The sequence below is a fragment of the Alosa pseudoharengus genome, unplaced genomic scaffold, assembly GCF_046254945.1.
Source record: "Alosa pseudoharengus isolate Yale_2024_CS ecotype anadromous, Long Island Sound unplaced genomic scaffold, YU_APseudo_1.1 YU_APseudo_1.1_scf_10, whole genome shotgun sequence".
Classification (NCBI taxonomy): domain Eukaryota; kingdom Metazoa; phylum Chordata; class Actinopteri; order Clupeiformes; family Clupeidae; genus Alosa; species Alosa pseudoharengus.
The window spans coordinates 39,318,165-39,458,460 of record NW_027468565.1 but is presented as its reverse complement, the minus strand read 5'-3'; the positions used below and the strand labels follow the sequence as shown (position 1 = coordinate 39,458,460).

Genomic DNA, 140,296 nt, shown 5'->3' with positions numbered 1-140,296 from the left:
ATTTCCCAGAATTAATTCAAAAGTATTTTTAAACAAAACAACTCTACATATATCTTAAACTATCAATTTCAACATATACTGATCTGAGTCAGAGATTACAAATATATATAGAAAGTTTCAGAACACTCAGTAGATGTCCTTTCTTGTAAGGTGAATTTTCAAGCTACCTGAACAAATATATTAAATCTGGTAAATTGTTTGTTTGTCTGTTTTGGTAAATGCATTTGGATTTTGGAGTAATTTCTGTGTTGTCTTTGAGCTCCCTATGTCGCCCTTATTTAAAATGTAAAAGTATTTAAAGTATCTGAATGCAACTGAGTGAACCATTAAAAAGAAGCACTGTACCTTTACTGATTAATATGGTCATATGTCCTGGCATGGGTTAGCCAACATATCAACAAAAACACAAAATCAGGCAGAACTTTCAACCAGAGATAAAAATCTGAGACACTAGACTAAAATCCATCTATCAAATATTCTTTCAACTATTCAAAATCATTGCTGCCTAAACAAAGTCTGTGAAAGTATAACACCCACCAGATTGAACATTTTCACACATACACACAGCCATTTAACTACCAACATTAAACTACTAGCAATATTCACCTACATTACATACACACAGCCATTTAACTACCAACATTAAACTACTAACAATATTCACCTACATTAAAATGCAAATTCAGATTTAAAGTTATTGCCCATTATTATATTATACTGGATGTATTTCAGAACTTTTAGAAATGCATAGCTATCATGAGGAACACTATATAGCCAAATAAAATAGTTGGAGCACCTGTAATGTGCACCTAAGATTTGCAAACACAGGACAAATTGAATGTCTGTAGAGAAATTATGAATGTTTGCAAAAAATGTTTGCAAATTAAAACAACTGTAAATATCTTATATTATTATCTTATATATCAATATTTCAACTATTTGCCTGCTGTTTCAAATAATTCATGTAATTTCAATTTCTTTAGAAAAAACATTACACATTGAATTCCATGTAAACTGTAACTATACCTCTTTCCATAGTTTGAAATTCAGAAGGTATTTAAATATTACAATTTGCAAATGTGAGAGTAAATGTGAGTGAATGTGAGTGTGTATGCGTGTGTGTGAGAGAGAGAGAGTGTGTGTGTGTGTGGAGGGGGGTATACTCATCTAGATGTATTTTTTTGGTTAATATTTCTCATGAAAAATGCCTTCCCCATGAATGAACATATGCTCCATCCTCCATGTGCCCCCCCACGTGTGATCACAAGTTATTTGCAGCTGACGCACCCCCGCCTGGCACGCTCTGGGATCCTCAGGTGCGGAGAAGCAGCCGGGTGTGCGGCACTCTCTACCTGTTCTCCTGACGTCACAGAGAGCCTCACCTGAGCATGGGAGGGACGCTGGCGCTGACTGACCCCTCACACCTCCACTGACTCATCAGCACTCAGCGCAAGGACACCAGGACACCGGAGGCAGGGTGGGGAACACCCACGGACACAGGACCTCAACTCTTACACACACACACGCGCGCGCGCGCAGACACACACACACACACATACAGACACACACACACACACGCGCGCAGATACAGACACACACACACACACACATGCGCGCAGACACACGCACACAGATACAGACACACACACACACACGCGCGCAGACACACGCACACAGATAGATACAGACACACACACACACACACACGCGCGCGCAGACACACGCACACAGATACAGACAGACACACACACGCACACACATGCGCGCGCGCACACACGCACACACAGATACAGGCAGACACACACACGCACACACAGATACAGGCAGACACACACACGCACACACAGATACAGGCAGACACACACACGCACACACAGATACAGGCAGACACACACACGCACACACAGATACAGGCAGACACACACACGCACACACAGATACAGGCAGACACACACACGCACACACAGATACAGGCAGACACACACGCACACAGAGAGAGAGAGATACGGACACATATTTCATATTTCATACAGACATATATCTCAAAAAGGAACAACACAAGGGCAGAACCATAATTATAAAATCACAAATATTGAGTCCACAAATTCATTCATAAATGTATACAATATGTGAATAGGCTAATACTCCTGAATTTTTAGTTATAATACAACTGTTTCATCTATAGAGTGGGCAATCATAGACACCTTTTTATCTGGAATTATACCACTCTCTCATAAACATATGTCATAAACATCATCAACAACATGAATTGGTGCAGTTGTGTTGCAAAAAATGACAGGTCAGTGTAAGCCACATATGTATGTACGTAGTTTGATATCAATAATTTTCCAGAAACTATTGTCCTCACCATTATGATGAGGTGTGGGAGAGGGAGGCTTTGGAGAGGTGAGGCATGTGTGATACACGACTGGTCAAGACATCTGAAAACATGTTCAGGGTTCCATGATATCCCTGTAACGGATGAGGAATAATGAGAAAAGGCAGAGAGATGATGAAACTGATATTTAGAAATTATTGCTGGACTCAGGCAGGATGACTAAAGTAGTCAATACCAATACTAATCAACTACTAGAACAGAATGACGCCTTCATTAAGAGAAAAGACCTTATCCTTCCAGGCAAAAACATTGTCTTTGCATTATAGGCTACAGGTTAAATGACTATATGGTAAAGAATGAAAGCACAACTGAAAGGGAGAAATGTATTGGTAGACGCAAATCTAAAATAAGTAAATACTTATAAACACAAGTATAAAAGTGAATACTATTACAAAGCATCTGTGTGCTAGGTCTGGTTGCACATTATGTGTATCAAGAGGACAAAGTCTATGAACATGAAAATTTAAATATGTTTATTGTAATATTTATGGTGTATTTCTCAGAATCATGTCACCCTTCTTTAAAAGTGAACAATTTTCACAACATAAGCCTCAAAAAGGTCTGTGTGTGTGTGTGTGTGTGTGTGTGTGTGTGTGTGTGTGTGTGTGTGTGCGAAGTGTGTTCTGTGTGACTGGTTATATGTGCATGGATGTTTTCTGTGACTGCATCTTCCTAAATGTGCATACTGAACCTACTGCATGTCTGTGCCCATGTGCTGAACCTACTGCATGTCTGTGCCCATGTGCTGAACCTACTGCATGTCTGTGCCCATGTGCTGAACCTACTGCATGTCTGTGGTCATGTGCTGAACCTACTGCATGTCTGTGCCCATGTGCTGAACCTACTGCATGTCTGTGGTCATGTGCTGAACCTACTGCATGTCTGTGGTCATGTGCGTGCTGTATATCAGTCATTGCAAGCGCATCTTCTTTGATTAATCACCCACTATGTGGATACTGTTTTTTTAGAATTGTGTTATCTAGTATAATTTGTATTTTAGTATATTTAGTATTTAGTATATATTTATCTTCTACTGTCCTTATTGCTTAGTTGTGTTTTTATATTATATACTTTGAATTACTTTCTGCTGTTAGTGAATGTGTGTGTGTGTGTTGTCTGTATGCTACTGTGACCTTGAATTTCCCCTGGGGATCAATAAAGTATCTATCTATCTATCTATCTATCTATCTATCTATATGTGTATCGTCTTCCATGGATGTGCATATTTATCTCTGTACAGCACCAGTCAAACGTTTGGACACACACCAAGTTTGGACACACACACAGACTTATTCATAGTTTTTTTCTTTGATTCCTTTTATCCTACACTGTACAACAATGCCTAAACCATGTATGACAGAAGACAAAGGTCTCCAAATACATTATTTCCATTCCATCCAAATACATTAATTACATATTCTTTACCGTTTACGTCTATGACAACTTTGCACACAAATACACAAATGAGCTTATTAAAGCCAACTTCATTCTTTTCAATTAAAATCAGTGAAAGACAACTAGTCCACAATTGCTCAAAATGTATGGACAATGTATATGGAAATGTATGGACAATGTATATGGAAATGTATGGACAATGTATATGGAAAATACCAAGACTGTTGGAAATCTCATCCAGCTGACTATATAGAGTTGGTTGAGACACTGAGCAAAAGGTCTGTACTTTTATTTAAAATATTACAAATGTATTTACACTTTTTTGATTACAACATAAATCCATGTAGGCCATTTCATTCAATCTTAACCACCTACTCTGCAAAAATAAAGATAAAGGGAAAAATATATAAAAGAGTCGGTATCCAAACTTTTGACTGGTACTGCATGTGTGTGTGTGTGTGTTTGTGTGTGTGTTTTTGTGTGTGTGTGTGTGTGTGTATGTGTGTGTGTGTGTGTGTGTTTGAAGGAAATATATATGTACTTTCACATGCCTTTGTGTGTCAGATTCTCTGCATGTTTATGATTAGTAATGTACACGTGCATGATTAAGTTTACACAAGCTTTTGTATTCTGTGCCACAGTGGTTGGCATGCCATGTGTGTGTGTGTGTGTGTGTGTGCGTACAGTGGTTGGCACGCCATGTTGGTGAAGTACTAGCATTGTTGGATGGCCAACAGGCTGATGTACTTCTTAAGTTATTCCCTCGTCTGTGTGTGTGTGTGTGTGTGTGTGTGGGGCTTGACTTTTGTGCATTGCAAAAATACTCTTGAAAAAGGTCTGGCATGTGTCTTTCGATACGTCAAATTATGGACCTAGCTGTAGAGACGCCACATCACAGGCACAGACAGGAAAGCCTTGTGAGTGACATGTTACTGACTGTTTTAGATTTGGAATTGATTGTGTGTGTTCTGAAGTCTTTGTGTGTGTGTGTGTGTGTGTGTGTGTGTGTGTGTGTGTGTGTGTGTGTGTGTGTGTGTGTCAGCCATTGGGCAACCCACAGTGTAAGTAAGGTTGTAAGGCATGTGTATGTGCAGGATTTTGGATAATCTGAGTGCTGTAACTAAAATGGATGAATAAATTAATGGGTGAATAAATAAAAGAAGTTAATTATTTTGAACAAGCAAAAGACCAAACTGCCACAAGTGTGGCTTTTAAGACCATGGTGCAATACGACACTTCACTTAACGTCTACAGTGACGGAGAAAAATATATTGTCTCGCCCGCCCCTACTGCCTGTAGGAAGAATATCCCACTTGCAAGTTCGGTGTATCCTACCCGCCGACCGAAGCAGGATCAGTTTACAGCACAGAGGCAGGCTAACGAAACGCTAGAGATTGTTGCAAACGTGTGTATAATGGCAGAGCCGGGCGAAGAAGCAGCGAAAACCCTTGACGGAAGATGCAAAGAAAAGGAAAAGAGCTTCAGACCGAGCGAGGGGGAGTTTCGTAGAGAAAAAGCATCAGGCTTGCCTGGTGTCCCTTTAAATGAGACAAACATTCTACAGACTTGTAGTCATTATTGAATATGAGGGTGAAAATGACTGTATGCATGCTTCTAGTCATTATCAAATATGAGGGTGAAAATGACTGTGTGCATGCTTTAGGTCTCCCAAAAAAGTGTTGGGTTTTTTCACCTCATGCACCTTTTTTTGACATCACCAGTATCTCACAAATATCACGACAAAAAATAGCTCTACTATGCCGCAATCTTAAATAATCAGTCTTTGTGATAGAGTGTGGTTATAGTTGTGGCATCCCCTTACATGACAAGATGATAAAACCATGATAGGAAACAGCTTGACATATAATATTAATGCATATCAACACCTAAAATACATTCTCAAGTTTAGTATATAAGTGTATACATTTCGAAAGCCATAACTGTAAGCGTTTGTTCACACAACAGTCTTTAAAAAAAGTAACTATTCAAATACAGCTATACATTCACAAACCAGTGTGCGGTGATCCTTCACTTTCTTTTAATCTTATTGACGACAGCACCTCACCAGCACCTGGAAGGCTGTGCATAGGAACTTTATCCCTTTTAATATTTATATTTTACTCTGCTGCTGTAAATAACAAACTTCTCGTGACTTATCCCCCCTGTAAACAATGAGATATAGATCCAAAGAGATATATCTACTGACATGGTAATGTTTCACGATTCTCGCGAGATTTGTCAGGCCGCCGTTGCATGGCTGGTTTTTATGTCTGTGCTGTATAGCTATGCTAGGTGAACGATTCGCCTATTACAAGTTTGTTTACCATCAAATTGGCTTTGTGAAGGTGAAAATCTTGCATAGTGTACCTTTAAGTTAACTAATGTGTAGATAAATCAGAGGAGATGCACACATTTTTAAAATTATTACTTTAAAGCGGCAGTTGGCAAGATTTTTTTGATCATATTCACTGAAACCAACACTATGCTCCGACAGAACAACATAAATCAGCCGGTTTTAGAAAAAAAAAATGCACTTCTACCTCCACCTAGAGCCTGTTATTTGTTTTGCAAAAATCCACAGCTCCCGGTTCTTCTGGTCCAATCAGAGCAGGGCTGTGTGATATCTGACTGTCAATCACAGTCTGGTGCAGTCTGGTGTGCACTGACAAGCACAAACTCAATGAGAGGGTGCTCGGTGGTACTGGGGGAGGGGCAAGAGAGTTGTAAATATTCAAAATTTTGGCTAAGTCCCCTCAATCTGTCAGACTTGCCAACTGCAGCTTTAAAGGTGCTCTAAGCGATGCTGGGTAATGTCACTTCTGTTGACTTTCAAACAAAACAGAGAGCTAGCTCGCTACTTCCTTCCCCTCCCTCCCATGCTGCTCCCGTGCAATTTACACTCTACTTAACGCGCATCTCTTCTGTGATTTGCTGGAACAGTTTGTTATGTTTTTATGGGCTAGGTTTGCCCAGGTTGTTTTTGTTGCCGTTTTTGGAGCCTGGGCTGTCCACAGAGATCGCGTTTATTTACAGCGTATTCAGGACACAGACCGCTAGCGTTTGGTTAGGTGATGTTTGTAGTAAGTGATATAAAATGTTTTAGCCTAAAAAACGTGTGGCATCACTTAGAGCACCTTTAAATGCACTAAGACAACATTTACAGCCATTTCTATCAAGATCACATTTGACCTCCTCTACCTCAAAACCCTCCATATGTTCATATACATAATATATTTACATTTAATATGTACTTTCTTGGCACGATTCCCTCTTATGATGTCATGACTCATTTGTGTTTTGAACTGTTGGCTATAAATGTTGTCATAGAAATGTCTGTAAATGTTGTCTAGTGCATTTAGAGTAATACTTTTTAAAATATGTGTACCTTAATTAATTTATCCACACATCAATTAATATTAATTAAAACATTTGGTAACCTGACATTTGCCCTTTAATGCCCTTATCTCAATGCATTCTATCCAGAACAAACGGAGTGGCAAAACAGGGTTCCATTCGTACGGAGGGAATGGTGAGGCAAACGGTGTTCTGTCCTGTCCCATCCCGGGTGTTTAGAATTAAAGTGCGGTAAATCTCGGTGTAAAGCGTGTGATGTATGAGGTAACCCTGGACATGTAGCTTACCTGTATGAACATGCGAAAACAATCGACTCCCTTGATTTTACGGACATTTCCAAGCTCCTGAGATGGTCATCCTTCTTCAAATGGAAATACTGATTTCGGACCTGCAAGGGCACAGGACGTTGGGAAGAATTCAGTGCAAGGAATGGAACATCATCCTAAAATCGTTAAAAAAAAAAAAAAACACACACACACACAGCACAGTCATGCAATTCACTGACACAAACCCTAAATTGCTGAAACTATAGCTGAACACACCAACATTCAGTGAGTTAACTAAAACTCATAAAAAGAGTGGTGACTGTAGGCTACTGACATACCACTTCCGTAATGCAAGTAACGTAGGCCTAGCGTCCCTAGTCCATTCAGTTGAATAGACATCCAAACGACGCATATTGTATTACGCTATAATGTAAAAAGATCAACCGTTGTATGCATAGAATCAATTCACTGGACATAGTTCACAAGTAGGCATATGCCTCAAACCTCACTTCGACAGTAACCATATTTACATTCGACGCAGGCCTTATATGGGGGTCACCGATCAACGGGTAAAACGTTGCATGCTGACATTTTCACAGAATTACACGGCTCCATTGTCGATATTTTATGTGCAGTCTGGAACATGGGCCGAATCAGAGAGCAACTAGTAGCCTAACCTTTGCCCTCGCATATTACTCCATTTCGTATGTAAAGGCGTGCCAACTGAAACAAATGTACTGTGTCTTTCATCACTTTGATTACATCTAGTTCTGACAGTTCTCAGAGTTCCGATATGCGGTTTAGGAAATAGTTCAAAAAAAGACAATGCCGATTAAAAAAAAGTTCGCCATAGATAATTCTAGACCTGTATACACTAACTGATTATTCATTTCGGGTTTCTTAGCAAATCGTTACATTTAAATAACATGCCTCTTCAGCTCCTGTGCTGGCTGTTTTATTCTTTGACTTAAAAGTATGTCGGCTGCTTTCAAAGAGGGGCCGGATCAGAAAGTGGTGTGTTGTGAGTGAGTGAATGAATGAATGAATGAATGAATGAATGAATATCTTTGTGCTAGATTTCCATACATTGAGTCAGAGTAATTTCTGGTGGAATAGTCAAATTGGGTTCGTTTAGTTACAGGTTTTACCAACGGACATCTTTAACTAAACAGTTAGAATAGTCATGACGAAACTTGGTAGCCTAATGTAGAAGTTTACCTGCACTTTGCCCTCTGGTGCACTTCTTTCCCCTGATCCATGAGGGACAATGAGTGAAGAACTTGTGACATATACTTCTAACGTTATCTTGCTTTACAGCGCACGTCAGAGGGGGTTCTCGAACACGTAGGCTACCTACCTCAAGACCCCTCGACGTGTGGTGCACATCAGGGTGACATTAGAAGTATGTCACACATTTCTCAGTCGTTATCCCTCATAGAGATCTGGGGAACGATGTGAATCAGAGGGGGAAGTACACGTTAACTTACATTCCCATATTTCGTCTTGGACTCACAGGCTACCTATTTATTATTATCGTATTTTATTTATTTCGGGGGTATGTATTTTATAAAACAGTAGTTAATTTCCTACTGTTTGTCTTTTATATGGTTCCACTAATGATCAGTTTATCAACAACATAATTATTTTCAAAGTGTTAGTCTTGAAAATCCTAATGTGGGGCGGTGTGTGTGTCCGTGCGTGTGTGTGGGGAATGTGCGAGCGGAGGATGTCTAAGCATCGCAGCGCAGCTACTCGGAAAGGGCGATCGTACGCCGCTGCTCGTTCTCTCCCTTCTCTTTCACACACGCGCACACTCTCTCTCACACACACACACACACACTCAGGCAGTGTACATTCAGTTCGAGAAGACTTATTCTCCACGTATTCTATCCCTCACCTGTCCATTTTCGCACTACAAATATAAAGCAATCAGATAGGCCCCCGGTATGCACTGTTAGCCATGTGGTCGTTTGGTGCATTTCTAATATGTTTTGCATTGGTGTGTATCAGCGTCTTTACACTCATGCCATTATTTGTGAGTGTGTGTGTGTGTGTGTGTGTGTGTGTGTGTGTGGAGAAGGGATACACCAAGGGGTGAAGAGAGAGACTTGTATTTCAAGTACAAGCAGAAGAACAAGGGATGGACAGGTGAGGTGGCCGCTCCACCCCTACCTCACCCCTCCCTCTCCGCTCCACCCCTACCTCACCCCTCCCTCTCCGCTCCACCCCTACCTCACCCCTCCCTCTCCGCCCCACCCTATTTCGCTTCTCCACGTGGAACTTGCCCCTCTCAGGATCCCCTTGTGTTTACACCACTTGTTTTCAAGGTGTCCCTTCATTCAGGTGCTTTTACTCTTGCAAAAGGTGGAATGAGTATTTTTGGTGGACGGACTGCAATTTTTTAATATATCCAATGTATGATGAAAATTGCCATTGCTCTCCTCATTTGGAAACACCTAGGAAGTCGGGAATGCAATGCGATTTGAAGTTCAAACTTAAATTTTAGTCAACAATATTACAAAACAAAACAGTAAATGTGTTAATTAACAAATCATTTAAGCAACATCAATAATAATAATAATAATAATAATAATAATACAAATAATAATTATTATAATTATAATTATCCAGGAAACATATGAGAGGTCCTCAGTCTTGCGACGCACTTTCGGTGAATGCGACCTCCGCAAATGCTTTTTGGGGTAAGGGCTTCCCAGCTTACTAGTTATGAACGGCAAGCCCAGACCGCAAAAAGATTCGCGAAGGACAAACGGCAGTCTTGTCCGGCGGAGTCCAGAATATTAAAGTGATCCAGAGATCTGATTTGTCTTCACAACGTATTTCCTGCATCCATCGGAACACCTAAGCACAGCAACGTTTTGTGCACTCAAGAGCGTCTCCAACTCGTATTTAGTTTGAGCGAACAGAGGACTTCCACTGAGGCCAATATCCCACTGCCAGCAAACTGCCGTCTAGCGCTGTCCGTGGTGCTGAAAATTTCCCGTTACAGTTTATTTTCCCTCTCTCGACTCACGATCCAGTCTAATAGGGTTCAGTTCGTTTGTTTTTGAAGGACGCTTGTCATACGCCTTGGCAGTTCAGTGTAGGCTACCATTTAGTTCTCAGTATCTGTGTGCACCAGTGCATTTTGTTAGGTTCTATTTCCTTCGCTCGTGCTGTCGTCCAGTACTGAACTGAGCCGCTGGAGTGCTTTGGGTAAGGAGAGAGCAGTCTGTAATCTGTTCGCAATAAATAGAGAGCAGCGAGGGATCTTATTGGAGCAAACAAAAAATCGTCATCCACCAATCGCTGTCTCGCTCAGATAGGGACCCCCCTTTTTGAAAAAAAAGGGGAGGGGGGGTAAATTGTATCCTAGTTGGCACAAGACTCTAGATAAATACATTAGTCTAGCGCTGTACACAAAGCAGATGTTTATATGTATGTGCATGTGTGCTCTCACATTACATCATTCTTTTTCTGTATGTTTAGTGATTAGCCGCCGATACATCGTAGCCCACACCACATTCACCGTAGCGACCGAGTAGCAAATGCGATTCAAAATGCATTTTGAAAGCAAGCTACAGTGACGGTTAACAGTATCTTCACGGATTATCCGAAATTATTTGGAGACCTGTACTGACGAAATATAGGAGAACGTCGCCACGTCTAATGCATGTCATTCAAGTGCGGAGGGCACCATACCAGCCCTGCACGACAACAACAACATGACAAGCTTCTGAAGCGAGTTCACTGGAGGATACCACTAAGTGAGGACAAGGGGGTCTCTAAACTCCTCTCAGAACCATTTAAAGTTTAATGCAATAGTCAAACATGATGGACTAAAATGCTATTAAACAGATGATTTCAGAAATAATGCCTACAATAGTCATAGCAATATAGATATATATAAATATGCCAACAATAGTCATAGCAATATATATATATATAGATATGCCAACATTCGTGATTATGTTTTAACACTGACGATATTTGCTACTAATGAATACTGTAAGACACGACTTATGTTGAAGAACAATTATTTTATTTACCTCAAAAAGATAGGTTAGATAAGGACAGGATCAAATATAATCATACTTACTTTTCGCGTCCTTTTCTCAAAGTTCCAATTTTGTATTGACTAGTCGATCTATCAAAACGGACCACAACATGCCCAGCCCAGGCATTCCATTCTTGAAATTGTGTACAAGTAACTGTACCAAGTGGGAGGGTCACGATCTATATAAGGATCAACCCCCTCCCTCCTTCTGTGTCTGATTTCATCCCAAACTAAGACTCCCACCAATCGCCCCATGAAAACTGAGAATCTCCTTCTCCCTTTGTTGATGCAGGGGGCAGTGGATTGGACAAGGAGAGCAATTCAGGCCAGGCATGAACATGTGAAAAATCCGGCTGTGTATGATATCCTGATGAGAGTTTTATTGGGAAGTCTTTTCATTTGTGGACGTCTCCAGTCAGTCACGACCCCCCCCCCCCCTCTCTGCACTGCACAGTGCTGCCTCTCCTGACGCAGCCAACGCGCGCATATTACTCACTTTAGCAGTCACGACTCCAGAAGCCGTGTTGTTTCCACTAAAATTTCACCGCCAGCATTGAATTATTTAAGAAGATATCACCTCTCAGCAGGTTATGACCACTAAACAAAAAACGAGTGGATTTAAGAGGTCTATCTCTTTAGTGTCTTCTAACAGGACATGGCCATACAACATCACAAAGCAGACCATGTATTTCTGATTCATTTGGAACAGAGACAGACCAACTTTCCCCCTAAAAGCTCGTTCTGTCTGGATATCATGGGAATTATCCGGAAGAAGACTGGGGACGGAGGTACTGGGGAGTTTGGGTATAGCCTACAGAGCTCTTAACGATGCTCAGTTGTTGTCTGTCTAGATAGTGAGCGAGGATAACATCATTGACGAGCTGTACAACTGAGATTACAGATCTTTACGCCAATTGAGTGCTACACAAAGTTAAAACAAATGGGTAGTGCTGTTTTGTATGTTGAAGACATTCGGGTGGTTTAAAGAAGAGTTAATGTGTTTCGCTGTTTGCGTGACGATGCCAACAATACCGCTTTATACGGACAGACTTTTAGAGTCCGTTTTTTGCAGGGAAGTATTGATGACAGACGATAAATTCATATTTCAAGGCTGCACGGGTGGCGTTAAAACTGACGAGCACACCGTATAAGATGATTTCGTCTGGTGCACTAAAGACATACATGACGTGGGCGGAAGAGTAACGCAAGTCAGCCCGCCTATAGCTTCTCTGTTTTCCTGCACATCATCTGATAATACTGTTCAAACATCGCGGGCGGGAAGATCAGCAAACTGCTTTATATTTTTCCGGGGCATTTCACTTAATCGGAGTTTCAAACACTATCAACCGTCCATAGCTCCGCTGGTAGCTTCTATCAGACAAACAGGCATAGTTAATTTCTATCAACGGGGATTTGTAGGTCTCCTGATGTTCGTGATTTTGTTGCAGGACACTTAACGATAACCCATCCCCTTCTATTCCTCTGTGCCTTAAGACATATTTTCAGCACCACCACCGCGTGGACAGCTCCTCGCACGAATTCTCCTTCATCCCTATTTGGTCAGCGTTTTGCTGTTCTCCAGTAGATTTCCATTAACCATGTATTATAGTCCTTGTCTTAAAATATGAGAGTATGTAATAGGTTACTTCATCAAGGGAGGATTCCGGCCCCTTCTTCAACATACTTGCAGAGAGAGAAATGTGGAAAGAGACTCAACAGCGCCGTCAGACAAAGGAGTTTGCAGTTGCTTCTCATTCACACATTTACCATTAGGGTGATTCCTCTACTGCAGAAACGGGCTATTCTCACTGAAATCGCAGGAGTCCGTTTTGCGTGCACACAAGTGTATGCCTGTCCTATGAGTTAAAATATGAAGATGAAAGGGCAAAAGCAGCATAATATCAAAAACATGCTTCCGCACATGCAAAATATATAAATATATGGAGCTACGTGAACGCTGTGCTTGCAAATGGTACTTACCAAGAAAGGGAACCCTTCCTGAAACAAGGGAAATAGAAATACACATGAAAAACACTGTAAACAAAGCCGTACATTCCTTAAATACAACACCCCACTTAAAGCAACACATTGCATCAACAAACACTCACTGAGCGATTCCTATCCTCGGCAGCAAGTCCAAGTTTTCCTGAGAATCACGTTCCTTTTTATACAAGTGATACCCTCTGTCTATTTCTGGAGCGCGATCAAACCCGGATGCTATTTTTAGTTCACAAAAGGAAAAAAAAAACACTCACAAAGGCATCGCTCAGGAACGTTACGTGGAGTGAATGTAATGTACATTAATTTGGCCTCTCCAACTCTGCACAAGAGCTCCGATTCCCCTTCATTGCATCATTGCAGTGTTTTTTTTTTAACAATCAGCCTCCGATTAGCCACCCCTTGTTTTTAACACAAAACACTACCTACATGTCTACCTGAGCGCGCAGTGTCGGTATTTAAGTTATTTCAGGTTCGTTTTGCATGTCTTCCACCGTATATGGCTAATCCTTAGTCGTACAGTCCTCTCGTCCTCGCAGAACTTTCACCGGAAAACCCTAGGCTGATTTGTTGTTTGTATCAACACACACAGAACGGCCAATGCTTACATGATCCATTCAAATGCTGCAGTTGTAATGTTTGTACTTTTTATTTTTCCTACTGAACACCTTACATATGTTATAATTAAAGCTTGCTGACAAGAAAAATAGTTTTTTTTTCCGTTTCAGGTCTGCGTCAGTTACTGGGCATTGACGTCACGTTTAGGTTTTCCCACTTTCTATAGCTCCATACAAAAACCGCTTTCTGTTTAGTTCTAATGATTTTTGCCTGAAACCATAAAACAATTGTAGGTGAAATATGCGAATGTCATGTGTAACTACATTATAAATTTGTCTTCGAGTCAGATATGTAAGGCTTGGATACTAGCACCCTTAAAAGCATCTCCTGTTCATGCTTAGCTCCCCTTTGCATATTGTGTCAGACAAAGGCTCTGTTCTAGCAGGTGACAATAATAGTGCATAGAGAATTTCAACGTGAGCTTCCTTTTCTGCTAGCAGCTCGTGCCCACGCGCCAGACTCGTTCTCCCACGGAATCGACTCGCCGTGAGCTGTCAGATCAGAGAACAGCTACATGATGAGTTTAACCATTCTATGAATACGACGCTATCCATTCCCCCTTTATCTAACCTCAGCTTCATCTGGATTTGGTCACGGACTCTCTTCCACTTGCGTTCTCCCGGCATCCAGTGGATGTCACGCGAGACATGATCACTGCATTTCATTTAGAGAGCGAGCTGTCTGTACAACGAGAAACGGTTACCTCGAAAAGTCAACTCAGAGAAAAAGGGCAGTGCCCGTCGCATCGCTCGATGCTATTTTTATCGCATAAGCACAGCTCCTCCGTGCCTGCCACTGCAGATTCTCCCCACTAGAAAACACACATAGATTCGTCTCTTCCCTGACCCCTTAGGGCTGCTTAACCTTCGAGTCTATGTCTTTGGCCGAAAATGCATCGGTGGTGTCCAGATTCTATACACAGAGTGAATTATTGGCAAAATCTCGAAAGTGCACTGGACAAGTTCCTAAAGTCTGGACAGACGGTAGCCTACACTATTTTAACTGTAGGGTCCCATGTTAAGCTGTGCAGCTCTAAAAGTAACATTTGCATACTATTGTGTCTAATTGTAACATTTGTGATTATGTTTGTGCGTAATATGAGCACAAAAGAGCGCATCCCTGACTTTATTCTCTATGTCTTCCACTATTGTTCTTACAACTCCCTCACGCTCCCTGCCCTCCAAAACACTAATCACATATTGATAGGGAGTACTGGTGTCCGTGCTCACATATGCGTCGCATACTTTATCTTATTGATCATAAGAATTGTAGCCTATCTGGTGCGGCGGCACATATCAATGAGTGGATCTATCTTTGGAAGCCATGGCAAGCCGCGTGGAGTTGCCTTATGCAGAGTAAAGGGGGTGATTTCTAAAGTTTCGAAAATGTCTGCTCGATCATATCCAATTTCCCTCAAATGTGGTCTAATTGAACAGTTGAATAAATAATGACGCATCATTCTTACACTGAATGACATGAAGTGTATGCAAAGCAAATGCCATTTTGAACATGTAAGGCGGTCAGAAGACCCGGATGTGTGTAGGCCTACATGTCTTCACGGACATGTTGACAACTTCTCTCTAGAACATCATACGGTCACGGGAAATCTGCCGTGAAGATCCTGCAGTTTGAGACAACTCTACAAAGACACCTCTTAAAATCACTCGTACCGCCACATGCAACTCCTTTTGTCACGAAGGCGGTAAGTGCAGTGAAACACTAATCCTCTAACAACAGCATTAAGCACTTTGTTATTCACTCTACCTTCTGTTTTTCCAAAAGATCAATTGAGAAGTAATGATTTGGCTTTTTGTCCATCGAGATGTGGCACAAGTACAGTGCACAGCACATACACACGTGTGAAAATATAGGGATATACGAGAGTATGATATATAGTTGTCATAAAAACTTGACCGAGGCTCAATTGTATTTTTATAAGCACATCACCAGTGTTTCTGAATTATATGCAGGCACTGTAAATAACGGTATAATGAGAGATGTCTTTGTGGACGTTACCATCTTGGAAATGTGCCTGCTAGTACAATGTCTTCCTCACTCCTGTGATAATGGACACTCATGGATTGATTTGAAAAGTTGGTACAGACATCATGCCAAGTAGAAAGTTGTTTCCATTCATCATGCTCCGGAAGCCCTCTCCATGTGCGTGCATGTCGTGATGGGATGCGAACAAGACAGACGTGCTGGGGACATTACTTTAAATAAAAAAATCGGGATTGTAAAAAGCTAATTAATTATCTACATTTAAGAAAAGAAGTGATGATTAAAACAAGGTATGATACTTTGCTCTGCGCCACATCTATCTTGATGCTTTTGGGGCATTGCTGTTCCCTACTCGTGTAATTCCTGTACTTTATTGCAATAGCAAAGAGAGGGATATGAACGTGGCGCTCTCCATGGTCCTGACCAGTTGCGCGCGAGGGCACGTGAGTGGTACACCAGGTAAAATGACCAGACTCCTCAAATTTGTAAATAAACTGGCAAACTGGTAAATAATGCCTGCAGCATTAGAGTATTAACTCTTCTGGTGAGACCTGTTAAACTTCTTGCCATCTTTAACTTCCCAATTTCTGCAAGCAACCAACATTGACTTGTTAACTTGAAGCAGTCTGAAACAGTCCCTCCCCCCAACATTACTTATAATTAAAGATTAAGCATAATCTTTCCGATTGCGTGTATAGTTTCAGCAAATGCCCACATAGTTATTTACGTTGCCCTGATAAAAGTGCCTACCTCATATTGTCAATAAGAGTCACATTTTCAGGTGAACGCGATGTGGAACCCTGCCATTCAGACAGTTCAGTCTGACCGCTCTTAGTGGCGGGCTGTTACCAGGCATTTTAGCAGAATGGCAGGGGTACCTGAGGAACCCAAGCACGTGAATACGCCTATGCATTAGCGCATTCAGGAATTGGTCTTCTCATCCAAGGCGTGTGAAAAAGGTGCACTGAATGTGAATTGAAAGCTTAAGTTTTAATGTAGAACAAAAGATTGCTAATATTTACAAACGTCGGATCAGCACCCATACACATTCATAGTCTAGCCTATTACAATACTGTTGCCAAACATTCACCACAGGTGTTCATTGACAGAAGTGTTGCACTGAGCCACAGCTTCGTATATGTGATACTGTTCTGTATGAATGAACCAGTCTGCAACATATCTATATTTGCCATTGCATCTAACCAGATAAAGCTTATAAGCTACTTACCTTATTGGTAACGTGTTAGGACTTGTTTCAAGAAACTGAAAAAAAGCAAGACATAAAAAAAAAAAGAATCAGATCGCTCCTTTTCCAGTCAGGACGAAGAATATGGGTCACATACCGTGTTGGTTCAGTTTTCTGTTTGTCGCGAAGTGTTTTGTGTTGGCACTCTGGTCGCGAGACTGGAATGGCAGGCGAGGACATCATGCTAGGAAAACCACGTGGTTCTAAAAAGAAAAGGCGATATTCCTGCTATTGGTCATGGGATCGGACTGGAGGCTCCCTACCTCTCTGCTCCTTCTAGACCGAGGGGAAGATAAGAAAAAGTGTCAGGATATCGCACTAACCCTATCCCGCGTAATACCACTATTCCTTGGCAGAGTTGCATTGACTTGGGATTTAGGTTTTTTTACGAAGTATTTTGAAGTGTTCTGATGAATTCAGAGCTTTGAGGATGACTTGGTGTTTATTAAAGACTAAAGACGTTGTTTTCACGTACAGACAGTGGCTTTGAGAGAAGTTGTCCAGCATTCTGCCATAGTCTGCATGCGCAGCCGCCAGCACGCGCAGCCGCCAGCACGCTCCTCTCAACCAGTGTGCTATTGACCTGCATTGACGTCACTGCGTCATTAGGTATCCCTTAGAAACACTGACTCTCAAAAATAGTATCAAATTAATTCAGCAGGCAAGGAGGGTGGCCGAGTGCAAGGGTAGGGTGGGGGTGAAAGGGATAGAAGGGGTAAATAGTGAAAGCCAGAAGGAGGGATAGCACTCTTTACCTTAGCGAATAGAGCGATTAAGACTTGCAATGAACCGTCTTTCAGAACAGACCACATACATCCTTAGCCTACAAGCGAGGACCTTGGGCAGGCCGAGTAGAGAAAAAGGAGTGAGTGAGGGAATAGAGCGATTAAGACTTGCAATGAACCGTCTTTCAGAACAGACCACATACATCCTTAGCCTACAAGCGAGGACCTTGGGCAGGCCGAGTAGAGAAAAAGGAGTGAGTGAGGGAAACCCCGTTCAATCTGCGTATTATGATCAGGGCTTCCCTCTAAATGCACGCTCAAATCCCGAGGGAAATGTAAACTTTCTAACTTTTCAGAACTGGTTGCTGTCTGAAGCTTGCAGATGCCATTGTCACTGTATGGACATGGTGTATGGACATACATAGCCTATAAAACATCACAAAAACTTAATAGTGATGGATCCCGATTAAGATGGAACACGGTAACAGGTAACTCCAATTTTTGGAGGCCTACTCCAAGTACACTTATTGAGCTTTCAAAAGATTTCATTGAAAAGCTTCACTGGAAATGGAAATCTCTATTATTCCAACAGAACAGACACTTCGACTTCAAAATATCCTTACATTATGGATGAAAAATAATAGTTAGAAAGACTAAGAGGAAGGCCATGTCTCCATGACGGTGTTCCAGTCCACGTATGTGATCAAAATGTGCTCTCCCCACATAACATATAGGCTGTTTTAGTGTCGCATAACACTCATTTGATTTCACTGTGACAGAGGCAATATGGAACAACAATAGGCACAGTCTACCAAAATCCATTTCCGTTTGGATCTAAAATCCTAGTTATAGCTAACGCTCTGTGTGGTGAAATAGGCGGGGTAGTCCATGAGGCCACTTAGCTTACTGCTTGACGCTAGCAGCCTGAAACCTCCATAAAGGGCGTATTCAAACAGGACTCTCTTGCTTTGAGATTTTCTGCAGATATCAGAGCAAAGCTACAACCGAGACAAAAGCATTATTATACGTATTAGACATCACGGCTGCAGGCCTTTAAATCGACCTCTTATTCTACTCCTATTGAACCTTATAGCATACCTGTCAACATTTAGCTTTCCAAAAACGGGAGATTTTTTTTCGGGGGGGGGGGGGGGGGGGGGCAGTGTTTATACCGGATCTGTGTTTGCATATTTAATACGTTTCATACACGTGTTTCAACACTGCATTTCGGTCGTTGCTTTTACCTTACCATTACCTTACGCATGCCAGTTATGTATCCACCAGCTGCCTGCCTGCAGCCTACTTCCAAAACCCCAAAGCTGCTTGCATGTCAGATTTGGTTCCGAGGGCACAAGTTCAGTGTATCAACAACACTCAATAACAGTTTATGTGATGTGTTAATCAATTAAATTCCCAACAATTCAACTAGCCCGCTTGCTTACGACGAGACTCAGGCTGCGCAGTCGGCACCCGCTTCCTTATTTGGGTTTTGGGTTGCCAGGTTTTAGCCTATGACAAAACGGTTGAAATTGAAACTAAGTGATCGTGTATGTATAGGGGGTATTTCATACACAATATGTCAACCTGAATGGATCAATGATTTTAAAATGAAGTTTGATGGCCATGCAAATTACGGGAGTTTTCCGGGAGAAATAACAAAACGGGAGGGTGCTGGGAGATGATCTTGAAATACGGGAGAAACCCGGGAAAAATGGGAATGTTGACAGGTAAGTCTTATAGCCTAGGCCTACTGTATGTGATTAACCATGACAGTGCATATGTGCAGAGTTGCAGACAGTGCAAAAAAACTAACAATAAAAAGGGACATTCCTTTTTTACAAGAGACCAATTCTCCAGAAGTTCATTTGGTTTCCTTATAGCGCACAGATTGGGAGGATATCATAAACCGTATTGTATTCCGCCCGCTAAGATGACAGGATGTTTAGATGATAAACCCACATACTGTGGAGCAGAAAATATCACTGGAAACAATCATCGTCAAGCGTCACTCAGGGGTCAGTGTGAATGCCACTTGGGCATAACCATCTCGAGGATGATTAAGATACAGACCGTAGGGGATGATTAAGATATAGGCTATAGGGAATGATTAAGATATAGGCTATAAGATATAGGCTATAGGGGATGATTAAGATAGGCTATACGACATAGGCTATAGGGGATGGTTAAGATATAGACTATAGGGGATGATTAAGATATAGACTATACGACATAGGCTATAGAGGATGATTAAGATATAGGCTATAGGGGATGGAGACATTTTCTCTCCCCTCCAAAGACATAAACACACCAGTAACTGCACCCGTTTGGCCGGTATATCAAATCAAGTTAAACGCAATCATTGGCCTTGATAAGTACGTGGACGACAACCCCTGAGTCAATATTGCCCATTTTAAAACATTACACACCCTATTTCCATTAATTAGACATCCAAAATATTTGCTTTGGGTTGTCCGGTATACAAGGTTGTGTGTATATAGATCTTTTAATATGTTTGATGTCCCTCCCACCTGTTTTAGCGGTTCCATCAGGCGACATGTAGATGTTCTAGGAAACGGACACTGTTTTTGTTGTTTACTATTGGGAGCTGGATGTGAGTAAGGATTGATGGGGGTTTGTTTGAATATCAAGCTAAGATTAAGAATCTCCGCCCCTCTCCTCTCTCCCTCTCTGTTTATTTTTCCATCTCTCCTGCCTAAATGATGTCAATGGAAGCCGAGCTATAGAGCTATTTATAGAATACCGCCCCCCATTCCACCGCCACCACCAGCGTCACATGGTTCAGAGCCGATGCACAATATTCACCTCAAGAGAAGCGCATGAATAAGGGCGGTGAATATTTGTGAACGGGCTGGCGTTATCACATATGCCCGCAGCATAACGTTGGAAAGTTTGTGTATAAGCTAATAGCTGAGATATGTGAGAGCATCAACTCGACCACGCCATCGCTATGCCTCAATCAGCGCTTTAGTATGCGGCTTTCTCCAAAGACACCTACTCCTGTGTGCTCATTCATTCATCAGAACTATCCTTTCACGTACCTCTTCATTCACAACCACTTGAAGTAGGCTATCTCAATGGTCAAATGTGCGAACTCTCCCAGGGCCAAAAGGGTTGGTAAGTACAGTTATGGTTATGATAAGAGCGCCAAACACAACTATAGCGCTCTGGTCATTTATCTCCTGTGCATGGCGCACTGCATGGTCGACATCTCCCCAACCCCTTCTCGCTCATCACATGCCATGTTACGTAACAAGGCTTTAAGTCTCCTTCCATAACAAATAAACGCACGGTTTGCTGCACAAGCGTCTTCCATTGAGAACTCGGACTGCTATAAATAGAACACACTGTTCCCAGAATCTCTTTGAAGGGAATTAATTACAAGCACTATGCTAAAAAGAAATGTTTGAAGAGAACTACATATCAACAGAACCTATAAGAACAAAAAATAAAAACGTCCCAAAGAGCCACTCGCTCAGAGAATAATAACATCATGCACCTGCGGATTCCGCAGTGCATCTGTCGTATTTTCATGACTGAGCTGCATGATCGCTCCAGTCGATGTTTAATTAATGCGAAACACGATATTTATAGCAGTCCGGTCCATATATCTGTAACTGCAACACGTGTGCTACCATTTCCCTGCGCTCCCGCGGAAGCGGACATGTTAACACTCACTGGCTGCTATATTTAGTAACCCTCGCAGTGCTGTTACTATTCCAAGCATTGTACATGAGGGGGCGAATCGTGTTTTTTATGAAAGGGAAGAGAAAGTTCCCCTTCACAAGGCGTCATTTCCAAAAGTACATTTCAGACAAAGCTCTTCAGGACTGTGTTTGACCATCACGAACGTTGTGCAGCTAAAAGAAAAGACACATTTCCATCATTCCAAGATTTTCATTATGTGGAAATGGTAATTTAATTGCATCTCAATTATTGACATTTGCATAATACATGTGTTAGCCTACTACACGACCATCTTTATAGGCTAATCGTCCTCGGGATGCTGTCCAAATCAAAGCCCGTGTAGCAGAAGTGTCTCATGTCTGCAATAACGATGAAAACGTGCATTAATGCACCATAGATAGACCACAGATGCAAAGATCCAAAGATCCAAAGTTGAGATATGGCTGTCCAAAGACTATTTTGCTGGCCTGTGGGGGAGGTTCAGTGTAATATTTGTCAGTGAAGAGGTCACCCTTATTTGAGATTTCAACAGACACTCCACAGCTCTCGTAGGCTGTCACTGGCAAGTACTTTATTTGGAGGCAATAAATACGAATAGACCAAACGCTGTCCATGAGGTTTCTGTATTTCTTCAGATCATAAATGGATTGCGCAAATAAATTCCTACCTAATTGTTGCCTATTGACAACCTCGCTGCCACATAAATGATGGTAGTAGGTCTATACGGTAGCCTAGCCTATAGTGGGTTTGTTTTGGGGTTGCTCATAAAATCAACATGGGACAACATGGAACAACGTGATTAGGCTACCGGTATTTGTTAATGCTGCTGATCAGGCTCATATGAATGGCACACAATTCGCAAAATGTGGAGCCATCAGAATGAATGCGTTTCTTCACTGTATGTGTTCACTGTGTTCTTGCAAATGGAAACTCACCACAGTCTGTTTTTAAACGATTGTCTTTCTGCTTTCCTTTTTTTGCTGTTGCCCACCTCCCCCTCCCATTTTTGATTATTTTCAGCAGCAGAGTGCGTGGGAGGCACATGTGCAAGGTACCGGCTGGCTGGTCTGGGAAATACCTGTTCACGATCAATCAGAAAGTAGTTTCCATATGGACACATCGCCCCCAAGCGTCAAGATGTTCAAACTGCGTGTAGAACAATTCTATTTACGGAACAAATGTAGCGGTCAGTAAGTAGGCCTAGTCCACACATATCAAGTCATCAAGATATCAAACATTATAGAGGAAAGAGGAATTAGAGGAAAGTAGGCCTACAGTCAGTAGTGTCTCTGGATTCTAAGCGCTCACATCTATCTATAATCTGCTGATTGCAGCCCATTCTTTCAAGGAGGCATGTAGTTTGAAATACCAAAAAGCTGAAGCCTTCTGATGTAGCCAACTTATCTGTGATACTAATCAATAGTCTCAGCGATCCTGTAATGAACTGTGAACCAAAATTCCCAAAAAGGCCTGCTGAGGAAATCTGGTCAACGTTGGTGCTCTAGTGGTGAAACACAGAAAAAACATAGAAAAAACCTCACCCATGTATCAGATATAGGCATTCCATTAGTACATTAGAGTCTGTAGTTTGAGAAATAGAGGCCTCACAGGTCCTTAACTGGCAGCTTCATTAAATGGTACCCTACGCACAAAACGGAAGTCTCAACGTCCACAGTGAAGAGGGATGTTGGCCTTCTAGGCGGAGTAGCAAAGAAAAACCATATCTGAGACTGGCCAATAAAAGGAAAAGATTAGATTAGATTAGGATGGACAAAAGAACACAGACATTAGACAGAGGAAGATTGGAAAAAAGTGTTATGGACAGACAAATCTAAGTTTAAGGTGTTTGGATCTCACAGGAGAACATTTCCGAGATGCAGAACAAGTGAAAAGATGCTGCAGGAGTAGCAGAACAAGTGAAGGAGTAGCAGAACAAGTGTAAAGATTCTGCAGGAGTAGCAGAACAAGTGTAAAGATGCTGCAGGAGTAGCAGAACAAGTGTAAAGACGCTGCAGGAGTAGCCTACCTGACGCCATGCTGCATGGTGGCGCTCATGTGATGGGGGGGCAGCGTTGGTGCTGCTAAAGTCAGAGATTTGTACAAGGTAAAGGGGATTTTGAATAAGGAAGGCTATCACTCCATTTTGCAACGCCATGCCATACCCTGTGGACAGCGCTTGATTGGAGCCAATTTCCTCCTACAACAGGACACTGACCCAAAGCACACCTCCAAACTATGCAAGAACTATTTAAAGGAACCGTATGTAAGAAATGTATTTCAATTAATCATAAAATGGCCCTGATATGTCACTAGACATTAAGAAATCATGTTAATTTCAAATACTTATATCACTGACAACAGTAGTCCGGCCAGGACATTGTCATTTAAAAAGTGAAGTTGCAGCCCTCAACTGATGTTGATGTTGTCATGTTGTGTTTTGGCCTGATGCGCCACCCTCCACCTAATTACTAATCACAAAGTCAGTAGTGTTTCGGCATCCGGGTTGCCAGCTCTGCCAATCAGGGGGGGGGGGGGGGGGGGGATACACCGCTCTACAGTAATTTGAAAGTGATTGTACCAGTTTTGGCCACAAAGGAAGAAGCAGTCAGCTGGTATTCTTTCTGTAATGGAGTGGCCGGCGCAGTCACCAGATCTCAACCCTATTGAGCTGTTGTGGGAGCAGCTTGTGGGAGGTGCTACAGGAAGTGTGGGGTGAAATTTCTTCAGATTACTTCAACAAATTGACAGCTAGAATGCCAAAGGTCTATAAGGCTGTAATTGCTGCAAATGGAGAATTCTTTGACGAAAGCAAAATTTGAAGGACAAAATTATTATTTCAAATAAAAATCATTATTTCTAACCTTGTCAATGTCTTGACTATATTTTCTATTCATTTTGCAACGCATTTGATAAATAAGTGTGAGTTTTCATGGAAAACATGAAATTGTCTGGGTGACCCCAAACTTTTGAAAGGTAGTGTACGGTTTTAGATTTTATGGCTCCCAGTGGCTTAGAAACATATGGCAATTTTACATTTTTTTTTTTTTGTCCCAATTGACCTGATTCATCAGATAATCACTCAAAATCCTTTCCCATAAAAAAGTATGGTGTATAGTTGAAATATTTTGATAACTGGCCAAACAAGTCATAAAATATCACATCATACAATCATGTGTTGTGTTATATCATCAATGTTTTAGCTGCAGTGCCCTTATTACCATCAACACTAAATCAACATGCCAGGTAATTTTCTTGCAAGTTCTGGGTCCAGTGGTTTTTTGAATCGTAACCTCACCTATTCTTATCTCAGACCAATCAAAATAATTGTTTCTTATAAATCTCTTGTAGTTATAATAACATGATTAGTGATTGGTTTTATAATATTTAAAGAGCCCAAGATGGAAAACCTTATTTGCCCCATTTTACCTGATGTCCCAGTTTCCCTGACTTCACCCTAGGTCTACATATAAGTAGAAACACAGCACAGGTGCATCGCTTTTGCAGATCATTTCCCAATGTTCCTTGCATCAGGAGAATAAATGATTGGAATAGAACAAGTGCATTTCCACTGACTGACTGTTCTACATCAATTGGAAAATTATATCAAATGAATATGTGATATTCAAATTTTTTCTTCCTTTTCAGATGAGGAATTTCTTTCAGGAATTCTGTTTATCCACTCCGTCTTTCCTCTTACATAATGAGATGGAAAGCCATCATCTATAACGATTCAGACATCTGCGGTGGGAGAGCCCACCCACTGGCCCACTGGTCTGCCCACACACCTTCACACACGTGCTTATGCAGACATTCCATTACCCAGCGCCTGATTTGACTTTCTACTGCAAAGCAGCCTTCCCCCATTCAGTCCCAACACTGTGGGTGAGGGTAGGACAGGGTGAGGCTAAGAGTGGGTGAGGGTAGGAGTGGGTGAGGGTAGGAGTGGGAATTTCACATGGCATCTCTGGTTAAGACCCATGGCAGCTGACATTACTGTAGGCTAAGCAGACCCATTTAAAGAGAGCGATGTAGCAGGGGAGTCAGGGGCAAACTGATTTGGGAGACAATGGGGGCTGGTTGGTTGGGTCAGCTGGTTGGTTGGGTCAGCTGGTTGGTTGGGTCAGCTGGGTGTCCATACCTGGGCGGCGTTTTCCTCTCTGTCTTTTCTCCAAAAAGCCCTTATTATTGGATTTCTGTTCTTTCGGAACATCATCGCCATCACACCCCGCCAATACACAGCACATCATTTCATCAGGAAGCTTCTCCAACACACATCCCCAACATACTTACAGCACACTGCCCCCCCCCCAATACACAGCACATTATTTCATCAGGAACACACATATTGCACACTGCCCTCTCCCCACATACACAGCACACTATCCCATCTCCCTTGTCATCCCCCCAACACACACACCAAGACCCCTGGCAGTTGGGTTAGCCCCTTGAGCAGTGGATCTGCCCAAGGTTTCTTCCTTGGTAAGGGAGTTTTTCCTTGCCACTGTTGCTCTTGGGTGGTCCTTGTTGGTGCCCCCCCCCCCCATAAATGCACAAATAGGATGACACCAGACATAATTTCACTGCATTTCTTACATCCAGTAACTATATGCATGTGACAATAAACTTCCTTGTATCCTTGTATCTTAAACCTATAAAACTGCTGGAGCTTTGGCTGGCCTCATCAGAACCATGGACTGGGATATCCCCACATGCGTTTGTCTGTGTTACGATGTGAAGCTGATCTTCTGTGGCCTTTTCAGCTAGTTGTGGCAAGACACAAGACTGGCCCGTTTAAAGTGATTCTATGAGGCAAAAAGGGGCTATCCCAGCTCCAGATGTTAAGAAGCTGGTTTTATGCTAAAGAAGAGTTTGAGGTGGTGTTACAAGCAGAATGCTACTGGCAGCTACACCGTGAACAGAAGCAAACATACGTGTAGTTGGACCACTTACCATGCAGTACACACACCTGCTGCACGCCATTTGAACTGTTGTGCATAGGTTGACTTTATGCAGCCAGATTTGCCAATAATGGTCAACATTTCATCTGCTGGCTAATATTTCTGGGGCATGTCAAAGCGTATTCTGGGGCCCCTCGCTAAAGTCAGTCACTATAAAAGACATTTCTACAGCTCAGAATGTGCCCAATCAGCTTGATAAGATTACGTATATATTTCATTTGGAATGTGGATAATAAGAGGATATTTTTACTATTAATATTCATGCACAAAAGTAAGTGAAAATGTCAACTTTAGCCAATATGCATACATTAAAAACAGACAGAGGAAGGCAAAGAAAGCAGTATTTTAAAGTCAAATAAATTAGGAATAAACACCTGCAATCCCACCAATTTCTACACCTGGTTCTAAACTCTAAAAACTGATGGTCAGATCATTTGTCAGTAAAATCAGTTTTGTGATAGGTTTGTAAGATAGACGACTACTGCACATTCCTTTGGATAGAAGTTTACATTTACTTTGTTAATACCCTTAAAAACTGAAGTGGATTCCCCACCAGTGCCAATAACAGTACTTTTGATTGCTGATGGATTACTGTGATGTTCCCTACAATCTCACATTTTTAAAAGCAACATCACACTACAATACTTGACTCCCACCCATGATTAAGCAAATTTCACTTCTCAAAAAATGTAAATAATAAAATAAATAAAAAACACTGATCAATACTGTCAGACCACTGTATAGACAATCGCGAGTAGTAATACGTTTCTCACAATGACTGTTATATTAAATAGTAGTTCTTCCTATGGTATGCCTAATAAACTTACAAATCTAAATCAAAGAACAGCAACATGTGACTTCAAAGACAAGTTTATGATAAAAATTCAGATGAAAAACATTATCAGGATTTTACAAACTTGCAACAGGTTTCTCTACGTCAAACATGAATCTCTAAAAAAATTAAAAGATTAAATAAAAAAGGTACAATGTAAGTCATTTTGTAAAACAATAATTTTTTTCTCCATCAATCAAAAACAAACTATCAAAGTACAAGTTGGCAGTCCTTGTTCCACAAAAAGGTCAGGCAAAGAAGAGAAACTACAACAAAATGTGATGATCATTCTCTGGAAGGGATCAAAAATTCTCTTGGAAAGAACAAAAACAGGATCTAAAACTGCGCTGTTGATTGGACAATGGCACTGAGGTGATCAAGCTCAGCGCACCAATGGTCTTCTTTTGCCTCAGTTTGTGTGTGTTATATGTGGTAACAGACAGTCCTTCCCCACTCAGTAGATCCTTCCTCGGCTCCGGTTGCCTCTGCCTCCAAAGCCTCGACCTCTACCTCCTCGGAAACCACCACGCTGTTCTATAAACAAAAAACAAACAAACACTAAAGAAAACCTTTTTTTTTTTCAAATGGAAAAAAATGAATATAACTGCCAAAGTCCTCACCATATGGGAAGTTGCCGATGGTACCACTGTATTTGCCACTGGGTGGGTTGTAGATCTGGCGGGCGTCTCTCCTGGGCAGCGCTGGTGCCAGTTTCTTCACGGTGGTGCCAGCGCCCACGTCGTCCCCAGGTGGTCGTTTCTCACTACAGAACAAATCACATCATCTTCTCAAAATCCAAACCACGTCATCTTCTCAAAATCCAAACCACGTCATGGGCTTCACAGGCTGGATGGTTAAGGTTTGATTCAAGACTACAGGCAGAGTGGGTTAACGCGGTGCTAGTAATCAAGGATCTTTGCTACAGGCTTGAACCACTGATAGTTCCTCATTTTCCCCCAACTTCTTTAGTCAATTTACACTTTGAGGCCTATATTTACTTTTCTGCATTTGTAACATTTTACTTGCTGGCTTACTATAGCATGGTGATGTTTACAAATGGCACTTGTTGATTCCACATGTCTTGCATTTCACTACCAATCCCAAGATCCCACAAATCTCACCCAACACCTTCTTGCTGTCAGAGATCAAGATCCAAAAGTTTAGCTGTGGACCTACTGAAGGTGAGAACGTACAGTAGCCATTACATTAGAGATCCTGTGGTGGTAAGGGCCTTGAGCTGACCTATGTAAAATGCAATCAGCGAGATGCTCAACTAAGCAACACATACCCTACGGCGGCAGCCTCCCGCTGCACTGGCTTCCAGGACAGCGTGACTGTGCTTTTGTAGGAGGGAGGATTGTGAAAGAGATCCTACAGAGAACGAGAGAAGGATGCCATGAGGGATCGTGCGATTTGTTTGTTTGTTTCATTCATTCAAGAAAGGAATTGGTCATACAGTGTCATTTTGAGAGATACCTTGATAAGGACGTTGATATTGTTCGTAATTTTCAAAGCCACCACTTTGATTTTGTTCTGTAGGAGAGAAAAGGATGCAAACATTAGTTCTGGGAGACCACAGATGGATATTGTGACTGAGATCAAGTATTTAAATAGACCTTTCCCACCAACAATGTTTTATTTTTTTAATCTTATGTTTTTATTACTATACCAACAACACTGATTTCAAATATTTTATTTCTTACTTTTGGAAGTTCTACTTGCAGTACAGTACTAATTGCCAAAATAACCAAGTAAGAAACAGCAAACATGACAAGACACGTACCTCGTCCGTTTTAAGCGCCTCCCCTGTCTTGCCCTGCAGTGCAACTCTGAGCTGACGAATGTACACCTGCAGTCCTCTGGCAAAGTACTGCAACCTACACAACAGCCATGAAGCCAACAATCAAGTACAACTTATACGACTCAGTTAAAAACATTATTTACAGCAGGCAAAACATATGAACTCAAACTAATAAAGAAAGACACTCTTAAGAATAACAACTTGCCTGATTTTGAAATCTTTCAACTTGTCTGCATCGATTTTGTCAATGAGGAAGTCGGGCATCTTCTTGCCAAGCTGGTGGAAGCTGAACAGGAGGCACTCGACATAGCTGAACTGCAGCTTGGGTTCCTCGTTGGCCGCGTTCTCCCCGTTCTCACCTTCCTCTGGGGGCAGCGGCATGAACTCCTGCAGGTGGACAGACGCCACTCATCAACACAATTAATCACAACCCAAATACAGTCATCACAACCCAAACATCAGTCAAGAAAACCACTGAGGGCATTATTTTGAAAACCGATGGACTGATGGATTGAACGGATGGATGAAAATGAATTGCTGGGTGCTCTGGGCACTGTGGCTGCAAATGTCTTGTGAACTTGCTTCGTCACTGCAGCACATGCCATTTACTTTGTGATACTGATGGGTAGCGGTATTACCAGGAGTTTCTCAAACAACATCTTGAGGTTGTTTTCCAGCTTCTCCATATCACCACAGAACGGACTCATTTCTGCCAACAACTTCAAAACCTGAACAGAAATAAAGAAAGATTACGGCATTTAAACCACATACACACGGTACGGCATTTAAACCACATACACACGGTACGGCATTTAAACCACATACACACGGTACGGCATTTAAACCACATACACACGGTACGGCATTTAAACCACATACACACGGTACGGCATTTAAACCACATACACACGGTACGGCATTTAAACCTGCCTTTCAACAATCAGCAAACTGCCCCCTACACACATTCCATCTTGAAACATTACAGCGGAGAAAAAAGCACTGACCTCAAGTTGGATATCGAGTTCCGCCACTGGGCTGGTCAATGTGCTGAGATTTGGCAGGACGTGGTCAGAAAAATACGTCACAAAACGTGTGGAATGCACATTTTTCTAAGGAAAAGAAAAAAAAGAAAAAAAGAGCAAAATGATTTACCGAAGCCGGCGCACATACCCGACTCATGGATTATATTAGGGATGCACGACACAAAAAAACTGCCAATGCGGTACATTAGTTGTTGAAATATGAGAGAGAAAAAATATTTTCACCGGATGACTTCAATAGCTGTATTTGGGATAAACAAATTATCTCGGATTGATTTGGGTTTTTCATATGAATCAGCATGATTTAAAAAAAAAAAAAAAGCTGAGGAATAAATAAATACCGGTAAAAAAAACCAAAACATATTCCAATGCTACTTTTTGAGCCCCAGACCAGCAATGCTTTAGGCCTACAACTGATCTCAATGCACTAAACCAAAGGCACTGCTATGGGGGGACAGAGGGCAGAAGGGTGAGATTTTTCAACCACTGCATTGCTTCAGACTTTTGAAATATTCACGAGGGATAAAAAAAGCCATAACCACCCCACGCAAAACGGCTAATCAAGTGGTGCAGTTGCGTGCACATCATAGTAAACCGCTTGGTTTTGCCACCGACTTGGTCCAATATTTTACTATATGTGTACGACAACATGGACATGCATACCTGCAAACTCAGAAGGGCTGAAAAAGGTGACATATTTGCGAACTAAATCCTTGTAAAGAATCCCAATGTCCCCAGGAGAGATGGGCGGTTACAGCCGCAGACTCCGCGGTTAAACCGCGGATCGGGCGGATGACGTGAAGAAATATAACATTTTAATTAAATTCGGGCGGGTGGCGGTTGAACCAATCAAACGCATCACCCATATACATTAAAACAACCAGCGAATGGCAGGCGGGTGCGGTTTTGAAAATTGGTCAAAAAACGTTGGTGCGGATGGATGATAAGTTTTGCTATGCGGTTACGGTTGAAATAATAGCCCATCCGTGCATCTCTAGTCCCCAGACATTTTCAGACCTGTGCCAACCTTGAAGAAAGTACTACCTCAAACCTCACTGTGTGTGTTCACTGTGTGCTGAGTGTGTTTCACTAATTCACGGATTGGGATAAATGCAGAGACCAAATTTCCCTCACGGGATCAAAAGAGTATATAGACTTATACTTATACTATATACATACAAACATGTACTGAATTAGCACATACATTTCTGGGAAAAGAAAAGGAATGTTCTTGCTTATGCAACAGCTTCACAAATCTGATATTTAACATAACAGTAGTTTTGCCGTGCATTTTCGGCACAAGATTATGACAGTCGTAGGTAGACCTCAGTAAGTCAAATCTGATATTTGATATTGGTAGCAACTAGCAGTGATGGGCAGTAACGCGTTAGAAGTAACGCGTTACTGTAATCCAATTACTTTTTTCAAGTAACGAGTAAAGTAAGGGATTACAATTGCAAAAACAGTAATTAGATTACTTTTACTTTCCTGCAAGCAGCCTGCGTTACTGCGTTACTAAACTGTGATTTTGCCATAGACAGTAAAAGAATTTGGGATTTTGCCATATGGATTTTGTGAGACTACTCGTGACAATGATGTAGGCTATAGCTGCGAGACATAGATGTAAACAACAGACACACGTGTGCCAGACATGGAGTGCGGGAGAGAGCGCGAACATGGAGCATTTAATTCATTGCAGTTCAGACATTACAAAAAAAAAACATTAACGCTGTACACTCTGCGTGGGAAGAAAAATGTTGTCTACAGCAAAAAAATCCACCTCAAATCTGAGCAAGCACCTAGCAAGCCGGCACAGGAATGTGAAACTCATTAAGACACCCCCAGATCCCGACATGACGGCTGCAGCAACAGGTAAAAATAGACTTAAGAGGACGTCGCGGGTTCCCTGTAGCCTACTGGCCCGTTATAAAAGGAGCCAGGGCATTATAATATCTTGGCTGCATTCACTGTGATTTGGAAAATGGGCAAAAATATAATGTGGTCTTTGCCTTTTTGTAATGGGGCTGGTGAGTGTTGAAGTCTTCAATAATTCGTTTCCCTTAAACCAGCGTTTCTCTACCGGGTCGCGGAGACATGCCAGGTGGGGCGCGAACTGACGTGAAAAACAGGAGTTTTTTTTATTTTTTTTTTTATCTGTAGCCTAGGCCCAAGTAGCACCTGATGCGCAATGTAGGCTACGCACTGTGTTATTCATAGGGAAGCGCTCGTGTCAAGGCAACGTGAGCGCATGTTTGAATCTGCAAGCACGTTCACTAATGAACATTTCTTGAAGCTGGCCTATCTTAGCGATATATTTGGAAAGCTCAATGAGTTAAATCTCCCGTTACAAGGCAGACAAGCACCTACCTCACCTAGCAGATAAGATTACTGCATTCACCAAAAAACTTGAGGTATGGGACAGGCGCCTCGATCGCAACAGTATGCCTTTGAGAATCTGAGTGAAATCGCTGAAACGTCTGCTTCTCTTGTGATCCCATGTATTAAACAGTAGGCCTACATCACATCCCTGCAAAGTTTATTTGAAACATATTTCCCAACCAGCAGTGCTCAGTATGACTGGATTATGGATCCATTTAATGCAACATGTTAGTATTTCATTGAATATATTGTACAATGCTGTAAAATATTGGCTTCCTAATATGTTGCTGGAAAACAGAAATATGTGTGTTTAATTTACAATGGCACATTATGTATTTATTTATTATTATATCTGCAGCACCAGCTGATTTTAACTCTGCTGAAGAGGATATATTTAGAACTTGTCATTATTTCAATACATTTGACAATTTTAAGCTTGACCTACCACTTTCTTAGAGCGATGAGGGACAGGTGGGGCTCGAAAAGGCCCCCTTGATCAAAGTGGGGAATGAAAGAAAAAGTTTGAGAACCACTGCCTTAAACTAAGTTAAACTAAACATTTACATGAAGCACAGTAGCCTATGCCGTTTGAAACACATTCCACTCAGATAGGTGCTACCAGGCGCAATCATTTTTAATTGCAAACAGGAAATGTCTATCTAGCTGTTTATACCAACTTAATATCATGACTATTGCTAATATAGTGCCAAATGTGGAGTTTGTGGACTAGCCATAGGCTTATATTTGAATGGAGCTGATCATTATGAGAGTTGTGTAGATGCTCTTAAAGTGACAGCGCACCATTTATAAATGAGTTAGAAACTGCATCAAATTAGTAGTATTTCTTAAGAAATATTTTAAACTAACAGTTCTGCTTTGGGCACCAAAATAGCCAGCAGCGGCACTGCACACACACAGTTCAAACACATACTCTTCTTTGACATTAGAACAGCCTAAATGTGGCATGCAACAGCATTTTCTGTTTTGGTAAATGCATTACTCCTCTCTGCACTGCAACTGTTAAAAGATGTAAATGTTAATAGAGACTTGGTTTTAATATTTTTTTGCTGTATTTTATTTACATCTATTCGAATGAAGGAGTATACACACCAAAAAGTTAAGATTGAAACTAATAAAACCAAGTTTTAAAAAAGCGTATTCAGGTTGTGTATAGCTAGTGTGTTTTTGTAAAGTAACTAAGTAAAGTAATTAGTAAAGTAACTAATTACTTTTGAAAATAAGTAATCAGTAAAGTAACTAGATTACTTTCTTGGATAAGTAATCAGTAACTAATTACTTTTTCCAAGTAACTTGACCAACACTGGCAACTAGTGCAATGTTGTTAAAATGACCATAACTGGAAGCTTTCCGGAGGAGCTTGGGAGTATTTTTGCATTAACTTTCTCTATACCCTGCAACGAGACCAGAGGGGAGCTACACAGGCTATCAAGCATCCTGCTGTAACAACCGTTCAGGGGCACGTTTCCCAAAACCATAGTTGCTAACTAAGTTAGCAACCTTGTTGGTTGCAATGCAATTTCCCATTGCCAACCAACTAAGTTGCTAACAGGTTAGCAACTATGGTTTTGGGAAACACAGCCCAGCATGTTAAACCACTTGTTGCCTTGCTAGCTTGTTAGTTTGCCAGCAAAGTTAAAAAAAAAGATTGCCTATAAACATTCCTCTAGTCAATGTACTGCATTTGGCGTTTAAAGTGCATTTTGATTGCGGTCACAGAAGTAGCCTACTCTTCAGAACGAGTTAAGTAGTCCCCCTCAAACTAAAACTCTGCCATCACGTTTTGAGTCTGTAGTAAAAGCTTTTTAATTTAATAACATTTATACTTAACTATTGGTCAAGATATGATGGCAGAGTTTTAGTTAGGAGGGGGACTTAAAAGTCATTAGGTTGTAAACTTTCTAAACCACCTATACTTATTTTGTCCATTTCATTCGTCCTAGTACAACTTTTCTCCTGCCTCGTCATGTGCCCGGTCATTCACTTGCTCTCACTGGGTTTGCTTTCCTTAGTGCGCGGTACCGTTGCTCTGTCATATGGTAGTGGGGTGGTGATGGCGTAGGGGTTAAAGAGCTGGGCTAGCATGCAGTAGCCTGAAAAGTGGCGGGTTCAATACTAGGCTTCCACTGTTGTGTCCTTGGGCAAGGCACTTCACCCCCGAGTCCCAAATCGCAGGGACAGTGGCCCTTGTACAGTAATATAATTGACATTATATGGATTCATATAATTGAAATTAATAAATGTAAATGTATAACCCAGAGTTGTCATTTCTTTCAAAAGGAAGAATGTAGACTTTAAATTAACACTTGTTTTGAAGTCTTTATATGCGGCAGTGTCGCGGTCATTCTAAAATTAGATCACATATAGGTGTGAACCGATATTGCGATTTTATTACGGTTAATTATGCAGCCCAAGATTACGTCATGAATATATTTACCGTAAAACTTCAAATAATCGCAGAGTCCCTAAGAGACGCCTGTCTCTTTTAAACGCCTGGCGTGGCTACAGGTTTGGGTTAAAGGCCGGTCTCTAGTAGAGGCCTGGGGCCTCATGTACAAAGACTTGCGTGGATTTCATACTAAAACATTGCGTACGTGCAAACCTGAAAAGTAGCGTACGCACAAAAAAATCCTGATTTATGAAACTGTGCGTACGCAGCATTCCACGCAGCCTTTCTTTGTACATCCCAATTAACGTGAAATTAAGCGTACATGCACGAGCATTACACTCCACCCTCTCTCCTCCCTCAATCACACTCATTTTAATATGCTAACTAGAAGGCCACTCGAGAGCGCAGACCTCCGCGAAGACAAAATGGCCTATCCCGCAATATTAATAACAATGAAAACTCATTTGTGGATCCATTCATACTCGAACCTGCTCCAAAGTTTAATAATTGAAATCATCAAATTAATAAAAAAATAAAAAAAATATCTCCAGCGAATGCGAGGTAGAAGTGTTTATCCGACAAAATGTCAATAATCGTACGTCTTTATCATCTGTAATTAATAACAAAAAAAAATCAGTAGTGGCAGAGCGTAGCAGTGGCTAGCTATAGGGTCAGAGACCGTGGTAGAATTATTGGTCAGTCTGCAAGTAGGTGACAGGGTTCGCATAACTGGGTTTGATGTATTTGAACCATTACAACACAACTGCATTAATTAAAAAAAACATTACATCAATCGTGTCCAAGTAGGCTACCACGCATCGCGCACTCGAGGTGGAATAAACAAAGTTGATCCAGGCCACATCGCCACAACATTACGATTTCTGGATCATATCCCTATATTTGCACACAAGTGTGACAACAATAATGCGAATGCTTACTCGAGGAAAAGTCAAAAGTATCCTATGCAGTCAATCACACTAAGGGAAATAGCTTATATCCGCGATTATTAGTCAGCCTATCTATTCTATCTATATGTGTAGGCTATAGGTTTCACATTCCCTTTTAATTCGTATCCTCTAATAAGTCTACAGTTGTCATCACAGATAGGTTGTTGCATAACTTAGTAGAATTTGAGCATGTTGCATGTCCATTTATATAGAAACATAGGCCTACTTTCGAAGTCATTCGAATCATTTTTAATAATCCACGTTTCACAATATACTGTGCAAATAAATGCCTATATAGACTCGCGATCAACTAATGTTGTTGCGCTGCATTGCCTCTAAGTGTCGCCAACTGACGATACACATTGGAAATGTGCGTACGCCAGACATGAAGTTTGCGTGGAGGACCGCACATTCTCACGTTCAAGTCAGTATTCGTACATCCGGACGTGAGCGTGAGAAGTGGCGTACGCAGCATTTTTGTACGTACGCAAGCTTTGTACATGAGGCCCCATGTCTGTTTTTTAGTTTCGGGTTGTATTTAATCTTCTAAAACCCGTCAGATCGTCTGTTTAAAGATTCGCAATGACACGAAACCGTTATAGAAAGGAGGCTACTTACAGCAGTGTGAATTAGATGTTGCACGTCGTTACAAGCCGTCGCAAAGCATTCACATGTCTGGTCACAGTTGCAAGGTTTTAGAATGTTGCATCAAGTTGCTGCTCATCTCGTTGCGAATCTTGGGTGTGATTTAGGCTTAAGTATGGCGCAGACTGCGCACGTTATGATTAGATGGCATTAAAAGACTGCGGTGGGGAAAAGCTAGAGTTCCAAATTGTATAACTTTCCAATATGAACTATGCCTATAGGTCCCACTTCGTCATCATTCAATTCATCCCTTGTGTTTAAAATTTGCGGATAGGCCGATGGTAAGCTTGTTTTTATGCTGGCAACAAAACCAGAACGGTTCGCGAACGTTATTCTTTATTCTAAATGCCATGGCGATAAAGAGAAAGAAGTCAGAAAAGGAATTTACCTTAGACTAGGCTATATCAGAGCCCATCTACGGACATTCTCTGGCTATATAACCTACTGAAATAGGTTAATGATGTAAAGTCAAGTGTGCTGGGGACTGGGGTCAAGGGGACTGGTGTGTGCGCGCAGAGTTTTTATTGATGAGTCGGAGTGGCAAGTGCTGCTTAGACCTACTCATACACGGCGGTGAAATGGCGTATTTAGCTGTCTAAATTCAAATCATATGCTGGGGGAGAAATAGTCAGACATCCATGATTATTTTGTTATTCAGCACCCCTGGTCAAAAATATGTTCTCGCGAGCCTGGAAGTAGGCTATGATTTGAATGTAGACTGTTGTCAAATTTGGCAAATACAAAACGGGAGAAACAATATGGTTCATGCTCCCTCATGCGGTTTCATTCGTGCCGAAAAGGTGGTTCCACTTTTGCATAAATAATTCCTGAACGGTTTTGGTCAGGGCTGATAATGCAACTGTATTTGACAAAGGACCGATATAGGCTATTTGCTAGTGACAAAATATGAGCTTTCAGTGTGATGCGATTACGTTTAATTAAATCGTGTTTCATCTATTCTGGCTATCCCCGCTATTTGGATCTTACTGTATCTCACTCAATGAACAAGATCTCAACACTGAATGATGATCTGTAATTGTCATCAGATAGCCTAGTCATATAGGTAGACATTCAGTGTGTTTGAAATAATTAATTTGATAATATTTTCCATCTTTGCAGAGGAAAAGTTTTGTGTAAAGGGAATTAAAGGCCTGTCTCATATAGACGCCTGTCTCTAATACTAGCCGGTGCAGTTTGCCGATTTGGGAAAATTGAAATGCAGTGTTAAAGGTTGTTTACGTTTGTTTTCAAATGATTACTCGATTTTGAGTACTTTTTGAGGGTTTTATGGGTTTTTCACGGAGTGAAATAATGGAGCTTCTCCAATAGAGATTGCTAAGACACGTGACCAAGATTATGGGTACGTTTGGCCGTTTACATTGGTTTACATGGGCATGGATTGCGGCGGATCCCCAAAATGCTGTGTGTTCACCAATGGTAAAAATGCCATGATGACGACACATTCTCAATCTCTATAGTTACAGTTGCTGTGAACTGCCATTGACTGCCTACTTGAGCTATACATTTCAAAACATACCAGTGCACCAAAGATTCAATCAATGGCAACATTACATAACACCTGTGTTACATTTCACCTCAACAGTGTGCCCAATGTCTCTTGCTGAGAGAGAGAGAGAGAGAGAGAGAGACTCACCGAGAACAGGGGCAGAGCCTGACGTGTGCACTGCAGCAGACGGTCTACGGCGTCGGCGTCGGCCGGGTTGAGCGCCTGCTCCAGGAAGGCCTGCTCTACCACCAGCTCCACCAGCTGCTGCCGGCCGCTCACCGTCTGCAAGTTCTTCAGGCCGGACAGGATGCGCATCAGCAGCACAAACTCCTCCCCCGTCACATCCTCCAGCACCTGGGGAAACAGCGCAACACCGGGGTCAGGTGGAGGTACAGACAAGAATACAACACCGGGGTCAGGTGGAGGTACAGACAAGAATAACTAGGAACACTGAAACAACACCAGGGTCAAGTGGAGGTACAGACAAGAATAACTAAAAACACTGAAACAAAACAAAGCAGTACAAGCTGTGGCAGGGCTTATCAGTTTCTACTCCCTGCTAATCCACTTCTCATTCATTTATCCATATTAAATGGCCATCAACAACCACAATAGTGAGACTCCACCCTTTCCATCAGTGATTGTTAAGTTTTTTTTTTTTTTTTTTACTTCAATGATGATTGCATCTTTCCTGACTTACTTTCTTGGTTTCAGTGAAAATATGGTCTTCAACCTCTTTTGTCATGACATCTTCAGGCATCGTCTTGAGTTTGGTGGAGAGAAACTTAATAGCGCGCTCCCGCACAATGTCCTCTCCGTGCAGTATCTGGCTGAACAGACCGCCCAAAGTGCCTGGAGAACCACAACATGCAACAGGATGAGCACAATGCACAGCACCCACAGCTAGTGTTGTCACGATACCAAAATTATGACTTTGATACGATACCTGCCATAAATATCACGATGCTCGATACTGAAACGATACTACGGCGAAATCCTAAGATATCTGGAAAAGAAAGGACTCTTACCTCCTCCAAGTGTATTGAGTCATTTGTTTTGAATTCGGTGCACTTTTGTAGTGTGCAGGTCAATTCTGGGTTCTAAACTTGCTACATAATTATTATTTTTATAGTCAGTAAAATAGTAGGCCTACTTTGTGTGATTAAGTCCTTTATTTTTTGTTATAGTTCATTTACATTTTGTTGTGTTTTGCCAATAAAGTAGCTTTAAATAGCCAAACTAGGCTAGATCAAGGTCAGTGTTGAAATTACTGCATGCAAATCACTGAATGCTATGCAGAGGGGCCTAATCTTTAGGCCATCTGATGTACAGTATAGGCTTCCCTAGGCCTTCCCGTGTTCATGGGATTTCTTTGACAGTTGCAAAGGGAAAAATGTGAGGATGGTCTTCTTTGCGCCCAGTGTACAAGTACGACGTTCCAACCACTCAGGTCTTCGTCAGATAGGCCTACACCATTACCTGTTGCAATATGTCTGTGCATTCCTACATTAGCCTACGTCTATTTCTTTGATAACATGATTTGCTACCACGTAACAATAAGCCGCTATTATTATTAGGACTCAACACACTTTGGTGGTATTATATGCTGTGGGCTTTAATTAGCGCATTTCGGGTATCCTATCCTACATCTGGGCAATACTTATTGAACAAATTGCAGTCTACATGCCATGACAAATATTACAGGTAGTACTGACCGAACATGAAATAGATTGTTTACAAGTGGTAATTTTATTCTGGCGTTAACATTGCGCTTTCATCACGTTAGCACCCTATGATTACAGCTCGTTATGTCTCATCAAAATGATTACAGCTCGTTATGTCTCGTCAAAATTAATGGTTGAAGGAAGGTTCGCTTTATCCCAGAGAACCATACTCGTTTCACTTAGGCTAGACTAAAACAGAAGAGAAGAACTTGCCACTAACCATGTAGTCGTGTTTTCTATAGCATATTCATTAACCTGTTGTTCTTTGAACAAAAATGTTTGTTGTATGTGCGAGGTGTTTAGCCAAGTTCCATGCGTAGCCTACTGCTTTTAAATGACTTTGAAACATATTTCACAAACGGGCCTCTGTGTACCTGATGGCTTGCCTTCACTATTCGCGATGTATCCGAAATAGTTGCAGATTTCACTTCACCTTTTGTTTTATCCACAAGGCCGAGGACGGTCGGCAAAGAACTACAGTATGTTGACGTTGGCTGCGCACTCACTCACTCAGAGCTGCCTGCTTGACACGCCCACTTGCCTAGATGCGTGCAAGAAGCAGTGAGAGCAGCAGTTCACGCAGACACAGAACGTTAATTTTAATAAAGTATCGAAAAACGTCGGAAATCGTATCGTTTTTTGCGTGAAGGCATCGTGATACCTTTTTAGTATCGATACACCGTGCAACACTACCCACAGCACGTCACATAACTAAATACTACATGCAGCATATAACATTTCACAGCATCAACGGTATCATGTAACTAGATTATACGTGCTGCATCTAGATGAAACAAACATCAAGTTAATCAAAAATATCAGTTTTAGCCTTTCCATTCATTTGACACTGCAGCAACACTAACTGTTTTCAGACATGTCCTCCGCACTATATGCGGATCAAACGGTTGTGAAACGGATGTGCGACCCCTCGGTTGATTCAGATATGATGCTTACATGCGGACATTATGAGTAAACGACACCAATGCACATGAACGGACTCTCCACGTGGTTGAACAGGTTGAACGTGGTTGAACACGCACATGAACAGAATCACCGCATGTTCTTCGCTTTGTTCAAACATGAGCTCATTTACATAATGTCAGTCCGAAATAGTAGGAGGGGAGTAGTGTAAGAGCCGCCTAAAATCTGAGTTCCAAATGTCGGGACATGCTGTTCAGATATACGGCCCACCCGATTGATATCCGCAGAACATGCGGACTTACACCGATGTCTGAAAGCAGCTACTAACACACTGGTAAAAGTAAAACACAAAGAAATGTACCTTTGGCATCAATCTTGAATATGGAGATCAATGCTGTGTTCACTTGGTTGAACTCTGCAGAATCATCTGAGCAGAAAACATGCAGGACGGCATGAATGGAAAATCAGTGCATAACAATCATCCAGTATTACCGCTTCTATGACAGCTGCAGGTTTCTGCATCCCTCAAGAAAGCGTTTTGACGTCCACCGTGAAATGAATGCAAGTTTATATAATTACTACATGTCACATTGTACAGCGTGACTAAAAAGATAGCATCTTACTCTACACAGGCTGAATCATCTCGATGACCGGGTTATGAACTCACAATAAAATGAAAAATGTAATGAGTTAATGTCAATGCACTACACTGTGAGAAAGTACATTGTGTAAACAATAAAACCACCAAGGCTGTTGAGGAATCATGTACCTGTTTGCAAAAGCTGTGTCAGGATGTCCGCCACTCTAGGAAGGTTTTCTCCAGCAGCAAATCTAGGGAGTTCCTTAATAGCCTGCCTTCGGATCTACAGAAAGGAGATCATCAAGGACATGCAAACATTAAGGTATAACAAGCCCAAACCAAGCAACCGATCTAACACCGTTTTACAAACATGTTCATATTCTTACTGAGACATCATCTTCACATAGGTCAAATGTTCATATTCTTACTGAGACATCTTCATCTTCACATAGGTCAAGCTGTGCGTTGATTGCAGCGTCAGCCAGTTCAGGGAAACTGCTGAAGAATTTAGGGATGAACTGGGCCGCCAGGCGTTTCTCCTTCGGGCCCCCCTTCACCCCATCCAGAATGACTTGATACGCATCCTTGTGCTATGTGAAAAGGAGCAGAGGTAAACATTACAACATTGAGTTAACACAATGTGCAATTGCTAAAGGTTAAACACCATTTAGTAAGTGAAGCTTACTTATGCAGCGCCGTTTCAAACGTGAAATTTTAATGTTAAGTTACCAACTGGTTAAAGTTAGCTAGTGATACCTGGCGATAAATTAATGTTATTGGCCAACTAACAATAAAGCAATTAACTGTTGGCTAATTTCGTTTAATTAGTTATTGCTAAATGCGTCTGGTTGGGTTAGTTAAAATATAATGTGTGAGACTCGGGAGACTCTAGCTAACATTAGTTATAATATCCATCTCACGTTATATCACTTAGCCAGGAAAGCGGACAATCCCATAGGGTTAGCCAAAAAGCTAACAGTATGCGCTGGCTAGTAAGGAACTGACATAGCTAACAGATAACCCATAGGCTAACGTTAACGTTGCTACTGCTAGCGTTGTGTGTGGCTTAACACACGGCCATGCTGTAACATTATAATGTGTCCTAGCTACTTAACTAGCTTACTTAAGAGTTTGGTTATTTATAAGGTTAGCTATATAGATTTGTTTCCCACCTAATCGCAAACGACCCACAAAACACTCTCTAAACCGACTTACCTGACTCAAGTTATCCTTTGCGTCTGCAAGGATCCCATAGTTTCGATACAGCTCCTCTACAGTGGCCGCCATCAGCTTGTGACCGTGTTTGTATAACGTTAACCTTAGCTAGCGTTTGCAAGATAAAATTCCTTGTTTGCGAAGTTTCTTCTAATGGCAAAATAGCAAATCCAGTGAATTTTTCTCCCGCCTGCAATACAAACCGGGAAGGGGAAAGGGAATGGAAAATACTAGAAACCAGCGAGATGATACCCCACGGCTTCTTCCTCGCTTTCAAGCTGTTGATGCTACAAGCCCACGGTGACCACGATAGACAGAGCATGCGCATACGATTCACCAAGTACGCAAGCGTCACATATGACGCCAGGGTAACGAGCTCCGCCTATCTACAATCTTTGCTGGTAGCCTAGGCCTACTTACTGGCTGGGTTTGGTCAATTATTGTTGTCGGTCAATTAGCCTTTAGGCCTGACTTTGCAGCTTTTCCTACTAAATCAAAATCAAGTAGCTGACATAACACTTTTTTGGCTACACTGTCCGAAACTTGCTACCTTAAAAGTAAAATACAATAGCCTAGACCTACATATCAGTAGACTACTTCTGTAAAATGCCATTTTGACAAAAGCGTCTCCGCCTGCTCTACCAAATCAAACTAGAAATGTGATTCAAACCACCATAGAGCACTGTATCCTAGCCTAGGGCCTACTCTGGTGGTCTGCTCTCACACCAGACAGAAATGGGAAGTTAGACGACAGCATTGTTCTCTAAATTATGTTGAACAATTCTCCATATTGAGGGAAGTAGCCTTGGCTATAACTTCAGTATCAGTCAGAACATTGTGTTCACTATAATAGCTACCTGTCTAAGAAGTCATTTCGCATTTCGCTTCGGGTAAGAATAATTATCAAAAATATATGGGCCTGCTTTCTTATGGGCTACATTTTTTATGGATATGCAGGCCTACTGTTTGACTAACTTAATTATTTATTTCCAGACATCCAGTCGAAACGATGGGGGAACAGTGTTGTAGTAAGCCTCCTATTAAAAACTGCGGAGACGATGAAGGATTTGAGATGGGCCTACCTGTGCGTGAAAAACTTAAACATTCCATTAGGTCTACTGACACTTTGGATTTAGTCTCACAGGCAGACTCTGGTGTTATGCATACGCCTCTGCCACAAGGCTATGATGCAGAGTTTGACCCTCCACTTGAGAAAAAATATGAATGTCCTATTTGCCTAATGGCGCTCCGGACGGCGGTCCAAACTCCATGTGGGCATCGGTTCTGTCGTGGTTGCATCGAGAGATCAATTCGGTGAGTTGGTTAACACGGTAGGCGAGTCGATTAGGCTAGGCCAACAGACTTTCTGGCTTGGGTTCATGAATACATTATTCCTACAAAGAGATCATATTTCTCTCATATTATTGACAGGGAAGCAGGGTCAAAATGCCCTATAGACAATGAGGTACTGACATTGGACCAACTCTTCAGCGATAACTTCGCCAATCGAGAGATCCTGTCGCTCACTGTGGCTTGCTGCAATTCCGAATGCCACCAGAAGATGGAGCTCCGATATATAGAAGTGCGTTCTGTCATAAATGAACACAAACACAAATGCCATTTTACGGATGTTATTTTGAGTGCGGACATACTCTTTCAAAGTTATCACTGTTTTCAAAAAGTTTTTTAATGCACCAGATGATCAAAAACAGTAACAAAAGGCAAATGGTCATACAAAAGATTTATCACAAACTGACAAACTCTTCTTCCCAACCAGTCTCATTTGGTCCAGTGCCAGTTCTCTACTGAGCCGTGCCCGCTGTGCCAGGCTGCACTGCTGAAGAACCAGCTGGACGAGCACACAGTCCAGCACTGCCCACGTCGCTCAGTCCCCTGCCCTGCCTGTATGGAAATGTACATCTGGGATGAGAAACAGGTGTGTCACAGCCATCAATGTGGTACAGGCCTACAGTTATTTGAAGTCGGCCTGGAATATTTGTCCTTGTAGCTGAGTGTCATTTAGTTCCATCAGAAGAATTGGCCAAAATGATTTGCATTCAGAGAAGGAAATGACACTGGGACATCCTCAATTTGAGTCATGTTCAGCATTCAAATGTTGTACGTTGAGTCCTATGCTCCTTTTGCAGCTTCATGAAGGCCTGTGCCCTTTCGCCAGCGTGGTATGCGAGTTCTGCAGCGGAGAGCTCATTCGTGACCATGTGAGTCAGTGGAATCAACAAGTGCTAAATGACCATTAACTAAACAGTACTGAATTGAACAGTAACAAATCAAAGGACACTGTTATATCACAAGTACCACACACCAGTCAACTCCTCAAAATAATGTAGCTGGCCATGTTTTCACTGTTTTCTTAGTTGAATCAATGAAATAGTGTAACATTATATACTGCTCAAAAAATGTAAGGGAACACTTCAATCATACACTGGATCCGTACTTTGACACTGTTTGGTTCTGAGCACAAGTAAAACTTTTGAGGCGAGTGTTTTATTTTGCAAGAACTGTCAGACATTCTGTGAATGTAGTTTGAGAATGGAGAAAGGGGTGGAAGGTTTCAAAAAATGTGTTTTAATTGTAGAAAACCTAAGTGTTCCCTTAATTTTTTTGAGCAGTATACTAGATACATGCATAGTGTACTGTATAGCCTGACAGCATACAGATCAACTGAGAGTACATTTTAGAGTAGACCACTGTATTGACTTATATTAGGCAAAACATTCTTCCAGACAAAAACACAACTATATACCATGAAGAATGTGGGATAAACGTATGTACACATTTGTCATTTTAAGACTGATATTGTGGCATAAATAAAATAAAAAGTTACATTTTATGTTCAAACTTTTATTGCAGTTGGCGTCTCATTGTGATACAGACTGTCCCGAAGCTCCAGTCACCTGCACTTTCAGTTCCTTTGGATGTGAAGAAAAGGTCTGTTCACTTTTATTCAGTGTTATACAGGGGTTACTATTGTCTCTGCTATTTAGCCATGAGGTGCACCTCTACCATCGCTACCACCGACCCCATGAACATATTCACAGTTGCATACCATCGACCCCATGAACATATTCACAGTTGCATACCATCGACCCCATGAACATATTCACAGTTGCATACCATCGACCCCATGAACATATTCAGTTGCTTTTGTCCACAGATGTCCCGCAGCTCCCTCGCCCAACACATGCAGGAGTTCACCCACTTGCATTTAAGTTCCATGGCTGCCTTTCTCAAGCGCCAGAACCTATTTGGAGAGCCATCCATGGGTGCAGCTGCAAGGAGTTCTGCAGTCACGTCTGAAATGGATACCAGCTTGAAAAGCTCGGTGGACCACTTGGAGCTGCAGCAGATGCGAGAGACGGTGCAACAGCTGGACGGTCGCCTGGTGAGGCAGGTCCACCTGCTCCGCGAGCTGAGCATCCAGGTCCACAGCCAGGCCACGCAGCTACAGGACCTGCACAGACACACGGCTGCTCTGGACGACGCCGTGCAGGGGCTGAAAGCCGTGCCGTGCAACGGTGCTTTCACATGGCGTGTGGAAGGCTTTCAGGAGCACCTCGAGAACCACAGAGCCAACCGGCCCGTGGTCTTGTACAGTCCAGGCTTCTACACCGGCCGACCCGGTTACAGGCTCTGCCTGAGGCTGCAGCTGCAGCCGCCCACTGCCCCCCACAACCCCAGCTTCCTCTCTCTGTTTGTGCACACCATGCGTGGGGCTTTTGACAACCAGGTGGCCTGGCCTCTCCAGGGCACACTAAAGCTGATCATCCTGGATCCAGTGGAAGGTCTGCACATGACTGAAGTCATGGAGACCAAGCCAGACCTGCTTGCATTTCAACGCCCCACTGCTGAGCGCAACCAGAAGGGCTTTGGTTATGTCACTTTTGTGCACCTGAGCAAGCTGTCTAAGAGGTATATGGAAGACGATATCCTCCAGGTGCGTTGTGAGGCCACACTAAAACTTTAAGCTTAAGGGGAAATTAAGCCATTGTGGTTCACCTCAACATTTAAAGATGCTGTAAGTGATTCTGGATGACATCACGCTTGTTGATACTTGAACCAAACACCACACAAAACACCAGGGAAGTGAGCTCACCTACTACACTACCTTACAATTACTGTGAAACAGATTTTTGTATCAATCCCTTGTTCATTAATAGTGCTTTAAAAGAACTTTCAGAGGTTCAAGCAACTACAAGTGGTAATCGAAAATATAGTCATATGTTGTCAATGTTTTAATATTTTAACTAAGAACTGGATTTTACCTTTATCTGGAAACATTATCATAAATAATAAACATCAATGTTTGTGCTTAACGGTAGTCCTACCCATGTAAGAAAATTGATTTTGCCTTATTAAATTAGTCACATTTAAATGACTGCCCTTCAGTGAAACTGTTGTCTGTGGTATATAAAAGGTACTCTATGTGATCGACTACATGAGAATATTGAAAAAAAACCATGAACTGACTAAATCATGACTTCAGAATTGTAATTAAGCATTCCCGGTTATTTTCGCTCCTGACGTACAGGCTTTAAATGAGAAACCTAGGACTCACAACAAGACTGAAGGTCAAACTGGCCATGGTTAAAGGTCAAATGTCACGGTAACACTGAAAGAGAAAGAGCTTATGCCGCTGCTAGACGAAAGCATATTACGGCACATAAACAAGAGTGCCTCTGTTCTACAGGTCTCCACAAAGGTTTTCCCAGGAGAGGATCAGCACTAGAATAAGGCCGCCAAAGCTCCTTATCCACTCCAGGCCCGTGAATAGATCACGTAGAGAAGCTCTATACCTAATGGGTAGTGTCTACGTCATTTTGATTATACTGTATGTCAGTGAAAAACTATTAATAATACCTTCATTCTAACTCTCTAGAAATGCATCAAGTTAATAATTCTCTTTATCTCATTAATAATTCACTTTCTTACACATCATGAAATATTTTATTCATCCGTTTTATTGAAAAATACATTGGGAAAAAATCTTAAACATTCAACACATATTTTGTACCAGAGCCTCCATTCACCAAAAAACTGGACAAAACCGCTCCATGACTAAAGTCCAGTTCATCAGTATCACTTGTTCATTAATGTGCTTTACAAGAACCTTCAGAGACTCAAGCAACTGAAAGTAATAAAGGACCAGCTCCTCTACGGACTATACTATGTAAACTCATCCCTGGCACCTCATGGTTGTGTAAGGTTTTGGTGTTAATACCAAATGAAGTCTTTGTAAACGAAGTGGTGATGCTGAGCAGGACTGGAATTCCACATGCCAGTGACACTTCCACAGCAGATGGGACTGAAGGGGAGGAGCCTGTGCCTCTCTCCCTGAGATGACCGACCGCTCCGATCCCGTCCCCATTCCTAAAGATGGAGCTTCCTGTGCCTTCGCCCTCCACCACTTAAAGGCATCTGGCTGCAGGCTGGAACACAGTGGCATAAAAATCCCACAGCTGGAAAGCATTCGTTCCCCTGTTAGGGGAAGTGTTGCATTCAGTGAAAAGCAGTAGAGGCAGTGATTTCCCATAAGGCCCCATCAGTGAAGTGAGTCCTCCTTTACACAAGCTCTTCTTCAAAGGGGTCCATTTGGACCTCCCAGGCCGGTGTCCAGTGAAGAGGGCTGTCTCCAGTGACAGTGCTAGCTGGGTGGCGCACAGATGAGGTCTCCAGAACTCTGCCGTCTAGATAGTCCGATTAGCCCTACAGGGGACTCTAGGATGTCAGGTTCACTGGAGAATGTCTTGGCCGCCATACTTCCCCCTCCAGTCTCCACACTGCCAGCATGCATCCTGTTGGCTGTGGAGAGGAGCTTAATGTCTGAGTGGGCATTAGCAACTGTGTGACGTCGAATGCCACCTGCTTTCTCCAGGTAGGCCTCACCCTCTTGTTCCACCAGGGGTCCGAGTGGGTCAGTCACAAACTGTGTGATCATGATCTCTGGCTGGCCAAACTGTGATCTGGAGTGGGGCAGGTTGCATTCTATGAAAGGTTCAAGAAATATGTTAATGATAACTAAACATTATGATCACCCCATTTAATTGACTACTCTTAGAGGTAAAGTCTTCACTTCTGGCAAAAGGTTTCTGTGGTTTAATATCTACTGGCAAACCACATGCCTAATGTCTGGGTGCTTGAAAAACAACATGCTGATTGGGTGGAATTGCTTATGGCTCGGACCAGAACTTGCGTTTGTTTGAGCACTCTCACAAAGCAAACAGCTACAGGACTGTGAGGAGTAACTAACTGGGGTTTGTGTGTTGGAACAGAATTATGAACCCCACCTTTAACTGAAACCAGGGATGAGTTTTTGGTCTTTCATGCAATTGCAGTTACTTCAGATAAGCATCTACCAATATGAGTAATTCTCATACTTTACAGCATATCTGTATCTGATTGCAACTTGGTTTCTATCGTTACATGGTTTCTATCGTTATTTCCAAAGTGTTGATGGGGTTGCATTCTGCAGAAATAGATTTAACATCATCACTTCTAAATACCCATGTATACAACTCCCCAATGACTTCTACACTGCTGGTATCATCTACAGGTAATAGTGTTTTCACTCTTTTATATAAATAGTCTGCTGTTGCCCATTATTTTCTTTAAATAACTACACATCATGACATTTAGCTACATGTAGAGACTAACCCCCAGATATATTAAATATCAATGACTGCATAAAACTGAGTATTTTCTGAGTATGAGTAAGAATCCCCCCAACCCCATTTTAGATAAACAAGAATAAAGATTTATCTGCGTCAGGCTCGGATTCTCCTACTGTAGAGCAAAGCTTCACTCCACACTCTGAGTACACCACACTTCTGTGTGAATGTTTATTTTCTGCCCTTCACATGGCTGCTAACCTGGAAGATGTTCCCCACTGCTCCAACTGAGGTAGTTTCCCAGGTACGGCGAGATGACCATAGCCACCAGTCTCTCTAGAAGGCAGTACTCCTCAGTAGGCCCATTGGGTTCATGGATGCCCTGGACCAGAAACACACACACACACACACACACACACACACACACACGCGCGCACGCGCACGCACACACACAATGCAATGGGTGATGTTTTTGAAGTGAGACTGGGCAAATGTCATGATTACAAAACATCTACAGTACCATCATGGAGCAACACACACTTCATCAGATTAAATCAATCATGTATAAGAAATGAAATGATGTTTGAGGCCATACACACTTTGGAAAATAAGATAGGAACTATATGTAGGTTCATGTAAACACGTTATGGAGGGAGGATGAAGTGGTACAGACGGCAGTGTAGAGGCTTCGTTCACCTGGAGGATGAGCAGCATTTGTGTGATGGCGGGAGGGTGAGGAGGCGCTTTGGGGAGCAGGGTCTCCAGGGGCAGCTTTAGGAGCACGAGGTCTCTGAAGCCCAATAGGGCCATCTGTCTGACTGTGAGCTCCTGGCCCTAAACACACACACACACACACACATGCATACACACACCACCAACAACAACAAAAACAGTTAAATCCAGGGATACCTTTCTTTTTCACAATGGACTCTGTCATGGACTGACACATTATGAAGTCAAACTTCCACTCTGAATTACTGGAGTCCATTTCTAGCCCTAACCCACAAAATACATGGCATAGCATATACCCAAATTAGACTCACACACGCGTTCTCATGGGAGGATCATAGTTCCTGGGCGTACACCCACGTAGTCCAGAGAACATTACACCTCATTTTACAACATGAGACAAACGTGAGACATTTTACAACATGAGATAATGGGGCTGTGATACCGGACACGACCCACCTGCACTGGATAGAAGATGGCCTGAAGGGTCGGCATGGTTTCTGTGAAGAATCTGCCCCACATCTCAGACAGGATGAGCAGCTGATCATCACCTGAAGGGGCTCCACAGAGCTAGAAAGTCATACCTGTGCCTCTACTCTTACTGTGCCCCTCAATTCTACACAGTATATGAAGACTGAATTACTGTCTTATTTGATTTGGCAGATAGAGCAGTCAATAATTAAGCAGGAGTTGAAAGCAAATTATCTCATATAGACAAGCATAACACAACGTTGCCATCATGCATACCATCATATAGCTGAATTCTCTCCAGTATATAAGCAAGGCCTTTGTTTAGAAGCTGATTCTGTAAAGGAGCATATTACAAAGTTTCAGTTAGTAAAATTATTTCATTAGCAAGATACTGATTTTGCCTCAGGAGTGTCTATTGTCCACTATGCCAAACCTTTACAACATGGTGGTCTTCAAGAGACACCTTTAACAACATTTCTAAATTATGTGGTGTATTTATGTCATATTTATGTTTCATTTAGTGGATATGTAGGTTTGTTTCCATCACTGAACATATCAGCATTTATTTTCTGTCATGCATTTACTTGCATCAACTTATAACATTATCATAATGTTAAAAAAAGATGACATTTTGTCCTATAGTCTTTGCCCCAGTTGAAGTCACACATACCTTGGTCTGCCAAGTACCCTTGACTTCTCACCCCTTAATTTAAGCAAGGTAGCAGAATTTGGCAAGGGTGCAACTGATTAAGATGCCCAAGCATGCAAGCAATTTAAAGTTCCTTTGTGTAACTCTGAAACAAATCAATCTACTCCCCACTTTCCCAACTATTTAAGGTAAAGGTCACATGCCCCAACAGTGAGTTTGTTCTCATTACATTCTAGTGCTTTGTCCACTGACTGGACATATCCAAGGCTGACAACAACAAAAAACCCATATTGTTTTAATGAGTAAAGTCCACCTGGAAATACTCAGTGATGAAAGAGCCCAGTTCTGTTTTCAGAAGCCACCTGCAGGAATGAAGCAGGAGAAATCATTTGTCATCAAAAAACACGACTGTACAAGAAATTATAATAATGTAAAATGTAAATGTAAATCAGGTGTATTGGCCAAGTATACACATATACAAGGAATTTGTTCTCTGCATTTTACCCATCCGAGGGTACACCCCCCCCCCCCACACACACACACACACACAGTGTACACCTATTCATACACACACACACCCTCAGTGAACCCACACTAGGAGCACACACACACACCCGGAGCAGTGGGCACACTAGGAGCACACACACACACACCCGGAGCAGTGGGCACACTAGGAGCACACACACACACCCGGAGCAGTGGGCACACTAGGAGCACACACACACACACCCGGAGCAGTGAGCAGCCTTAATCCTGGCGCCCGGGGAGCAGTTGGGGGTTAGGTGCCTTGCTCAAGGGCACCTCATCCGTGGACGTGGATGTGGGAGAGCGCTGTTTAATCACTCCCCCCACCCACATTTTTCCTACCAGTCAGGGATCGCACCGGCCACCCTTTGGTCACAAGTCGGATTCCCTAACCAGTAGGCCACAGATGCCCCACATCCGTATAATAATACACAAAATAACAATCAATACTCTTCAAATATAAAAACAAGACCTACAAGTTTCCTAAAAAACAAGCATAGATTACTGTGGGCTATATCACTTCGTACCTTATGCTTTCATTGAGGGTGAAGAGCTCATTGGTCTGCAAGCCTCCTCCTTGGAACACTTTGACCACAGCAGACTGGACACTACAGAGCGTGCGACATTAGAACACAACACAAGCAGATGACATGGCCATCCTCATTTTCTCTGACTGTTGTACATTTAAGAGTTGGGTCCTCCATTTACAGCAGAGGTTTTCAACTGATTGTGAACCAGGGACCACCATTCTGACTAGTTACACCACCACTGAATAAAAATACTGATTCTGACATTGAAACTATATTACTGAATCCATGGTCACGGACCACTTGCAAAGTCCTCACAGACCACAAGTGGGCCGCGGAGCACTGGTTGAAAAGCCCTGATTTACAGTTTATTAGCAGGTTAACTAGTCTATGCAGCACAAAACAGGGATGTCCCTATATTCGGCATCTTTTGGCTAACATTAGGGCTGCTATCTGATCTCTAACCTCATATGCTGATGTCGTTTTCAGTCTAACAGAGGTAACATAACAGCCATGCTGTATGATTTCAACACGAACACACGAAGACAGAAAGACAAGAAATCAGAAAAGCCATAGCTGACGGTCACTGATCAGACTGTCAGACAGTTATTTGCTTTTGAATCGTTTCATCTGTTTGGACTTTCTGGTCCTCACTTTGAGCACAATACATTACGCAACAGGAACTTTGGGTGCTGCATTTGATGGCACCAGATACACAATGCAACCTTTCAATTGGCTGATACAAACACCAGTGTGTAGAAGTGAGGAGATGTGGCGATATGAGGAAATGTGGGCAAGAATATCTGCCACTCAATCATGATATGACAGGATCTAATGGAGGCAACACCCTTTCAACTTACAAAGCTTTCATGGCACAGTATATTTCAACTGATGCCTTTGGCAAAAACTATACTACAATAGAAAAACTAGATTTTTTAAACTATAAAAGGGGTGTGGACTGGTCCGTTGCACTTGAATTCATCAAGCAAGTCATCACCCAATATAGGGCCAAAACAAAATACAGAACATGCTGCGCGTCTGCTTTTCACACTTAGTAACGGTAGCAAACTCACACATGCAAATGAGAACTTGTCACCGAAGACAGCAGTCATTGATGCCTGATATCATCCTGCTCCAATGGGGCCTCTCTGCCCTTTCCTGAATGGGAGGAGCAACCTTGCACACGTTTCCACACGGAAGTAAAAAGGGCAGAAGGCTCACTTCCGTTTCCCCAGCAGGACATTCTCAGAAACAGCTGCCTCAACAGGATTCTCCTGCCTCCAGTATTTTTCCACGCCCCACGAACCACACATTGGGCTTACCAGATGACAGGCTAGGCACTGTGGTTTGTGAGGATACAGTGATGATCTACCTCGAGTTGTCCAATTCTGACCCAAACACGTACTGACTACACGTCGAGCTGACTGCCCAGCAAAACATTGAATTAACTTCTACTTCTAGTCCCTAACACTTTAGCTATAGACACTGGCATACTTATTACGGACATTGATGTGGAAATGACGGAGATGTCCAGATATATATTTGTGAGAGTTATGGCTTGTGATGTTCTTTGTTAAAGATGAGATGAAGCCTGATGTAAGCCAACAGTGACAGCCTTGAAAAAATCTAACGATCCATTTTGGACCAGATTGTCCATATATGTGTAAAAGTAGTCCACCCACCTGTTCCACATGCTAGCATTTGACAGCTGCAGCGCAGGCGAACTCGCATGGAAGCGGGCAAGGTCTGTGAGCACGGGCGAGCTCATGAAACGAGGGCGCGGGCGCCTAAATGAACCCATCACACTCAGCGGCTGGGAGAAAAGAGACAAATGTAAACACAGAAACACAGGCTTCCTTTTCTGTTTTGTTTTACAGGTCCAATCAAAAGCAACTTGTAATTCACATGTAAAGGGTGGTAGGGTGTGGACCTCACAAGAAACGTACACGTGCACGGTGTAGTAATACCCACAGTGAGAGTTTACACTTTAGTTTTTAAGTTAAAAAAAGGCGAACTGGAAATACCCAGGGCTTGTCAAATAAACAGCTCCACTGTGTGCAACCACAAAGTCGCTAAATAGAGGTGTATGTCATTCTGAAACCGGAGTGACAACCTTGCTCAGTGTGTTCATGCTAACTTCCTCTGGTCTGCAAACTTCCTGCCTCTTCTGTAGGGTAAAATTATGATTACAATGCAATACGTGCAATGCCCGATGCCTGGTCTTGCTTTCTGTTCAATAATGACTGGATGGTGCTTAAGAAGTTTTGAAGTTGAGATCGAATGTAATTAAGTAGACTCAATAGGAGAATGGTCCTTTGAGAGGCTAAGCATTGTCTGTAGGCACAGAGAGTTTTCATTGTCAACAGGCTGGAACCTAGTCAAAGGCTACAAAGCATGTCCCTCCACTCCCTGTGCTCAGTACTAATTGCCATGAGGCATGTCCGTCTGCGTCTGTGAGCGCCCAGTCATGGACAATCCTACGGCTCATGAGTAAGCCTCTCCCACTCCTTTTTGGCTGTGATGAACCCTTCTTCAACACCTCTTTCTAAACAACATCTGATAACTGCATCTGGTTCTCACAAGTCATCACAGGCAATCAGAAGCCTGTACTTCTGTGGTACAACTGTACGTTGTCCTTCTTCATTCATTGGTTCAATCAAATCAGAAAATCTGTGAGTTATCATCAACTGGCAAAAGAGCATGCAACAAATCTGGAGCATGCCAGTGAGTCTATTATGTTTTTTAAAAGCTGACTACATAACACGTGTTGCTAATGGTATATGGACCAAGATATCCATGGCAGAGTTGAAAAGGCAGCTCAATTGGTCCTTCTCATGTTCACAATCTCTCCCAGCCTCTCTGTCTTTCAACCCCCTCTGATGCCGTTGCCTTTGTCTGTGCGACTGAGGGTTGCTTGGCGACGCTAAATAAGTATTTAGCGATGCCTTCTCTCTTTGGCAGGCAGATGAAAATAAACAAAGGCATGCTTGTGAGCACCAATCCTAAGCGCTCAAAGTGCCTGGCTCCAGAAGCGCGTGCTTATGGATTGAACTGAAACGGGCAAGCCAGAGCCGACGCTCCCATTATACCCAAACAGCCTATGTGCTGGCTACTTTGTGTGTACCAGTATAAAGTAAAGCGTTGTTTTTCTAAGACCACAAATAAAAGATGTGTTGAATGTGCACCAACAACACTCAACCTTTCAGCGCACGAGCTCATTATATAACATATAGCCTAAGGTTCAAGAGTAGCCACAAGCATAGAAGATTTAGCCTACGGCCTGTTGTTTAAAAGCAGGCCAGGATCTCTGCAACATTTTAATTGTGAGCTCCATCAGTGACCCGCATGTTGTATGGAGAAAGGTAATTCTTGGATCTGTAATCCTATAAACGAAGACCATGGTCATGGGAAACTACTCAGTTGGGTTAATGCAATTAAAATGTCCAGAGAAAGAGTGACATGCACAGAATTGTTTGAAATTTTAACGCAATGGAAAGGTGTCTATGCCCATATTAGTTTAAGAGAACAAATGACCATTCAAAATTCAACAGAAGACTGGCGTGTAAACCTCCAACAACAGACCTGATTATAGCATCATTGTTGTTTTAGTTATGGAAAAGTAACGTAATAGGCTAATTCTGTCCCAAACTCTCGTTCATTAGGCAAAACTGAGTCCAGCGGTGGCCTATTTCCATTAAGTTCTCCATAAGGCATTTCCTTGACTTATCTAACATTATTAAGACAAATGAAAGCTCAAGATAAAAGATGAGATCATTTGAGAATTCGGTCATTTTACATTTGACAGCAACGCTGAGCAATTAGGATAGGCTACTCACGGTTCTTGCTCCAAATAACGTTTTCCCAATCTTGTCGGTCTAACATCAAACGAATGTACAGGTGCAATGAACAGTGGATAGATACTAAGATAGATACTTCAGCGACAGTAGCCTAACACTGGACTACTTTTCAAGCCTACTCCCATCCGCTTTGAAGTTAAAGATATTCGTGTAGGCAACGCAATCAATGCGAAACAGAAGCCTCGGATTATGTCTGATGCATTTCCAATGACCAATCAATGACCCCAATATACAGCTATGAGCTTTATCTTAACACATTGAAAATAATTGTGATGCTAGTCCCGTTACAGCTCGCACCTCCGCGAGGCATTGCGTGTAGAAGGCGCATGCGAAGTTTTAACGTTGATTTGGCGCCTCCCAGACTTTAGGAAAAGTCCTCCTCTTTATAAATTAGGCTATGCATAGCCTACTTGTCAAACAGTTTCGAAGATTGTGACAGCAACTCCACAAAAATTAAAAATGACAATGTGCACTCTCTCTAAATGAGACTCTAGGCTCACTGTCACAGACTTAACCCCCAAAGTTAAGCAGAACACTCATAAAATGGCAGGCGCCGTAGGCTTCTAATTTACGACGCCATATGTAGGATAATCTAAACGCCAGAACGCTGTCTACGATACGATGCCTTCAATAATTATTCAATTAAATAAAACGTAGGCTACAGTGAGTAGGTTTTTGTTGTGACAAGACATTTACATGATCCTACTCACTCTGAGGCACTTCCACTATGTTATTTCTATAGTTTAGACAATAAATAGGCTATTTTCCAGTAGCACGAGGAACTCAATGTACCTGAAATAGAGGCTGGGAACATTTTATTAGTAATTGCCTCCTAATAGAGTTTAGGACAGAAACCTAATTTAACCTACCTGATAAGTGACGAGCGGAATCTAATAATTGAATATGTTCTGCCACCCAGTGGCTCACTGTAAAATAGCTTAGGCTATAATTATCCCAACACCGTATGACAGGATCATTCCTCCTAGGTCCTCTTATATTGTCTGTAGGCTAATAGGCTACAGCGCTGGTGTGGTCACCTAGGCTATTCAACTTTCCTTCATAGGACATCCTCGTCCGAATTGGATGATCACCCAAATGTTTTTGTCCTCTAAGGCCACCCTCATCCTCGTCCTCTGGTCACCTATTAGACTCATGTTTTTTTCTTCAGAGGACATCCTCATGTGGTTTGGATGAAGATGTCTTCTGAGGGGGAAAAACATTAATGATCAAATAATATTAAATATATATATAATAATAATCGATGTTGATGCAAGCAGGAATGACTCTGAAACACAGCAGTAGAATTACCAGTGAATATATTGACAATATCTCATTTTATCCCATGCATGCAGCATCTGCAGCTAGTGACAGACAGGGGTGGATAAAGTAAAATTACTTGATTACTGTACTTAAGTATGATTTTTGAGTATCTGTACTTTACTTGAGTATTAATATTTTTTTTAAACTTGTGACTTTTACTCAACTACATTTGAAAGACAAATACTGTACTTTTGACTCCACTACATTTGAAATAATGAGTATGAAATATGAGTATGAAGTATTGTCAGCCTGGGAGAACATAAAGAACATGTTTGCAATAGATTCTTCATCAGAACATCCTCATGTATACAGCCTGGGAGAACTACACGAACCTGTTTGCAATAGATTCTTCATCAGAACATCCTTATTCAGCTTGGGAGAACATCAAGAACCTGTTTGCAATAGATTCTTCATCAGAACATCCTCCATATACAGCCTGGGAGAACTACACGAACCTGTTTGCAATATTCTTAATCAGAACACCCTCCATGTGGGAAACTACACAAACGTGTTTGCAATTGAGACTTGAGAAGTGGTCTGGTGTTAACCAGGTTATCCTCCATGATCATTGTGAAATTGGAATGAAATTATAATCAGCTGACATTCACCACATAGATCTTTAGCGTACATCATTAAATGATAAATAATCTACTCAAAATTGAGTTATCTTTTGTATTTGCCGGTTAAAATATGTTTAGATTTGTGAACGGAGAATGAATAATGATTTAAATTATATTATTGCATCCATCCGAACAGTTGCAAGGTTATGAAAATAGGTAAAATGTTTTCGTTGGATGTAAGTCCTATGAATGACCAAATGATGTACACCCTATTGACCAAATAAACAACAATAAAAGGACAAATACTTCTGAATACTTAAGTATTTTTAAAAGCAAGTAGGCCTACTTCTGTAGAACTACTTCAACTTAAGTAAAAATCTGACTTAGCAACTTTCACTTGTATTGGAGTAATATTTGACAAGGTGTATCTACTTTCACTTAAGTAAAGTAATTGTGTACTTCGTCCACCTAATGGTGGCAGATGGGTTTCTCCTTGTGACAGATTCCAGTTAAATGTTTCTTCCTGTTAAAATAACCTTTTTTCATTCTGTGCTGGTGTGCTTAGTAAAGGTACTGGTCTTTGACTTCTTAAAGTACTTTAAAACAACAATTAACATATACATTACAAGATTCATATCTTAGAAGAAAAGTAGGCTATAACCACTCAAAGACATTCATTCCTATGTTTTTGCTTGCCTTAAATATTGTTGGATGAATGTGCCTAACTGAATCTGAATGCTGGTCACGAAAAATTAGAGTAGGAGCATAGCCTAGAAATCTAGACGCACCCTAGCGGCGGCAAATTAATTTGATATAGGATATAGGATGGCCTGCCAGGCTAGTAGGAGCACATTCCAAGTAAGAATGTGCTGATTGACTTCACATTCAAGGTAAACAAAGAGAGTCTGCTCTAACAAGATCAATGAAAACACTTTTAGGCAAGAGGATGTGAAGATAAGAGTAGCCTACCAACATTAACTTGACGAAACAAGATCACAGTGAAAAAAATCCCAGCATCTGATTCATTGTGCAAGATGCCATAGGCTAAGGCCCAGCGTGCAGGCTAGCTCAGGTCAAAGGGTGGGCTACCTATTATGCCTTTCATCAACAATCATGGTAATCAGATAGAATTACACTAAAATAAACATGTGGTCGAGTATCAACTACGAAGCGCTGCCAATGTTGGTGATTTAATTTTAATCAGTAGCCTACTGAGGGGTATTTCACAAAGGCAGAATTAAGACATCCAAGATAAGTGATAAAGCGAGGTTTGACATAGCGTTGTCTGGTCATCCTAGCTCAACTCGTTTCACTAATGCCAATCCAGGATGAGTAGGAGCGACTATGTCAAACCAGGTGTAAGTAATTCAGGATGTGTGCGCGTTCTCGTTTCTGCTCCAAAGTGCCCACGGTTGGAATAAAAAAGACGCGGAAAATAGCGTCATTCCCACAAAGTGAACAACCGCTTTTGATAGACTAACAATGAAGTAAAGTTGTCCTTTTTGGAATGGGGGATCATGGCTATTTCTGTAAAACAGCAGGACTAGGCGTGGTAGACCAACTGAATGCAAATTTACGTATGAACTCACGAGTGTTTCCTTGTCTCGGCACACAACGTCATTAAGAAAGCGCTTGCCACTGCAAAGATGCACAGTATGATATAATATTATAGTTGAAAATACTTTCCAAAACTTGCCCCTCCACTTCCAATCAACTACAGTAGGCTATTCATCAAACGTCTATCAACAAAAGAAGCAAACAAGGAGTACCTAGGCCTATAATTATAAGGCTATCACAATTAAAATAATAACCATATGGTAGTAGGCAGACAATCTGTTTTGTTTTGCGAGCAAATACATTTAGCAAATAGTAAATGGAATAAAGCTCCTTAAAACTTAGCACGGAGGTCTGATTTAAATGACAGCTAGCTGAGCCAATAAGACAACATTAGAATTAACTTAGCTTGGCTGTTAGCCTGGTCGGGACCAGGCTAGGTGCAGAGAATAAATCCCCATGGTAACTTATGTGCCATCTCTTTTGTGAAACCAAGTCAAGGCTAAATTCATCCAGGATAACCAAAAAATCCCAGCTTAATCGCTTATCTAGGTTTTGTGAAATACCCCTCTGGTCTATGATCTTGAATTAATTATAAACTACATGGACTACAAAGACGCATTTGTGTGACGTTTAATATAGGCCACTTTGCTGTGTCGCTTCTAACACGTCATTGGCAGAGGGAGAGAAGGTTCAATAGCTTGTTAGTTGAGGAGAAACAGTGAACTGAGTTCTCGTGGTTGACAGAGGTTATTGTGGGGTGAAAGTGGGCAACGTTGAACAATTTAACAACGGGAGTAGATTAGATTGTGTGTACGAACTAAGATCAAACTCTGATATTTAGTGTCATATCGCACAAAGGATTTCACTGCAGTGAGTGTTGCACTGTACAGGGACGCAAAAATGTCGTCTCCAAGTCCGGGCAAGAGGCGAATGGATACCGACGTGGTGAAACTGTATCCTTTTTCTAAAGATTAAGAGAAGATCATTTTTTGTTCCGAAATTACAATGACAGTTATCAAGAAGTAATTGCATATATATTATTATTCTATGTATGCTGTCCATTTCTTTGTGTAACGTTACTCTTATGTCAATTTACAAATACTTTTTATTTGTGTTTGTTATGGGAGAACAAAAGTACAAAACATATTTTGACGGCCACCAAACGTTCGAATAAGTATTGTGTTGTCTTGTAGTAAGCCTTTGTAGTTTGTCATTTCAGTGACGCAAGGTAACGTTAGATAGCTTAATAGCCGAACGGTCACTTGTCAAATTTGTTATTGCGAAAGAAAAAAACAACAACGTCTAGGGAGTCAACTTCCATTTGCTATCTTGCTACTTAGAAAACGTCAGATAGTCTTAGTTAACTGAGCAAACAAGAACTCGTCGTGGCAGTCGAGCTAGGTAGCTAGCCACAGAGCTGTTGAGGAAAACAACTCGAGTTCATTTGTCGTTAACAGCTAACGTTAGCGTTAGCTAGTTATCTGTAACAGTTTACTATTACTCTCCATCCAGTTATATTTTAAGCTGCATTAACGTCAACTAAAGCTGTTACCTTTATTTGATGCATCCTGGCTATCTTTTGTAAAGTATTCTATTCTAGCCAAGTATAACGTTGACAGTTCGCTAACGTTAGCTAAGTAAACTGGCGTAGTCAACCATATTTATGGAACCAGTTCACCGAAGGAGTAGGCAACCATAGTTCTTTGATCAGGTTTTAGATGCAAAGCAGTTCAATTATTGGTCGTCAGGTTGAACATAGTGGTTAGATTCATAGATGGCTATCTAATCATCTCTTGTTTTATAACACAAGTACTCGCTTGGGTGATATCACGTAGAGGGGTCTGTATGAACAATCGTTAGTGCAGGCCAACGTTGTTGACAGGCCTGCTGTCTGAAAAGACAAAAAATACAACGCAGTCTCTATATTTAGGCACAAGGGTATGACGTTGGGATGAAAATCACATATAAAGTGCGAGTACAAAAATTCTCATTTGTCCATCGACCTCTCCTTTTGTATGCAACATTTGGTCGGAATTCGGATAGATCTTGTCTGATTGAGCTTGTTATGCAATATTATTAAGCTTTTTACGAATCCGTATCTGCAATCGCATATGATTGGTATTTGGGTAGCAATTGATAGGCCTACTAGATATGACAAAAACAAAATAGAGGCAAAAGTAATGTAGGGTTCTTGTCGAGACGTGGCCAAATGTAAGCCATAAGGCCTATTACAGTGCCGTTATGCATGAATCCGTACTGCAATTAATTTATCAATAGAGACATAACGATATTGACATATTTTATGGCGTTCGTTATTTGTGCATGTTTATAGCATGGTGTATTTTTGACGCTTAGTTACGCTGTGCACAAAATAGGGGATCACTGAATGTAGAACTGCACATCAGAATTCTGCATTCAAATCAGTTTTTTGTCAAATTTGTATGTTTCTGTATCATTTGCGAATATTTTAAAAATCCAATCTGCATGGAAAATAATTCGTGTTTGACACAGTGCGACCATAGAGAAGATTAACTGAGCTCTGGTATCTGTTGTACATTGCGTTTCTCCGAATAGCGCCTTTGCAAGGAATCTATCTGTCGAGTTCTATCGTGTGTCCGAGTGCGTTTTACTGTATGCATCAGCGGGATGTAGCCACCGAAGTTTGAGCAAAGGCAGTGTGGACAAACGGGTCTAGTATTGTTTTTGTGCTCATGCAGTAGCAGCTGGGAAAGTGATTGGATGGTGTGTTACCATCCGGAAACGGGTTGGAGGCGGAGTTTTGCAAACAGCTGATCGAGGACAACAAACCATACACTAGTCAGGAGCAGAGGCTGGAAATAGCATGCTCAGTGATCAAACTATAAATTGGGTCCCACCTGGCTAACGTGTCCAGATTATTGGAGTGAGACACCCCCCAACCCCCCCCCCCCCATAAAATCACTTACTCCTGAAACGTTTTGGAAATTATTTCAAGCTACAAATCTGACATTGATTTGTGTCTTACCAATTAACTCCCTTTAACTCCAATACTGGCTAAAAATATTCCAAATTCCAATGTGGCTAATACTATTTCCAAAACTATTTCCAAATGATTTTAAAAGGAGTAACCAGTTGTACTGACATGGTCATGGATCCTGTTTTACTGTTCGACTTTAATGCTCTAGAACAGCACACATGTTGTAATGCCACATGTTCCAATGTTGTGTGACCTTAACATTTAAACATGTCATTTTACAAGTTGAATGTACTTTAACTTGTATACGTTTTACATTGAACTTAATTTAATTGAATTTGATTGAATTTAGATAGCTGGATATAAAGTTTAGCCAGGAGAGTCAACGGTTAAAAATGCTGACCACTGGTGGCGGGATGGCAGTTCTGACCCAACAGGTTGAGGCCTTTTTGTATGTGTTTGTGGGGGGTGGGGGTGTCTGTTGTTGCTTGCCTATGTGAGAAGTGGGACCAGAAGTGTAAATTCCCCTAGTCCTTCTCCTCATCCTGGAGTTCCGCATGCAAACGAGCAGTGTTTAGGATGACACAGCTTTCACAGTGGAATTCTGGAGTTCAGTTTCATTGGAGCAGCTGGATGGTCTTGCTTATGAGGTTGCACTTCTCTTAGGTTTCTCTCCCCATCAGTGGTTGCTTAGCAAGGTAATTGTCTTGCATTCACTAAGAAATGGTCTCAGGCCCAATTGGAAGATCTTATCCTAGTTTTGCATATTTGTGTCAAGTCCACAAGGGCTTTTATTGAAACACTTGTAATCTAAAAGAGGGGAAAGAAACAAATAATAATATTTTAAGATATGTGAAGCTTATTTAGATATTGAGCCTCCTTACTACTTGTATAACCTTTTACACCACAGGCTATCTTTACCAGATGTGGTGACAAAAATCCAACTGCAATCCAGAAGCGATTCAGTATTCTTTTGGGCAGGTCAAAACACTGCAAATAGTGGATGTTTGCTAGTGTGTGGAAAACAAACTAAGCTACATGCAGTACCAGCCACAACAAGGGAAACGGCTAAAAGAGATCTAAGAAAGGAAACACCCAAAACAAGAACCGTGGAGGGTGAACAACATAGCCCTGCTTGGGAGTTGATGTGATTTCAAGTACTTTGACAATGTTCACTGGATTTAATAGATTTCAGACAAAATACCTTTTCTAGTGACTTAAGTAATCTCCTTTGCTAAACTTGTGTTTGCTTTCAAACATTTTAAAAGTTTACATCCTCAACAGGAGAAACGGGGGCATATAGAAGCATATCATAACTCACAATATTTAGTGAAGAGAGATGCTGTAAAATTACAAAATCGATATCAAATAATACAAAATCTGTTATTTAGCAGGTTTCTGCCAAAATAGAGGTGTGCCTCATGTACCAACTAAAGGTGTATATAATGTTGCTGTATTACAGGTGTGTTAGAGTTTTTAATGTATGACCTTTTGAGACCTAAGGGGATGTTCTTCTCCTCTGTCTCTGTACTGTGTAATGTCATCTTCGGAGTGACTAGCACCAGGAGCAAAGGTGTATGTTTTTTTCCCCTTCTGACTCAGTCATGTTTCTTAACAACGTGGCAACAGCATTGAAAGCAAACATGAAGTTACCATCTTGAGTGGACTGAACGAGTTTGTGGTGAAGTTTTATGGACCACAAGGAAGTAAGAGTTTTGATGCTTATGTTCGTGTTTACACATTACCAAGTTACACCATTTGTTTCCATTCATGTGCACATTGTGCCATTTTCTTTGTTGTGGCCGCAAGGAAAGTCTCAGAGGTCATGTGTTTTGAGCTGACGATTTTTACACTTGTGGAGCAAATGCCCTTTTTTTGTTGAACAGCTGTGAGATAAGCTGTTCTAATTTTAGCATCCATGAAGGGAAATGGCTTTTCATATCCAGTCAGACAGTAGGATGCACATACATATTCACTTTGGTCTTATATAGCTGATTGCACATACATATTCACTTCAGTCTCATATAGCTGATTGCGATCTCTGTGATCTCATTTTGGGCCACATGACCACTAAAAAGTAGGACACAGAAAGAATGTTTCTTTGGAGTGTTTTTTTCTGTTGTCTCATTTTTCAGTTGATGAATTCTTTTTCAGCGCCATATGAAGGAGGAGTGTGGAAGGTGCGGGTCGACCTACCAGACAAATACCCGTTCAAATCTCCGTCTATAGGTATGGGTAGGGGTGCTATGTGCTGTAATGTCTCGCCACAACTACAATAACAAAAAGATGCTGGCTGCAACAGGAAATCACTCCTGAGTCATCTCTTCAGTTAGTAATGCATAACTGCATGCTCAGTGTAAAATAAATGTGACCAGTATCATGTAAACAATATAACAATAAGACAGATATGTAGTTTTATGTATGTATGGATGTATGTAGTAATGTAAGTGATATGTGTTTCTGCCACACAAATGTCCTATTACAATCTGTCAACTATCTATATTCTGACTTACGCTATACACATAACATATTTATGCATATACACGTATTTGTAACACATGCTAGCTCTTGCAGACAAAGTGTAAGTGTCAGATTTGTACATACATTTGAGGTTTGACATGGGTTTTGTTGTCTCTACAGGTTTTATGAATAAAATATTCCACCCAAACATTGATGAAGCGTAAGTGCAGATAGGAGGCACTGGTTTGCACAGAATTCTAACGTTTGCTGCAATCTTCCTGACACCCCCCGGTATTGATACACTTTCTTGTGCACCTTACAGATCAGGCACTGTCTGCCTAGACGTCATCAACCAGACATGGACAGCCCTTTACGGTAAGCAAAGCTGAAGCATACATTCACCAGAAAAGTAGAGGTACACCCAAAATGGATATTTATGTATCTTGTCCGGTTTTGTGTGAAAATGAGGAAAAAAAGCTTTTACAGTGTATCAGTATAACATTAAAATGACACTGTTGTTGCTGTTTTGCCTTTTTGGTCGTTATTAGTAAATTAGTAGTTTCAGAACTTACTGCTGCTCTAGTATATGTGACCGACTTCCTCCATGTGTGGTCATTTTGATACGTCAGTTGTAGTGGTAAATACTACAGTGATTCTGTTAATTTCATTTCACTATTTGTGTATTTTTAAAACCGGCCATATTTTTCCTTTCAGATCTCACCAACATCTTTGAGTCCTTCTTACCTCAGTTATTAGCGTACCCTAATCCCATTGATCCCTTAAATGGAGACGCAGCTGCCATGTACCTCCATCGGCCAGAGGAATACAAACAGAAAATCAAAGGTAAGCCTCGAAGGCCTGCTTTTTGAGCTGAAACTCGAAGGCCTGCTTTTTGAGCTGAAAACATTTCAATCTTAGTTGGAAAAAAAAAAATGCAACTAACTCAACATAATGAGATTGATTTTTCCAGTTCTTACAGAGTGTGAGTTATAATGTTGATGAGGCGTATTACTGTGATTTTTATGTAATATTGCTTCTGTTTTAAAACTTTAAAGTTTAAAAAAAATTAAAGTGGAAGAGGTCTGTTTCTTTTAGAGCGGTAGAGGTTAGTCTGTAAAAAGGTTTGCTTGAAGATCGTTATCTGCCCGAGCTGCTCCCGTTAGTTATTGACCTCTTCCCTCAGGGCTTTCTGTGCTGCTCATTCTGTTTCTGTGGCTGATCTCAGGCCGGGGTCAGGCCGTTTAAAATGTGAAACTAGATCATTCCATTTCTCATAACTTCAGACTGTCCCGTTTCCCTCTCTAGAATACATCCAGAAATATGCAACAGAAGAGGCTCTTAAGGAGCAAGAGGAAGGCGCTGGGGACTCCTCTTCAGAGAGCAGCATGTCGGATTTCTCCGAGGACGAGGCCCAGGACATGGAGTTGTAGTGTCATCCTGACTCCTTTCCACACAAAGACTATGATGTTTTTCCTAAATATCTGAAGCAGACTTATGATATTCATATTTAAACATGGCAATTTTTTATTACTAAACAGGAATTTTTATGACTATATTATTAGCGTTTGTGTTAAATGGCACCCTTTTGTGAGGGTTTTTCTTTTTTTTTTTAATTTCTTGATCATCTTCCCTTCAAATTTCACAAAGCATCGTCAAGTCCTGTCCCACAACAGTAGTAGCCCAGTCTGACTGCATGAGACGACTCATACCCCAGTCATTATTCGGCACAAAAAATAAATGGGGCTGATGTTGATGGTAAACGGTGGCCTCCTACACCGACTGGAAAAAAAAGGAAAAGAAACTGTTGCTGCATCATAGCAACACTAAAAAGTTCACTTTCACAAATGGCCACTTTTCGTCTGTTTTGAATTGAGCTGTTTATTTTTACAGTAGAAGTAGTTCTATATGGACCCGAGTAAGGATTTCACAGGCTTGTGCTCGTATCTACTACCTTATTTGCCTCTTGCAAATTTTCTCTGCGGATTTTGGATTTCTTGCTTACTCTGAGTTGTGTGTGGGAGGGGGGGGCAAAGGGGTGTTGGACACAAACATCAGCAAGACCTTTTTTATATGCACAATGGATATTTTCACCTAATTGTTCGTATTAAGGGCATCTTGTGTACATAGAACATGGCGCCAAACTGAGCAGCGGGGGCTTTTCTGATCTGAGATGGGAACTCTTCGTAGGCATCAACCAAGACACTCTTCAGGTGAACTGTTGCCTGGCCACGAGGCTGCTGCCAAGGCTGTAGACATCTGTAGTGAAATGCAGCGATCCGATTCGTTAAGCCTCTGCCCATCTGGTTTTGTGTCTTATGCGTCTTTCATCCTTTGCTCGTGACCACAAGGATTATTTACACGGAGATACCCACAATAAAATGCCCTGAGCATTGCTTTTAAAAATAGCCTGCAGATATTTTGGGTAACTGGCTGTATGTATGTATACATCTTGTGTAGGCTAATCAGTATTCAGTTTTTATTTGGGGAGTGGGAAGGGGGGGGAGGGAGGGGCATAGAGTGTGTTTCATTTATCTTGTTTTTTTCCAGATTGTTGTTTTTAACACATCAATGTGTTAATTCAAAATAGTCCCGCATATCATTCTCCATGTTGCCAGTCTAGACGATGGCTCTGTATCATGACAAATAATTATTATTTCTGCATGTCAGCAGGATTTGCTATTCTGTTCTGTCACTATACAACACACTGTACAAGCCATGTCCTGTAAAGAAAACCAGTTGTATTCCCTGACAAGAGGAAATGGCAATAAAGAGCAATGTGGGGCAAACAGATGATATGTTTGAAAATGAAGAGGCCTAGTGACTAGTTGGAGCAAGAACAGTTGGCTATTTGTTATATTTGAACCCTGACACAAACAAGCTAGCACGTTTCGAAAATCAATTGACTGTTGCCATCTTGTTTGAAGGCATTGTAAGAGACGGCAGACTGATATTTTTTTTTCTTAAAAGTAACACCGCAAGCCAAACTTTTTTTTGAATTTCCATTTCAAAAGCACCCTGATCTGTTAAGTTTTACTGAGCTATGGGAGAGAAGCTATTACTCAATGGTCTATTGCCTGTTGAGTTACATATTAATGCCTGCTGGAGTTAAAATTTTTCATACAGGGGGACAAATAATAAGGGGTATCAGTCCCTCTTATGAAGAAACTATAGATGTATACAACAATAGCACAAGGCTAATGAGTTATCCACTAGATTGTCACTAGGTTTTAAATGCAAGTATGCTAATGAGCAGGAATACTTTTCATGGTTCTGGCATTTGACATTTCATTGGAGTGACCAGAGCTTACCGGAGTTCTGTAGGCTATTGGCATTTTGATAGATTTTAGTGTTTGAATCAATCAATAAATTCATGTTGAATGAACGGGCCAAGAACGTGATATTACATTATTTATTATTTGACATAAATTAGGCTGAAATGTGATATGTTTTGCTAAACACTTCTAAATTGAATGTTGAGTAACATCAAGTTGTTGCTGTGGGTCAGCTATATCCCATAATTGAAGGACTCCAGATGCAACATCATTGAAACATTATTTGGGTAAACCTTCTGTGTTTTCTTCCTTTATCTTCATAATCAAGCCGTTGTTCTGCTTCCTCTTTCCTTTTCACATTTGAATACTATTGTGTCACATAGTGTGGTCATTTTAGCTTTCTTCTCTCTGTTCAAAAACCTTTCAAAGTCCTCATTACAATTTAGGGGAACTAGACAAGCCTGAAGCTGAACAAGGTGTTGCTGATATTATACCGGAAGGTTATCACAGCACTACAATGTCAAAATGTGTCATAAGCCATACAAAAAAAGCCAATTCATTAACTTGTGAAATCAAAGACAAAGACAACCGGATACTTTGACACTTTTAAGTTAAAAGATTTTCTCAAGAACATGCAAATGGGTGTTCTACATTATTATTTTACATGATTATGAAGTTATGACAACCAACTTACACAATAAAATGGCTTCGCTCCCCTCCCCAAGACTGTTGTTCTCAAAAGGGTGGGCCTCATAATGGTCTGTAACACTTACCTCTATACAAATTTATACATGTATGACAGAAAAAGGTCATTCAGAAGTTAAAACTACCCTGTAAAGGCCTCTGAAGTTACAATGTCACAATTAGGACTGTAACTTTATTAATCAGATATTGTTATTAATAGTATCTTAATAATAAATTAATACTATTAAATTTGTTCAATTCCTGAATTATCTGTTTGGACTATTAGATGGTATCAAACGTTAGCCAGTGTGCTCCAGAGCCCAAGCCACATGGTGCCTTGTTTTGTCCTTACGCCAAACACATTCAGTTCTTACGCCAAACACATTCAGTTTATTGTCATAGAACTGTAAGTCCGCTAGAAAAAAACAAATTTAGCAAGATGGAATCAGAGAAAAAAAAAACCCTACTGAAACCGATTGATTGATAACTAAAACAGGCGGTTAAAACAAGACTTATTAGAACAGGCGGTTAATTTAACCTCTTAAGTTATTAATTATTTGTTGCAGCCCACTGAAGCCAACATTGCCCAATTTGCATTAGTTCAATTTGTTGTTTTTTTGTGGGATGTTGGCTACACTCACCACAGTTGGATATACAAGATAGTTAAACGAGAACAGAACTGAGATGGAACGGCAAGATGGGCACCATGTGTTCCGATACCCTTAAAACTAATTTTAAAAGCGTGCAAATCTCAAATGTTCCAAAATGACAAGACATATCAAAGTAGAAAAACTCTTATACTATACCTATAAAAATGCTTACAATAAAATACGGAATTAAAAACAAAATTTGATTGCGTATACAATAACTCCCAAAGCATTCGTAGCTAAAACTGGTAAAAGAAATATCTGGGCTGGTGGAGCATGTTTTGTGTGGGCACAGCTCTGGGTTCTGCTAGCTGTTTGTCTGTTTACACTATTCCGCTTTTAAGTCACCAAGCTCACAACATTGTGAGTCATACAGACACAATTACATGCTGGCTCATCCACCATCAGAGGGTTTCCATCTATGCCAGATATTTATGTTAAATAAATAAATACATAGAATGGTAATTTTATCATTATTCAAATCATTATTAATTACATTAATTGTAATGGATTTAACCATAAGCAAGAATTTGCCCGATTAATGAAATGTTCTGTTTATATGGCTTTGATTGCAATGATAAATCAACTAATAAAAATACAGAAACAGTTGATGAAAATTCACCTTTCGGCGTGGCTGTAACAGCCTTCATGCACAGCGGCCATTGTGTTCCAGGGCATGTCCGGTCATGAGTAAATATTTTGTGGCAAAGCCTATCCAGGTCTAGTCACGATCAGGTCAATGCCAGGACTAGACCTCATGACGGGCTGCATTTGTTTGTCTTACATGGATGATCACATATCTGGGCCTGTTGTCTCTCCTCTTTTAAGGCAGAAATGATTAACTCCATCCACAGTATTAACAACTGAAGGTAGGAGGACCTTAAGCAGGTGCCCATCTTGCTCATGCAATCTGTGATCAGCAGTACAGGCAAGACAGTGGACTTCACTGAATCAGACTGTCGCAGTGACCACCTGGCTGTTGTAGTCGGTGGACTCCATCTTAAGGATATAGGGGATGATGCTGTCGATCTGGACATTGCCAATGAGACCAGCGAAGAAGAGCTCCTCTGTGATGGCCGCACTCATCAGTCGGAGCGCCGGGAGACGCAGGAGCAGCTTGGACAGCCTGAAAGAGGGAGAGAGAAGAACAGCTCAGTGAGACGCCTGAAAGAGGGAGAGAAGAACAGCTCAATGAGACGCCTAAAAGAGGTAGAGAGAAGAACAGCTCAATGAGACACCTGAAAGAGGGGGAGAGAAGAACAGCTCAATGAGACGCCTGAAAGAGGGAGAGAGAAGAACAGCTCAGTGAGACGCCTGAAAGAGGGAGAGAAGAACAGCTCAGTGAGACGCCTGAAAACAGAGAAAGAAAAGAGGCTCTGCTGACAGACTTCAATGTGTTGGCAATCTGTGCTGGAAGGTGTCAGTTGGACTTGTCAAGTATGGCAGGCGCTCATTCAAATGTAAAGCCCTCCAGTCTGCAGTGCTCTCCTCAGTCAACTGCTATATGATAGCTGCTGACATAAGTGGACTTCTTTTCAACTACGGCACGCTAGACAGTTGACAGATACGCCCAGACAAACACGAGATGCTTGTTTGTTTTGTGTTATTTGCAAAAAACATGTGCCATGTATGTAAACAATTCCAAACATTATTACAGTTTATGACGTAACTACACTTACATAATGTATATATGAAGGGTATCACAAATACTGTACATTGCCATATAAAACTTATATCAGACAATGTATCAAGGCTGAAGCCTGTGTCTTTCTTTTCTCCTGGCATTTCTGAGAGTGGGTGAGTGTCTAACCTGTATGCGTCCTCAGGATAGGTCCTGACCACATAGTCCTGCAGCTCCATGATGGCCTTGTCTTGGAAGCGCTCGATCTGCAGGGTGTTGTCAATGCCTGGGTGATCTGTCAATCACAAATGGATTTACAATCACAAGCGTCACAAGCACAGGTCTATTACCTCCAACATGGAGGCTACAGCTCTGCAGCCCAGGCCAGACTTACCCATTAGGATGCCAAATTACGCAACGCAGAGGTAATTATACTCAATCTATTTCTGACCATCCCTCCCACAACCATCACACACACACTCTCGTGTATGACCTCACCATCCCTCCCACAACCATCACACACACGCGCTCATGTCTGACCTCACCAGGGCTGAAGAGGACGGCAGCTTTGAGGTAGGCGTACTCGTACGCATCTGGGGAGAGCTTGGCCATGCTGTTGCAGAACTCCTGCATCCTCCAGATGTGCTCCATCACCAGCTTGATCCTCTCGGCAGAGACCTTCTCTGCAAGGCCATAACCAAACATCAGTCATTCTCTGTAGACTTCAGAAGACCTCTGTAGAGTAGACCTCCAAAAAGCTGAAATAAGTGCTGGCAAGTCGTGCATCTCCCAGTATATGTAGGGTTAGGTTATGTAGGCATGCATCTCCCAGTATATGTAGGGTTAGGTTATGTAGGCAAATAAATACAGCCCTCTCTACATGCATTGGCACCCCAGGTAAAGATGAGTAAAAAGAGGCATTTAAAAAAATCTTCTTTTGACACTTTATCTTAGTTTAACAAAGTAAACAGTGAAAAAAAAGCCATACTTGAAGGGAGACAGATTTATTCTGAGTAGAAAAAAACTCATTTCATGAAGTTAGAAAGTACAAAGCAGGGGATTTGGGGGCTTTCCTCTTTACAGAATATCTCTGCATCGCTCAGATTGCTAGGTCCACTCTTTTGCATACACCTCTTAGGCTGGTCTGGGAACCATGACAGAAACTTGATTTTTGTTCAGTAAACCATTTTTGTGTTGATCTGTACATATGCTTTGCATCACTGACCTTATGGGTGATCCAGTCATGACCCACTTTTGGTATCCTGGCAGAGGCATCCAGATTTTGATTTAAAATGCCCGAGTATTTCATGGAGTTCATGATCATGAACCCTAAGGAGGATCCCTGAGCTTCTGGATTAAAAAGCCCCTGAACACCCAAGACCCACACCATCCTTAGGCATGGGGTTTGAAGTTTGTCAGATCTTTTTATCTGACCCTAGAATACGATTCCAGGCCAAGTCCCAGTAGCATTAGCAACCCCTGCAATTTGCATGACACGAAAGGATATTTCCTGGCATGTATTTTCAATAATCTGTTAGCATGGAGGTCACTTGTGATGTTTTTCTAGGCTTGGTGACCCCAAGATGCTATATTTATCTGTATGTTATCCATCTTTATTACACGGCTCTTCACAAGGCAAGTAGAACGCTCCATTGACTTGAAAGGGATTTCCCAAAGTTCTAGCAGTCATTATTTCTTGGGAAAGGACCTCTGAAAAAAATAATGACCGCTGTCAATGGCAACGGAGTTTGTGCTTCAAATTCAGGTCTTTCATATCACTACGCAAGGACTGGAACTTCATTCAAAAGTGAAAGCAGATGGTTGATCAGCTGTGTTCTAAAGAATGTTTGATTCAAGTTCAGCGTGTGTTGTTGCGAACTATTTGTTTCTCAGCAAATGCTACGATGAACGGTAACTAACAACTAGGCTAGGCTATGTAGGCTAAAGTCATATCGTGGGGAGTTTATTATTTCGTTTTGGCAAGTAGCCGTGTAATAAGCGGGATAATGTATAGAACGCCGGTCATTATTGGGAAAATAAGTCCCTTCAGGGCTCCGCTGCGCGTCGGGGTCCGGTTCGCCCTGTCGGGACTTATTTTCCCAATAATGGCCGGCGTTCTATACATTATCCCTTACGTATCTCTCCCAACAGTGATCCTTCTGGACTGTTTTGCCTTTTACTTCACTCCCCACTGTGTGCAGGACAAGGTAAACATCTTGATCAGATCTTGAGACATTCGATTGGAACTTTTTAATTATAATATGCATATTTCCAAGTATCTGTATTTTATACCCATTTCTTGACTTCTTGACCATGTATTTTTGTTAAAAATATGTAGTTCTTTTTTGAGGACCTTTTTTCATCTCAGAATAAATGTGCTTCCCTTCAAGGTCGGGTTTTTTCTCATTGCCATTTTGAAACTAAGAAAAATAGATCATTTTTAAATACCTCTGTTTACTCATCTGATGGACTGGGGGTGCTGTACTTTCATTGTACAGTACATACCTACACATGTGGTACATGTATAGACTGCTATTTTCCAGACGTTATTCTTATCTGGTCAGTGGTGGAGTAATATAATACAGTAGTACTGACCTTCCTGTAGACTGGTCTGTGGTGGAGTAATACAGTAGTACTGACCTTCCTGTAGACTGGTCTGTGGTGGAGTAATATAATAGTACTGACCTTCCTGTAGACTGGTCTGAAGATGGCTGATGATGGCTGCCAGGATAGTGGCTACGTTCATCACACTGGCACACTGAGCCAGGCCGAGAGCAAACAGCTCGTTCCAACAAGCCTTCATCAAGTTGATTTCATTCTCTTGCCCACTGCAACACAGAGAGCAAACATAATTCTTCTTCTTTCTTTCGTGATTAATTTTCTTTTTAAGAATTTGCTCTAGTGATTGCTGCTATCCTCTTATGAATCTAGCCAGTCAGCAGTGAGGATGCAGATGGAGATACGCCAGACTCACCCTAAAAGCTGGAATGCAGGTAAGGAGCGTGCCCAGTGCACCGAGAGGAAGAGGAGGCGCGAGGCTGACTCACAGATGTAGTTCACGTTGAGGTATTCCGGCGTTGGCGAAGGCATCATTAGCTAGATACAAAACGAAGGAATGTCAGCTCTAATCTCAAACGGGCAGAATGCACTTTGATTACCCTTGAGTTTGATCCCTGCATATAAAGGAACAAAGCTAAACCTAATCCTCATTATTAATATTTTTGGTCATCTAAGGCAACAGATTTCCAATACTATACAGTTTGATAAAAATCATCTCACGCGAGTACAAAGGTAATGGCATGATGCCAAAATATTGGTGTTGAACTATGTGTACTGAGTGTATTAAAGCTATGGAAAATACATATCAAATCTATAGAATACAAATTAGAGGTCTGCACTCCTGCGGTAGACCCGTGGGTCCCGACGCAAAAGAGTGCGGCGCGGAACAAATTTTGAAAGCTCTTTGCGGGAGCGGGCGGGATAAGAGAGGTGCGTTCACGGGTGCGGGACAAACCGATGATTCACTGCACTCCCGCAAATTAAATATGTGCGTAAAATTAAATATGGAAATGATTAAAGTAGTGTTCATAACTATAGTTCAGCTGGATGTTCTGTTAGGCAGCATTAAAAAATGGAGTTTAAGCATAACTGATGGATAGCAGGCCTATAGCCTATATTGTCGTTTACGTGGGTTCAATTTGTTCCTGCTGCTCATTGTCAAAACTCGAAATCGAAAGCATGACAGAGGAAGAGGGTACCAGACTAGGCCTACTTCAGTTGTTAGCCTACATTTAGAACCAAGAAACTGACATCTGGAGTCTCTCATGTGTGTGTGCTCCTTTCGAGAGACAGAAAGAAAAACTGAATAGGCTATCCCTCCTGCATGCGGGCTTTAGCGGGCGGGAGCGGGACATCATGTTACAGATGCGGGTGGGAGCGGGAATAAAAATTACACATTAGCGGAACAGAATATTGCGGGAGCGGGCGGGACTGAAAAATCAGTCCCGTGCAGACCTCTAATACAAATCTTTGATCACTGGGAGGATTACAAGTTCAAGAAACACATTTCCATATCTGAGGTGAGTCTTTGCAGATCTGCGTTCACAGATTTGGGGGAGCTGTACTGTAGCCGTAGCAGCAGCGATCAGCACCACTGTAGCCGTAACAACAGCGATCAGCACCACATACTGTAGCCGTAGCAACAGAGATCAGCACCTGTAGTCGTAGCAACAGCGATCAGCACCACATGCAGGCCCAACACAGCGATCAGCACCACATACTGTAGCCGTAGCAACAGCGATCAGCACCACATGCAGGCCCGACACAGCGATCAGCACCACATACTGTAGCCGTAGCAACAGCGATCAGCACCACATGCAGTACTGTAGCCGTAGCAACAGCGATCAGCACCACATGCAGTACTGTAGCCGTAGCAACAGTGATCACCACACAGGCCCGAGTAGTTCAAGGTCCTTTCATTTCTACTATCCTGTCTCAATAAAGGCAACAATATCCCCAAAGTAAACAAAAAAAACTGTCCCTTGTTCTCCATCTGTCTCACCTTGAAGGGCACATGGCAGTCTGAGATCAACGGGCCCTCCAGCTCCAGGATGCTGCCAGACTGGTCTCCCGACACCAGCTGCATGGTGGCCTCCAGGGTCTCCTCAGCAGGGCTGTCTCCGGGGTTCAGAGCCTTTGCCAGGGTGTCCAATGCCCTGCCACAGAGATGCAGCACAGTCAAATACTACTGGATTTGTGTGTATATATACTTTGACTTATTTGGAGACTTGCACTGAGGAGCGTATATTTCCCAAGTGCTCTCGGTGGCCTACAAACTACAGAAGTGATCTTGTGGAAGCAAACGTGTAACCAAATGGTCCCCAGATCAAATCTCCAGCTGATAATCAGAGGTAAAACAACGGCAGACACCGCATAGGACAGGGTTTTTCAACCTTTTTTGAGCCACGGAACATTTCTTTCATTAATAAAATCCCACGGCACACCACCAACCAAAAATGTAACAAAATTACACACTGTAGCCTAATACAGCTTTGTAGTTTGTTTGTAGTTCAGTTCAGTTCAGAGTCTGCATTTTTTACTCAAGTAGGCTAAGCCTATTTATCTAGAGTATATGTAGCGCTGGTTTAGGTCTTTTCACCCATAGATATGCCTGCCGCACGGCCCGTAGAGCTCTATATGTGACATAGGCTACGTGAATGCGGCCGTCACATTACTGGGGGCAAACACCTATGGGCAACACTTGCCGACAATCAGAGACACCTGCCTGATTTCCAATCAGAGACACCTGTCTCTCCATTGGCCTCCAGTGATTGTTGCCCGCACCACAAAGTCCTTTTATGCAATTCCTCCACTCAGCGGCCATATTGCGACGCTTTTTGGGCACATATTGGGCATCTATTTTGGGTAGAACTGCTTCACAAATCACGACACACCAACCTCGCTCAAGCTGCGAGATCACACATGATTGGCACGATGTACTAATCACAACATACCACATGATTGGCATGATGTATTCACATGTCAACTTTTGGAGGCGGAAGGGGCAGAATATGTGTAGATGACTGCCATGTTTGCGTTACAAACTAACCCCATACATTCTTATGGGAGATACTAACCCCATACATTCCTATGGGAGATACTAACCCCATACATTCCTATGGGAGATACTAACCCCATACATTCCTATGGGAGATTCTTTGAGTGCTGTGTCTCCTCATCAGAAAGTCTCTGCCCACCATGATGGCAGTGCTATTTATGTAGCTATTTATGTAGGCTACATTCTGGAGCCCAGTGCTATTTATGTAGGCTACATTCTGGAGCCCAATGCTATTTATGTAGGAGCCCAATGCTATTTATGTAGGCTACATTCTGGAGCCCAGTGCTATTTATGTAGGCTACATTCTGGAGCCCAATGCTATTTATGTAGGCTACATTCTGGAGCCCAATGCTATTTATGTAGGCTACATTCTGGAGCCCAGTGCTATTTATGTAGGCTACATTCTGGAGCCCAATGCTATTTATGTAGGCTACATTCTGGAGCCCAATGCTGTATCTAGCTTTCTAAGATCTATTTTTCACATCTACATCTCGTGCGCATCACTTAATTAACAAAGTCATTATTGCTCTACCTAGTGCCACCCACTGACATGAAAGAGTATTTATTTACTTAACAAGTCACTACATTGCAGGCACATACGCTCAACAATGGCATAGCCTACTATTTGCAACAACTAAATAATACATGTTTTGGACCGATTAAATAGGACAATGGACTAGTTACACGAAAGGCTCTTGGTGAGCTTGTATGTTTCCTGTGAAGCCTGTTTGTTTCCTGTGTGTTTGAACCTGCTGCTACTCTGAATGTAATTAGTGTCTAGACGTCCTTCTTTATCGTAATGTGCTGATCACTGGGTGCATTACCTAACCGGGTCTATGTAGACACTAATTACATTCAGAATAGGGGCAGGTTCAAACACACCTGGCTCCACTGGAAATAAACGAGCTCACCGAGAGCCTGCAAATAGTCCATTTCCCACGGCACACCTGACCATCTCTCACAGCACACTGGTGTGCTGCAGAGTGGTGGAAAATCACTGGCACAGGACACCACCTTAGCTCAACATAGGACTAAAATAAATACACAACATATTCTCACCATAAGCATTTGGGGGGGAAAGGCTATTTCCCTCACCTTGTTATGTCACTCGCACTTTGCTCGTTATCCATCGGAACCTCAGCTGTGGTGCCATCCTCGTTGCTTTGCCTCTCTGTGGTCAGCGTGTCGGGGCAGCCATCGCTCATCTCCCGGGCCTTGTTCAGGTGGTCCAAGGACGTGACCACATTTGCGAGAGTGCTCAGGTCATCCTGGGAGTGCTCATTCTACAGAGAAACTCAAGTGTGAAGTCCTGAACCCAAAAGTTTCCAGACAAACCTAAAACTTTTTAAATTGATGCATGTAACAGACCACCACAAGAATAGGTGCTAAAAGCAACGTAAGCATTTTCCTGAGCTAATCCATATCTTTCAATGCTTTCCTCATGTGCACTGACACGTGACAGATGCTCACCAGTCCTTTCTTTTGGGTTATAAGAAGAGAGGAATGAGATACCTGGGCTATATTTGAGTATGAGTGCGGTACGATCAAGGGGCAGTCGTGGCCTACTGGTTAGGGCTTCGGGCTTGAACGCCTGAAGTGCCCTTGAGCAAGGCACCTAACCCCTACTGCTCCCAGAGCGCCCCCGTAGCAAGGCAGCTCACTGCTCTGGGTTAGTGTGTGCTTCACCTCACTGTGTGTTCACTAATTCACAGATGGGATAAATGCAGAGACCAAATTCCTTGTATACGCAAGTATACTTGGCCGAGAAACCTGATTTACATTTACATCAAACCAGGATTTACAGGGCACCCTTTGAGGCACTAGAAGCATCCTAAAAAGCTGTGCATTTCACTATAATTTACAGTCAAAAGCATTTGGTTTAAATTGAGATTAAGCTCACCATTTCAGGAGATGCTGAGAGCAGGACTGTGTTTTCCACTTTGGGAAAAGGTTGCTGAATGTTTAGTAGCATGCTAGACTCCAGCAAACCTGAGGATCTATTGAAAGAAAAGCCAAATAACAAGCAAATCCTATTAGCATTCCTGCAAGAACACAAAAAAGAATCTGAGGCTGCAGATTCAGTTTGAAAGTATCCCCCATACTTTGCTGCTTTGCTGGTCACAAAGGTGGGCATTGCAGTCAGTGGGCTGCACAGGTTCTTCCGGATGTAGATTTTCTCTGTGGATGCAGCACAGTTGTTGGGCTTTTCTCTGCATACCTCCACTGGCTTCCTCTCACACTGAACAGCTGCATGAGTTCAAATCCACATGAGATTTACATAATAGATAACAATAGCATGATACATAATAAACAAGTTATTTCTGAGTAGAAAGTAGAAAAGTAGAAAATAAGAATATAGTTGCACTACTGTGAATTTCCAAGACCCAAAAAGTAATGCTATAACCCCTATGGGAACTTAAACAAATCCATAGAACTTCCTCAAAGCTCTGACAGACTTAAAGGTGCTCTAAGCGATGCCACGCGTTTTTTTAGGCTAAAACATTTTGTCACTTACTGCAAACATCACCTAACCAACCACTAGCTGTCTGTGTCCTGAATACACTGTAAAAAAAACGCGATCTCTGTGGACAGTCCAGGCTCCAAAAATGTCAACAAAAACAACCTGGGCAAACCTAGCCCATAAAAACATAACAAACTGTTCCAGCAAATCACAGACGAGATGCGCGTTTAGGAGAGTTTTCAATTGCATGGGAGCAGCACGGGAGAGAGGGGGAGGAAGTAGCAAGCTAGCTCTCTGTTTTGTTTAAAAAAAACAACAGATGTCATGTTACCCAGCATCGCTTAGAGCACCTTTAACTGGACAACAGTTTAACTTTATGCCTTGTTTAGCTCTGCTTTCTGTGCTCCCGGCTCTTTTCACTGATATCAGGGGTTGCTTTATCACATGTGGGACATACAGGCTCTTTTAACAAGTCCAGAAAGAGGTGATCACAATTTTGCACTCGCTAAATTAAACTAAAATATATGTCCCCTCTAGTTGTGTGTGACTTTAAAGAGGTTCTGCCTTTTAGCCACATTCAGAATAACCAACAAATGAACAAATAGCTTTCAATAATAAGTCTACTTAAAAAAATAACTTCTGTTCATACATTCTTGCTTCATGCCAACAGCTATGCAGCGCTGCAGTCGACAATATTGACAGCGGTTGCGATGATGCTTGTTGATGACACACTCTCCTGATCCTCTGCATGTGTACATGAGGTTCTTCCGGATGCTCCGCTTGAAGAAGCCTTTGCAGCCCTCACAGCTCACCGCTCCATAGTGTCGCCCTGCACAGAGCAGTGGCACAGAAGGAGTGTGGGAGTTATGTCTGTGTTTGTGATACGTCATGCAACACATGTTGTGTCCTTCAAATCGTTACCTGAGGCTTTGTCTCCACACACCACACAGTACTCAACCAAAGTCTTGACAGGTGACTGCTCAGAACCATCTTCGGTCACAAACTGAGGAGAGGTAGTATTAAAAGTGAGTTTTCAAGCATAATTTTCAAGTTACAAAACACACCACTGAAATGCAAACTTTTCTCAACATCTAGACATTTAAAGCTACAATAACTTATTATTATCATCACAATGTATTGATCTAAAAACTCCTTCCTGGCAGCTCACAAACAGCTTGATATGAGAGTGCAAGTGGAGTCCTAACCTGTATTTGTTGTCCAGCTAGGTCAGAGGAGGTAAACAATAGCTGATTGCCATCGGGTGTAGCAAGAATGACTTTGCCCTGAGGGGATTCCTGCTTGGTTAGAATCACTTTGCCTGCTGTGCCATAATCTGCATTGGCCAAGATGAACTGCTGTTTCCCGGCAGACAGCTGCTCCAATGCTGTAACAATCTGTAGTTTCTGGCCTGTCTGTTGATCTGTCACAATCTAAAGAGGACAAATCATTGAACCACACACAAGAGTGTTAACTTATCTTGAGCAATTGCTTGTCACCAACACTAATTAGTAAATACTCAGATAGGATGTTCAATGATTTAAAAGTTTACACATAATTATGTATTATTTATATTTTCAGTGTTTCCCACAGAATTGAATTCTATTTGTGGTGGTAGGTTTGCAGAATTAACTTGAATGCAACAGTTTTTAGCAAATTAGTGCAGCGTGGTTATGATGCTAACCAGATTTAAGCACAATTTAGAACAACCTGGAAAATCATTGTGAGGTGGTCAGTGTTGATATTGTGGTGGGCCGCCACAAATAAGTCAATGTATGGGAAACCCTGATTTTGTATGTAGGCCTATATGACCTGAATGCGATGTCCTAGGCCCACTGCTGAACCTTCTCCTGAAACCAGATGAATTTGAGGAGTCTCTCCATCCATGCTGATAACAACATCAAAGCTGTCACTTCACAGGCCCATGATGTACATGAAATTGTTGAGACTGGAAGACAAAGACTTATGTGACACACACAAATCATATCTGCGGAGTCAACAAGCAGGATGAGCTTTCCTCTGAGAAATTTGGAGGCACAGAACGTGTTGCTCAAAAGAATGGCGCAAGCATTTTACAATCCAATCGTCAATGCTATCAGTATGTGCTTTTGCATCCATTGACATGTTAGGTGTTTTGGAGCTTCACCGAGCATTTTAACCGATTGAGTCATGACATTAGGCCTACACGGATATTGAAAGCGGGATCGAAAACATCGAGTTTATTAACAAAATACTACATCTTCAGTGTCCCAAATAATTAGAGGATAACATTTAACGTTAGTCTGTTCGTCATGCTATTCAGTGTAAAAATAATGGTTTTACAACGTTCCTTTGTTTGCTAGCAGCTAGCCAGCTAGTCAAATACGTAGACGGTGTGGAACTATTAAGTCAGCTAAAATTATGTGGTGAAATATCACGTTTTATGGTAATGTAGCAGAGATACCATAGCTGTCAACATTGAATCACGTTTAACACACACAGTCGGAGTTCGTAACAACGGAAGATAAATAGATATTTCTTTTCCTGTAGGTGAAAGGTCAACATTGAAGGGTTAAAGAATGCTCAGGTCGACTGTGCAGCAGCCACGAGACGAACAAACACAAGATGGAATGCAGTGAAGCAGCTAAACATAGCCTCAATGTTGCTAAGTCATTAAATAAATCAGTTATGATAACACACCAGTTGTCTGTCATATCATCGAGGAGCTTCGGACCAGACGCTTCCAACTGTTCTTCAGTCGACACTCGATACAATGTCGGCTAGCTTATCTGGCTAATATTAGCGAATTTGCTAACGGTGAAAACAACTTAGCTTGACAGCTGTGTTGACGAGGCTACGTTTCGAGTGAAATGTACATCATGAAATACAATGGGTGCTTCCACTGTAGACAGTTATCGGAATTAACATTACTGCGGCTGTGAAACGATGCAACTTTAACAGTTCTTAGATAACGTTAACATACAGCATTTTGAGGAAAGGGCAAAATCTAGGCTAATTACACTGGCTAACTTGCTAACTATAAATGCATGTAGTCCTAATGTTACACTTATTTCAGTCGAGTGTAAAGGACATTTTGATAGCACTCTTGAAATAAGTCAAGATTCATTTTTTGAGATCATGGTCGACACTGCTGAATTTAAACTCGTAACGTTACACATGCGCAATAGTTATGCTTGTTGGGAGCATCTTGCTGGCAGCATTTACTAATGTGGCTACGTGAAATGAAATACAATAAAATAAACGTTTCCATGTCTGGTTAAATGCCTTCTTTTTCATTAATAGTTACAGTGACTATAAGCTATTAATCTCAACTGCCCTAGCGCTTTCTTCAGGTAAATATACAGGTGCTGGTCATATTAGAATATCATCAAAAAGTTGATTTAGTAATTCCATTCAAAAAGTAAAACTTGTATATTATATTCATTCTTTACACACAGACCGATATATTTCAAATGTTAATTTCTTTTAATTTTGATGATTTTAACTGACAGCTAATGACAATCCCAAATTCAGTATCTCAGAAAATTAGAATATTACTAAAGACCGACACAAAAAAGTTTTTTTTAGAAATGTTGGCCAACTGAAAAGTATGAGCATGTACAGCACTCAATACAGGGCTGCTTCAGCTCTTCTGCATTGTTGGGTCTGGCGTATCGCATCTTCCTCTTCACAATACCCCATAGATTTTCTATGGGTTAAGGTCAGGCAAGTTTGCTGGCTAATTAAGAACAGGGGTACCATGGTCCTTAAACCAGGTACTGGTAGCTTTGGCACTGTGTGCAGTTGCCAAGTCCTGTTGGAAAATGAAATCTGCATCTCCATAAAGTTGGTCAGCAGCAGGAAGCATGAAGTGCTCTAGAACTTCCTGGTAAACGGCTGCGTTGACCTTGGACTGCAGAAAACACAGTGGACCAACACCAGCAGATGACATGGCACCCCACACCATCACTGACTGTGGAAACTTTACACTGGACTTCAAGCACTGTGGATTCTGTGCCTCTCTTCTCTTCCTCCAGACTCTGGGACCTTGATTTCCAAAGGAAATGCAAAATTTACTCTCATCAGAGAACATAACTTTGGACCACTCAGCAGCAGTCCAGTCCTTTTTGTCTTTAGCCCAGGCGAGACGCTTCTGACGCTGTCTCTTGTTCAAGAGTGGCTTGACACAAGGAATGTGACAGCTGAAACCTATGTCTTGCATACATTTGTGTGTGGTGGTTCTTTGTGAATCTCCTCCACATTTGGGTTTTACAATCCTTTCCAGGGTGAGGTTATCCCTATTGATTGTACACTTTTTTCTACCACATCTTTTCCTTCCCTTTGCCTCTCTATTAATGTGTTTGAACACAGAGCTCTGTGAACAGCCAGCCTCTTCAGCATTGACCTTTTGTGTCTTGCCCTCTTGTGCAAGGTGTCAATGGTCGTCTTTTGGACAACTGTCAGGTCAGCTGTCTTCCCCATGATTGTGTAGCCTACAGAACTAGCCTGAGAGACCATTTAAAGGTCTTTGCAGGTGTTATGAGTTAATTAGCTGATTAGAGTGTGGCACCAGGTGTCTTCAATATTGAACCTTTTCACAATATTCTAATTTTCTGAGATACTGAATTTGGGGTTTTCATTAAGCCCTCCTTACACTGACAGACTTTGGAAAGATTCGCAAAGATTTGGAAAAGATTTGTGAAAGACTACAGTCTCAGACCCTCTCACATCTAAAGACAAGTAGTAGAGTTTTAAGTCACAGACTATGATTTTGCAATGACTAGGGATCTTGCAGGGTCACTATTTACAAGACTGCAACTAGATTCCTTTAAATTATTACCCATCGTGCAATAGATAAACAGGAACTGAAATTATAGCATACACTCTAAAAATTGCTGGGTTATTTTTTCAACCCAAACGCTGGGTCGAGGCTGTTGGGTCATTTTGTTTGGTTGTTTTTACTCATATTGGGTCATTTCTGTAACCCAGCTTGCTGGGTTGATAGTTTATCACTGCTGGGTTGATAGTTTAGGGCTGTGCTCCCTCCTGTCCCCCACCTGAGGTGGAGTACACTACCCAGCACCAGGGTGACTTCAACACAGCTGCATAGTTATTTGAAGGTTGAGAGAGAAAAAATCGGCAGGCAGGCAGGCATATTCTCTCAACCGTCCAGTCCAGCAGCTGTGAACATGCAATGGAAATCAGGTGATTTCGGAAGGTATGTATCTGCTTTTATTTATTTATTTTTATCCAGACGGATTTTAAAAGTCCACCCAGAGACATACCCTTCCTGGTATCAAGGAATATTCTGCCTGCCATTTCGTTCAGCTTCAAGCAGGTTAGCAGGTGTCATTCATTCCAGCTAATATTAGCTACTGTTAATGTTAAATCTACACAAAGACAGACTCATAAAAACATAGTTCTGTATTCACTGGGTAGGAACTGCTGAACAGAAACAAAACAAACTTTTACAACGAACTACAATTAGCATACCAACAGCTGGTAGGTAACGTTAGCAGACTTGGAAACGTTATGCTAATTAAATATGCTTCGTGGCTAACGTTTGTCAACTAGCTAACACAGTCGAAGTAGTCTCTTCACAACACACGTAACTTACGATAATAATCATGCCAAACAACATCTTATTAAATCATTCAAGGTAGCCTCATAGCCATGTAACTTACTGGGTGGTTCTTGGTGGTAACATTAACTTGGATTCACTAACTGAATGTGTTAACATAGCTGGCTAACGTTAGCACTGCTGACTGTCAGCCTAATGTTAGGCTAATGGTAATGTTAGCTCATCTGACATAAACGCACGTTTTATATTACAGGTATTATGTTTAAAACAACTCCAAATTAGGTGGTCATAGTTTCCGAGTGTGTTGCACTAATAATTTGTCTCCTGGTGGATTTTTATGTCTGTCAACATCATTCACTGGTAATGGTTCATGCACGTCTTGCTATAAAGTTTTGTAGGCTAACAGTGATTAAAATGCACTCTTTTTTTCTTTGATTGACAGGACTGACCCCCAAAACGGACTTTGGAATCTGCCTGCCTTCATGGAAGTATCATGCATTTTATACTAGGCAAACTATTCAAAAATAAAGAAAACTATCAAATAAATAATTATGTCTGTTTTATTTCATTGCATGGCTTTTGATGGCCATTTAATATCTAGACTGTCTATATCAGGCCCAAAGCTGTTAACAGAAGGTGTGACTTTCAAGTAAGTAAATACAAACTTTGAGTTATTAAAAGTTTGTACAAGCAGAGTATTTTAAAAATCAACCAGTAGTTTTTGGGGGATTTGGTTACATAACCCAAACATTACGTAACTTTAACTAAACAGTTGTGTCAACATAACCCAACATATTGGTTAAATTTCAACCCAGTTGTTGGGTTAAATTTAGTAACCCAATTTGCTTGGTTAAGATAACCCAATGCTGTGTTGGACCACATTTTACTCAGCGGCTGGGTTGAAAACAACCCAGTTTGGGTTGTTTTCAACCCAGCATTTTTTAGAGTGTACTAAACTCAAAGTCATATTTTCGTGTTTCTGGAGCATTGTTTCATGCGTGACATCCCTAACCGATATAGAGTTGTTCTGTCACGTGGAAGAGCCGACTAAATATGTATAAGAAATGACAAATATTATAAGATTAACAAATAATCATATAGGCTATCTGTCGCCTACTTTGCCCCTTCCTGTTTTATGTTGGAGAGAGGCCATGCACTATTGGTTTTTATAGTTCACGTCACTATTTGCATGAGCCACGACTAGAAAGACTTACGATAATATTGCCGTAACGACAAAACTAGAAAAGGACTGACTCCGACTGACTTAAAACCGCTAAGATTGGCACCTTACACTTAACGATCTAGTTGACGGGAGTGCGCCGCGATTCTAGCACAACTCCCATGATTTCTGTCCGACGTTGGAAATTTAGTCGCCAACTGTGAAAACAGACCAAAATCGTATGTAAGGCCGCCATTAGTTGTCAGTTATAATCATCCAAATTAAAAGAAATAAACACTTGAAATATATCAGTCTGTGTGGAATGAATGTATACATTATACAAGTTTCACTTTTTGAATGGAATTACTGAAATAAACTTTTTCAATGATATTCTAATTATATGTCCAGCATCTGTATATAATAACGGCTTGCCTCTACCTAAAGCAGTGTGGATGGGACATATAGCCTAGTATAGGGATAGGTCTATAAACAATCCAAAAACTGTGCATTTTTATATCTTTTTTATTTGAATCGGAACTTTTCCATGATGTGTAGAGTTATCTGCACCAAATGCAAAACAAGCCAAGACGTTAAACAAGTTAAATAAATATTGACAATATTTACAGTGCATATGAACAAGGGAAGGGCGGGCCATATAGGCTTAGCCTACATGAAAGGATAAACCTGCCTTGTGGTGAATCTCAAGTGCTCTCTAAAGAAGTGAGAAAAACATAGTAATTTATTACCACAATAATCTAACATGGAAGTCCACTTCTCACCTAGTGGTGAAGGAAATGGCCATTTAACTAGAATCACCCTGTATTATATGACAGCTTAACTAACTAAACGTTCTGATCCATCTTCAACCATTTCCAACAATAAAGAACAGAGGCTTTAAACGGTATGTTACACAGGAAGAGACAAGACTTTGTGTCAGTTCCTGTTAAGATCTCCAGATAGTTTAGTACTTTGTTTTCTCAGTATTAGAAAATATATTATCTTATGTCTGAACCATCAATACTAAAATAGCATAGTTTATTTTAAAAACAAGTTTTACAGAATGTATATGGTGAGATAAAAGTTAGCCTGCTTATCAACGCAAAGGTGGTAAAAAATGTTTTCATACATTAAAATAATTTCATTAATTACATTGCATAGCCTACCACATGCATGGTTTCATGAGTCCACTGCATTCATCTATGAAGCAGTCACTGAAAACTACAGAAAATATATTTGGCAGTTCCCACTTTAAACTTATTTGTCTATGGGATGCTTCAGGAGAACTTCAGCCGACTCTTGGAAGGTTCTCTTTGCAGTCAGTATTTGTGTTGCATCCATGCTATGTCCATTTACTGATTCACACAATAAAGAGCCTGAGAGACAATCCATGAGTCTTGGATTAAGGTCACAGGACCATGGCTTTTTGGAAAGCTTCTGTCCATCTGCATAAGAAACACAGGAACATGTCACTTCACTGTTGCCCAATACATTTAATTAGAGGCTACTCATAAATCTGAAAACAGAGCTGAATCAAAATACCTCTGCAAAGCATGGGTGTCATCTGCTTTAAACATGTGATGGAGGGTGTCTTTATGATAGAGCTTGAACTGCAGGGTCTGTGTGGTGCCAGCCCTCTCCTCCGTCCTCAGCTTGAAGCCCAGAAGAGGCTGACTCTCAAGAGCGGCAACATCCTAAAACATCAACGAACCATTCAATATTAGAACTCTTCATTCACTTGAAAAGTGTTTCAGTCTACCAACTGTATCATATATAATATGATAAATATTATATAACATATATCATCCAAGTAATCTTGAATGATTGATTGAAATGAATGAATGTGAGTATAATTTGTGTTTAGAGTACTCACACAAAGTGAATATTATATTGTATGGTATTAACTAAAATAATTTCTTGAGCCAGCAATAGTTTTGATATGTATTGTTTGTAAAGATACCAACGCAGCACTTGATATACAAATCTAACTAAACAAAGAAAGGCACTCGTTTCTTACCTCACTAGCAGCATATGTGTATAGGACTTTATCCTTGATGACAAACCAAAACCTTTTCCATTGCTTCTTGTTACCCTTTGACCTTTCAAGGTAGCCACTCATAGATGAGACATCTGTGTTTGCGGACACCTAAAATGTGGTTGGAATATGACCATTTGAAGCCTTTCATCTCTGTGAAAATGTTTGATAGATTTTCTATAACTGATTTAAGGGTTGTAACTCTACTGTGCATAATAGAGAGAAGCAGTGACCTCTTTAAGAGCTGCAGGGATCCTCTTCTGCTTCCTGAAGGGGAAGGCGGGAGATTTGCCAGTTGAAGAGGCATTGCTTTGCGCCTGGCCACCTAAGAATCGACAAGTTGGAATGTTTTAATCTTCACTCTTCATTCTTAAAAATAGAAACTTGCACAATATTAAATTCACATTTACTGCAATAGTTAAACTACATAGTAATTTTAAGAGACACTTGTTAATGAGCAAATGAACAGAGCAAATTCTAAATGAAATAGCACTACTCTGAAATGGAACCGAATCTTCATATAACTGAAGAATTTTGTCTGTCAATCCCAATGTTTAGTTATTTGAAAAGCCGGATTATAATACCTGTGCCGAGGGTCAGTTCTGCTGTCCTCTTCTGTAGAGAGACAAAGCACTGATCACACACACGAGCGGGTTGGTTCTTCAAGTACTCGAGCTGATGCTTGTTATTTGAACAAGTCTGACACACCACCTGCCACAAGTAAACACAAGTTAGCAATGTACAATGCCCAACCTAATAAAAACTTCAACTAAAATGTTTCAGTTTGCAACAATATCCTAATTTTTAACATGTATAGGAAGGGATTTTTCTGTTTTTGTTTTCAGATGCCACTGTCTGTATTTGGATGTGAGGAAGGGAATTGAAATGGCGGGGGGTGTGAAGCACCTCACCTTCCCGCAGGCCCTGCAGTGGTGTCGCCTCCAGGTGAGCGTGAACTCGCAGGTGCAGATCATACACATGGTGGCGCGCGGGTCTGGGATCCAGATGGGGGCTTTAGAGCCCAGCGAGGCCCCAGAGGCATCTCCCTCCCCCTACACACACAGAGCATCCTCCAGTTACACTTACAGGAAGACATGTCATGCAGTGATCACAGAGAAGAGGTTTGGGCTCACAGTCAAACATGAACCCTAAAACCATAACATGACAGCAGAGGCTGCTTACCTCTTCCTGATATCTGCTTGAAATGAAAGTGATCATCTTCTTGGTATATTCACCGATGGCTGTAGAGATGGCCTCTAACCAGGCATCCCGTTCTGATTCGGAGCTAGGAAGAGTGAAAAAAAACGGAGTAAGGTGAAGAAGAATTTTTCATTGACATGACTACATAAATAGTAGATGTTATTCTAAAAGTATACAGAAGCCATGTACCGGTATAGCCTTCATTGTCTGAGATGTCTGTGTGTGATATAATTACCTTGCTGATAGAATGAAAGAGCGCTCAACACTCTCGATGTTGAGTTCATTTTGGTAACCCTCCTGACTGGGCCTAGTGACCTGCACATTGAGCGTCATACAGTCAATAACCGCACCGACTCATGCATAACAGTGAGACAGAAGTCAGACAACATTGTGTTCCAACCCACCTTCATTCCTGCTAGAGAAAGCATGTTGTTCAACTTGAACTGCCCCGACTGGACCGGAGTTGTGTACAGCAAGGCATCGTTGAACTAAGAGACAAGCATGTCGTTTTGTAGTAACTATCGCATGCACAAAGTTATTTTAGCTCATTTAAAGAACAGCAGCAGCATTTGTTTGTCAGAAAATGCTAAGTAAACAGAACAGGAGTTTTGAAAGTTTGTAAAAAAAAAAAAAAAAGTCTTTGTATAATATTCATAAATATGTTACAAACATGCAGTGGACATAGTAAGCAGCTAGATGGCAGCAGTGAACATAGTGAGCTGCTAGGTGGCAGTAGCTTCTGAATGAGGATAGACTGCATCTTGCACCAACAGAAGTCCAGTTCTGCATTGTGATCAAACGCTACAACAGAAGGCATCACGTGTGGGCCAAAAGCTCTGGTTTCAGGCATGAGGAACTAAGCAACACGTTTCACACCACTGAGCTCTGTGCAGATGTGGGGGCAGCTGTGGCCTACTGGTTAGCGCTTGTAATGGTCTTCGGACTTGTAACCGGAGGGTTGCTGGTTCGGACCCCGACCAGTAGGAACGGCTGAAGTGCCCTTGAGCAAGGCACCTAACCCCTCACTGCTCCCCGAGCGCCGCTGTAGCAGGCAGCTCACTGCGTCGGGATTAGTGTGTGCTTCACCTCACTGTGTGTTCACTGTGTGCTGCGTGTGTTTCACTAATTCACGGATTGGGATAAATGCAGAGACCAAATTTCCCTCACGGGATCAAAAGAGTATATATACTTATACTTAGACATTGTATATGTTAACGTCCTAAATGCAACTCCCCTTATGTTTCCCTCCCAGTCTTAACCATGGTCCGAATGCAACCTGAGAAACATGCTCCAGCTCTGAGGCCAAACCTGAAACCTTGCGGCATACATAGAAGAAAGCTCAGGGAAGGTGGTTCATACACAGGTTGGATCCACTTGCCCACTGACATTTTATATCTATATAACAGATACTAGGTGAAACATTCCTAATCTTTTGCCTTCCTTAAATGAAATGCGCTACCACACTTTCACCATCACTTCAGAAAAAACTCTGCTTTTCCAAAAGTCTTTCTTTTTCAAAACCTTTTCACAACCTTAGTTGTCTCAGTAAAAAGTCTTACCAGGAAAAACATTCGTGGTTGCATGACTTTCCGTGAGAGCTTCATCAGAATGCCCTCTTTCAGGAACACCTGTCATGACAGAAAATCCCAGAACTTCAGACTCATCAGAACACAAGCCTAAGCTCACATGGACTACTTTAATCCAGTTTCAACCGGTTCCTTGTTTTTCAAATAGTAGGTGAACACTCAAAATCCAATCATGCATCACAATCTGTGATTTGTTGTACACTAAAGACAAACTTCTCTGTCAAATGTCTGACAAAAGGAACAATAGCTAGTGACTGGTATTGCATTACATCCAGAGATGAATGCTAGGCAGAGGTAATTCATAGTGAAACTTATTAATGCATGTTGCTAAAACTATTTTTGGGCAGGAAAAAAGAACTAGTGTATGATGACCACCCTCATCACGCTATGATGACACTACTTCCTGAGTATATAAATAGAGTTAGACTGCTGCTAGGTGGATGTAGCAAATGCTTACGGAACAGAATACACTCAGACTAGAATATCTCTCTGTAATGCAGGGTCTAAAGAACTCACCCTGCTAGAATATCTCTCTGTAATGCAGGGTCTGAAGAACTCACCCTGCTAGAATATCTCTCTGTAATGCAGGGTCTGAAGAACTCACCCTGCTAGAATATCTCTCTGTAATGCTGGGTCTGAAGAACTCACCCTGCTAGAATATCTCTCTGTAATGCAGGGTCTGAAGAACTCACCCTGCTAGAATATCTCTCTGTAATGCTGGGTCTGAAGAACTCACCCTGCTAGAATATCTCTCTGTAATGCTGGGTCTGAAGAACTCACCCTGCTAGAATATCTCTCTGTAATGCAGGGTCTGAAGAACTCACCCTGCCCGGCTGAACAATCTCATGGTGCCCAGTTAGCCTGCACTGAACTTCGATGAGTTTTTGAAAGTTATCCTGTGAAAACAGAAATCAGTCTGCAATTGATAAACTCTGCTATAACACTTCCCTAGATAAGTATACAGATATTTAATTGGATTATGCCCTTACCCCTTGTTTAGTTCAAATGGAATTGGATTATGCCCTTACCCCTTGTTTAGTTCAAATGGATTGGATTATCCCCTTACCCCTTGTTTCATGATGTCGTTGGCATGATTGGCTACCTCCTTAACAATACTTAAAGCAGCTGCACAAGAGGAGAACATAGAAGACAAGAACATAGAAGACAAGAACATAGAAGACAAGAATATCCAACATTTTACAGTCCAATTTAGGAACTAGCATCTCACAGTACACCAGGATTACACAACATCAGGGATTCTTGATACATAATCTTTTATTTGTACTGTGTTACTCAACCTTGGGTGTCTTTGTAGTCTGTTGAGTCTTCTGTGAGATTCTTTAAGTAATCTGGAAAGATAATTAAAAATTGTTAAGCCTACAGTATACTTTACAAAATTAAATGTTTGCGACAAATTTGCAGCAAACTTGCAGGTGATTTGTGGGAAACAAATAAGTTCACTTGAAAATATTGCCAGAAGTTTGCAAATGTTGGCCGCTAGAAGCAAACTTTCAGCAAAGTTCTGGCAACAATGAGAAGTTTGCCACTAGTGGCAAATGTGTTCGCCAGTGGCTTGCCACAACACTTAGTCAATAATGGCAAACTACCAGTGAACTTCTGGTTGCATATGACATTCCTACAAATTTGCTACAACATAGGCAAAAGTTAACCTTAACTGTTTACCAGAAATCTAATTTGCATGTGAAAATGTGACCTTGCCGCAAATTTGCGGCAACTGTTCACCAGAAACCTGACATTTCTGTAAGGGATGTCTGAACTATACCTTTATGTGAATACATGTGCATACAAGGTTCACAAAAAGCCTGTTTAATCAGATTTGATACATGTGTAGTTTTAGAGCATCAAGAAACACAAAGCAATGTAAATGAAAAATGTAAACAATGTTTTATGTAAGACATTCTTTGGAGGATGACTTTTGAACAGGCTGGTCAGCCATTTCCACTTAGGGTCCATGACTTAGGCTCTTTGGAGGCAGGAACATGATGTAAATAACAACATATTTTACTGGATTTACAGAAAAGATTATATAGCATGAGGTGCCACTAAGACTTAGAGAAAGTTGTGTTTCATAAAATGATACAGTAATCATTCCCTGTAGGAAGTGCAGCAGAGCCGGCACTAAGGGGGGACAGAAGGGGATGGGGCCCCATGCCCCCTCAGATAAAATCTGTGCCCCCTCAAATAAATAACGGTAATATCAAAATATAAATACTAAACCAATAAAGAAATTGCTACAATATACTGCACAACATTACATTAAAAGCAGCCACTGTACTTTAAACTAAATGTATCAGTAGGTATGACATTACTGACATATCAGCTAGCCCACCTGTTAGTAATAGCTGGTATTGAGGTATCCTCTGAATGGGTTTCAGTAGGTAATGCCTCAGTGCTAAGTGGGCACAGCGAGGGCTTGCCTGTGACAAAAACAAAATGAGAGGATGAAGACAAAATGTGTCTAGTGGAAAAACATTATCCACCCGGAAATACACCAGGCACTTCTTCAAGGTAAAAGCCATAAACTGACCAGACTGGTTGACCTGGATGACTTACCTCAAATTCCCTCACAGCTGCGGCGAAGCTTGGGTTCTTCCGACACTGCTCATCTAGTAGGGCCACATTCTTGTCGAACTCGCGGATATACGTGGAGTACATCTTCAGATATGGCCCTTTCTTAACAAAGATGTCGGCTAACTGGGAATACTGATCCCTGTCAAAACAAAAGGGAAACTTTTTGTTTTATTTATATTCACATAGACTCTATCTGATAAAAGATAAACCAGTAAATAAATAGCAATACACTTTTTAGAGCTGAAATGGCCACTTTATATGGCATCTTATTCTTCCTCTATTGCTGGTGCTATGCATAAACAAGCATTGAGAAGATTGTGAAGGTACCATTGGGCTACGCGGTCCTCCAGCTCTTTAAGCAGGTCCTGGTTGAGCTCATATAACTGGGGGAGGTAGTACAGGATCTGATTCAGGTTGCGCTCCTCAATCACAGGCTTTCCTGCCTGCTGAGAGACCTTGGCCACTGCATCTCGAAAGTCCTACAGTCACAAATAGGTGCATCAGACAGAAAACCAACAAACAGTGACAAAGGTACAAAAACTCACTCACAACATTCTAAAATGTCCTACTGTAACTGTGCATAACAATAGCAAGACTCTGCCCCTCTGAAGATACACCCTACAATTTCACACAAAAAATAAAATGTCACACCAGCAAAATATGGCCTAATTCTTGTTCTCTGGCGCGTCTGCCAGGGCTGCCCTGGGTTTCCAAAGCCTAACAATAGCATGGGCTTCAATGCAAGGGTCTGCCTGGTACAGCTTAGCAGATTGCGTGGTGCTTTGTTGTGTCCAAACGCTTAGCTTGAAATACAGCACTTGGCAAAGCCTTAGGCCTTTTAGACGCCCCGAGTCTTATGACCACAAGTGCTTCAAACAAGGTCTGATATTTACGTCTTCATGTAAAGGTCTGATATATTTATGTCTTCATGTAAAGGTCTGATATATTTACGTCTTCATGTTAAGGTGGACAGGCCAGTTCTTTCTACAGTTACTGCTGTCAGTTGTTGACAGAACCAAAGCCTTTAAACTTAAACCATGACGTCTGAAATGGTTCAGACTTCTGGAAGAGGGCACAAACTGAGCATGCTACATGTATATTCACAACACCGCATCTTAATGAGTTCAGACCTCCTCTCATCTGGTCAAAACAAAGCACAGAGCAGAGGGCACAGAGTTCACAGTCTCAGTTCCCAGTCTCAACACTCTGGACTAAGTTGAGACACAAGTGCTCATGGGTAATTTGGGGGCCACAAACAACCACTGAAGAGCTGAACAAAACCAACAAAAATGCCAGAAATTCAGCCTGTTCTTCAGACTAAAAATGTTCATGAGTACCACATGGGTGTGCCCCGACTGTGAAAACAATCTAAGACATATAAATGGCACTGTCTCACACACTGTAGCACATAATAAATATAAAACACTCAGAGGTTTTAGTTGCTTTCAAATACTCACAATATGAAGAAGCTTCAGAACATCCACAAACCTATGGGGAGAAATGAAAATGATTACTTTTTCTTGCTAAATGTAGGTAGAAATAATAATATTCCTGTGGTATAGTAACTTACACTTTTTCTGAACTCATTATTTCTCTGGCGATATGAACCACTTTGCTCTTCTTGGTTTCTCCAACATGCTGATGAAAGACCAGTTTGGTATTAGACATTTTATGGGGTATATGACATGGGACATATGATTGTATGTCTGTATGGGGTATATGACATGGGACATATGATTGTATGTCTGTATGGGGTATATGACATGGGACATATGGTTACATGTGTTTATATAGTGTACTGTAACTCCAAATTTGATTCACACCTTCAACTTTGATCTCAGGTTAGATATACATCTGGATTAACCACAGTAAGCCCACAAGCATAAGAGACTCACATGATTGTGTTCAGAACCTTCATGATCCCCTTGGCTTGAGCTTGTGCTCCGGTCATCCTCATCCTCTGAACTGTGGCAGATCTCCTCTTCAGAGTGCCCATAGCCCTGACCCACATCCTCCTCAATACTGTCCCTGTGAAAACACACAGAATGTCTGACAGTTTTCGTTTGGCATGAGACCAAAACATCCCTACCCAGTTGTAATGTTGTGTTTGCCATAATTGTAATGTTGTGTTTGCCATAATTGTACTGAAGCATATTAAGAAAGTCAACAAACTACACAATGTTTTATTAGCTTCCAGATCATATTTGCACAATAGTATTTTCTGTTCACTGGTTTTACCAAAGTATGTTTTATTAGATTCCAGATCATATTTGCACAATAGTATTTTCTGTTCACTGGTTTTACCAAACCGAATCACATGTTTTGTATTGCCATGGTAAATGGCACTTGGTGCGAGAGCTTAGCTTATGATAATCTTGTGGAGCTATCCCTCTGTAAAGACTAATCTCCAAAAACTACAGCTAACAGATAAACCTGTTTTGAGTTTGTTTTGAGTTATTGCATTGAGGCATCATCCATAATGTCCTTAACATGCATCATTGTCCTGTGACTTGGTTTCATGGAACGATATGCTGTGCAAACAGCTGTCCAACACATCGGTTACACAGTGGATATTAGTCAAAACTGTACCATCCCAAAAGACAAAACACAACAAGAATATAAGACTGTAACTTCTACACAAACAAACTAATGCAATGTTGTTGTAAACCAAAAACATTGTGAGTCTTCCAGTCAGAAATCATCCAGATGATCTCTAGAGTATAGTCCATCATTAATCTTGCAATGTCATAACACCAACGTTGTTGACTATGTTAAAATGAGCCAACAGATTGATCTGACAGACTCGAGCATCTCCTACTTCATCACGGAGTGTGACAAACTACGCGAGGGACATTAACATTCAGAACATTCTGAATCCAGAGTTTGGATGCAACGCCGCACTGAGCTGCTTACTGCTGCGGACGTGACCACTTCTGAGCCCCGTTTGCAAACAAGCCTCTTATTGAATGGTGCTTGCTGCTCAGCACAAGATTATTATGGTGCAAAGTATTAACCCTGAGTGTTTTTATTTTCAACCATGAGTATTTCATCAGATCATAAATATTTGGGTGACAAGAAGTTTGCTGTTACCTGGACACTATTTTTTTCTCACTTCATTCACACAAAGTTTACCAGGGCTTCCTTGAATTCCAGCAGGCCTATAGACATGATGCTGTGGGTTGCAATTGATGTGTTGAAATAGAAAGGGAAACGACTTGGTGGAAACACCTAAACATATTTAAAGAATACTTTGCATACTTCTTGAGCTTGTACTCTACCTCGTCACCTGCCCTAGCCTCTGTATTGTGTCATCATAATGACTGGTCTGATATAAGAATGAGGGTGTGGATATGTAAGGGCATAAATCATTAAGAAACAGCAAAACTGTGAATTTACTATATTGTGCAAGGCTGTCATGTTTTCCCAATATTAAGAAACTGTACGTCATCAATGTCTGAGAAGACATTGCTGTATGCATACCAGGCAATTTGAAATGAAGGTAAATTCTATCATATCAAATCAAGTGTTTTACCCACTCTATGCTGGTGTGACGAGGTATTATTATTGGTCCATTTATTAGTCCGTGTTCCATATGCACATTGATAATTACCTCTCGTATCCGTAGTGCTGTTGTGTGTCATCAGCGTACTCTCCTATCAGCTCATAGGGCTCCTGCTCCTCATAGATGTTCTCCTCATCCGGCCAGGAGGAGCTCTGCCACGAGTCTGGGGCTGTGGAGGGAGCTAACGCACTTGAGCCTGGAATGTTCATGTAATCTGGAATATCCTCATAGATTGGGAAGTTCTCGTACTCCACTGCAGCTTCTGCCCCAGGGAAGATGTCCTCTCCGTCCACACTCTGCTCCATGCCGATCACTGGACAGGACAGCTTCCGATTCGCGGGAGGTTTGGCCTTCCCAGCGGGGGTTCCCTCTCTCTCCTCATCCCCATCCACAGACTCTTCCATTTCCACTGACATGCAATCAGTGGCCTGTCCCCGTTTGGTCAAAAGTTTGGGCAGCTTTTTCACGGAAATATTAATGTCCAGAAACTTCCGGAAAGAGATTTTTTTGCTTCCATCAGGGCGAAGCAGATCCACGGATGTGAAAGACTTGGCTTTTGGCCTCAGGCTTTGACCAAACAGCTTCCCCTTTGTGTTGCCAGGGCTGGAATTAGAAACTTGCTTTCCAACTGACTTCTTTGTATTGTCCAGTTCTTTTGGAGCAGGATTAAGATAGTTCTGATTGTCTTTAGCTATTCCCAAGGTGTTCTCCTCTTTCTTTGTGCTCTGAGACGTGACAGTAGGGAAGTGCTGTCTATGTTGCTTTTCTGGGGATGTCATGGGTGGCTTTCCATTCTCTGACCTTACCCTTGTTGCCACAGTGAGTTGATTGGTAAGCTTCAGCTGTTTAGGTTGGATAACTGTGCATGGACTCTCACTGTTCTCAACGTCACCGTCATCAGCATCTACTGAGAATTCCGTTGCTTCATAGAAATACTCTGCCACGTTTGCGATCTCCGTCCGGCCAAACGGAGCAGGCTTTTCCAGGTTTCCCGTTTTCTGTCTCGGAATAGGAACTGGCATGTGCAAATCCACATAGCCTGTTTCAACAGATTCATATAAGGAGGCGTTTTCACTAGAAACTGCAGTGATGTTCACTGCATCAGTCATTGCCTCAGTGAGATCCATACCACTGGATGTTCTCATGTCATCTTTGCCCATTCTAGTGCCCCCCTGGTGTGCTGGGGTGTCTGCCCTCGGCCTGCGGGGCGCTGGAGTAGGTAGGGGCTTCTGGGGGGCTGCTGGGATTGAGGGGGTCATCCCTGTGGAGTCTCTGATCTGGTTCCCGTCTAATCTGTGGCTGTCTGAGGGCTCTGCAGAGGTCCTTGACGGTTGACAGTGAGTGTTGCCATTGACCTCATCGCTCCAGGTCCTCTGAAGAGGAGTGCGTCTAGCTCTGAACGTGGAGTTCCTGTGAGCGGCATTACGGTCATCAAGCCTCTCGACAGGGCTGCTCTGCTCCTCCATCACTTCCTGAGCCCTTCGCACGGGACTACTGTTGCTACAGAGACTCTCAAGCGGTGAGCTATTTGGAATCCAAGTGCTGATAAGGCCGTTCTTGGTTTCTGCCATGTCAGGCTCTATGTCAAATTTTGTTCGACATCTTGGTACAAGCTTCTTGAAGCCTTCATTTTGCCTGTTTCCCTGGTCTTTTCCTGGATGGCGAATATTTGTTATAGCTTGTTTGCTGTCCTCCTTTGGCTTGCATTGTGGACAATCGTCCCGACTGCAGACACAAATTGGAATTATGTAATCCCATTCACGTTTCTTTGGCCCCAGATGTATACCATTCCTTGAATTGAGCAAACCCACATTACTAGTGGTCCCTAATTTCTGTTGTGCTAAGAGAGGACCATTTGTCCTCAGAACTGGAGGTTTCTCATGTGCGGATGTGTGGGTATTTTGGGGAAGGCATGGTTTAGGTGCAATTGGTGGCTTCTCTGTTCTTTTCTCCACTGAAGAAGGCTGTGAAAGTACATCTGGCTTAGGTGCTACAGGTGGTGGTTTTGGTTTTTGTTTCTTTTGAATGGCTTTTGGCTTGGGTGCCAAAGGGGGTTTTTCCACACCTGAGTAATTAGATGACAAATGATAAAAGGACAAATCATATCAAGGATTAAGATAAATAAGTACTTAAAAAACAGCAAACCAGCAAATAATTAGCCAATCGGAATCGGATTATTCGGATTGGATTAAAGAATTCCTGTAATTCTCCAACAGTACCATGACAATTGCCTATTTGTATGATTTGTTTTAGTTAGTAAATATCTGAAACACAAGGCTGAAAACTAAAAAAACATCCCACAGGATCCATGTAAAAATGACACATGGCATAGCGGGTTTGTATATTATATCTTATATGCTGTCTCCTGTATACTGTGCATCATCTTTACTGTGCATTATGTCTTGCATGTTCCATTTGAAAATATTCCTTTATACGCTATAACCTAAAAATAAAGTTTTTAATAAAATAAAGCCCGAAGACTTAAAGACTAAAAGTCATCTTTACAAAGGACCATGTAAAAATGCTGTTGTCAAACTTGTTTATGATACTAAATCTAAAATTGTTACTACAACAACGTCAACAAATTGGTATTCACATCTCCTTGCTGATTTAGAGGGGGAAAACAGTGTTAGACCACATACTCCATATATGATAAACTGCAGCTGGCATAATTCAAGGAGTTTAATGTTCTGACAAGGTGCCAAGGATTTCCCTGTGCCCCACAAAAATGTTTTTCTCCAGGTAAAGTGCCTTATTTTTCGATAGTTATTCTGTTAAACAGCAGGTTTGCCCATCATCAGGTGCTTCTACAACTTGATCACAGATTATGTGGAAAGTAAGTAAGGGTGCCTAATAGACTTAGTTCAAAGGTAGCACATCGTTCACAAAGAACAACTATGAAAACAATCACAGCCAACTGTAAAATCCTGTTTAGGCAAACACAGTGTTGGATAGAGGCCGTTCAATAGGGTAAGAGAATGCTTATTCCCTGATAAGTGTATAGGCAACCTTAGACTAGGCCTACAAATAAGTGAAGGGTAATCAACTTACCTGTTCTCATCATCATCGTTCCAACGCCGCTGTTCTTATAGTTCTCCAGTAGCCTCAAACATAATCCAAATGTTACTTCTGAACGAAGTAGCCTATAATTGACATCATTAAGACGGCAGACATAACTTCTGTGTTGTTTTCATGGGTAGTTACAATTTCCTTCTCAATTTCGCGTGTGCTTCAGTAGCCTAGGCTACAACTGCTTTCCTCTGTTCGAGCTTCACAAACACTGCGGAGTAGCAGCATACTGCCTACTCTCGAGTCGAGTGGAAGAGCACGGTCAGTAACCTAACTCACCGCTAGAGGCGCTAAATGTTCTTCTATCTCAGCTGTGTCATCATGAACCACACTAATGGCAAACGCGTGCAAATGTAAGACCAAGCCCAACCACATCCCATATTTAGGCCAAACCTGATGTCACTGGGGTTTAGACAGACACCCGGTAATAAGATGCCATTTCCTATCAGTCACGACATTTCTCTTCATTTGGTCTCATTGCCGATTTGTTGGTTGTGAACTTATTGCAGTATCTTCATAACTATTCCACCAGTGTGTGCATAGTTACAATTCTGAAGTGCATGATAGTTTAGGCTACAACACACATATTTCCATCCATAGATAAAAATAGGCAAGTCTAACTTCTTAATTTATTTTCAAATGTACCAGATTGATGCATTTAAACATTAAAATATACAACATTTTCTTCCCAGGGAGCATGCCCGAGACCCAGTTAGGTCAGACTTGCTCTTCACAAACTCAAATCTGGTCACCCTGCCTGTGATAAAGTCAGCTGTTTTAAGGGGTTGACACTGAGTCTGGATTGGATTTGCAGTGGATTTGAACTGGCAGCAACAGCAAAGGACCAAAATCTGGAGGAGGCCACACATGCAGTGTGCCACTGCGGAGACTTGGCACAGCTTACTCACGGAGGTCTCGCAGGAAGTGATGGTGTACCTTCGCCATGCCACATGTGTAACTGATGAGGTTTTGTGCATCCTGCCTGTCCTCTGCTCCCTCAAGAGGATGTGGGCCTGACTGGGTGGTGAGGCCCCTGCATCCTCCCGTGAGGACTATCGGCCAGTCCTGCTCACACCCTCACCGTCACCACACCCTGCTCTCACCTTGGGCCATTTCCTCCATGCGGCTTCACTCATCAAACCGCTACAGTGCCATTCTCTCATACAGTGCTCTCTCATACAGTGCCATTCTCTCATACAGTGCTCTCTCATACAGTGCTCTCTCATACAGTGCCATTCTCTCATACAGTGCCATTCTCTCATACAGTGCTCTCTCTCATTAAATGGCTTCCACATTCTTAAGACAGTGCCATTCTCTAAATGGCTACCACATTATTAGATAGTTGCCTAAAAAACTAACTGATGATATTCTGCTAATGGTAAAGAGTACTAAAAGGTTTAGATTTAGGTTTATATTGTGCTTTTACACTATATTGGCAAAATTATTAGGTCACCTGCCTTGACTCGCATATAAACTTAAGTGACAACCCATTCTTAATCCATAGGGTTTAATATGACGTTGACTTTGTGCACTGGTGCACAGTCATGTTGGAACAGGAAGGGGTCATCCCCAAACTGTTCCCACAAAGTTGGGAGCATGGAATTGTCCAAAATCTCTTGGTTGATGCTGAAGCATTCAGAGTTCCTTTCACTGGAACTAAGGGGCCAAGCCTAGCTCAGGGATGCCCCTTTCCTTTTCCAACATGACTGTGCAAGTCAAGGCAGGTGTCCCGATATTTTTGCCAATGTGTATATTAAATGTACGGTTAATATGGAGGTGATAGCTAGTTGATAGAGGGTTGATTAAGAACTTAGATGGCAGCTGAGAAGGCAACTGGGGGACCACAGAATAGAATTTAAACGAGTGATGACAGAGGTTTTGAGCAACATCAGTCTCAGGAAAAGGAAATTGGTTATGATGTGGGTGGTTGCGTAAATATGGAGTTGCAGAAAGGTCAGTTTCAGAGAAGTGACTTAAGGCTGATCACAGAAGAAATATCAGGAATGGAGGCAATTCACGTCATGGAAATGAACACTGTTTCAATTACACTGCAGCTATATCCTGAAGATCAGATGATGCTCAAGTTGGATGGCAAAACCTATAGAGCTAAGGTTTTTGTGCGTTGTAAGATTACTGTTAAGAAGGTGCTGACATTGTAAATAAAAAGTGTTAATGTCAGTCACACAAGACTGTTGCTCAAACTCCAGCACCCCCTCACTTAGCCCAGTGAGTAAGTTGTTGAATTAGAGCAAGAGTGGAATAAGGAATTTATATTTCTGTTCACGTGCTGTTTCTGTAATCCTTCCTCTTGCTAGACTATTCATAGATTTTGCCACATCATCTTTGTGGGAGTATTGTCATGTAAGCTGTCTATGGTAGAAAAGTTTTATATCAGCAAATGCCACCTAATGTGTCACAAAATGTGTACATATCACATGGTATGACTGACCCATGTCAAGGGCTGTCATTTGAACTTTTGAATGTTTATAAATCTTTTATGATGTTACATGAAAGAAAACACATCTAAAATACAAGTATCTGAAATACAAGATACAAAAGCCACATTTAAAAAAAAAAAGCCAAATTTTTTCTCCACCAATGACAGAATCTAGCCAGGACTGTCAAATCTCTGTGCGACAGCAGTTTCATCCATGCTTACTTATGGTGTCAGCTGATCTTATTTTGTTTCCATAGCTGGCTGCACGTTGGGGGGCTGTTGCTGCAGTGGGGCTACAGTAACAAAATGTGACATTGTTGCTTCCACTGCACTCAGGCCTAACCTCATCGCTTATAAACATACTGTTTACACGAGAAGCAGCAGGAGGTTACTGTGGTTACTGGAGGGTGAATTGCAGAGTCTTCTTGGCCTGCATGAAATAGAAATAGCAATCAAAATGAATGTGTAGTATTTGTCAGTAAACGCTTACTATAGATGATCTTTGTTCATTACATGTGAGGTAAACCATACCTCTTAAAGTCCTGCAATATTCCCCTGCCAATGACTGGCACTTGTTATGTGTATTCCAGGGAATCTTTTGGGGACTGATTCATACACAGACCTCCTTCAGCAAGAGTTTGATCTGTTAGCCCTGGATAAGAACCATCACCAAGGACAGTGCCACTCCTCAACTGTGAACTGACCGAGGGGATATGTCAGGGATTTCTGATGTTTGCTCAGTATTAGAGTTGATGTGCACATATTGCAGAATATATTGTCTAGAATTGTCTTGAATACATCATGTACCATTAATACAAGAGAATAAGATTTTTTTACTTATCACAGATTATGTGGCTGTTAATTCTGGCTTCATTGGTACCTGGATTTAAAGTCTGAAGGCAGGAACTGGCCAAGCCGGTACTGTCTTCTGGTTTTGGCCACTTGTTTTTGAAGTTCCCTAACAGAGCAGCCGTGAGCACTACAGATGTAGTCGGCGAAGAGAAGCTTCCCTCTGAGATACAGCTGTGGACAGTTCAAATAAATACATTTCCCTGGCAGAATAAAGCACACTACAAACATTAAGTATCTATCCGCTTTTTATGATCTAAAAAGGAGTTGGTTTCAGCTGTGACAAAAGGTTGAAGATTACAATAATTTAAAGCATTTTCAGTAGTAAGCCTACAGTTACAGTGTTTGGTCTTCAGTGTAGGCCTATCTGTGTTCATTTTTACATGTGCAGGTAAAAACTGATTTCAGGATGATAACACAGTTCATTTATCGACATGAGACCATGTTTTCATTCCATGACACCAATTATTTCAACTACACAAATACAACACACAATAACAAAAGTAATTCCAGAGAATGTCTAATAAGGGGAGAACTGCCACTCTCGGAAAACTTCCGGTTTCTGAACTGGTTGCAGTTCCTTCTGTGGTTCCACATGAGGGCGCTCGTCCACGAGTGCAGAATGCATGGAGGTCTATGGAGCTGTACCCCTCAAAATCCACTTTTCTCGGGATATAATTTTTTTTCAAGTAATTTGAATATTGTATTCGAAAGGGGAGGCAAAGAAAATACACTTGGTGGAGTATTATATTTTTTAAAGTCACTTAATTGCTCTAAAAAGCCTTTCAAACGTGTCAATGACGTCACTCATTAGCACAATGCTAGCGTGTTATGGGCAACAACAACCCAAACTGTAAGAAATCAAAAGGACATAAGTACTCGTTCATTCAACTTTTGACCTATAACCCATGTTGAAGTTATACAAACTACAATCAAATCTGAGATTTGTCAACGACAATCAGGTGAAAGAGACAAATTTAGCCGCCTAGCTCCATTGACTCCCATTCATTCTGCACTCATGGCGATCGCCCCCAGTGGAAATCTGGTGGAACTGCAACCAAAATTCGGTACAATGGGACTTAATACGGAGTGGCAAGGCTCTCCGTAGACGGGCTCTGGTAATTCCAAAAAAACAACATACAGCTTAAGCTGAACAGAAGTTAAAGTGATGATACATGGGGCATCTTCTTGAGCAATGTTGCTGGGCAACCACATAACCAGTTCCATTTATTCTGATTGGATGATCATGACAACTTCCCTACTGATGATTAAAGTTCTCCAGAAAAGAAACTGTTGCCAAATATCAATGAGAAAATGCCAGAACCACAATAATGAGGAACACTGCCCAGCAACATTGCTCAAAAAGTTGCCCCATGTATCATCAGCTTTACAATTTAACCCGTCAGGGACATGACAACTCAGTGCTATTGTGTTTTCCCTCAACCTGATCTGACCTGTTCTTTACAATGGTTATCTGTAGTCTGACGGAAGTAGTGAGTCATGTGTTAGAGTAGGGAACGTAAAATAATATCCTTGCTGTCACAAAAGAGAAGTATCTCAGGTACTCTTCTCTTCTAAAGCTGATCATCCTCTGCATAGCAACATGCCAGTGACCCTGCGCCTCTGACACACTTAGACACACTTAGAATGACACATAATACACTGCAAATGCTGCCCTCTAGAGCATTATGATAAAACTGCATGCTAAAACAACTGACATACCAGGAACATCCCAGGAGCAACATTATGTCTACGCTGCAATAGCGTGATGTGGGTCTCCCTCCGGACTTCTGGACTAGGAACTTCATATCGCAGGAGTCGGTAGGAGTCCATCTGACACTGAAGAAACAATGTAAAACGAGCTAGAGTCCCTGAACGTACAAAGAGCAAATCAACCAATAAGGGTAGATTTACTTGTTTGCTCTCATCCATGTAACTCATGATGCTGTCTGAACAGACTTAACATTCCACACCAGAATTCCCAAGGACTCTATTCCCTTTCTTCGGATTGCTACTCCTTCACACGCATACAATTTTAGACTTTTAGAACCTTCAAAACAGATTATTCATCATTATTATTACTTATTAATGTGCAAGCCTAAGGATGTATTAATGATGAATGACATGTTTGGCTTTACCTGTGTACAGGGCATATTTCTATTTCTGTTGATCTTCCTGTAAAGCTCTTCCAGTCTGTCACTACTGGGTGAAGGGGGTGAGGTGATGCACACCACCCAGATCTGCTCACTGTCTGACCCCTGCCCAGCTATGAAGGCATCGAACTCCGCGTCAGTCAGGGTGGGTATCTGCTTGCAACTGCAGCGGCGCGACTGCCAGCTCTCCTCTCCCCTCAGGGCGGCACAGAGAACAACCGGACAGGCGATGGCAGAGCCAAAGGGATCATGGGGCATGGGTGATGGGTGCCAGTTTGCAGGGAGCCATGGAACTAAAACTGAACTGCAGAAGAGAGAGCATTTTGAGATGGGTCAGGTACAAAGGGAGAATGGAATGGCATTTACAACACAATCATTAAGATACCTAGCCAAAGTAGCCATCTATGACTAGATCGCCATCTTGTGGTCTTCCTTACCACTGTTTTTTCAGTGAGGAAGATGCAAGGTGACTTATCGGAGCACATAAATGTCTGGTGGTCTGTCCTCTCCCAGAGCCTCTGTGGGATTGAGCTGAGCTGTCGTGTTTTAGGACAGAAGTGGCCAAAGAGGGCAGGGGTACAGACTGCGTCTTCTGCCCCAGCTTCTGCTGCCCCAGGGGTACAGACTGCGTCTTCTGCCCCAGCTTCTGCCCCAGGGGCTGCAAGCTCCTCTTATCCAGGCCGCAAACACCTGATGGAACAGAGCATTAGGGAAGACACTCTGTGTCTGCATAATTATGACAAATGAACGCATTTTATAATGAATAATGCAGAAGTAATTAATCTTCATTGTTCATCTGTGTATTTCAAAAATCAAAAGTCTGTGTAAAAATTGCTGCAATATTACTCAGCAATACAAGCGAAGGCATTCAAGTGACAAGTGAAATCAAGTATAATGTACTAATGTACATAATCCCTGAGAGGCCTTTTCAGTATTATTTTCCCCCTTGAAGCGCCCCATGAGGCAGCGGTTGTAGTGTAGTGGTTAAGGAGCTGGGCTAGCGTGCAGTAGCCTGAAAGTTGTCGGTTCAATTCCCGGCTTCCACCGTTGTGCCCTTGAGCAAGGCACTTAACCCCAAGTTGCTCCGGGGACAATGTGATCCCTTGTAATATAGCTGACATATGTAAGTCACTTTGGTCAAGAAGTGTCTGCTAAATGTAATGTAATGTATCTAATGTAATGTAATGTACCCGTGACTATGTGGTAGTGCTGCAGCCACATCTCAGCGATGAGCCTGGCTCTCCTCCGCAGACTCTTCAGCTCCAGGAGTGGACAGGCTCCCTGCTGAAACTGAGATGGAGCCTCCCCACATGCGGCCTCCTGGTCGACCCGAAGGGCCTCACTGGCTTGTGATGACATCTTGACAATGCAGAGGGTTTTGTTACTCTAAAGTGAGCCACTGAACACTCACAGCCAGACACTCAGGTACATGCAACAAGGCTAGCTAACAACATCAAGAACACATTCATTCACTTTTACTGTCTCCTGTATTCTTCCCAATAACAGGTCCTGAAATATAAAGTGGGTGCAAGCGTGTATATTTTCTCTATATTGTAAATAAAAGTAACAACTGTAATCGGCAAAGCAAAAAGCACTCACACAAACTTACAGTATGCATATTCAAAAATAACTGACAGACACCTAACCTGTTTGTTTTGCGTTTCTAGCTCAGGTAGAACAGGTAATGAGAGATGGACAGTTTCATTCTGAGCTATGAACATCAGGCTAGCGTTGGTGCCACTGCATAGTCTCACAGTCATTTCTTCTGTTACCTGCAGAAAATGTAAGTGTTAGAAAGTATTAGTAAATTGATTGAATGTTATTAGGTGACCATAGGCACCAACTGCACAATGAATTACCTGCAATAATACTTGGCTGAAACCTAACCGCACCAACAAGTTATGAACAATGGCTTTCACTCCTCAATATAGGCTGTTTGGAAAGCAGATAGTGGATCCTGATCAGGATAATAATGGGCCTGGCAATGATACTGCAATTCGATAAGCTGGATCTCCGAGGGTCACTCCGAGTGTCACTCGACAAGTCCAATGTGCCCCCCGTTCTCTCTCATTCGTCTCTTCTCATCTCCTGCCTCACACAGGCAGTCACATGGCCACCTGTTCATCACCCATGCACGGCCCTCTCTCCACCTGTCAGTCACATGGCCACCTGTTCATCACCCATGCACGGCCCTCTCTCCACCTGTCAGTCACATGGCCACCTGTTCATCACCCATGCACGGCCCTCTCTCCACCTGTCAGTATATGATGACCCTCACCATACCTGATCTCACCATATCTGACTAAAACGAGCACCGTCGTTATCCAACACATTGCAGAGATATACACGTAATATTCAGAACCAACATGATATTGCAACACACAGGACTCAGGCCTTTAGATATATATTTGCTAAATACATTGTCAGAAGAGCAGCGCAGTGAGCAAATGAACTGAGCTGATAGTGCCAAAACGGTCAGAGTGAGTGTAGCTGTGTAGTAAATGTCCACCTCCAGTTGCCCTCACCTCGATCAGCACGGCCTTCCCTGGCTTTTTGCCCGAGCACCAGCTCCATCTCTTAGTCACTCTCCCAGTTGGATCCAACATCATCCCCCCACTCTGATCCCACACAGCACACATCACTCCCCTGGAGGAGACAACGGAAGACTAAATACATTGAGTTCTGGGCTTGGAAAATGTGTGAGTCTACACTTCAATAAGCTAATAATTTGAATTCTGGAATTCATATACTGTAATTAAACATGTATATGTTCATAACTCATATAACATAGATCAATATACATTAAGTCTGAATACATCGAAAACAACAAAGATTATCATATGGACCTGAATAGTGTCTGAATGTTTACTCCGCATTGTGTAATGACACACATTTATTTTTCAAACTTGTAAAGTGCACAAAAATCCTTATGTTTACCTCTGAGGCCGTGAGACAGTTCCACGTCCAAATGCTGTGACAGTGGCCAAAACACACGCTGGGGACGTATCGCTGTAGACATGTGTGTAGAAACCACCAGAGCCCAAGCCAGAGTGACTCTGGCACACGGCAACTTGGCCTGAGGGGTAGCTGGTTAAAAGCAGTCATGGGGAAACACACGGTGTTGTGCTTTTTATATATATAGTTTACATTGAAGGGACACCATCCAAACCAAATACATCAGGTAAATAATGTCTCTAAAATTAGGCAAATGTTCAAATACACCAGGTAAATATTGTCTCTTAAATTAGGCAAACGTTCAAATACACCAGGTAAATAACGTCTCTTGAATTAGGCAAACATTCAAGTTTTTACATAAAAGAGACAAAAAGACTACAGTCTCACAGAGAATACTGGTCTGAGTAGTTCCAAAAAAAAATCTTGTGCGTGGATGAGTGTTTGTGTGTGTGTGGGTGTGTGTGTGTGTATGTATCTTTATGTGTGTTCGCAAGTAAGCGTGCCAGTAACAGAACTCTTCATAACAGATGCCAGATGCTTAAGGATACTAAATGACCGATGTTCCATCTTGGACCCTGTAGTGTAGTTTCTGCAGCGGTGCAGTCTCAAGCCTTAGCGCTGGGACTTTGGGGGTGCCATTACGCAGAACAAACATCTGAACTTTGCTGGTGGTGATTTTATTCCCATGGTCTTTCGAGTCACCATAGTGACGAAGGAGAACTGCACTCTGCCCCGGCTCACCTCTTTAATCACCAATGGGAGTAATCACACGAAACATAACAGTCGTACAAGTCAGTCATATGTTGCAAGTATTGCATATGTGACAAATTGTAAGGGATATATGTGAGATCATTGTATCACTCACAAAGGTTTTTGAGCTTGTTGAAGCCGATCCAAAACCCACTGACACATACTAGTCCAGTGAGAGTCAGTGGGAGTTGCTTCCACTGGCTGAATGATCCATTCTACACGAGACACATCACTAAGGTATATAACAACAAGTGTGTGCCTGCTCACAAACGACATGATTCATTCAAGAAATTGGATTTGTTACCTTGGTCTTTGCAGGATTTGGAAGACATTGCAAATCCAATGGTTGTTGATGCTTGAGACGCGGGTACTGAAAAGAATAATCGTAGATGTAGTCGACTATATAATGTCAGAAAGGGCTTTCATGTATCACACATTCCTGGATGTCCATTTCTCTATCTGTTACTTATAGCAGCATAGCCAATACAACTAGCCTAGTTTAAGCCCAGCCTATTGAGGCCTATAAAACACACATGGGAGAACAATGTAGACTGTCTACAGTAATTCTTTAACAGTCCAAGTTGCCTTCTTTTAAAAAGAGAGACCTCACACTAGGTGTGCCAGTATTCTGAATAGAAAGGGGGATAAATAGTTGTGTCATTAACACTTTGTTTAGTGTAAGTTTATCTCATCACGAACAACGAACAGGAACCAGATAAGTCAAGAGCCGATGTCATAAATGTTGACTTTGATAAATGTGATTGCTTAATTTTTCATCAACGTGAACTCTCTCTCTCTGGTTGGCCTATGTTGTGACTGTTTAAGTAAATATCGACTTCTTTGCTGTTTCATGTAGCTTAAGCTAAGTTGAAATAAGTTGTTCTGATCTAACTAATTACCTGTATGGTCATTCATACCCAGTGTCTGTTTAATGTTATTTGGAGCATCTTCGACACTTCCCAGCGGCTCATTTCCCAGTAGTTTTGCTTGCGTTTTACCTCTGTTCTTTCTAAACGAAACACCGGACCTTTTCTCCTTTCGTTGTTTGATCGTGTCTGTTTGTGAGGGGCTGCTTGTTTTATGATGATCATCTGCAGTCAGTTCTTTCCATGTGCAGTTCAGAATATTCACCAATCCGCGTGGGAAGACGTCTTCTCCCGACTGTGCGTAGCGGCAGAGAAGTTCACCCAAATCCGTAAGCATCTGCGGAGCGGCGCGTTTGCGTTCCTCTATCAAGGAGATATCATTTTGCCTCTCTGTCATCTCAGGATTGATATTTTGGTTCATATAGCCCTCTCTCTGAAGGGGCGAACTGTCCTTTGGTTCCACGATATGGATCGTATCCTGCGCGTTTATGTCCATGAAATCTTCCTGCTTGTCTTCTAACTTTGTTGATAATCTGTAAAGGGTAAGAGAAAATAAATAAGTAACCTAAATGTAAAGTAACCGAATGCTGTTCATTTTCACATGGTTCCTATTTCGAATCCCTAATAACTTACCTCTTTACAGATGACTCCGTTTGTCTATCCTGTTTATTTACACGTTGTTTGACAACTGTTGGCTAAAAATGTTGAAATGGCTATGAATTACTCGGAAGCAAAAAGTGGTTACCATAACCTAATGAAGTTTTACATGTAGGCTATTAGGTATTAGACTAGCTCACCTGGTCAAAGAAGAAAATAGGTCCCGTGTTTCCTATCATTTCAGAAGGCGATCAGTTGTAAAGCGAATAAGCAGTGATGAGTAGATGTAGGCTTATGTATACTCGACGTTTTTTTCATAATTATTTATATGATGTCTATTCTAATTAATCATTTAATTAATTTGGGTCATCACTCGTCGTCACTGGCGTCGTGCCTACAGTCTACCACTTGTTGCTGGGATACTTTGTGTGCTGTTTGCGTCCCCTGTTGCCAAAGTCATCAGTCTCTGACTCTCTATTCTTCCAGCAATTTTCTATCTTAGAAAGCAAAATGTCCCAGACAACATCATACATCAAAAATAACCTCTCAAGTAATCTGGGATAAAAAAATAAAAAAAACATGCAACAATAGTGAAAGTGGTCCTCTGTGCAGCTCTGTCCTTGTCACTGATTAATATTACAACAACATTGGAAATTAATATTTCCATAGAGACACATTTTGACACAACCATTCATTGTTCTGTATCAGTTTTGTGTATGATAGACTACATTTCACCTGCTTTGCTATCTGGATCATGGCATTTGTCACTGTTTAAAAAGGGAAGCAATGCCTGTTTTGAATGAGTGAGGTCAGTTGGTGAGGACAGTTATTGTAATGAGGGCAAAAGGTGAGTCGTAGAGTTGTAGAGACGAGATCGCCGATACTATATAATAGGCGAAAGGCGACACTATGACAGCGTTATGCTTTTGGGGTGAACATGTGATTGTAACGTAGAGGGAGCAACACACGAGTGTCTTTGGCTTCTCTTTGTGATACACACATACACAGCAAGCATGAATACAGATCATGGAGCAGTTGCCGCACAGACTGAGAGCTCATGTTACTGGTGAAGGGATGGGGTGTCAACCCCCCCCCCCCATAAGCCAAGGGCCAGTAGAGCCAGTCGGCTTGTCCTGTGTGACCTCTGGGTGTTGTCCCGCCAGCTGTACCCAATACACAGTGACAGCTTTTTCTTCCTCAGTACATGCCTCTGCCCATTGGCTTGTTAATGTATAAGTAAGTACTAAGTATATATACTCTTTTGATCCCGTGAGGGAAATTTGGTCTCTGCATTTATCCCAATTATCCCGTGAATTAGTGAAACACACTCAGCACACACACAGTGAGGTGAAGCACACACTAATCCCGGCGCTGTGAGCTGCCTGCAACAACAGGGGTTAGGTGCCTTGCTCAAGGGCACTTCAGCCGTGCCTACTGGTCGGGGTTTGAACCGGCAACCCTCCGGCTACAAGTCTGAAGCGCTAACCAGTAGGCCATGGCTGCCCCTACAATCGAACCCGGGCCGCGGCGGTGAGAGCGCCGAATCCTAACCACTAGACCACCAGGGAGACATGTAAGAGCTGGGTTGCCAACGTGCAATATAAATGTTACTCAAGTCCATTACTCTGGGCATGGCCAGCCTCTGGGAGACCTTATTGAACATGCCCGCCTTGAAGTCAATGTGCAGCATCACAGGTACACCAAAATAGTAGAATGTTTGACCTCTTGCTGCCTCTGGTCACCTGGTGAACGCCACAAGGACGTGGTCAGTGTGTTGGGCCCAGGACATCCACGTCCACTAGCTCCAGTTACCTCCAGCTGCCTGGCCATGACCCTAGGGGAGGTCCTGCCAGTGATCAATGAATGAATTTCCTACAATCTGGTATTGTAAATCAGGTCTCTGGGCCAAAGCTGCACTGTACAAAACTTTAAAAGTTGGTGTGAAAATCACCCATGCAGCCTCACTGACCTGCAGTCAATATGTCCTGAAAAAGCCCCACTCCCCTCTGGGAGGCGTTACAGGTCTCTCCGCACCCGAACCAGCAGGTTCAGAGGAAGCTTCTTTAGCTCTGCACCCCGGTGACAACCAACCAACTAAGCCCTCCACCGCCCCTGCCCCCTTGCCTGTGCCTGTTGAGGTGTCCACGACCATGGCAACCTTGACAGGGACAACAAGGAGGCGGACCCCCCCACCCCACATACTGTAATTAAACTTACATATAGCCATTTTCTACTGCTCTTCATACTATCCATCCTGCACATACACTTATTCTTCTTATAATGTTACTGTTTCTGCACTACAACGGTACTGTTACCACACTGCACATAGCTGTACATTCTGTATCTGTCTATATTTTTCATACTGAATATCCACATTTATTCTGTTTTCTTATTTTATATTCTGTTAATACACTGCATCTATATTATTCTTACTACTATTATAATGTTACTGCTACTACATTGCACATACGGTATCTGTACATGTTGTTCATTGTTCATATTACATAGCTATATGTATTCTGCTCTTAGGTAAGGTTACTGCTAATACACTGCACATATTTATATTTAATTTATACTACTCTAAACCTCCTTCTGTAAATCAACTGTATACTACTGGCTACACTGCACTATATTTATTGTCCTGTCTATGCTTTGTATATCACATTGCACTTTTCTGCTTTTTTTGCACTTCTGGTTAGACGCAAACTGCATTTTGTTGTTTTTGTACTTGTACTCTGCACAGTGACAATAAAGTTGAATGTAATCTAATCTAATCTAATCTAATCTAATCTAAAAGGCAACTTCCATATATCAGTCAGTGCTCACCTTCTTTACCTGTTTCAGGTAGCCTAGGCTACTTTCTGACTCCCGCATAGACTTCCGTCTGTAAAAACGTATTCAGACTCATTTGTTCCCAGTAGTTTCTCTGCTGATCTCAGATCAGGGACAGAGATAGTTTGCATTGGTTTATCATGTGATATGTTTTAAGTGGTATATGACCTGGCTGTGTCTCTTTGGTCAGTATTCCCAGGTTAATTCCCATCCACCAGCATTGTCCCGGGCCCTCGGTGCTAATTCCCAGGTTAATTCCCATCCACCAGCATTATCCCGGGCCCTCGGTGCTAATTAGTTTGATGAATTGCCTAGAAGTGTCTGTAATGTATGAAGACTTACATTAATATTATACAAGGCATAGTTTGCGTGACACTGGTGGATATTTTTTGTCCTAGAGCAGTGTTTTTCAAAGTGTGGTCCCCAAGCTATCCCAAGTGGTCCGTGAGCAGACGTGGTAAAATATAATATTGATTAGTTGTTTGCAATATTGAACCAACTTGTATGTAAATCCAAACAGTTCTGCAACACTGTCTATAAGATATGCCAGTTTAAATCATATGAATCCTCTGACGCAATAAGCAAAGTGCAAAGACAATAGGCAAGGTGGTTCAGTGAGTAGGCCTGTTGTGTAGGCTAATATACTGTTGAAGCAGGTCTAATCTTTTTTTATTTTTTGGCTAGGTGGTCCGTTGAGTGGTCCTTCGTCAGAATAAGTTTGAGAAACACTGTCCTAGAGGATAAGGATATGAGGTGTGGTGCATCCACATACATCCTGCTGTTAAGGAGAAGGCATGTTATGTAAATACTGTAGACTACATCTGCACAGGGCACCTGTTTAGGTCATGCAGACATGGCAGACACGAATGCAGTAATAAAAACGTTTGCAGAAACATATTCATTTAGTTGAGGGAGAGCTATTAGCTTAGTCTGTGGGCACACATAATTGGAATGGGCATAAGCGTCGTGCGGTATAGAAATGGGCTCATTAAAGATTGTTCTATGTAAAGCCTACATGCATGGATACTCGCACACTCACAGGCTACTGCTTCATGGTGTGTGCACTGCGCATTATCTGCGCAAGAGTATTCTCTCCACGCCCAATTTAGAAGGACACACCCCCCCGGTACAGCCTGAACTCCCAGCAGCCTATGCGTCTGTCTTTTGCTGGGCTGCATCAGTAATCATGGCGGACGGAGAAGTTCAGGTGCAGGGAAAACTCGAGCATGAGGCAGTAGCTAACGGGGAAACAGTGAACAATGTGATAGAGGCGACAGATCCCGCTGAGGAAACTACTAAGAAAAAGAAGAAGAAGAAGAAGAAGAACAAGTCAGCTGCCTCAGGTTGGAATTATTATTTCAAACTGTCTCGCAGTATGACTTGTGGTAAACTGCTTTGGGTAACGTTATGCTAACGTGCTACTTAGCTAAGCCAGGCCAGAGTAACGTGAAGTGTCAGCTAATGTCTGAAGATTGGATAACGCTGTGATGGTTAGCTTGCTTTTGTGGTGCATGGTTTAAACTAAATTGAAACAACTTTTAAAGACCATAGCAGTTATGACTATGCAATGTCGGTATTCGTGAAAGCGTAATAAGAAGCATTTTTGTCCAATTTAAACATTGCGAGCCAGCCATGTGATGGAATGTGCTCGTAATATAAATGTGTCTCAGCCTGCGGTCTTACGTGATTGAGCCAACTCCATGTTTTCAGTTGTAACTTGTGTAACTATATGCAGAAACTGCTTACATAGACACTAGTCATACTAGCATTAGGTGCGCTTCATCCTTATGGCGTGAATCTCATGTGCGTTGGCTTTTGAAAGGGCAACAGGCCTACATTTTTTGTTTTGTGCAGGCATTCGTTCAGCTGCTTCTCAAAGCCTGCTAAATGTTATAAAACTGTTTAAGTTACTCAGTAACATTCTCTGAATACTCGTATTCGAGGTATTATTGGAGAATAATGTTATGCATCCACTAACAGTTACTTTGTGTCCATATAACACATGACATAGATAGATAGATAGATAGATAGATAGATACTTTACTCATCCCGAGGCAAATGTAGGCATCCAGTAAGCTTATAAAACCATAACACACATAAACACATATATCTCACATACATAACAATCACTCACAGAAATGTAAAAATAAAAGAGCATGTGAAGTGATTAAAAAGGTCTGGTATGGACTGACCATGTGACTCATTGACCATGGTGCTATGGTAGAGTGTGTGCAATGGTGCAAAAGTGAACACTGCAGGTATTGAACAGTGCAATAACTTTGCTCGTTATTCAATATTAACTATGACTATGAAAATACAAGAATGTAAACATAATAGAATTGCTTAACAAACCAGAAAAATAATATACTTTAAGAACAATATATAACAGGGAATAAGTTATAATACATTATAATACGTTATGAGTTATAATCACAGTTATAAGACACTGATTGTGTAGAAGGGCTACTATAGCCTGTAAAACAGTCAGGTGGACAGCAGACAAAGTGATATGAAGGTAGGGGCTGAGAGAGAGAGGCTCATGCTGAAAAGTCAATTTCTCCCCTCCCCTTTTGTGTGGCATTGAAAAGTTGGATGGCCCTGGGAACAAATTACCTCCTCAACCTATAGTGTTGTGGGGCATGATTGTCCTCATATCCTTAATGCATAATCTGTGTGATTTCCTCACTGTGTATCTTGTATTTTGGGTGCTTCTGTCTTTTGGTTCCCCTGGGTCACAACAAGGGCATGTTCTATTTTTCATCAGCCTTAGTTTGGGTGCACCCAGTAACCTATTGATGCCAAGTAGCCTAACAGTGCAATTTGAGTTGGAGAAGCCAAAATGCAAGAAGTATTTATGGCGTTTTCTTCAGACCCATTGGGGAACGGTGGGGTCTTGCGTTGGTTCTAGTTTACCTCATAGGATACCTCTGCTGTATATGGCCTCGTTTAACGTTTGTGTGTGCGCATGTGTGTGTTTGACTTTGAAACAGGGAACAACGAGGCAGAGGGCGATGGAGACTCGAGCGGTGTGGGCAAAGTGACGAAACAACTGGAGCAGCAAGTCCTGGAGGAGAAGGAAGAGGATGCAGAAGAAGGTGTGTCTCGCCACAGCTGTTCCGCACCACTATCCTCCATGCTTGCACCACTATCCTCCATTCTTGCACCACTATCCTCCGTGCTTGTCATGTTAAAGCAACATCAAAGAGTTTTTTGTATCTTAAAATAATGTTTCCAAAATCGTTTCAGTGGTTCATCAACTCGTAATGGGGTGAACGGCACTTTCTGCATTCGCTTCGCGGCCCTCTATCGGCTATAACGCACTATGTAAGTTTGCAGGATCGGGTAGCGGATCTGTAGTTCGATGGAATGAGACATGAGAAACTACAAATTGGACTTGCATCTGATGTCGCAATACATTGTATTTTCATAAAATCATGCAACATATTCTACATTGTCTGTGGACATTGTTATTTGCAAAGCCGGTGCTGGATAAACAAATAGTGCGTGCGACAGAGGAAAAGTTCTTTGGTGTTGCTTTAAAGGGTTGCCAATGGCGCCACTGATAGTTTTATAGATAAGTAAAAGCTATGGTGCTCGCTGAGTAAGTCATGCAAGGCTAATGCTGTCAATTTTTTTGTTGCTTCATGCTACACTGAACAAATGTAATTACATTGATTGTGACCACTGTAATAGATGGAGAAGAGGGTGATTCAGCAGGGAAGAGGAAGAAGAGGAAGAAGAAGAAGAAAGGACGTAAGTACTGTTATGCTTCATGAAGGCTCACATGCCCCTGTATGTTAGTGATTTGCTGTTTTCTAGTACTGTTATGCTTCATGAAGGCTCACATGCCCCTGTATGTTAGTGATTTGCTGTTTTCTAGTACTGTTATGCTTCATGAAGGCTCACATGCCCCTGTATGTTAGTGATTTGCTGTTTTCTAGTACTGTTATGCTTCATGAAGGCTCACATGCCCCTGTATGTTAGTGATTTGCTGTTTTCTAGTACTGTTATGCTTCATGAAGGCTCACATGCCCCTGTATGTTAGTGATTTGCTGTTTTCTAGTACTGTTATGCTTCATGAAGGCTCACATGCCCCTGTATGTTAGTGATTTGCTGTTTTCTAGTACTGTTATGCTTCATGAAGGCTCACATGCCCCTGTATGTTAGTGATTTGCTGTTTTCTAGTACTGTTATGCTTCATGAAGGCTCACATGCCCCTGTATGTTAGTGATTTGCTGTTTTCTAGTACTGTTATGCTTCATGAAGGCTCACATGCCCCTGTATGTTAGTGATTTGCTGTTTTCTAGTACTGTTATGCTTCATGAAGGCTCACATGCCCCTGTATGTTAGTGATTTGCTGTTTTCTAGTACTGTTATGCTTCATGAAGGCTCACATGCCCCTGTATGTTAGTGATTTGCTGTTTTCTAGTACTGTTATGCTTCATGAAGGCTCACATGCCCCTGTATGTTAGTGATTTGCTGTTTTATCGTATTGTGAGAATGTGTTCCAGCTATGCACATAGACGAGGAGCAGTCATAGCGCTTATGGTAAAGCCTGAGTTAGCACTGTGACCACTGAAACATGTATGTCACTGTGTCCAGAATATCTCCGACTTGTAGTGCTTATCAACCAAAAAGTGTCTAATACAAATGTATTCAGGTATTGTTTAACAATGCACATTCTTTATTTGCAAGATTTCACTTGTATCAGGCACTTGTCCCCATCTTATTTGTTAGCATGACATGATAGAGTTGCATATGTCTGATTTCCCTCACAGCAAAGGTGCAGACAGATCCTCCATCCGTTCCAATCTGTGACCTCTACACTAGTGGTGTTTTTCCAAAGGGACAGGAATGTGAATACCCATCTACACAAGACGGGTGAGTGTGATGCACTTAGAAAAATACTTTCCCAAGACAATTTTTTGAGTTGTTGTGCCTGAGATTGTCACTTTTGAAAAACCTTTTTGAACTGCCCCGTTGAATGCTCTGTATTTTGATTGTTAAACATTTGTAACTGTTCTCAGCTGATTTGAAGAAGGAACATGTTAAAGTCAGTAAGTGGAAGTAAGACTTGCAGTATGATAATCAGGGCAAACCAGGGCAACTTCTCAACCCCTGGTGTGTTGTATTAGGATTTTGTCAATTGCTGGGAGGTTTTAAAATCCGAGAAAACCCTTGTTAAGAACACACATTTTTTTTTTTTTTCATTTAAGCAGTTTAATTTGTGTGTGAGAAACATCTAATGACATGTTAATATCAGTAAAGCATAGAAGAGATGCATTCATTCAGATGGCCTGATGTGTGTATCCATGTATTTAACGGTGTAGCCGCACGGCTGATGTGTGTATCCATGTATTTAACGGTGTAGCCGCACGGCTGATGTGTGTATCCATGTATTTAACGGTGTAGCCGCACGGCTGATGTGTGTATCCATGTATTTAACGGTGTAGCCGCACGGCGGCGTGGCGGATGACGAGTGAGGAGAAGAGGGTGCTGGACCAGGCCAACGAGGAGATGTGGAGCGACTTCCGGCAGGCCGCGGAGGCTCACCGGCAGGTCCGAAGTTACGTGCAGGGTTTCATCAAACCAGGGCTGACCATGATCGAGATCTGGTCAGTTTGCTTCATATTATTTATTACTTATGCAAGTGTCTGAGTTGTAGATCTAACGGAAAGACAGTGATTCATGTTTTACTCTCTCTCTCTCTCTCTCTCTCTCTCTCTCTCTCTCTCTCTCTCTCTCTCTCTCTCTCTCTCTCTCTCTCTCCCTCTCTCCCTCTCTCCCTCTCCCTCTCTCTCTCTCTCTCTCTCTCTCTCGCTCTCTCTCTGTGTCTGCTTTTTCACACTTTCTCATTCTGGCCTTGTTGTCTTGGCAGTGAGAAACTGGAGGACTGCTCCAGGAAGCTGATCAAGGAGAATGGTCTGAATGCAGGCCTGGCGTTCCCCACGGGCTGCTCGCTCAACCACTGTGCTGCCCACTACACTCCCAACGCAGGCGACCCCACCGTGCTTCAGTACGACGACGTCTGCAAAATCGACTTTGGCACGCACATCAACGGTTAGTGTGGAACATGGCACCCAAACCCTGGCTGTCAGTTTAAGGCCATGAGCATGATTGTCAAGACTACAAGTCTCATTTTGAGGTGTCTATGCTACAGGTCGGATCATTGATTGTGCCTTCACCGTCACCTTTAATCCAAAGTATGACAAGTTACTCGAGGCTGTGAAAGATGCCACAAACACTGGAATCAAGGTAGTTTTCTTGCTTTCCCCTTACTATACCATCATTTAGTGATCGTCCTTGCTTTCCCCTTACTATATCATCATTTAGTTATCTTTCTTGCTTTCCACTCACCGTATTTTCCGGACTATAAGTCGCTCTGGAGTATAAGTTGCATTAGTCAAAAAATGCGTCATGAACAGGTCAGTTACCAGTTGATCCAATATTAGTTGTGCAGAAATATAGCCCGTCTTATACACACCAATTGAATTGAAATAGAAATTGTAAAGATTTGTATTTTTTGTAATTATTCCATATTTACTGTAGTCATATCAGAACCTGAAGTAGCCTACAATCCAAATGCAAGCATGAAACTTCAGAGTATTACCTTTCATTTGAGGCCAAGATTATGCTTATGTGGGGTTCATATGCAGTAAGCATTTGATTGCCAGTATGCATTTTGGATAACCCAAAGTCCTATGGGGAGGGGATTTTACCAAATGCATGAGCATACCTACTTTTGCACACAGCATGACAAGACCTAATGCTAGGACTCAAGTCATATCATGTCAAGACCTAGAGGGCTGAAATGTGGTCAGTTCAAAGATGCTTGTTATCCGGTAGAAAAAGAAAAGAATAATCTAGCCTTTGTAACTTTGTGACAGTACATCACACAGTTATTCTAATTGTTTTCCAACAGTGTCTCAGCTTTCCAAAAGAGAGCAGACGTTTGATTATTGGCTAAAGTATGTAGGAGCAATGCCCTCCTAAGTCAAAATGGGGCAAAAGTATAATTTATAATTGCTCAGATCTGCAAAAGAAATGATTTGACACATGGCAATAGTATAACTTAGGACTTTAAAAAATATCGGCGCAAATTATCGGCCAGAATTCTATTATCGGACCGATAATAATATTTTCACATATTTTTTCACTTATCGGCTAATAATATAATGACGTGACCAAAGCACAAGCCAGGCGATCGGCCTATAGGCCCGATAGTAATTGTAAAGCAATTTACAAAAGATTCACTGAACAAATTTTTTTATTTGGTACATGAAAATTTAGCTAAAAATGTGGAGAATGCAATGCAATCAAGCATTTTTGGCGATGTGGAGTGACAAGCCGGCAGCAGATTAAATGCCCACGAGAGAGAAAAAGATGCGTTTTAAAAAGACTGCACAGACCGGTTTTAATAGGACGTGCAGACCAAAGCTGCAGCAAGCAGGTGATATTTAGACATTTATTTCACAAAATCCAACACCAAGAACAGACAGATGTAACTGGACACATAGAGGCCAAAAATATTGAGAATTCTACAGGGAATGTTAATGAAGACGAAGGAGTGAATAGTGGCAAGAGGCTAGCCGAAGGCTGCTGACGAGTGCCCGCGCTAATTGTGAAGCAATTTACAAAAGATTCACTGAACAAAAATGCTGATGTGGTAATGTAAAAATGTAGCTAAAAATGTGGAGAATGCAATGCAATCAAGCAAGCATTTTGGACGATATATTGGCACAAGCTGGCAGCAGAACAATTACTCGGCTGGCCGCCTCCGACAGAGCGAGAGAGAAAAATATGCGCATTTAAAACCAGGGCCTAAATTTCAGCGCAGGATTGCGGGTATTGCAGATAAGTTATTAAGTATTGAACATAATAATAAAAGTACCAGAACTCCATCATAATGAGAGAAATTCCCACACATGTTACAGCGCTGTCTGATAACGTTAATCTAATAATGGATGACTGGACGGACCAACTCTGACTTCAATTGAACCCCATGCAGAGACACACACGCGCACATGGACTACTTTGCGGGTGCCTCTCTCTCCCTCTCATCGCTGAAGTCAAATTATAGCCTATGAGGTGCTTCTACATCAACCGCGATCAACAGGAAAAGGAAAACAAACGTTTAGCGATCAGGAACCGTCAGGAATTTTGTAAACACAGAAGCGACAGCATATAACGCGAGAGAACATGGATGTGTTCTCCATTTGAGGAATTTTGTAAACACAGAAGCGACAGCATATAACGCGAGAGAACATGGATGTGTTCTCCATTTGAGGAACGTTATAATCGATTGCGGACGTGAACAGACAGATACAGACACAGGGCGCATAGTAGGTCTACTTTCACTGTCTAGTGTGCATATTCAGTACGTGAAAGATAATTAGTAGCAAAACAGCGATCAAATATTAGCCTACATGGCAGTGAGATTTGTTTTCAAATGTTTTCATGCATGTATAGATAACGGGTGAGGAATGTTTAGGCGACATACTATCGTAAATCTTCAAATTATCGCTGGGGTCTTTTTATTTAGGCTGCGCAAAGCACAGCACCTTTATTTGGAGCATGGCTTACTGTTTGATTATATTGCTAAATATCGGGACTGATGACCACTGAAATCTATGGGGTATTTGATGGTTCACTATTAAGTTTCATGTATGGATGGGTGTTGGGATCTCCATCCGCTTACTGCGAGATAAGGCATCCGCTTTCATTTATTCATGGAACGTGTGTTGTGCTGAAATGGAAACCTTATTCAGCCTAAATTTAGTTATTTTTTTAATTATGCATGATTTACTTTTTTATAAAATTTGTAGGCTGATGCCTGGCAGCAACAATTGTGTTTAAATGTAGGTTACTGCTTCAGCCTCTGGCAAGCTCATATATAAGTCGCACCTGACTATAAGTCGCAGGGCCAGCCAAACTATGAAAAAAAGTGTGACTTATAGTCCAGAAAATACGGTACTATATCATCATTTTGTGATCTTTCTTGGTACTCTACTCTTTTGGTTTTCTTTTTTCTATCAGTTTGATTTCAACCAATTTCAACCCATCGTTCTGAATGAATGTTCACTAAAGAGAATAAATCATCATTTGAGTTGTGCTTGTTTTCTTGAAGCCCTAGTGTGCATTACAGCTTGAATTGTATCTCTTCAGTGAAATGGTTGTAGTTTGCGTTTGTAACAATTATTTTGTGAGATCTATTTCCATTCTGTTGTTGCAGTGTGCAGGTATTGATGTCCGCCTTTGTGACATTGGGGAAGCCATACAGGAGACTATGGAGTCTTACGAGGTAGAACTAGACGGGAAGACGTACCAAGGTATTTATCCTCCCCCCTCATTTCCCTTATTTGACTGTGGAAGTTGAAATGAAAACACACTTACTCTGTTCTTTACTCCCCTTGTACCTATTTCACAGTTAAGCCAATCAGGAATCTTAATGGCCATTCTATTGGACAATACAGAATACATGCTGGCAAAACAGTGCCAATTGTCAAGGGTGGAGAGGCAACCAGAATGGAGGTAAGTCCTGTCCTTGAGCTGTCCTCATACAGCTTCTGTGTGGTTGTGTAATGAGAGGGCCTACCAGTGGCTTTCAGTTCAATAAAATTACCATAAAGTTCTACATTTAACCTGCCACAACATGATGACATGTTGGTATAATGTTAAAGGCAGAAGTCACTGTCTAACCAGCTGGGTGACTTCATACTGCAGTGCCAGTTGAGTGAGCACAATGTGAACATGGCCTTCACAGACAGTTCACAGACAGTTCACAGACAGGACAAGTGATCTGTTTTACAGTGCTGTTCCCTTGGACTGCTGTGCCCTGTGATATCAGGACTATTGTGCCCTGTGATATCAGGGGGGGAGGGGGGTATTAAGATGGTCTTGGTAGTGTATAGGTCTAATTGAGTGCCTGTCACTTTAAGACGTTTGAGGGAACCCTTGCAATTGTAACACAGTTGAAAGGCTCTGATGTGTGGATGCAATTTATAACGTTTTCTACATAGTTAAAATAAAGGTTCTTACTTCTCCTTGGGACAAGCACTTTTAAATTTTGGAAAACACTTCTATTTACATCGGGATTTTGCAAAAATTCAGTGTCAGAGTCAATAAAATGAGCCCTTTAACGAAATTGACAAGCAGCTGTAAGTAAGCTAAGCATGCTAAATTCGACATCCAAACAGTATTCTAATGTTAGCTTTGAGATACTGCTTGATTTCATAACTTAGTTTAGTCTCTTCAATGTAGCCTACTATGTTGTGATAAGACCTTAGCAGAGTTCACTTCAATGCAGCAGTTTTGAACAAATTTGCGCAGCATGGTCACGATGCTAAGTGGATTTAATAGCAATTTAGCCAGACGTCTTCTATGCAATGCTTCTATGTGGCAACAACAATCCTTCAACAATCGTGAATATTTTGTTAAATGCACATGCAGAGGAAGGAATGGAAAGGCAAGGAAAGGCTGCGTGCGTAAAAAGCGCAGCTCAATGCCAATGCAAGGATTTGACCTTATATTTAATTTAAATTCAATTAAACATAGAATATTCATCTGTGGCGGCCGATTTTTATTTTGTGGTGCCCCGCCACAGATTAGTCAATGTATGGTAAACATTGCTGTAGTTGGCATTGAAACCCACTTGTCACATCACCCATCACAAATGTGTCCGGTTACAATACTTTTATAAAGACTGGTGGTTGAGCGATAAAGACTGGTGGTTGAGCGATAAAGACTGGTGGTTAAGCGATAAAGACTGGTTGTTAAAGAAGCCCTATGCAACAATTTTAGCAAAAATGACCTTAATTATGCAGGTTGAGAGTCGTTCTGATGATTCTACAACACTCTCTGGGTTGTTTGGTGGGTGCTTCATCTCCCCCTATCGCTTCTCCGCGGAAAAAACGAATATGCAACTTTCTGAACCCGGACCGGGTAAATCCGGATGTGACTCCTATCCAATCGCGCCTCGAAAATGTAGTCAGATTGTAGTTTCTAAGAAGACTGCAAAACGGAAGCCGACTTGGCTTTGTTGCAGTTGAAATTGTAAGTAGCTTACCCTTGGGCGAACTTCGTTTTTGTAATGTGGTTTGATAGTCTCTTGAACAATGTGTTTGCTTGACCGTTTTATTCTGAGCCCTGTATGTGTTCAGCTTGGTTTCTTGATGGCTAGCTCGCTAGCTAGTGGGGGTTTAGCATAGCAGTCACTTGCTACCGAAGCTGCAGGGGGAGTTATGTCATGAAAAAAGCCCAAATCCGGCGAAAACCCAAAAACAGCGAAGGAATAACCAGACCTGCATAGGGCTTCTTTAAGCAATAAAGACTGGTGGTTGTGAGGGACCAATTGTACTGGCTCTCTCCCTTTTCATGTTGTCATGGTGTAGATCAAATACATACCCAGTTTGTCCCTGAAGGGATGCACTATGTATTTGGAATTGATTTAGTTTGAAATCGCCATTCCTTTTTAAGCACGCCTGACTGAGTGTTTTGTGCGGGAGCCTCTAAATAGACAGGGTTTGTTTAAGCACGCCTGACTGAGTGTTTTGTGCGGGAGCCTCTAAATAGACGGGGTTTGTGCGGGAGCCTCTAAATAGAGGGGGTTTGTTTAAGTTGCAGATGGGTAGAGCTGGCCGGATTATCTGGGCAGCCATCCGCTATCAGCTCCTGCCAGAGGCCTGTCTATACAAGAGAGCTGCGCTCTTCACAAGGCTTAGTGTGGACTGCACATAGCAGTCGGAGTCTTTGGAGTCTGAGGCAAGAGCAAGTTAACTGTCCTCTGACTGGTCTAAGGCTTATAGTGTGGACTGCACATAGCAGTCGGAGTCTTTGGAGTCTGAGGCAAGTGCAAGTTAACTGTCCTCTGACTGGTCTAAGGTCTGTGAATTCATGACCACAGAAAGCATCAGTGATGCTGTTTACTGACTTAAATGAAGATATCTGATTAAAAAACATCCAACTTGTTTTCTACAAAATATTTCTGTTTTGTGAGTCTTCTGTTGAAACACCAAGATTATCCCTAAGTTGGTTGGGTTTGGTATGCACTCTCACAATATGAAGATTTATGTAGATTTTTCTTGAATTCTTTTTTTAACCCCCCCCCCCCCAACAGGAAGGAGAAGTCTACGCCATTGAAACCTTTGGTAGTACTGGAAAGGGCATGGTGCACGATGACATGGAGTGTTCACACTATATGAAAAACTTTGAAGTTGGTCATGTGCCAATAAGGTGGGTGAAACATGTTTTGGATTCTTTATCCTCCAGAGCAGATGGAACTGCTGCACCCCTCCCCTCTCATCCTGAAACTATAATCTTTTGGTAGAGAAACTGTGTTCAAGGTTATTTCTGGTCCATAATGAAATTGTTTAACTATTTAAATCTAACTTCCAACTAAGGGTGTTTTCACACTTGGCCCCATCCAGGCTTCTAAATGAACTCAGATCGATGACTTTTTGTGCATATGTGATCTCAGACCCCTCTAACGTGAACCGAACTGCGGCCACCTGTTGTTTCGGCACGGTTCGCATTATCTGTGCATTGTGAACACAAATCGCCCTGGCTTCTCTTTCACATTCTGCATTGTAGGCTAGCCTATTTTGTCCTAGTTGACTTTCCATTGCCCAAAGAGAAGGCATGTCGTTTATTATTTAAAACTATTGTCATGATAGGCCTACAGTGATTTGTAATTTGGCTACAATTTGGTGTGTTCTAACGTTAACGTTTGGATTACATTGCTCACAATTTGTCATGATCTGCTATGCTCTGTCGAACTCTTCCTACATGTAGAAAACATACGAGTAGTCTACATACTGAGTGGCGCAGTTAATGGGCTGCTGTTCTGAGCTAAAGAAGGACAAAGCAACAGTAACCAGGCCTACCACTGAATTAGACAGGGTGATTGGCTGGCATGTTAACCGACAGTTCAAGAGGATATTTGCAATAACTTCACTTTTATGAAACAAAATCACCACACCAATTATGGGTTATGATAATTATTTCTGATAATTGATAATAATTTCATTCCTGATAATTATGGATGATTGAAATTAGCAACTACATGGCCCATAATCCAAAACAGTAGCCTAAGGTCTGAGACCTCCAGAGAAGGTATAGTGTGAACAGGAAGAAAACTTAGGCCTCATCAGAGCTGAAGTGCACCAGAAAGCGATCCAAGTACTCTTTCAAATGAACTTATAATGTGAATACAAAATGAACTGTACTTTTTGTTTTGGTCCACTTTCTGGTCCCCTTTTAGTGGACTGAGTTCGGTTCTTTTAAAAGGGACTATATGTGAAAACACCCTCAGTTAGCTGTTACTATAAACATAGCTGCTTATCTGTGAAAGACAAACTGTCTGAGTGTGCCTTCACACCCCGTGCATGTTCCTGTCTTTCCCAGACTGCCAAGAGCCAAGCATCTGCTGAACGTGGTCAACGAGAACTTTGGCACGTTAGCCTTCTGCCGCCGCTGGCTGGACCGCCTGGGCGAGAGCAAGTACCTGATGGCGCTGAAGAACCTGTGTGATCTGGGCATTGTGGACCCGTACCCACCACTGTGCGACACCAAGGGCTGCTACACAGCCCAGTTTGAGCACACGATCCTGCTCAGGCCCACCTGCAAGGAAGTGGTCAGTCGTGGCGATGATTACTGAACACGGCCGAACGCACGTACCCCCCAGACCAAGAAGAAAAGTATCACGCACGGACCCACTACTACTCCTCTCTCGCTTTTGGCTGGCAGCAAATCTATGTATAACAACCTCTTGAGTTATTTCATTCGCTTCAGCTTCTTTTTCCCTGATCAGCCTGGACAGAGGGAAATAGGATAACATGCCCTAGCGCCAGCCTGTTTGCGTCGTCAGATTTGAGACGATGAGAAGAACTTTAGCGATAACTTTGTCCGTTTTCATTCTGTTGCCTGCTGAGCGCTCTGCCAGGATACTTCCTCTCTTCTGGGTCGCTTCAGGTTACAAATAAACTTCTTTACACCTTAGGTTTTGAGCAGGATATTGATAACCTGTTCCAAAGAAAGGCTAGCAATTTTTAGACCACGACACAAAGGAAGCACAATGTAGCGTTTACATTTTGAATGGCGTTACATCGGTAAGAAATCCTGTGTTTGGATACATTACAGTGGATGTCGACTCTTTAGAGTCATTTAAAAATACATGTAATAAAAACACATAAGACACCCTTTTTGTGTTTTTGTTTATTTTATGGCAGACTTTGAGATCTGCCTGACTTAAACTGCTGCTCATTTAAATTTATTAGCACAATGTGCTACTGGTTGGTGGTTGGACATTATGTTAAACTTAACAGCACACCGAAGCCTAATGCAACAATGCAATGATCTTTTGTTTGCAATGTTAAATGTATTTTGTATATTGAGGCTGACCTTTGTAAGCATGATGGTAAATGAGTTAACACTAAATAAATGGCACATGACATTTTATAGCAGCCTACTGGAAATTGTGCAGAAAAGTATCAATATTTCTTAATTTCCTACATCTACTGTATACTCAAATCAGGTAATATTACTAGATACACTAGATACAGGTGCAGAAGGTGTTTTTTTCCACGTGATTTCCACTCCTTCAGTCTTGATCTTTCAAATAATACCTTGATACCTTGTATGAGCCGTACAATGTTAAACAGTTATAGGCTTAGCCAGATAGCTCGTGTGGCTCTATAGGGGGGTACTTTAAATGGGTCATCTTAAAAACAAACTGTTTTGAATTTAGTGCAACTGTTTTTTCGCTGCATGTTTTAGTAAACTTCATCTTACAGACCACGGCCCCAGATTGTTTCCGTCACGTGTACATTCATTTACAGCAAAGGTAGGCCCACATACATTGTTTCCTGACTGCCAATGCTGTTTTAGTGTCAGTTTGTAAAGTTTAGGCGAAGTAGGAAGTAACTTTATGAATCCCTGAATAATGCGATTGGTTAGGCTAGACCAAAGATTTCAAAGTGTTGGAAAGGTATCACAATCGTCAGTGATCAAACTAGTTTTGTTTACCAGTCTAAGGTGTTACCCTCCATACACATCATAATGTTTAATCAAAGGTGATTGTCACTAGTAGTTATGGAGCCTCCGTTGTAAATATGTGAAATATGATGGAGGCCTCATTAAGAGTTTCTTTGCATAGCTCTGTGTAAATACTTTTCTATGAATGCCATATTTTATATGAAAATTAAACTAACATGAAAAAAAATCACACAAATGTGGCAGTCACATGGCAAAGAAAAGTTGGTTACTTGAACAAGATGCACTCTTGATCACACTGGTAAAATTGAAGAAGTAAACAGCAGAAGTCCAAACTCGAAAAGCCTTTAATACTTAACAGTAGCAGATCCTGAGTAGATCTGTTCTTGTACACAACTGAGCCAGATTGAACATATCAGAGTACAATACTATAAAGAAAACTACACACAGTTAAAAAAAAAAACTGACTTGCCTGAGTTAAAATATATCACAAAGTTACTATGCTTGCTTGCTATTTGCACGTCGTAAATTAAGAAAAGAAATGCAACAAATCCTCCTGTTCTTTTGTTGTCATCAAATGATTTTGATCATTTTTCTTGATCGCAGGGGGCTCAGATCGTGCCATCAGTTTTCTACCAGCCTAAAGAGATCACAAGAGAATAAAGATAACTCATCTGCACAGTCATTTGAATTCATTAAGTGCAAACCCAAGGATCTGGTGTACTGATACTTTGAAGCACTTCTGTTCAATCTGCTGATGGCACGGAGTACTGGTGCATTTTGAAGTGGAAAACAGACCCATTTTTTGGCAGCACGTGTGGCTCTCTCCAGGGCTACTCTGATCCTCTCCTCCTGGTGCTGTTGCTTGAACCGGGCCTTCTCCTCCCTCAGTCTTGGTTAGTAGTGGGGGAAACAACGATAGAAAAATAGACATAATAGTTATAATTTATTGTCTCACCTTGAAATATGTGTTCACAATTCATAAAATTCAAGGTAAAAAAACAGCACTGCTTCAATGTGTTACCTCATTCTGGTTTCCTTCTCTCTAGCAGCCTTCAGCATTTTCAACTTGTCTTGTGGCTGGAGCTCGAGGCATTCCAGCATCTCGAGCATTTTGTGCTCTATTCTGGCAAGCATTTGCACTGTGCTGATCTTGCAGTCCACGTTTCCAACACAGCCTATGTAGACCTCCCTCACTTTTTTATGAAGCTGATCAAGCATAGCATCCTGTGAGGGGGTATAAAACAAATAGGTCAGATTTTTTACACCATGACATCTTTGTATGGTCCATTTGTAACGGCTGTTAAATCTATATATTTTGTTCTTTTTTTTTCTGGCCAGAAGACCTGTTTATCAGCTCTGAACTCCCCAAAAGAGAAGATTTTTGACTTGAGTTGTAACTCTTGGGTCTTCTCCTTTTCTCTCTCAATGGCAGCCTGAATAATTTCGATTTGTTTCTCAAGTATTTCCGTCTGACTTTTCCTTGGTGATGAAAGATGCAGTTAAAGTGAGGAGAATAGTCCATTACAAAATGAAATTGCTCTTATAATAATTTGTCAACTCAGAACACTCACATTTTCTTCTGTGTCATTAGAACTTGACAGCGGAACTCTTCCGTTGCCTCCTCTGTCTCCTGAAAATTCTGGATGTAGGAGAGATTTTGTTCCTCCAAGTCAGCCAAGATATTCAGCATCTCTTGCGGGTCTGTGAAGTAGATCTCAGGCTCCTTGAAATAGTAATCAAGACAGGAATGGCACAAGACAGGAATGGCACAGGTCTTGTCATTAGAGTTTCTTCATTATGGGGCCTTCCTCACATTACTCATGACAGCTGAAACTGTATTATACTGAAACAAAAAGAAGGACTGTATCTACAGGACTTCTTTACAATAGTACGTAGATATTAAAACAGTTAGTGCTGTAATCTTTACATCACATCACATCTCCACACCTCCGGTCATGTACTCTACAGTCTTTGCTCTGAAGCTTGTCTATTAAAAATATACCTCATCGCTCTCAAAAACATCAGATTCATATTTTGGTTCCTCAGCTATTTCAGGAAGTGAGTTTTTCTTCCCTTGAAGACCAGATGGTCTTCTTCTGCAGTCAGACAAAAAAATATTCTCACATATATGTAGAAATTACTAAAAAATATACCATTTATATTCACCAGTCATACACTGAAATAACAAATGCTCACGTATTCATGGAAGGTCTAGTCGGCACTGTCTTCAACATCTTTGAATTTTGTCTTGTAAGGGCCATGCTTGGTTGCTTATCCCCTGTATAAACAAGCACAAATGGCACCACTGGTCAACCATGTATTTACGTCCAACTCATAGGTGATTATTAAGGTTACTAGGACCACCTTTGGCAGATTGCAGATGTTGGTGAACGGCCTCATCTCTCAGCCCAGATAACTTGACCCGTCTCCTTTCCTCTCTTTTGCGATCCTGCTCGTCTCTCCACCCGGGCGGCGCCAAAGCTGTGAGGAACTTCCTGTATATTCCGTACTCATTTAGCACCTCCTGGTGCCTCGAAATGTCACTGACAGATAAACATGACAACAGTTCTTAGACAAGGTCGTTCAACCTTTCTTTAAATAAGACTTTGTTTAAAATGTGAGATATCTACACCCTTGGATTTGTAATTAAAATGAATATATGTTAACAAACCATATCAAACAGATTGGTGTAAAGCTGCAGTGCGGGCAGGGATTTAATCTGAGTGAAGAAACTTATTATGAGCGCTGCGCAGCGAAGCGGCGGTCATATAGGTTTAGTCAGTTTCTTTTCTTTTTTTTTTTTCTTTCTTTTCCGCATGTCCAAATTTCCGTCAATGATTCCCGGGACACTGAAAGACCGGGGTAGACGAAACTTGGTGGGCATGTAACCCCATATGGATAGCATGGAACCATCGTTTTTCGTTTTGATCTGTAGCGCCCCCGCTGGACCGCACCCCCCGAAAGGAGGGTAGGGCAGACACAGTTTTCTGTGAATATCTCGAGAACCGTAAGGTTTAGGAGGACCATTTTTTTTTGTATGTTCATTTCAAGGGGCCATGTCAACCCATTCCATAACCACTCATTTCATGTATAGCGCCACCTAGTTAAACAAAAAAAAGTAAAAATGAGGTGTTGTAATCGCAGGTATCTGTGACCTAACATAGTCAAAACTGCACGAAATTGGAAGTGTAGGATCATTATGACACCCTCTGAATGCACGCCAAGTTTCGTGGAATTCCGTTCATGGGGGGCCACACAATAAATTCATTTATGTTACTATACACCAACTGGCCTGTAGGTGGCCGGAGACAGTTTTCTGTGAATATCTCGAGAACTGTAGGGCCTAGGAGGTCCACCTTTTTTTTGTATGTTGGTCTTAAGGGGACATGTCAACCCATCCCATTACCACTTATTTCATGTATAGCGCCACCTAGTTAAAAATTAAAAAGCAAAAAATTAGGTGTTTTCATCACAATATCTCTGGCTGACATGGTCAAAACTGCACGACATTGAAAGTGTAGGATCATTATGACACCCTCCGAATGCATGCCAAGTTTTGTGAACTTTCGTTCATGAGGGGCCTTACAATAAAATAATTTATGTGTACATTTAGTGACCGTACACCAACAAGGATTCCCGGGACACTGAAAGACCGGGGTACACGAAACTTGGTGGGCATGTAACCCCACATGGATAGCATAGAACCATCGTTTTTCGTTTTGATCTGTAGCCCCCCCGCTGTACTGGACCCCCTGAAAGGAGGGTAGGGCAGACACAGTTTTCTGTGAATATCTTGAGAACCGTAGGGCCTAGGATGACCAATTTTGTCCGTATGTTTGCCTCCAGGGGTCATGTTAACCCATTCCATGTGCACACATGTGCATAAACAGATACACACGCACACACATACATTCACAGTAATCATACGTATGACACATACTCACACAGTAGACATATGTACGCATGCATGCACATGCACAAACACACATACGCAGGCAAACACACAAGCACGCACACACAAGCACGCACACACACACACACACACACACACACACACACACATAAACATAAATGTGTACACGCACACATGTACACAATTCAAGAATTTCTCAGAATTATGAACAGGCAAGATGGGGGTGGGGTTCTATAAAATGAATTTTACATGTGAAATCTATGAACTAATCATGTTTTGGTACTTGTTGTCTAGCACAGCGGTCCCCAACCACCGGGCCGCCGCCCGGTACCGGGCCGCAGGACATTCCTAACCGGGCCGTAGCCTACGACATGAGTTTAAAAAAAAAGCATGCAAACTAAACTAAATTTAATTCACAATAATGTCACGTTTTTACATGGCATAGGCCTATATGCAGTTGTTTGCACGCATGTTTGCATTTTGCAAGGTCTATTTTCTTACGTCTGTCTGTCCCGCCTTCAACACTTTTACATATTGCCTTCAGCGCTGCGCAGCCTCAGGTCAGCTCACTTCACTTGATCAGTTCTTGGCGAACAAAAACAGCAACAAAAAACAAGCATCTTTAGCAGGTCACTGGCCAGAGTGTTTGAGTTGCGAGAGCCGCTGCAGAGATTTCTTACAGAAAAAAAGTCACCGTTAGCTGCACATTTTAGTGATGAGGACTGGGTGTCAAAACTCGCTTACCTGTGTGACATTTTCGGGTTGCTTAATGACCTCAACCTGTCACTCCAGGGGAGAATGTCTTTAAACTGGCAGATAAAGTCGCTGCATTTAAAGCCAAGCTTGATTTGTGGGGACGACGAGTGGACCAGATAAGTTCCAAACAGTATTGGGGGTTTTGGGAGAGACTGAGGCAGGGCCCTTTCTCTCGCAGCTGGTGCGCGATCACCTTGTTGCGCTTTCAAATGAGTTTGAGCGTTACTTCCCATCCTCCAAAGATCCACGGCAAACCAATGAGTGGGTCCGCAACCCATTTGTCAATATCCCGAATAGTCCTAACTTGTCAGCGCTGGAGGAAGAGCAGTTGATCGAAATTGCAAATGACGGTGGTCTTAAGAGTGTGTATAAGGAAACCTTTCTGGCGGGTTTTTGGATCAAAACCAAAGCAGAATATCCCGAGATAGCCGTAAAAGTGCTGAAAACGTTTCCCACCACGTATCTATGCGAGGCCGGGTTTTCGGCAATGACTGCAACTAAGACCAAATTGCGCAATCGACTGGACATTTCAAACACACTGAGGGTGTCACTGTCTTCCATCACCCCCAGATGGAAGCTTCAGCAGGGCTCCCACTGATTATATTCGTAATGCACGTTTAGTTCATGTTTTGTTCCCATATTTTGTTAAGCATGTTCACACTTATAGATGTAGCTTCAAGTTGTTCAATATTCATAGTTCATATTGTTCAATTTTCACTTCTTCAAGTTCACGTTTTTCACAAGAGATCGTTACCTTCACTGTTCATACATAACTAAAGCTAGTTCTTTTCAAGTAATGCATGCACAACACATATGGAACATGGAACCCCCGAACCCCCCCCCCCCCCCCCCGCCGGTCCGTGAAAAAAAAATAGGAATCAAACCGGTCCATGGTACATAAAAGGTTGGGGACCCCTGGTCTAGCAGATACCAGTGAGAATTGAGTGTGGATAATGCAATTTAGTGAGACAGTTAGAATCATATAGGCCTTTCAGCTTGATTTATTTTTGTGGAAAAAATGTGCTGGACTGGGCGGCGGTCATATTTTGTACCGCTCTGCGGTACATCTAGTTTAAGGAAAGGTCCTTTCTCTTCACATTACACTAAATTACAGAACATAATGCCTGGCCTTTAAAAACAGCAAGACATGAATCCTACTTAAAAAGCCACAAACACTCCACTTCACACCACTTCAATCACAATTATGCAATAGACCCAGGAATCAATTCAGCAGAAAACATGTTAAATCAATTACATATTTTAATATTATTCTATATAGCTGTTTATTTTGATGGTGTAAACCTATATAGTTAGGGAAAGTTAGGCATTTTTTTTGCCAATCTGCAAAAAAATGTCTTACCAATAGCTTTTTTTAGTATGTGTTCCTATAGGTGTCTAGTAACATCTCCCAATTTATCCACGGCCAAATCTTCGGGGAAACGCCTGGAGAGCCCATCAAGTTTCGGGTGCCCAGAGGGACTGGGCGAAAATAATGAAAAACATTTTTCTTTACCAATATTAGCTTTTGAGATGTCTAACTATGGGTTTTTAGGGGTGCTGAATCTATTCCAGCCATTAGTGACTCCAAAAAAATGACTCCAAGTCCATAAAAAAATCCATAAAAAGTGGATTTATTGAACAATTACAAAACAAAACTTCTTTAATCAGTTTAAAATTTAACAAACCTCATCCAACTCCCCTGCATCTCCCTCACTGTAACCTCCCTGTTATCATCTGGCTGGTTGATGTTACCATGACAGTTCCCACCACACTACACGTGACTCCTTTTTACAGCAGCACCTGAGTGTCACAGTCCCCTGCACAGTTGCAGCTGACACACTTCAGAAGGTAGTATGGGATCTGTTGTAGGGACTGGTGCATAACCTTGTTCTTCTTGTTTCTATCTATGGATACAAGAGAACAAGGTTATGCACCAGTCCCTACAACAGATAGAAACAAGAAGAACAAGGTTATGCACCAGTCCCTACAACAGATCCCATTGCACAGGACTACCTTCTGAAGTTTAGTGTAGTGTGGTGGGAACTGTCATGGTAACTCTTGCCAGAACATCCACCAGCCACATGAGAACAGGAGTGAGGGAGAACAGGGGAGTTGGATGAGGTTTGTTAGCACCCCTAAAAACCCCTAGTTAGACATCTCAAAAGCGACAATTGGTAAAAAAAAGGTTTTTCATTATTTTCACCCAGTTCTAGTCTGACCAGCCAGACCCACATCAAGATGTAGGGTCTGGGAACTCACCATTCGCAGTGCTCAATCCAAAGGCCGGGATAAGCGGTTGTCTTTCAAATTCCCTCTGCACGCAATAGAATAGCGCTACAACTCATGAGTCCCATGCGTTTTTCCACCAGCGGAGCTAGTTGGCTAGTTGATTTAACTTTAAAAAAAGGTTAACTCGTGTCACATTCTTCGCCAGCAGCAGCATCCATCTTCTTTGTTTTCCAGTAGCAGGGAATTCACACGGAACTGTCGCAAACTCTGCCATCATTATGTTAAGCCCGCCCACAGACTCTATACACGATGTGATTGGCCTGATCAAAGTTTAATTTTTCCAGCTCGCAAGCCAACGGAGAGTTGCTAGACTACCCTGGCTGCAAATCACATTTGCTACTGCTAGGGTGCGTCTAGATTTCTAGGCTAGCCCAGTCCCTCTGGGCACCCCAAACTTGATTGGCTCTCCAGGCGTTTCCCCGCGGATTCGGCCGTGGATAAATAGTAAAATATAATAGACAGGAACACATAGTAAAAAAAGCTATTGGTAAGAATCTTTTTTGCAGATTGGCAAAAAAAAAAAAGCCTAACTTTCCCTAACTAATAGCTGTTTCTTGAAGAAAGTCTTGAAGTCACAAGTTGGATCTACTAGTATTTTAACTGCTACAACACAGGCATTCTAGTCATAAAGTCTTGCAAAATGTACAATGTGTGCAAACATACCTTTTGACAGTCATCATTTCTGACGTCACTTTTTTAATCTCTGCGGTTTTCTCCAATTTAGCCATAGTTTCCTTCTCTGCCCTAAGGAGCACAAATGATCATTTTGAAAAAGAAAAATAAAGACAGAGAAAAGGACATGATCTCAAATGGTGGAATAGCAACTGGAATACTGACAGTTTTACAGCCTCCACAGAACTTTGATCGTTTAGTTTAAGGAATTCCTCAAAGGCCACTGCATCCTCCTCAAGATCCAGTTCCGCCTGTTTCATTTTGCGCATTGCATGCTCTGAGTCTCTCTTCATCTTTCGAATGGTTTCTTTTTTAACTGCCAATGCATACTGTGAGGGAAATACCGTTCAGGGGGTGTTCACAGATTTGTCCAAAGAGAAAGTATGATACTTATTCTCCTCAGTCTTACCTGCGCTTGATGGTGTTTTAAGCCCGTCGACTTCAAGGCACCTAACCCTAACCTTAAAGCGTAACTTTTGCCAAAATGCATCTTAGGGTGTTTTTGTGAATGTACCCGAGTCAAACTTTTGTTTAAAAGCATAATTACGTCGGAAGCGCCACTTTTAAGCTTGTCCGTGTTGTCGTTTTTGGGTGAAATGGCCTTTTGAATGAGAATCGTAGGGGCACTACTATTTTGATACATGATCACGTCAAAATCGCTATTTTTAAAACACTAAGAAGGCTCGACACAACATGAAACTTTGATCAAAGAATCATCAGTGTCTATACACATGAACTTGAGCATTGAGAACATTGTTTCGGACGCCCCTACGATTCCCATTGAAAAAGGCCATTTGACCCAAAAAACGAGAACACGGACAAGTTTAAAAGTGGCGCTTCGGATTCACAAAAACACCCTAGGATGCATTTTGGCGAAAGTTACGGTTTAACCCTAACCCTTGCCTAACCCTAGTGCCTGGAAGACGACGTTGGCGGCTTAAAACACCAAGAGACCTTACCTGCGCCATGAACATTTCTTTTTGTTTATCTTTATAATCCTGTATGCTTTCCTTTTCTTTACGGCGGCCTATTAGAATGGGAATGAACACACAGAAGGGTAAGGGGTAATATTTCAGCACGTGATCTATAGTTTTTCGAAAGTCAAATATCAGACATTCTTGCCATTTGAAATAACTGTTGTCCATTTGGCTTTATCTCTTTTGGATTGGTTGGTTTCATATTCTGGCTCCTCTCTGAGCTCCCGTAATGGGGCAGAGCGGCATCTGCGGCGGAACAGGAGGGTGGTCTTCTCATGAACAGGCAGTTTGCTCTGAAATACTTTCTCCTAAAAGACATCAGATGTAGTGTTATTGCTTCACTCAAACTACAAACAAATTAGGGACCATAAATGCATAATTTCTTGTCAAATCAGATAAGGTTCTTGCTGCACCATCTCTAATTTTGATCAACCCTTCTCTACATCATAAATGGATATCAAAACAAAGGCCTGTAAAGTATTTTTGTTCATATCCTATGTCTTCGGGGGGCACTGAGGCACAACTGGCTACAAGACAAGACATTTCTGAGAGTGTAATAACTAAAAGTGTATAACTAAGGGTGAAAAAAATGAAAACCATTGGATTTACAAAACGCATTAAGCAGACAAACTGAGCAAAATTTGAGACTGACTCTTTCTGGATTCAGTCTGATCTGACACAGAATGACCCAAATGCTTTGATCTGGGTGCTGCAGGGCAAGAGGCTGCAGCGTTCGTACCACATGGACCACATCCTACCCCAGCTCTCTCTGCCACTCATGTCCTGTCACTCTTCACTGTCCTGTCTGAGGCCAAAACTATGTTCAAAATAAATAAATACATTTATCTTAGATGTCCAGTGTAAGATGTTCTAACTTGTTCTAACTAATTTGAACTCTGAAAATAGAAGGAAATGCTTTATCTTATTTTTTGAGCTTCTGAAGCTAATGTGATGTCAAAACAATACTGATAAGAAAAGTGTGCAGTGTTGGCTGAATAGACTATAGCCTTGGCCCAGGAGATTAAAAATAAAGAAAATTAATTGAAGAGGAAAAAATTCAGTAGGCCTACTTGCTGTTTCTCATGGCTTTCTTCTACTCTTCTTTTGAAAATGTCAATATCCGTGGGAACAACAAATGGGTTTTGAGACTCTGTCTTCTTATCTGCATGGTGTACAATATCAACAAGAAATGCAAGGAAGTACTTGATCTTTCACTGACAAAAAGGAAGAATGTATTAAGCTTACTCCTATTCATGTATTACTCCTGTTCATCTATGCATTTCTGGCCAAACATTGTCAAGTGAAAATATCATGTAGATGTTTAGCCTACCTGAAGCAAGGCCGAACCTTCTTAAGAGATAATTATAGTCATTTGATGTTGCTACAGTCTTCCCCGTTCCTGCTGACAATGACAAATAAACCAAATCAATGGTAAGATCGCTTGCCAAGCATGAGAAGGCGCACGATGTGTGACTTTTAGTGAAAATGACAGTAGCCTAACTTATGACATTTTACTCTGGCTCATGTTACCTTTTTTCATCACAGGCACAGCCAGTGAGACATTAAAATGTTTATTCATAGTGTTTTGACGTTAACGTTTAGCTTCCTGGAAAAGAAAAGTAAACATTAGACAACAACATTAGCATAATCATACAGAAAATTGAGCTAACATTAGTGATTTTGCCAGATAGATGAATTTGACGTTCATGAGCACAATTCAAGCTAAGCACAATTAACGTTAACGCTAGCTGTCAACTAGCATAACTTTCTTACATAAATATTTCTCCTCAGTAATTAAGGCAAACTACAAAAGCATTCTAACACAGATTGCAATATCAAGGTCACCTTTTGTATAACCGTCACTGACATGTGCATATAGATATTTATTATTGACAACTTTCCCGAACTTTAACCTTTTCCATGAATCGCTATGGCAACGTAGGCTTAATCGAAACAGTCGGCTGACTGTTCATGCATTGCAGGGCTAGCAGGGGTGGGCAAACTGCGGCCCGCGGCCCGCCAAGCACTTTCATCCGGCCCGCGCATTTCATTTGGCTGCTCGCTATTTTTTTCCTGCGATAGAGACGACGTTGGTTAGCTTTACTGCAAACTGCTTTTCACTCTCCTTAGAGAACGTTTACAATGTCAATGTCAAAACATCATGTTAAATAGAGATCATGTTAAACTAAGTTAACTCTTAGTTATCTCCTTTGCAGCAGATCTAACGTGAACATTATGCGATCCATTTAATTGGGAACGCGTCTGCACTCACGAGAGGGAGAGAGAGCCGCAGGTTCCAGCTGGCTTGTCAATGTTGATAATTGATATCTCCTTCTTATAAGAAACTTTTAAAAGGAAATCATGAAGGCAACAGTAGTTCCCACTACCAGAGCCCTTCTAAGGAGAGCCTCCCCACTCTCTATTAATCCCATACAAACCGAATTTGGCTGCAGTTCACCAGAGTTCACCTAGATGGCGATCGCGGGCGAGTCCAAAATACATGGGGTCCTATGGAGCTACATGGCTACATTTGTTGTTTTCACCTATTTAACAACTGAAACCCTCAGATTTTATTTTATTTTTCACAAAATGGATATGGATTTTCAATCAAAAGTGAAATAATCCGGGAGTCATGTCCTTTCGTTTTCTTACAGGTTGGGTCGTTGTTGCCCATAACACGCTAGCATTGATGCTATGCTATGCTATGATCATGCTAATGAATGACGTCATTGGCACGTTTGAAAGGCTTTTTAGAACAATTAAGTGACTTTAAAAAATATAATACTCAACCAAGTGTATTGTCTTTGCCTCCCCTTTCGAATACAATATTCAAATTACTTGAAAAAAAATTATATCCCGAGAAAAGTGGATTTTGAGGGGTACAGCTCCATAGACCTCCATTCATTCTGGACTCGCCCGTGAGCGCCCCTAGATGCAGTACCACACCGGAAGAGTTCTGAGAGTGAAGGTTCTCCCCTTATTAGACATTCTCTGCCACTACTGACCATTTAAAAACTGTAATGGCCCAGCCGTAGGTACAGCACTAGCCATAGCGGAGCAGGTAGAAGATCATTGAGAAACTAGATGTACCGCGTAGCGGTACAAAATATGACCGCCGCTCAGTCCTGCACATCCATTCCGCGAAAATAAATCATATTAATGAATTTGTCTCCATCTTCTACTCCATTCCTCACTCTTGAAACTTTTGTGTATGCTTGTTTGAAATGTGTGTTTGCACACATTCCGC

The 140,296-nt window shown here is 41.7% G+C and overlaps 8 protein-coding genes across 11 annotated transcripts; 3 read left to right on the top strand and 5 right to left on the bottom strand.

Moving 5' to 3' along the window:
• Nucleotides 1-27,575: 27,575 nt before the first annotated feature.
• api5 (apoptosis inhibitor 5) lies at nucleotides 27,576-43,026 on the bottom strand. 2 transcript variants are annotated; one of them, XM_076271570.1, is made up of 14 exons: nucleotides 42,720-43,026; nucleotides 41,933-42,094; nucleotides 41,694-41,787; nucleotides 41,286-41,351; nucleotides 38,980-39,131; nucleotides 38,427-38,633; nucleotides 30,359-30,463; nucleotides 29,993-30,082; nucleotides 29,560-29,741; nucleotides 29,337-29,430; nucleotides 29,030-29,086; nucleotides 28,842-28,924; nucleotides 28,174-28,316; nucleotides 27,576-28,087 (listed from the first exon to the last, which is right to left on the bottom strand). In XM_076271570.1, the coding sequence occupies exons 1-14, from the start codon at nucleotides 42,789-42,791 to the stop codon at nucleotides 28,008-28,010; spliced, it is 1,587 nt and encodes a 528-aa protein (XP_076127685.1). In that variant the 5' UTR covers nucleotides 42,792-43,026; the 3' UTR covers nucleotides 27,576-28,007. The 2 variants fall into 2 exon arrangements, with proteins under 2 accessions (XP_076127685.1, XP_076127686.1); XM_076271571.1 differs by having other exon boundaries at nucleotides 41,286-41,339.
• Nucleotides 43,027-43,524: 498 nt separating this feature from the next.
• On the top strand, nucleotides 43,525-47,212 carry LOC143108509 (TNF receptor-associated factor 6-like). Its single transcript, XM_076271569.1, has 7 exons — nucleotides 43,525-43,609; nucleotides 43,713-44,033; nucleotides 44,151-44,301; nucleotides 44,497-44,655; nucleotides 44,867-44,938; nucleotides 45,591-45,668; nucleotides 45,895-47,212. The coding sequence occupies exons 2-7, from the start codon at nucleotides 43,729-43,731 to the stop codon at nucleotides 46,702-46,704; spliced, it is 1,575 nt and encodes a 524-aa protein (XP_076127684.1). The 5' UTR covers nucleotides 43,525-43,609; nucleotides 43,713-43,728; the 3' UTR covers nucleotides 46,705-47,212.
• Nucleotides 47,213-47,677: 465 nt separating this feature from the next.
• On the bottom strand, nucleotides 47,678-56,412 carry prr5l (proline rich 5 like). The gene is made up of 9 exons (XM_076271568.1): nucleotides 56,083-56,412; nucleotides 53,929-54,059; nucleotides 52,247-52,327; nucleotides 51,508-51,556; nucleotides 50,822-50,879; nucleotides 50,534-50,625; nucleotides 50,042-50,179; nucleotides 49,607-49,727; nucleotides 47,678-48,722 (listed from the first exon to the last, which is right to left on the bottom strand). Exons 2-9 carry the CDS (start codon nucleotides 54,045-54,047, stop codon nucleotides 48,382-48,384), a joined length of 999 nt encoding a protein of 332 aa, XP_076127683.1. The 5' UTR covers nucleotides 54,048-54,059; nucleotides 56,083-56,412; the 3' UTR covers nucleotides 47,678-48,381.
• Nucleotides 56,413-60,221: 3,809 nt separating this feature from the next.
• On the top strand, nucleotides 60,222-67,741 carry LOC143108477 (ubiquitin-conjugating enzyme E2 H). Its single transcript, XM_076271567.1, has 7 exons — nucleotides 60,222-60,493; nucleotides 64,123-64,199; nucleotides 64,648-64,722; nucleotides 65,134-65,173; nucleotides 65,276-65,328; nucleotides 65,668-65,796; nucleotides 66,259-67,741. The coding sequence occupies exons 1-7, from the start codon at nucleotides 60,441-60,443 to the stop codon at nucleotides 66,381-66,383; spliced, it is 552 nt and encodes a 183-aa protein (XP_076127682.1). The 5' UTR covers nucleotides 60,222-60,440; the 3' UTR covers nucleotides 66,384-67,741.
• Nucleotides 67,742-68,818: 1,077 nt separating this feature from the next.
• Nucleotides 68,819-82,433, bottom strand: LOC143108441 (nuclear receptor subfamily 2 group C member 1-A-like). 3 transcript variants are annotated; one of them, XM_076271564.1, is made up of 14 exons: nucleotides 81,932-82,433; nucleotides 81,065-81,200; nucleotides 80,461-80,685; nucleotides 80,177-80,258; nucleotides 79,905-80,084; nucleotides 78,897-79,041; nucleotides 78,695-78,791; nucleotides 77,890-78,077; nucleotides 75,739-75,892; nucleotides 74,152-74,273; nucleotides 73,863-74,005; nucleotides 71,723-71,860; nucleotides 71,367-71,472; nucleotides 68,819-70,682 (listed from the first exon to the last, which is right to left on the bottom strand). In XM_076271564.1, exons 2-14 carry the CDS (start codon nucleotides 81,137-81,139, stop codon nucleotides 70,508-70,510), a joined length of 1,830 nt encoding a protein of 609 aa, XP_076127679.1. In that variant the 5' UTR covers nucleotides 81,140-81,200; nucleotides 81,932-82,433; the 3' UTR covers nucleotides 68,819-70,507. The 3 variants fall into 3 exon arrangements, with proteins under 3 accessions (XP_076127679.1, XP_076127680.1, XP_076127678.1); XM_076271565.1 differs by lacking the exon at nucleotides 81,932-82,433 and having other exon boundaries at nucleotides 71,718-71,860; nucleotides 81,065-81,871; XM_076271563.1 differs by lacking the exon at nucleotides 81,932-82,433 and having other exon boundaries at nucleotides 81,065-81,860.
• Nucleotides 82,434-86,477: 4,044 nt separating this feature from the next.
• LOC143108425 (FYVE, RhoGEF and PH domain-containing protein 6-like) lies at nucleotides 86,478-100,253 on the bottom strand. Its single transcript, XM_076271562.1, has 21 exons — nucleotides 99,995-100,253; nucleotides 96,992-99,008; nucleotides 95,277-95,409; nucleotides 94,952-95,019; nucleotides 94,839-94,869; nucleotides 93,709-93,860; nucleotides 93,364-93,520; nucleotides 93,140-93,227; nucleotides 92,088-92,138; nucleotides 91,856-91,914; nucleotides 91,614-91,685; nucleotides 90,763-90,831; nucleotides 89,608-89,691; nucleotides 89,439-89,518; nucleotides 89,186-89,288; nucleotides 88,915-89,055; nucleotides 88,588-88,714; nucleotides 88,237-88,328; nucleotides 87,986-88,114; nucleotides 87,511-87,662; nucleotides 86,478-87,413 (listed from the first exon to the last, which is right to left on the bottom strand). Exons 1-21 carry the CDS (start codon nucleotides 100,008-100,010, stop codon nucleotides 87,377-87,379), a joined length of 3,858 nt encoding a protein of 1,285 aa, XP_076127677.1. The 5' UTR covers nucleotides 100,011-100,253; the 3' UTR covers nucleotides 86,478-87,376.
• A 14,366-nt stretch (nucleotides 100,254-114,619) lies between these two features.
• Nucleotides 114,620-127,645, top strand: LOC143108409 (methionine aminopeptidase 2-like). Its single transcript, XM_076271561.1, has 11 exons — nucleotides 114,620-114,794; nucleotides 116,442-116,546; nucleotides 117,145-117,204; nucleotides 118,230-118,332; nucleotides 118,905-119,066; nucleotides 119,330-119,511; nucleotides 119,612-119,706; nucleotides 122,684-122,780; nucleotides 122,879-122,982; nucleotides 125,567-125,682; nucleotides 126,853-127,645. The coding sequence occupies exons 1-11, from the start codon at nucleotides 114,638-114,640 to the stop codon at nucleotides 127,103-127,105; spliced, it is 1,434 nt and encodes a 477-aa protein (XP_076127676.1). The 5' UTR covers nucleotides 114,620-114,637; the 3' UTR covers nucleotides 127,106-127,645.
• Nucleotides 127,646-128,943: 1,298 nt separating this feature from the next.
• On the bottom strand, nucleotides 128,944-138,304 carry LOC143138910 (cilia- and flagella-associated protein 100-like). The gene is made up of 12 exons (XM_076299384.1): nucleotides 138,295-138,304; nucleotides 137,032-137,099; nucleotides 136,238-136,401; nucleotides 136,064-136,144; nucleotides 130,807-130,985; nucleotides 130,639-130,720; nucleotides 130,445-130,538; nucleotides 130,014-130,165; nucleotides 129,786-129,921; nucleotides 129,464-129,666; nucleotides 129,238-129,331; nucleotides 128,944-129,079 (listed from the first exon to the last, which is right to left on the bottom strand). The coding sequence occupies exons 1-12, from the start codon at nucleotides 138,302-138,304 to the stop codon at nucleotides 128,969-128,971; spliced, it is 1,374 nt and encodes a 457-aa protein (XP_076155499.1). The 3' UTR covers nucleotides 128,944-128,968.
• Between the last annotated feature and the right edge of the window lie 1,992 nt (nucleotides 138,305-140,296).

What these genes read in the sequence shown, in the direction of transcription:
- api5 (XM_076271570.1), bottom strand. Translation starts at nt 42,791, where the DNA reads ATGGCGGCCACTGTAGAGGAGCTGTATCGAAACTATGGGATCCTTGCA. An exon ending in AGGCGCTTAAAACGGACGAG is followed by an intron (nt 29,087 to 29,336) that starts GTACGTGTCTTG and finishes TCTCTCCTACAG; the next exon opens with AACAAAATCAAAGTGGTGGC. An exon ending in CATCGGCAACTTCCCATATG is followed by an intron (nt 28,088 to 28,173) that starts GTGAGGACTTTG and finishes TTTTGTTTATAG; the next exon opens with AACAGCGTGGTGGTTTCCGA.
- LOC143108509 (XM_076271569.1), top strand. Translation starts at nt 43,729, where the DNA reads ATGGGGGAACAGTGTTGTAGTAAGCCTCCTATTAAAAACTGCGGAGAC. An exon ending in ACATCTGGGATGAGAAACAG is followed by an intron (nt 44,656 to 44,866) that starts GTGTGTCACAGC and finishes CTCCTTTTGCAG; the next exon opens with CTTCATGAAGGCCTGTGCCC. An exon ending in CCTTTGGATGTGAAGAAAAG is followed by an intron (nt 45,669 to 45,894) that starts GTCTGTTCACTT and finishes TTTTGTCCACAG; the next exon opens with ATGTCCCGCAGCTCCCTCGC.
- prr5l (XM_076271568.1), bottom strand. Translation starts at nt 54,047, where the DNA reads ATGGGTTCATTTAGGCGCCCGCGCCCTCGTTTCATGAGCTCGCCCGTG. An exon ending in GAGAATTCAGCTATATGATG is followed by an intron (nt 50,626 to 50,821) that starts GTATGCATGATG and finishes GAGCCCCTTCAG; the next exon opens with GTGATGATCAGCTGCTCATC. An exon ending in AAATGCTGCTCATCCTCCAG is followed by an intron (nt 49,728 to 50,041) that starts GTGAACGAAGCC and finishes TTTCTGGTCCAG; the next exon opens with GGCATCCATGAACCCAATGG.
- LOC143108477 (XM_076271567.1), top strand. Translation starts at nt 60,441, where the DNA reads ATGTCGTCTCCAAGTCCGGGCAAGAGGCGAATGGATACCGACGTGGTG. An exon ending in GTTTTATGGACCACAAGGAA is followed by an intron (nt 64,200 to 64,647) that starts GTAAGAGTTTTG and finishes ATTCTTTTTCAG; the next exon opens with CGCCATATGAAGGAGGAGTG. An exon ending in ATACAAACAGAAAATCAAAG is followed by an intron (nt 65,797 to 66,258) that starts GTAAGCCTCGAA and finishes TTCCCTCTCTAG; the next exon opens with AATACATCCAGAAATATGCA.
- LOC143108441 (XM_076271564.1), bottom strand. Translation starts at nt 81,139, where the DNA reads ATGGATGGAGAGACTCCTCAAATTCATCTGGTTTCAGGAGAAGGTTCA. An exon ending in GCCTAGGACATCGCATTCAG is followed by an intron (nt 80,686 to 81,064) that starts GTCATATAGGCC and finishes TGTCCTCTTTAG; the next exon opens with ATTGTGACAGATCAACAGAC. An exon ending in GTGTGGAGACAAAGCCTCAG is followed by an intron (nt 80,085 to 80,176) that starts GTAACGATTTGA and finishes TGCTCTGTGCAG; the next exon opens with GGCGACACTATGGAGCGGTG.
- LOC143108425 (XM_076271562.1), bottom strand. An exon ending in AGATTGTTCAGCCGGGCAGG is followed by an intron (nt 90,832 to 91,613) that starts GTGAGTTCTTCA and finishes CTGTCATGACAG; the next exon opens with GTGTTCCTGAAAGAGGGCAT. An exon ending in ACACATATGCTGCTAGTGAG is followed by an intron (nt 87,663 to 87,985) that starts GTAAGAAACGAG and finishes TTGATGTTTTAG; the next exon opens with GATGTTGCCGCTCTTGAGAG.
- LOC143108409 (XM_076271561.1), top strand. Translation starts at nt 114,638, where the DNA reads ATGGCGGACGGAGAAGTTCAGGTGCAGGGAAAACTCGAGCATGAGGCA. An exon ending in TACCCATCTACACAAGACGG is followed by an intron (nt 118,333 to 118,904) that starts GTGAGTGTGATG and finishes TTAACGGTGTAG; the next exon opens with CCGCACGGCGGCGTGGCGGA. An exon ending in CTGACCATGATCGAGATCTG is followed by an intron (nt 119,067 to 119,329) that starts GTCAGTTTGCTT and finishes TTGTCTTGGCAG; the next exon opens with TGAGAAACTGGAGGACTGCT.
- LOC143138910 (XM_076299384.1), bottom strand. An exon ending in ACATCTGCAATCTGCCAAAG is followed by an intron (nt 130,721 to 130,806) that starts GTGGTCCTAGTA and finishes TTGTTTATACAG; the next exon opens with GGGATAAGCAACCAAGCATG. An exon ending in AGTTCAGAGCTGATAAACAG is followed by an intron (nt 129,667 to 129,785) that starts GTCTTCTGGCCA and finishes ACCCCCTCACAG; the next exon opens with GATGCTATGCTTGATCAGCT.